The 137,884-nt window shown below is 45.7% G+C and overlaps 1 protein-coding gene across 6 annotated transcripts; it reads right to left on the minus strand.

Moving 5' to 3' along the window:
- Nucleotides 1–45,467: 45,467 nt before the first annotated feature.
- On the minus strand, nucleotides 45,468–121,588 carry Abcc12 (ATP-binding cassette, sub-family C (CFTR/MRP), member 12). 6 transcript variants are annotated; one of them, XR_003947278.1, is made up of 30 exons: nucleotides 121,484–121,588; nucleotides 107,339–107,507; nucleotides 104,735–104,890; nucleotides 101,692–101,839; nucleotides 101,176–101,412; nucleotides 99,051–99,224; nucleotides 98,497–98,644; nucleotides 94,172–94,320; nucleotides 91,428–91,535; nucleotides 89,430–89,708; nucleotides 84,732–84,803; nucleotides 82,240–82,364; nucleotides 80,926–80,998; nucleotides 79,223–79,426; nucleotides 75,774–75,908; nucleotides 75,588–75,663; nucleotides 75,423–75,491; nucleotides 72,424–72,513; nucleotides 71,417–71,520; nucleotides 69,116–69,313; nucleotides 68,163–68,389; nucleotides 65,590–65,727; nucleotides 58,207–58,393; nucleotides 53,174–53,263; nucleotides 50,588–50,777; nucleotides 49,995–50,140; nucleotides 48,798–48,876; nucleotides 47,723–47,836; nucleotides 46,314–46,478; nucleotides 45,468–46,204 (listed from the first exon to the last, which is right to left on the minus strand). XR_003947278.1 is itself a non-coding variant. In XM_006530984.4 (30 exons), exons 2-30 carry the CDS (start codon nucleotides 107,455–107,457, stop codon nucleotides 46,118–46,120), a joined length of 4,101 nt encoding a protein of 1,366 aa, XP_006531047.1. In that variant the 5' UTR covers nucleotides 107,458–107,507; nucleotides 121,484–121,588; the 3' UTR covers nucleotides 45,468–46,117. The 6 variants fall into 6 exon arrangements, 4 of the variants coding, with proteins under 4 accessions (XP_006531047.1, XP_006531048.1, XP_006531049.1 ...); XR_003947279.1 differs by having other exon boundaries at nucleotides 49,991–50,140; XM_006530984.4 differs by having other exon boundaries at nucleotides 49,981–50,140.
- Between the last annotated feature and the right edge of the window lie 16,296 nt (nucleotides 121,589–137,884).

Raw genomic sequence — 137,884 nt, forward strand, 5'->3', positions numbered from 1 at the left:
GCTTTCTAGGGTTCCTGGAATGCTTCCCCTGCCCTGGAGCTCCCTGGCCTCCCATGACCCGAGGCCTGGTCTCAGTGCTCAGCATTCTTAGCGCACAGTGCACAGCATGTTCATGATTAAACTTGCCTTCCCTGAAGCACACTTCCATGTGACTCACACTACAGTTTATAACCCTGCCTCTCTTGTAGGTGTGCAGCAGACTAGTGGAGGGCGGAAGCACGGTTTCCAAGGTCACCAGAATTAGAGATGTAGCCAAGACGGAAATCCGTGTCATCCTGACCAAATAATTCTGTTCTTCCTCACTGGGCGTCTCCTGGGGTCATGACCTCCAGACCAGCAGACACCTCTGACCTGCAAGGGCACCCAGTCATGAGTTGCCTATGCATGGCGATTGACATCCTCAGGGAAGATGTGGCTGTGCTTTTCTTCACGAGGCCTCAGAGTTTTCAGCCAAGTTGCTGAGTCCCATATGCTAACCCATAAATACATAGTTCGTGGGCTCTCCAAGTCAGGCTCTGGCTTGTTTTCTGGGTCCATTTTTGGGAAAATGCTGATGTCAGGCATAACCATAAACTCATCTACCTGAACATCACAGGAAAGAAGACAGTTCCTCCATCATTCTTCTTTATTATTTATCTTACACATTCTCTCTCTCTCTCTCTCTCTCTCTCTCTCTCTCTCTCTTTGTGTGTGTGTGTGTGTGTGTGTGTGTGTGTGTGTGTGTGTGTGTGTGTGTGTAGGGTTGGTAGCAATTACCTTTATCCACTGAGCCATCTCACCAGCCCCTCATTTCTCTTTAAGGAAATTTCGTGCTGAAACCTTCCAAGTCTGTCAACATCAACGTAACTCACAGTGATCTAGCAGTGGCCGAGGGGCTGTGGGAATGTACAAAGCCACTGTGAAGCTAGCCCTCATTGGCTACATCACTCCCACCTCTAGCTTCATCTCCTGGGTGTTATCGCATCCCCTCGTGGATGTGATGGAAAATGCTGGGCCCTGGCTACAAAGCTTTCTAACTGTCTTGTCACTAACTAAATTCTGGTTCTCTTGTCCTACTCAACCCCTTTGGCGTTCATTTAATCCTTTCCTCTCCCAGTTCAATCACTGAAACTAGCCAGCTTTTCTTCTGTCTTCCCATTGCTGAAGAGCTCACCGATCCTCTTCTGTTGAGGCTGACCCCAGGAGTTCTCACTGACAAAGGTGGAAGCAGCATGAGGTTCTTTGGGCTCAGGTTTCTAAGATGGGTTCCAGGTAAGACCCAGGGGAGCAGTTGGCCAGTCACTGTCTGCTGCCTCTTCATTTCTTTGGGATGACAATGAACTCCTGCTTGCAAAATGCGAGTTCTTCTCTCATTTGAATCTGTGCTTACAGCCCCTAATTAAATAATAACTTTCACAGCACTCCGCTGCTGGGAGCCTGCACAGCACTTCCATTACCTCCCCTTCATGAAGTCAAAATTACAGACCTGTCATTTCCTGGCCTTTCTCATAAATGCAAGCATTAAATTATACCTACACTCACCCATTAGGAGTTTCTCTCTGTGGTGGGTGTTTAAATGTCTTATAATGACTCTACTATCTCGTCAACTTTCCATCTCTCGCGGAATATTAATGAATTCCACCTTGCTCTAGAATTCTTGCCTAGCTTGTCTTCTAAATTCTTGATGGAACATGAATGTGGTTGCATAAAAGTTCGTTTCTCTCTCTGGAGAAGAAAAGAAGAAATACCTTTCTTACAGTTAACATTCTTTGCAAGGAGAGATAGAGTGGAGAGAAAAGGAAAAGCCCATTAGATGTCAGTGTCTTGGAGGGGGGGAGCTTTTTGGTCACAGTGGATTCTCTCTCCCCCCTCCCTCTCTCTCTGAAGTGTAATCATTTTTTAACCATCACCTCTGCTTTCTGTTCACTCAGACAGCACACAGGTTCCATGTACTTCATTTACATCGAGTCTTTTAAGCTTAGCACTATACCTATTAGTGAGATGCTGTTTCGGTTCCCATTGTATAGATGAAGAAACTGAGGTAAAGGTTTGTAGATATCCTCCAGATGCTACATTTAGCAAATGGTCGGTCATGTGAATAGAAGCCCCAGTCTAAATGCCTGGTAGGGCTTCTGAAGTTAAAAGAGGCTTCCCCTCAAATAGCTAGATATAAAGAAGTTTCTTTGATATCCCTGGGAGGAACCTGTTCTTAGCACTAACTGAACTTTCCACAGCACAGGAGCACCCTGCTAATCCATTGTCTCCATTCCCTCTGGCTGGCTTCTTGCTGTTGCAGAGACAGAAGACAAATCCATGTGTCTGGGACCAAGCTGAGGACATGATTTCTGTATGGGGCCACTTTGCCTGTTTGTGTTACTGCCTGGCCTCTAAGGACACTTAAGTAGAGCTGTTTTAGCTTGTCACCAGCTACCACACTCACTCAGTCAGGATGGGATGGGGGATAGAGCATGGGTTCCTTCCATCCCATTTGGCGAGAGCTCCAGTTAGTGTCTTGGGAACCACAGGCACTGCAGTTAAAAAAGAGTTCTCTTGACAGCATGACTTAGGACATTTGGCAGAATTGTTCAAGGAACAGAAAAACAAGTTTGACAGCATACATCTTAGGCAGAGATGGGTATGTGGCACTTCCAAAGTCAATCACTGGCAGCTTTTGTGTAGGGTGGGAACAGGAAGTGGGGGACAACTTCATTCTCCCTTCTTTCCACCCAGAGCCCCATTCTGCTGGTCAGACAGCCGTAGGAAGTACTCCAACCATTGTGTTTGCATTTCACTACTGTAACAATGCCTGGCAACTCTGGAAAGCCAGGAACTCCAGGGCATTGAACAATGCGGACCCCCTAAAATACTCTGTGCCATAAACCAAGAAGTAATTTTAGTGAGATGCCTGCTGAAAGCCTCCTAGAATTCAGGAGAAATCGGGGGTTTGGTGTTCTTTTTCCACCTGTGTCAGGGTCTACAAAAGGTGTGCTGTTGTTGTGATGACCAGGTGAAAGCATCACGCCTCTCACTCAGCCTTTACAACCAAAGATGCAGAAATACAAAGAGCCGGGTAGAAAGGAAAGGACAGTGACCTGGAGTGGGGACTGAGGGTGGGGACTGAGAGGGTATCATCACCCAGGAAGAGTGGCTCTGGCCTCTCTTATTCCACTGCTTTGAGCCTGGGAGCGCTTCTACTTCCACAGTTACAGGCTCCACTGTCATTCTGGGGCTGTGTTCTGGATGGCAGCAGACATTGCTGACAGTAGTAATGTCTTCTGTCCCTGTTGAAGTGGCAGCCTATATTTATGCGGCAGAGTCAGTTTTCCCAACACCTTTGTCACCCTCTGGGTGCCATCATTCTCCCTGGGTCCCCCTAACTCTTTTCTCCATTGTACTTCTAAACAATTTCACATTTTACTTGTATGTTGTCCCTCATTTCTTTGAAAACAGAAAACTCTTATTGTATGCTAGCTCCTGCCAAATCTCACCTCTCAACATGTTATATAACTAGGACTGTCTTGTGAGGACCCTCATTTTGTGTTTTTTTTTTAATTGTATGTGTTTTGTCTATGTGCGTGTCTGTGTACTCTGTATGTGCCTGGTGCTCACAGAGCTCAGAAAAGGTGTCAGGTCCCCTGGAACTGGCATTAGAGATAGTTATAAGCTGCCATGTGGGTGATGGGAATTGAACCTGCATCTTCTGGAAGTGCAGTCGATGCTTTTTTTTTTTTTAATTCACCTTACATCTTGATCACAGTTCCCTTCATTCTCTTTTCCAAGTCCCACCCTTACAAATCCTTCCCTCCATTGCCCATTCTCCTTCTTCTTGGAGAAAGGGAGGCCCCTTAGGTACCATACCACCCTGGGGTATCTAGTCCCTGCAGGACTAGGCACTTCTTCTCCCACTGAGGCCCAACCAGGCAGTCCAAGTAGCTGGGAAGGGGATCCAGTGGCAGGTAACAGAGACCAAGACACTTGTTAGGGGACCCTCATGAAGACCAAGCTGCACAATTGCTACAAACGTGTAGGGTCTAGGTCCAGCTCATGCTTGCTCCCTGGTTGGTGGCCCAAGCTCTGTGAGACCACATGGGCCCAGCTTAGTTGACTCTGTAGATCTTCTTGTGGTGTCCGTGACCCCTCTGACTTGCTCATCTCTATCCTTCACCCTTCCAAAGGGCTCCCCTGGCTCCTCCTGATGTTTGGCTGTGGTCTCTGCATCTGCCCCATCCATTGCTGGATGAAGCCTCTCAGGAGACAGTTATGCTAGGCTCCTGTCTGCAAGCATAGCAGAGTATCTTTAATAGTGCCAGCAGTTGGCTCTCTCACATGGGATGGGTCTTACGTTGGGACAGTTATTGGTTGCCTGTTCCCTCGGTCTCTGTTCCATCTTTATTCCTGTACATTTTGTAGGCAAGAAAAATTTTGGGTTGAAGATTTTGTGGGTGGATTGATGTCCCCCTCACTACTCTGGAAGTCCTGCCTGGCTATAGGAGCTGACCACTTCAGTCTCCATATCCCCCTCTGGTAGGAATCTAAACTAGGGTCACCCTCATAGACTCCTCGAATCCTCTCCCATTCCTGGTCTCCAGCTAGTCACCAGAGATTCCCCACCACCACGATTTCCATTCTCACCCCCAGCCCTTTCTCTCCCCAACTCTCCTCACACCTGATTGACATGACATCCCTGTTCCCCTCCCCACAGCCCTCCCACCTAGATCCCTCTCTCCACCCACCTTCCATGATGGCTATATAGTTTCCCCTTCTGAATGAGATTAGCACGTCTTCCCTTAGGAAGTTCCTTATTACCCAGTTTCTTTGGGTCTGTGGATTGTAGCATGATTGTCCTGCACATTATGGACAATATCCATGAATAAATGAGTACACACCATATGTCTTTCTGGCTCTTGCTTACCTTACTCAGGATGGTATTTTCAAGTTCTACCCACTTGCCTGAAAAATTCATGATGCCTTTGTTTTTAACAGATGAATAGTATTCCATTGAATAGTTATACCATATTTTCTTTATCCACTCTTCAGTTGAGGGACATCTAGGTTGTTTCCAGTTTCTGGCTATCACAAATAAAGCTGCTATGAACTTAGTTGAACAAATGTTTCTGTGGTATAGTGAGGCCAGCCAATGCTTTTAACCACAGAGTTATCTCTCCAGCCCTAATTTTCATTACTTTTTGAGGAAAGAAATGCTATTTTTACCAAGTCAGTTGACAGCAAGTAAGAATGTATTTGAATTTCTCTTGATTTTTTTTCAAGTTTTATGTAAGCTCTGTTCAGAGTCATTTAAAGTAACAGACAATCATCTCTCACACTAGTTTAACCCGTCTATACAGCCATTCATCGCTTACTTACTTATGTGTGTATGAGTGCATCCATCCTTCCCACCCACCCACCCACTCAGTAACGCATCCATTCATCTGTCCTTACATCTATTTCTCTTCATCCATTGCATTCATTCAACGTTTTGATGAATGACTGCTGCGAGCTGCTCATGAACATCTTCCTAGCTGCAAGCAGTGTTTAGTTAGATGAAGCATCCAGGACAAGAACAAAGAATTCTATTTGAAATTTTCATTCATCCCGGTGACCACATGAAATCAGCTGCATCACAAACAGACTTACTATGCAAAAGAAAACTCAGTTTTTAAAACATTCAAAGAAGCAATTGTTATGCATATTACTTGGCCTAGATCTTTCTAGAGAGTATTTTTCCCAAACATTTACAAGTAATTTCTAGTTGTGAAAGTAAATTGTGACTCTATTTCTTTAAGAACAAAATGAAGAAAGGAGGAGAAGTAATATTACTGCCCCTTTGTTAAGGTCTTTTTGTTCTCCATTGCTAACCTTGGATCCCCCATCCCTTCTCCTCAAAGCCACCATTGTCACAAAGGGAGATTTCAAATATATTTATATGTATATATACAGCATGGTATAATTTACATTAAAATAAACTAAAAAAAATTGTGGGTTTCTTTATGGGCATACATATGCACAAATACCCTGATTTTTATGGTTAAAAAAATCCTCAAATATTTCAGATGGCAGGCCATGTGTTCCTTGCTTTTGGGCTCCAAGTTGGAGTCCTTGTGTTAGCATCAGTGCTTTGGTGTCAGGATGGGCTTGGGTTTGCATGAATTCTGTATGAATGTGGAGAGCAGTAATTTGCTAGATCAATTAAATTTTAAACTGCCTGCTCTGCGGCGGTTCCACATTGCCCATCCTGCCAGTGCTTTTTACTTAGTTGGGAATGAGAATATCTACAGTCTAGTCTTTCCCAAACACGCATTTGCTCTTAGTTCACTGTCCCAGAATTTAGAGCAGAAAAATTGCCACCAAGGGAAAAATAACATGAACAAGAGAGCGCCTTAAAGCGTAGGGCTGTCCCTATATCAAGCCCAAACTGGCAGCAGTGGGGACATTAAGCTTGGTCTTAAGTCACAGTGTTAAGCTTGCTGATGCTACAGCAGGAGTCAGACCCTTCCCTTAGGCTCTTCGTTCCCATCATTCATTCACTGGGAATTCTCCCTTTGTTTCACACTGGAAGTACTGATCATAATAAATGAATTTGCCTGTATCACAGAGGCCATTCCTCACCCTCTGCCCAGCCTTATCAGCAGATCTGCACCAAGGCTTGAATCAACAAAGCCCCTGCAGAGCTCAGTGGTGGTGTGGCCTTCCAACAACATGTGGAAAACTCTCAAATGAGAAGATTTTACATTAAAAAGAAATATGTCTCCAGCGGTTTGAATGAGGAATGTCCTGCACAGCCTCCGGCACTTAAATGCCTGCTTCCCTGGTAGTAGAACTCTTTGGGAAGGTTTAATAGGTGTGGCTTTGTTGGGGGAAGTGCATCACTGGAGGGAGACTTTGAAAGTGTAAAGACTCTGTCTAGTTCACGATCTTTACCCGATGCTTACTGTTCAAGATGTGAGCCCTTAGCTTTCTGTGGTCATGCCTCTGTCTTTATTCCACTGGCATGGACTTCAACCCCACTGAATGGCAAGCTGGTACAGATTCTTTTATAAATTATCTTGGCCATGCTGGTTTACTCATAACAACTGAAAAGTAACTTATACAGTGCCTGCCTTAAATCAGCAGAACTTACAGACATAGTTGTGCCATCTATAAACACAAATGATTAGTATGTTATCCTAAGAATCCATGTTAAATGACCCGTTCCCAGAGCAGATTTTCTAAATGTCTCAAGATTATACTTTTTACACTCCTTTGAGGAGAGAGCAGCATAATTTTTAAGATAAGGTCTCAGCATAGTCTAGGCTAGTCTAGCACTCAAGGTCATCCTGGCTCAGCCTCCTGATGTGTGCGAGCACACCTGGCTGTGGTTGTATTTTTTTAAGAGTCTGAGTTTATTATAGTTTAAATGGTACCAAATCTATAAAGAAGAAAGTGAAAAAAAATTACCCAAAACCTAATCCCACAAGACTTATCATTAAAATAATACAACTATTTTAGAAGCTTGAAGAATATCATTCTAAATAGACTTTCTCTTTTTCACACATATAAATGGCAGGGCAGATGAACTCACTATAATTCATTTTAACAAAACAGTGGGTAACTTCAGTACCCAGCTCTCATAGATAACGCAGGTCATCCAGACAAAGCTAAACAAAGAAATACTGGAACTAAATAAAATCATAAATCAAATGGACCTGACAGACATTTATAGAACACTCTATAAATGTTCTATAAACAAAACACACAAAAATATACTTTCTTCTCAGAAGCCTGTGGAACCTTATCTAAAATTGACCATGTATTTGGATCCAAAGCAAGTCTCAACAGATAGAAGAAAGTTGAAATAACACCCTGCATCCTATCTGATCACCATAGATTAAACTGGATATCAATAACAACAGAAAGTATGCAAACTCACAAAAACTGAACAATTTAGTAAGGAATCTTTTTTCTTAAAAAAAATAGAGGAGTCAATAAGGAGATCAAGAGGGAAATTTTTTTTAAAATTAGAACTGAATGAAAATGAAAACATTAACAACATATCCAAACCTACGGGACACAATGAAGGTGGTTCTAAGAAGCAAGTTGATAGCACTAAATGTCTACCTTAAAACTGGAGGACTCTTACCTTAATAACATAGCAGTACACCTGAAATCTTTAAAGCAAAAACAAGAAATAACATTAAAAATGGCTAGGTGGAAAGAAATAATCAAATATAGGGCTGAAATCTATGAAATAGAAACACACACACACAAGTACAACACAAAGAATCAGTAAGATTAAGAAGTGGTTCTTTAAGAAAATCAACTAGATTGACAAACTCTTATGGAATTAACTAAAAGATGAAGAGAGAACATTCAGATTAATAAAATTAGAGATGAACAGAGAGACATCACAACAGACACTAGGGAAATCCAAAGAATTATAAGGACATACTTTAAAAATCAACACCAAACTGGAATCACCTAAAATGAAGTAGATGAATTTCTTGATATACATGACTCACTAAAGTTAAATCAAAACCAAACAAGCAATTTAAACAGACAAATAACCCCTAGCAAAATAGAATCAACCTCTCAAGAAAAAAATGTCCAAGGCCAGATGGACTCAGTGCAGAACTCTACCAGACTTTCAAGGAAAAATTCATACCAAACTCCTCAAATTACTCTGAATAATAGAAGTAAAGGAACAATGCCTAATTCTCTCACATGAGGCTACAAATGCCCTGATACCTAAACCATGAAAAACTCAATTAAAAAAGAAAACTAAAAACCATTATCCCCTATGAACATAGGTGCAAAAATTCCCAATAAAGGCTTTGCAAACCGACTACAAGAACATATCAAAAAGATTATCCACCATGATCCACCCCACCAGAGATGTAGGAGTGATTTAGTCTATGTAAATCAGTAAATGTATCTACCACATAAACAGACTAGAAGACAAAAGCTACATGATTATCTCATTAGATGCTGAAAAAGCCTTTAAAATCCAATACCCCTGCATGATAAAAGTCCTAAAGAGACTAGAGATACAAGGGATGTACTTCAACATAATAAAGACAATGTATAGGAAGCCCATAGCGAACATCAACCTAAACAGAAAGAATGTCAATGCATTTCTACTAAAATCAGGAACAAGGATGTCCACTCTCTATACCTATTCAATATAGTACTTGGAGTCTTAGCTAGAACAAGTGAAGGAGACCAGGAAGATACAAATAGGAAATGAAGAAGTCAAAGTACCCTCATTTGAAGATGACATGATTTTATACATAACAGACATTCAGAACTCCATCAGGAAAATTCTACAGCTGATAAACACTTTCAGCAAAGTAGCAATAGACAATACAAAATCAACGCAAATCAGTAGCCCTCATATATACAAATTACAGAGTGAGAAATGAACCAGAGAGACAGTGCCTTCCACAAAAGCATCTTAAAAATCTTGTGGTGACCCTAACTAAGCAAGTAAAAGACTTGTATAATAAAACTTCAAAGAAAGTTAAAATTAAAACCTAAAGGGAAGAAATGACACCCGAAGATTGGAAGATCTCCCATGCTCATAGATCAGTAGAATTAACATTGTAAAAACAGCCATCCTACCAAAAGCAATCTGTAGATTCAATGCAATCCCCCATCAAATTCCAACAGAATTCTTCACAGAAATTGAAAATTAATTCTAACTTCATATAGAAACACAAAAAAGAATCTAGGATATCTTTTAAAAATGAATAATAAAAGAACCTCCAAACAGTATCACAATCCCAATTTCAAGTTGTAATACAGAGCTACAGAAAGAAAGAAAAAAAAACCAGCATGGTCCTGGTATAAAAACAAACATATTGGTCAACAGAATTGAACTGAAGACCAAAACATAAATTAATACAACCATTTTCTGCTTGGATTTAAGGCCTGCTCCATACCTGACATTGCCAATGAGCCAAAGATCCTAAGACTAGATAGGTCATGGACCTAGGGGAAACCTGATACTATTATTCTGCTCAAAGAACATAGTGCTGAAATGACTCCTAACAACACAGTGCTGTGCTTACAGACCAGTGCTTCACTCGGCCCTCACCAGAGATGCTTCATCTTGCAGCAGATGAGAACTAACACAGAGATCCACAAATGGACACTGTGCAGACAGTGAGAGGCTTGGAGCGGTGATTTCACCAAAGCCTATGTCCTCTGGATATCAAGTACAGCTGACATAAGAGCCAAGACATAAGCAAACACTGGCCTGACAGGACATTCAGGATGAAACGCTGCTACCTGAAGCCAGACCTTCCCAGGAACAAAGCAGATGAAAGAACTAACAACAAACAAACCAGATACAGGAGTTCATGAAAAGGAGCAGTGATCCAGGAAGAAAGGATGAGCAGCTGCCGAGACACAGCTGGCTCGTTCAGAGCAGCTAAATCGTCCTCAATCGCTGCATGTGCGTGGCTCTTCAAGAACCTTCCCACCATCCCTCATCCACTCCTCACAGCCACCATGCAAGGCTGTCGGGACCAGTCTTCACAAAATACAGTGAGCTTGGTGATGGTAGATGTTGGCATGTGTTCACGTGGGGCATTTTCTACAAGATGCTGCCTCTGGCATATTCAAAAGACAAAGAATACAGAAAAACCACGAAAGTTTAGACATCTGTTCTTCTCTTGGTCGTTCTTCATAAAATGAGAACTGCGGTCATGTGGGCATCTATCATCTTAAGTTTCCTGAAACCCAGTCTCCTGGAGTTGCCTCTTGCCTCCTCTACTGTGGTAGTCTTAATGCAAATTAATTTTAAATGCTCACCTTTGCTACAGAGACCAGGTAACCCAGAAAAGGATACTTTAGCTCTAGGTTTTTAATGTTGATGAGATACTTCAGACAAGGGTGAAAAAGGTTAGCAGCCATTCATTGTGGTAGTAACAGAGGTGACAGTGGCACACTTGAAAGGCAGAACAGCTCCACCACCTTCCATCTTGCTCATACAGCTCCATTTGTATACAGGTCAAAGGTGATTTCTGGAGCATGCAGTGAGGGCCCTAAGTGATGCAGACTTGGAAGGGTTTACACAACCTGCGCAAAGCCACTAGCCTCTGACCTGGGGCCACGCAGCTGGTAAGCTGATCCTGATTTCCAGATGCTCAACATTTATGACTAAATCACAAGAAGAAGCCATGGACCTCCAGGGGGATTTGTGGCTGCTACAGCTTTCACATACTTGTCTCCCTAAAATTCCAGGTGCTAATTAATATTAAGACATAGACGTGTAGGTGATAATTAGAATAGGAGGGCCCCAACCTCGTGAATGCATGGACCTCCATTCCTTATGCTATGTGGGGACAAAGCTTCTTTCCCCCTAGAAGGACACACACACACACACACACACACACACACACACACGATCTTGGAAACAGAGTGAACCTAATTTGCTAGTGCTATTGCCTTGGGTTTGCCAACTGCCAACAGTGTAAGAAATACAGTCCCATTCTTTACAAATTACCCAGTTTGTGGTGTCTTGTTAAAGCAATAGGACAAGGCTGAGGTAATGATGAAGCAGAAGGGTTCCCATACCAAGGCACCATTAAACTGGGGTTGCCCGGGGAAAGGGGCATAAGACTACAAAGGAAGTTCCAAACAACGTCTCTAGCTTGTCCATGGTGCCATCTTTTCCCATCAAACATCCACTCACCAACCATATGTTTGGCACACTGTTCGTTGTTTGTAACAAAGTGATGCTTAAAGAGCTTGTCTGGGCATCAAGACCGCAGCTGACCTCTATGTGTGCACAGAGCCTCCATCCCTGGGCCACCACCCCTCCTCTGGCAGAGCACTCCTGCCTGGAAGCAGGCCTGGCACTCAGCCTCTTACATCACACCTCCTGCTCACTGCTTCCCAGTTTACCTTCTGCTGAGAGTCTGACTCACCCTGGGGATGAAGCAGGGCTACCTCCCTAGGCTGTGGGTTTTCTTTTTCTCTGTTTCCTCACTTGTTATAAGAGGGGGGGAAAAAAGCAATTGCCTGGTGTGGAAGTTGGTGTTAAAAGAGTGTATCTGACAGAAAACAAAGGGTTTATTCTACTTTATTCATTCTATGCTTTTAAGAAGAATTTCCATGCAAAACAGAGCTGAGAAAAACACAGTGGACAGGCTCACAGAGGGAGCCAAGCAGAGCCTATCACAGCTTTGGTTGCTGCTGGGATGAACAGCTATGGCTGATGCTGGAGGAGAGGGCAGCAGAGGGAGGGAGCAGTGCCTGTCCTTCCTTTCAAAGCATCAGATAAACCTCAGAACCCAAGGACTCTTGCTAATGTATGCCAATGGCCTCCACTCACACTGAAGACTTCTGGGAAATGAAAGAAACTCTCCACTGACACCAGCTAGTTAGTCCACTGCCATGACACCAGCTAGTTAGTCCACTGCCTTAATACCAGTTAGTTAGTCCACTACCATGACACCAGCTAGTCCACTGCCATGACACCAGCTATTTAGTCCACTGCCTTAATACCAGCTAGTTAGTTCACTACCATGACACCAGCTAGTTAGTCCACTGCCATAACACCAGTTAGTTAGTCCACTGCCATGACACCAGTTAGTTAGTCCACTGCCATAACACCAGTTAGTTAGTCCACTGCCATGACACCAGCTATTTAGTCCACTGCCCTAATACCAGCTAGTTAGTTCACTACCATGACACCAGCTAGTTAGTCCACTGCCATAACACCAGTTAGTTAGTCCACTGCCATGACACCAGTTAGTTAGTCCACTGCCATAACACCAGTTAGTTAGTCCACTGCCATGACACCAGTTAGTTAGTCCACTGCCATGACACCAGCTGGTTAGTCCACTGCCATGACACCAGCTAGCTAGTTCAGAGTCAAACTTGCAGTACAGACCCTTCGACTATTACTTTCAAACCACAGATGTAAACTTCCCCTAAACTAGTAATTTGTGAGATTGCTTTAGACAGAGATAGTCCTACTTAAGCACCTGCTTAAAAAAAAAAAAAAAAAAAAAAAGTTAAGAAATGTGGTCTGTGTGAGTCAGCACCCAAAGCAACCCTCTGACAACTCGGGTTAGCCGAAGACTAGATGAAGACAAGATGAAGGGTCATGAGAGTCATGGCAGCACAGAGAGAAGTGGCAAAGGGACACAGAACTGCATCTTCACCCACACGTAGAGCAGACCCACCATAAATATCTGTTGTGTCAATGAATTAATTGTTGTGTGTAGAGATTAGGGGCTTATTTCCCACATCACAGTTTCAAAATATGAGCAATGGCTCTGACGCTGCAAGTCTAGGTCTAGCCTTAGAGGAGGCAGAAGGACAGTGCCTCGCTGAAATTGTTTTCTTTTATTGAGACAAGGGTTTGCTGTATAGTTCAGACTGCCCTGCCCTGGAACTTTCACAACCCCCCTGCCTCTGGCTCTTAAGCGATTGAATTTTAGGCCTGTGCTATCACACCCAGACAGTTGCAATCATATTGAAATCTGAGTAAAAGGCAGATGTCAACTCATCTGAGGCTTTAATCCAGTTTGTTCTGCTATAATAAAATACCACAGGCTGGGTAATTTATAAAAGTAAATGAATATATTTCTTACAGTTCTGGAGAACAGAAAATCCAAGATAGAGGGGCTATATCTGCTGAGGACCTTCTAGCTACTCTGTAAAGCGGCAGAAACCATCATGTGGGCAAGAGCACATACAAAGTCGAATCCAGCCTCAAGCTCTTTTATGATCAACATCAAACCATTCACAAGGGCGAGGCCCTGTAACCTAAACACCCCTCACTGGGCCTGTCTTCCAGTACTGCTTTACTCGAGACTAAGTTTCCCACTTGTGCTTTGGGGACGAGACTTTCGAGCCATAGCATGAGATCTGAAAAGCTGTGTTGTCCCTGAGCTAGCAGTGGCACTTGTATCTCATGGTATCTTTTGGGCAGGGTGTCTTATGTGAACATCCTCAGGAGGTTGGGGGCAATCGTCACTTCCATCTGAGGGTTCTGAGTGCTGAGCCTTCTACAGAAAAAAGGACAAAATTAAAAACCCTCATAGGGTGTGATTTTTCAGACATACAAATTCATCTCTGTATTTACATAAATCCGGAGATTTCTGTGCTGGGAGCTGTGATCAAAGGAAGAGGAAGTGCCTGCCTGATTTCACGCCAGAAAAGAAGCATCCTTGGAGACTGCGATCCTATTGAGACCCTCAGTGTGTGTGTGTGTGTAGACAAAGTTGCTCAGCCTGATGCATTTAAAACCTGTCAGATGCTTTTCAAGCAGAAAATACATAACTCATGCAGGATCCACAACACTTAAAACCCCCGCCATCATTCCCAGCGGAATTCAGTCTTCCATCTGTCCACCAGCCCCCATTCAGTGCTTCCTGGGTTTTTCAGTTCTACACTCATCCTGGTAGAATTCCTGGAGAGCCCAAGGAAAATGCATTCTGGTCCCGACAGAGCCAGACATCAAACGTGAGGATCACAACTTGTGCCCCAAGCCAGGTCTGGCCACTTATCCTCCATAAGCCAATTAAAAGAGCCAAATTAATAATGAAAAGCAGACAAAGATTTATTCAATGTGGACACACTGGGCAAGGGATCAAAGAGATCCAGTAAACCCCTCAAGTCTGTCTGCTGGGATGCTGAGGTTAAAGTTTAAACAGAGGGCCAAGGATCGGCACATATAAACAGTTCTGTCAAGATGTGGTCCCGTCCACCACTGACCCATCCTTGTCTGGGCTTCAGTCTCATTTTATGATGTGGTCTGGCAGGGTGTTAGAACTTCGAGGACTCACTTTCTGGGACACGAATCCTCCCTCTAGCTGGCACCTTTTCCTTCTCCTGGTGTGAGATTCCTGGGGAATGCCCATTTTCGGGGAAGTGTCCATTGTTTCAATAGTCAGACAGTCACATTGAAGACATAAGTGTCTCTTTAGAATATCTCATTTCTACCAGACCTGTTAGAAGCTGGCCACACTATCCTTTCCTACCCTGGGCCACAGACCCAAAATAGGATGCATCCCCTCTGTCTTAGATAGGGTTTTACTGCTGTGAACAGACACCATGACCAAGGCAAGTCTTATAAAAACAACATTTAATTGGGGCTGGCTTACAGGTTCAGTCAGAAGTTCCATCCATTATCATCAAGGTGAGAGCATGGCAGGCATGGTGCAGGAGGAGCTGAGAGTTCTATGTCTTCATCCAAAGGATGCTAGTGGAAGACTGACTTCCAGGCAACTAGGGTGAGGATCTTATACCCACACCCACAGTGACACACCCATTCCAACCAGGTCACACCTATTCCAACAAGGCCACACCTTCAAATGATGCCACTCCCTGGTCCAAGGATATACAAACCATCACACCCTCCTTCCCAGAGACCACTGGGTCAACAGCTCTGGATAGGGAAGATATCTGTTGGTTCAGAGGGAGGGGTTACTGTATTAGCCAAGCATCTCATAAATGTCAAATAGAGGTCCAGCCCCTTGCATGTTGGTCCTGATGCTCAGAGGGTAGACCATGAGAGGCTTCCATATGCTTGGGCATTAGTGGAAGCCTTCTCTAGACTACTCATCCCTCAACACTCTGTCTTGAAAACGGGGGCGGGGTTGGGGAAGATGGAGGATGGGAGATGGGGCATGGGGCATGGGGAGGCCCATGGCATGGGGCAAGACACCACGGCAGGGAGACCACAAGACAAACGCCAAAGGCTTCCTGTTTGCACAAGGATCTAGGAACTATAGTTCCAAGTTATTTATCTTCTCCTGTAGAGTTTTCTGCTCCTAGGGGAGAACCAAAGACAGTGTGGGCAAAAGTCCTGCCTGGATTTTGCCTCACAAAAATCACAGACCCACCGAAGGACCGTAAAGGGCTAAATTGTAGGTGCGCCCAAAGTATATACTGAAGTCATTGGCCCAGGGACCCTGTAATTAATGCTGCTCCTTTGGAATCCATTTTCAACCAGAAAGAGTGATTTTGGTTTGGTTTGGTTTGGTTTGGTTTGGTTTGGTTTGGTTTGGTTTGGATTTTTTGTTTTTAGGTCTTTTCAGAATGCAAAGATCTCATTTGATAAGCACTGGTGTATGTCCTTCGTGATGAATTGATCATTCTAAGTAAATACTGCCCAAGATGTGAATGACAATAAGAATACTGTGGCCGCTCAGCAACATGGGGAAATCAGACTTCAGCAGGGACCCATTTTCCACTGCCATGTCTTTAAATCACAGGGAATAAAGAAAGCCTTGCATGTTGAATCCACTGTTGCCCCATCCAGGTTCTATTTCCTGATATATTAAATAGCTCCAATTTACAAGTTTTCTTGCTTTCCTAGCTATTCTTAACCATGCTTTCAAAACCCCTCAACTCTTCCCTAGTTCCCCATCCAAATCTCCATCCTGCTTTTCCAAAGAGAGCTTCCAGAGTAGTACTGAACTGGAACAACACTTCCTGCATACAATAGGTACTAAATGAATGCTCAGATAGGTTACACAAGTCCTTTATCTTAATCTTAGCCTGATGGAGAACTACAGAATCAGAAACATACTGACCACGCCTAGCCCCCAACTCTCCTTTGCTCTCTCCCATGCTTGTTACGCAAAAGTCATCACTCAGAATCAGTTTCCCATCGGCATCCTTGGAAAAGTCCCCTCAAAGGAAGAATCCCCCTGAGTCGTGGTTTAGAGATGAAGCACAGAGAACAGCTTGCATCAGCTACACACAGCCGCCTGTACCTACCAACACAAGGCCAATAGGTCAGACTGGGGAGACATTCTGATGGAGCCTCGGTGGCAGGGCCACTGCGGAGGAAGGAAGCCACGGTCTGCCAAATGAGGTGTGGAGCCAAGTACATTACCTAGATCCTAAATCACACAATTAGTCATGAAATAATCTTTGCTTTGTCTTTCTCTCTTCCTCTCTTTGTAAGCAGCTCTGCCTTGGACTCTATACCCCTGACCACAGCAGCCTCTAGTGGCAGCAAGCTGGAGCACACAAGACAGCAAAGGACCCCAGGAGGAAGACTTTGCAGGGTCTGAGGTTAGCAAACATACTGTTATTGCTATGTTCATACCAACATTGTGAAAACGGAGAGGCCTAGGGTTCCCTGTGGTGGGGACGTTGAGTAAGGGGTTAGTAAGAGAGAGAATCTGAGCCTCCCAGCCATTGGTTCAGATGCAAGAAACGGCAGCCAGGCCCTGAGTAGAGTCGTATCCAGAAGAATGAGCTGTCAGAGAGGAGGTGGACCACCAGGCTTCACCCAAGGGCTTATGCCTCTGATTTTCCACATGCCCTCACAAATATCTGACAGCTGCCAAAGTAAGACAAATGTGACAGCATCCTTGACCAAACAGAGAAATTTTCTCTTCCCAGGGAATGACTTAAAAACCTCAGACTCATCGACTGGATGACAGCTGAAGGAACTTTTCCCAGAGAAATCACAACCACAAAAGCACATTGGAAACATTCTAGCAGAGCTTCAGGATATTCATCTCAGCATTGGATGGATGCTGAGCCTGAATCTCACAGGGAGCCTGTCATAGCTTTAGCCGTCAGCTTGACACAAACCTGGAGCCACAGGGGAGAGGGAATCTTAACTGAACGCTTGCCTATGGGCTTGTCTGTGGAACACTGTCTTGATTGATGATGTAGGAGGGCCCACTATGGGTGGTACCATCCCTAGGCAGCTATGAAAGAAAGCTGAAAGTAAGCCTGGGAACAAGCCACTAAGCAGCATCCCTCTATGCTTTCTGCTTAGTTACTGCCTACAAGCTCCTGCCATGAGCTCATGTCCTGACTTTCCTCAGTAATAGACTTTTAAAATGAAGTGCAAGTTGAAATAAATAAACCCTTTCCTTCCCAAGCTATTTTGGCCAATGTTTTATCACAGTAACAAAGAGCAAATGAGAACAGAGTCCACTTTGACAAATCCTTCTGTCCCCCCCACCCCCACCCCCTAGCTCTCCTCTGACACCTAGGGAGCAGTCAGAAATACCAATCTTCCCTGGGCTGGGCAGGAAATGAACTTGTGGACACCTGTGTGAGCTGAGGCCATTCTGGTAACACCCTCACTAACCCATTGTTATAGCAAAATACCTAAGAGTAGAAAATTTTATAAAGGAAATGCATTTCTTTCCTACAGTTCTTGAAGGTGTAAACTCAAGGTTGAAGGCCTGGGCATGGGTATGAATCTGCAGAGTCCTGAGGCAGCTGATAGCATTTACTCAGTGTCTGGGTTAGATCCATACTGCTGTAATAAAGATCACAGCCATAAGCAACTTGGTGAGGTAAAGAGCTGTTAACAAAGAGGGGGAAAGAGAAAGACAAAGCAAAGATTATTTCATGACTAATTTTGTGATTTAGGGTTTGGGTAATGAACTTGGCCCCCTGGCCTTATTTGGCAGTCTGTGGCTCCCTCCTTTCACAGTGGCCCTGCCACAGTGCCTCCATCAGAAAGTCTCCCTAATTCTTGCCACAGCTATTGGCTGTCAGATCTTTATTACAACCAATCAGCAGCAAGACAACCTCTGAGCATTTCTAGATTGCCTTTAGGCAGGTGAGGACGGATGAATATTTACGAAATAGGAAATCCGGTGACGTCATAGAAACGACAAGCCCAAAATCCTACCAGCACTGAGCTCTGTGCTGGTACAGAATTAACAATGGAAAATATAGAGCTGTAGCTTCATACAAAGAAAAAAAGATCAACCCGAGCTTCGGAAGACATTTGCCTCTCCCCAGACACACGGTGAAGCACACTTCAGCTGTTTCTACCGCCTTGCCTTTCAGCGCACCACATTCCGGATTTTGGGAACTCAGCAATGTTGCCTTGTATCCAGATCGAAAACCCTCTTCTCAGGCCTCGGGCTGTCGCTGTCCCTTTCTGAGAAATATGTCCTTCTAGAATCCTTCTGTCCTTCCATAAGTCCTTCGAGATAATTCTGTCAATGGTTCACTCTAGTCTTTATAGCAAACGAGTGCCCACAACCCCTGCCTTAATTAATTCCTGAAGCACTCAGTGAATGCTTACAGTCGACAGGTGTAGGGGCGTGGCCTCAGCTAGCATATAGGCTACTTAGTGAGTCAGTTAAAAACTTAGACAGGAAACCAGCAAAGTGAAAGCATGGCTTATCGGCAAGCATTTCAGAATTCTCAGGACAGAAGGGGCTCCAGAGTGGGGAGACCACCAACTCTAAGGTGTCTAGGGTTTTTATTTGGGTTTAGGGTCTCCTGTCTAGTGATTTCCCCTTCCTGCCCTTTTCTGTTGGTCTAGGTGTGTCTATGTACCCCTTCTGTAGCAGGGCTTAGCTCTTTAATTCTGTAATTGTTGATTGGCTGGGGTAAGAGTGGGTACCCCAAACCCCTCTGCTCTTTGTGGTGTAACAGGTAAAGAGAAACACCCCCATGAAAAGGGGGCTGGTCTAGATTTAGGAGAAATTGAAAATTACTGCTGGGGAAATAAAGCCATCAGAAAATCCTCCAACTGAGGTTTCTATGTTCCCCTTCTACCACCCTAGGGGCTCTAAGCCCCCAAGTACGGCACAAAGCTGATAGATGAAGAGCCCTGCTCTTAGGAATTTAACTCCTGGCTCTGAGATTGGCAGACTTTCTCTGTAAAGGCCCAGATAGTAAATATTGTAGTCTGTACAAGCCATATGGTCACTATAACTCTGTGGCTGTAATTCAAATAAACCCAAAGCAGCACATAAATAAATGGACATGGTGTGTGTGTGTGTGTGTGTGTGTGTGTGTACATATAGGAAGTATAGTGTGGGAGGGAAGGATCTGGCCTCCAGGAAAAAATATGTACTTTTTCTGCTGTGACTTCTAAGTTACTAGAATGAAGCTTGAAGCCACCACAGTCTCAGAGCATGCCTGAGAATACAGCCACAGGGGGGTGGAGCTTCCTGCCATCCTTAACACATTTAAAGCAGCTAGACTCAGCTGTATGACCACACGTGAGGCCACCCACCCTCACCTTATGTCTCTGGTTATCCCTAGTAAAACTTTCCTTTCCCTCTGCCTTTTTTTTTCTTTTTCTTTTTTCCCTTTTTTTTTTCTTTTTCTTTTTTCTTTTTGAGATAAAGTCTTACTGCTCAGCATTGCCTAGCCAGGAGCTAGATATGTAGAGCAGGCTGGCCTCAAACTCACAGAGTTCTGCCTGCCCTACTTCCTGAGTGCTAAGACTAAAGTTGTGCCTCACCATACCCAGCCTTCTTTCTGCCTTTCTAAATGCCGTTGACTCCGTTCAGTCATTTGTAACCAGAGTTCTGTCTGATACACTACCTCCAAAACAAAACAAAGCGAACCCATTCTTGAACATGTTTGCTCTTTACCCTGTCGATCTCATACACCTCCCAAGGTTTCTGCTACCCCTCATGCATGTGATTCTCCTATCCTTACATAATTATTTTGGGCCATAGCACTGTGCGGGGCCCTGTTTCCTACTGACACTAGGTTTTGTTTTTAATTCATTAGTAAGTGAGTGTGTGTGATGTATGTGTGTATTATGTGATGTGTGATGTGTGCACGCGAGTACCGATGTTCACACACTACAGTGCATAAGTACGGAAGTCAGAGGACAACTTTCAGAAATCAGTTCTTTTCTTCAACCATGTGATCTAGAAATTGAACTCATAAAGTCAGACTTGCATGGCAATGCCTTGACCCCATGACCCATCTGTCTAGCTCTGCCTGCTTGTTTGTTTTGTTGGTTGGTTGATTATTTCTAAACGTGTTGTTCTGTGCTCCAGGCTAGCCTGGAACTCACTAGGAACAGCTCTAGATTCACACAATCCTCCTGTCTTTGGGTCCAGTGTGGGTATTATGTAAGTAAGTCATCACCTTGGCTTGCTGTTAGACACTACATCCAAGTTGTCTTGTAAGCATAACATATCTAAAGTACAAGTCACACCTAACTTCCAACTCACTAAAAATGTTCTATGCCTTGTACACTATTACTCTGTACCAGGCCCTAGTAATCGATCTGACATGAGGCCCAGACACTTGCTACATTTCACATAGTCCCATTGTTTCCTATGTATGGTGATGCTGGGAACTAGTGGGTTAGCACCTTATAGACAGTCAGCAAACGGTTGGTGGATATTTGGTTGACCAGACTTGGGTCTTAACGCAGATACAATGTTCATAGTTAGCTGTTCCACTTTGTTATTCTAACAAGATACCTAGCCTGGCAGACTGAACACATATTTGTGTGTTGCTGCAGATGACAACATTGGTGATGACAATGATGATGGTGATAGGTACCTTAAGCAGACCTGGGAGCCGGCTGAGTCAGTGAAGCGACTGCTGTGCTAGCATGAGGCCATGAATTTAATCCACAGCACTCATGTGAGAGCTGGGCACAGTGGTGCACACTTGTAACTCCAGCACTGGGGAAGCAATGACAGGAGAATCCCAAGAGTTGGCTGGCCAGCCTGGCTGAATCAGTGAGCTCCAGTTCCTGAGCTCCAAATTAAGTAGATAAGTAATGATTGAGCATGCCTACTGCCAACCTCTTATCTACACACACACACACACACACACACACACACACACACACACACACCACAGACACACACGAACACATGAATACATACATGCACACAGAACCTAAAACAAACTATTTCTGTATTATTTCTCTCAAATCCATGCAAGAGTTAGCCAGTAAGAAATCAGGTCAACTCCAGATCCATCTTTGCATTATTTTCTTTTCTTTCCTAATGGGGACCTGTGCTGTTCTAGCCTCTCCATATAGGATTCTTTGCAAGACAGCAGGATTCCTGCATCAATGGAGCAGACTCACAGGGAATAGCCTAGTTCCCCCTCATCCCCAAGGCCACCGTTTATAAAAAGCTTAGTTAATTTGTCATTCTGAAGAACCTTTAGACAAAGCTAAGTTCTTTTCTTAATGAGGTTTGGCTCCAGGGAATGGGTAGGGACATAGATTTTTAGTTTGCATCCTAAAATGTTCTTGAAAGAGAGTTAATGTTAACCGTCATCACCAGTTGCTTAAAGATATTTAGTAATGAATCCTGGCCTTCCCCCTTCTTGGAGTAACAAATCATGCTCCTTTGGTGAGTGGGCTACTCTTAATCTTGTGTGGCAAATGCCCTCAGGAAACTCATACCAGTAGGAAGAGGGTTGGAGGTTTGGAGATGACATCTTTATCCAGAGAAGTGTCCCCATAGTTGCAGCCTAACATCTGCCATTTATAGCAGATCTGACTTAGGACTTACCTTAGAAGTCAAAGAAGATTTGAAATGCAAAATCTGAGGGGTTTTTTTCTATCTCAATTTCTCTTAAAGCCAGAAGAAAACAGAAAAGATCTGAGAAGACTCTGAGTCGATGGGCCTGGTCAACTTAGAGAACCAAGAAGAGAACAGCACATGAAATCAGAGCACTGTTGTAGTCAGAGCACATGTTCAAGCCCTATATGACCATTGGCCTGTTGATACATCTCTGGGCTTTGGTTTTAGTGAAAATTCTTGAATTTTCTAGATCAAGACATAGGTTAATTGTAGGACTTATGATACTAAGTGTCCTCTGTGACTCTTTGCGATAACACTGACACTAATTTGGGAAATCATTTTTTCCCATTAAGAAAGAAAGGGAAGGGTTTTTTTTGTCCCCATTTTATAGGGCAGATTATCATGTTAAATGGGACATAATCAAAAAAGATAAAAACTCTTCCAGGTCTTTCAAACTGAAGCAATTATGGGGAACTGATAACCCAAGTAATGCAAGAGCCAAGAAGCCCAGCAGAGGATGGTGAAGAGACTGAAATCAGCAGCATCAGGAAGTCACTGTCACCAAAGGATGGAAGAAAGATGAAGGTCATGCTACAGAACCTACAAGTAGCCAGGTCCCAGATGGGAGCTGAAACATGGCAAGGAGTCCTGACAAGGAAGGACCTGGGACAATGGAGGGAAAGGCTTTCCAATAGAAGCAGAAGCCACGGAGGAGACATCTTCTAGAGACACCGCAGAAGCAGAAATGGGAAGAAATTCACCAGCATCTCTCCTCTTCTCATTCCACCCTAGGAACAAAGCAGAGAGGGAAGTGTAGCTCCCTGTGAGACTGTGTGAGCTACATAAACAATGCTGCTGTGCCCTGTGTATCCTGGAAAAGTGTGAGCAAGCATTTGTTTAGCCCGACAGGGCACCAACAACACACCAAAGAAACATTCTACTCAAGCCTAATATAGGAAAACAGTGAGTTTATTGAGGTCTCTTATAGGAGTATTACTGAGAAATGACTCACAGAGAAGTGGATGACTCAAAGGTTATTGCATCACCCAAAAGACCACCCCAGCATGGGTACAACTCACAAAAGATGAAGTTCTTGGAGTTTGCTGCAAGGAAATCAGCCAGCTGAAGAATCTCCTCTCTCTGGCAATTATCAGTACTTACAGAACTTTGTAAAGGGTCTTTCTGGATACTGTAACTTTCAGAACCCTCCTGAGTCTTGTCAGTTTCTTTTATTTCCTGGGCCTTATCTGTTTCTTCTACTTTCTGAGTCTTATGAGCCTTCCACCTTCCTCCAGAAGAGAACATTTCAGTCAATTGAGAGGTAACAGCTGGACAATGGATGGATCTGAGAAAAAGATAAGTAGCTGACAGCTAGCCCTTCTCCCCTCTCTAGGGCATGTATTTCCTCCAGAGCCAACCTTAGCATTGTCTCTTTAAAGGAATACATCGTTCCCCCACCTCTCTTTTTCTTTAAAATGCTGTGGTAGTTTTAATAGGTATGACCCTCATAGACTCATGTGTTTGAATGCTTGGCCCATAGGAAGTGGCACTATTAGGAGGTGTGGTCTTGTTGGAGGAAGTGTGTCATTGTGGGGATAGGCTTTAAGATCCCCTATGCTCAGGCTACTTCCAGTATGGCACACAATCTCCTGTTGTTGGGTAGAGATGTAGAACTCTCAGCTACCTCTTCAGCACTACATCTGCCTGCATGCTGCCATGCTTTCTGCCACGATGATAATGGGCTAAATCTCTGAAACTGTAAGCCAGCTCCAAATTAAATGTTTTCCTTTGTAAGTGTTGCCATGGTCCTGGTGTCTCTTCACAGCAATAAAGTCCTAACAAAGATGTATGCCCTCAGAGTCTCGAATGGAGGGCTAATGACCTGAAAACTACAGGTGAGCTGAGAAACTCTGCACAAAAAATGAGTCTCTGAGAACAGCTTCTTCGGGTTACTAGGATTGGGAAGCTTGAGATAAGAAAATCAACATACCGTCCTCTGATCGGTATTTACAGCTATGAGGCTTCGGAAGAACAGAGCTGCCGATGGGCTCTTCCACCCCAAAGGTCCCTATCTCCCTGTACAACCCCCAAGCACCCTGTGGATGGACCAGAGTTTCCATTCCCACAGAGACTGCTGCCCTTCATTGTTCCAATTAAAGGACAATCTGTTTATGAAAAATAAATAAAAGAATTTAGAAGGAGGAAGGCTGTAGTGTCCAAAGATAGAGGGTAAACTGAGGCCCAAGGTCCTCGAGTTGAAGCCCAAAACCCGTGGTCGTCCTCTCAAGATGAAGCAGTAGGCAAAGCCCTGCTGGTTTGCAGGATCAGATTTGCTTTTGTTTTATTTTCCTGGCAAGGGCCCCAGTTCCTTATGCTATGAGTCTGGATTGTGTTTTGTTTTGCTTTCTTCACATTCTTAAAACATCATTAGAAGATTAAAGAAGCCAAATCTGTGTATTCCCAGGGGGCTAATTTATTTTTCTGAGTTTTCTGGACAATGAAAAATTTGTTATCAGAAAAGCCCAAATCAGCACGGCCAGGCTAAGGAGCCGTGTCCAGAAAGGCCAATGTTCTGAGTTAAGATGCTGACAAGCAGTTGCCTCCTGAACACTCTGGAGGCTTAAACGGGTTTAGGGAGAAGCCATTTCTTCTGGGATTTGCCATGTGGTGGCCGAGGAGGAAATTCTCTCTGGTTTGTTTGTTTCTCACACTTACTAACTTTCCCCCCACTTTTCCAGGTTACCTCTAGGCAAAATTCAGATGTTTTATTAATTGAATGTGTCTGTTGACAATTTCATACCTGTATATAACGCATTCTGTATATAACACATTCTGATTATTCATGCCTCCCTTATCTCTCTTCCACAGCCTTCAAATCTCCTCCCTATCCCGGGTCCCTTCCCATATTTATGTGGCTTTGTTTGGTTTAACCAGGACTATCTAAATGGTAGTGGGCATGAACTATCAAATGGGGCTTGTTGAGTTCACCAGTAGTTATACACATGAAGATAAGACTTCTCCCTTCCCAGAATTCTAGCAATGGCCAGTTATTCACCAGGAAGGGCATATCCCTTCCTGGTGATCTCCTCCCCTATCTGTGACTGGCTGTTCATAGGTCTAGTCTTATGCAAGCCAGTGCAATTGATCTCAGAGGCTATGAGTTCCTGGTTACAGTGGCCAGAATGCAGCAGTTTCCCCCTTCTCCTTATCTTCTGTCTCTTGCATTCTTTCATTTACTTGTTTCTATTTAATATTCTCTAATTCAATAGAGAATTGAATTAATAATTCAAATTTCTGATTCAAATCCAATCAGAAATGGCTTCTCTCTAAGCCTTAGAGGAACTGGTACAAGATGTCCTGTTTTGGACTGAGCATTCACCCATCCCTTGTTCTCAGCACCTTGAGCGTCTAAAAGTCCCTGAATTTACCACTGTGCATTATAAAGAGAAGCTTTTCTGATTAAAAGTGAAAGTAGCGTTTAACTACTGATGAAAACATAAATGTTTAGAAGGCAATTTGACATCATGTATGTTTAGCTAAACAACAGTAGGAAGTTCCCTTCCAGGGCCACCACCTTCCCAGCTATGAAGTTTTAACTGGGCTTACAGTGCCAGGTAAGCTCTTTCCTGTAGAGGATTCAAATCCAATCAGAAAGTGGCTTGGTACTCCTATCACAGTCATGCTGCCGTTGAAGGAGTGGACATATCTTGCCTGGTGGGTGGGTATTGTGGTTACTAAGATTCGCAGCTGAGTAAGACAAACGACACCCTTTCTTTCCCAGTGGCCTGCATATAACTTGTGACATTATGAAAGCTAGCCAGGTTGTAAGAAACTTTCAGTTTCAGCTTGACTTCTTTTGGGGGGGGGGGGAACTGTGTGCTACATCAACAATAGGACCATGGTGTCATCTAGACCTGTTGAACACCAAGAAGCATGGCAAGAGGCTGTATTGTTTGGAAGACCTTTGGGGCCTCTCTGACCAACAAGTCATAAAAGAATCTCTCACCAAATTTGTTTTTGTTAATAACCCATAGCTTCTAGGAACAACATTGTCCAGCCGAGCAGGAGTTCTACCTTCTGATTCTAATTTATTATCTTTAACTTATATTTTAATTGACTTACAAAATAGTAGGTTGACATTTATAAGAGTTTAGTTATAATTGCTCTACACAGAAGAAAATGTTCCTTCTCGAACATCATTCAATACAGGATACTTCATGGTTCCTGTTCTCTGCCAAGGACTTGATGAGACGACCCCGCTGCTGAGGGCATCACACACTTGGGTCACGGAGCCTGCAAAAATCACACTGATGCTGACCAGGAAACTCCCTTCCTGTTGTCTGGCTTTCATAGGACTGGAAGGTACTGCGCAGGCTCATGGTGGAGACAAGTCATTCTGAACTTTCGAACTACAATAATGGCCAGTCTGGCAAGATATGCCATGAGTCCAATACTGGTGTAAATGTCACAGGGTAACCAAATATTTCTAGTTGGATTTGAATCCTACTCCACAAGAGGATATACCTGTAAATATGGACAAGAACCCAGAGCTAGGAAACCCATGATCCCAAGGGGTAAACTTATTGCTATTATTCTACTAAAAGGATATAGGATTAAACTCTCTTTTAAATATGCACCTCGATATTCATAAATTAGCTCATTAAATGACCTCTACTTCCCCTCCCCATCTTCTCGAGCCCATTCAATGAAAAGACCAGGGTTTCCTTCATCCAGCAAACATGTACGCTGTGGGAAGCTCAGTTCTGTGAATGTGCGTACAGAGGACATTTAGTTTGTGAGTCTCCATACGTCTTCCGTCTTTTATCCAAAATCTAGTAGCTGTGCCCTCCAACAGAAATGAAATCATGGTAGCTGTTCCATCAGGGATCCACAAGACAAGATGCAGTCATCATTGGAAACAGCAGGAAAGCCAGACTGAAATGCCATGATTGTCCCCACTTCCTGCCATCTACATTTAGAAAGAGAACCAAGCTGAAGACTTTTTAACTGTATGAGAGTCACCTTCCTGCTAACTCAGTGAATTCCTGACCCAGCAAGTATGCCGGTACACCATATTGAGAGCCCCCCTAGCCCACCTATTATGTATTTCTCCAGTATCCCTCATCCCTCCCATAACAGATTTCCCCACTGTTCCCAGCCACCCATTCCATACCTTTCCAGTGCTCTCCAGCCCAGTGTCCCCCAGCTCACCCTTACAGAGCTCTCCACTGCTGTCAACCCCTCCATTACATGCCACTTTACTGACCCCAGCCCACCCATTATAGACTTCTTCACTGACCCCAAATCATCCATTACAGAGATCTTCCAACCAATAAACCCCTTATCTTTGAAGTCTAAGGCTCAGGCTACTCACCTGCCTGACAACACTTCACAGACATTATCCCATCTCTCTTGGGCCTGCTTCATTTTAATTTCTCCTTTCTAAAAATCCCCAGTACTTCTTAGAACATATTCAACAGCTTTAAGTTCTCATCTGAACCAGGTTTATCCAACATTTGTCACTGTCTTTTGAAACCTTGAAGTCTGCTCACAGTGACAATCCTCCTCCAACAACAAGGCCACATTTCCTAATCCTTCTCAAACAGTCCGACCGACTAGGGACCAGATACGCAAACATTTGAGCTTATGAGAGTCCTTCTTATTCAAAGCACCACACTGTGCATGGATTAATGTTCTTTGGAAAAAGAAAGAATGTCCTGTAGCCAAGTGGGTTTTGAAAATGCTGGGCTTATAGTGTTGGTGGCTGTGGTCAGTGTCCACCTGCACCCTGGCTTGGTGTGGTTCTCAGCATCAAATTTCCTTACTAGAAGCAAGCCAGGCAGACAGGAAGCCATCATTCCCAGGGAGCAGCTCCCACCAGGAGGACGGTGAACAGTGACTGATGTGAAAACTCCATGCTTTCTCTAACTGCGCCTCTGGTGCGGTGGCAGTGGAGCACAAATTTCCTCTACAGAATTGAGTTTCTACTCTGTCTGAAGCCCAGACTGTCTGTTTTCCTTTCCTGTTACAATCCTTTTACCTGTCAGGAGATGGAAATTTCTGTCTCAGTCAATGTTCTTGGGCAACTCAAATTATTCAGACTCAGTCTGTTTATGCTGTAAAACTCTCCAAGGAAGTCTGAGTCCTTTTCCAAATGCATTTAACTGGGGAAGGCTGTTCTCAAAGTCTACCTTAAGGGAACAAGGTCCTAGAGAAAGTTCTTTGTGAATAACGTTCTTTTGTTATTATGCCTTTCAGGGCTATAGATTGAACCCAGGACCATGCTAGGAAAGTGAGATACCACTGAGATACACCTCTGGCCATTTGTTTCTTATGACCAGGTCTTACTATGTATCCTGGTCTCGTGCTTCAACCTCCTCAGCTGGCATGACAGGTTTGTACACAGGGCCAGCCAGGCAGCATGGTTTGATGCCCGTCATAGAATTCCTGAGAGGGAAGAAGCCAAGAATGGAATAGAGGATCAGGATATTAAGGTGGAAAGATATTTGCTGGTAAACACTGGGCTGTCTAGAGGTATTTGGCTTCGGGACTTTCCTCTCAAAGGTTCGGCCTGCTGAGACAGGGATGGGATGAGCAGTTAACAGGTTTATTTGCTGTTATGGTTTCTTCTTTGAATTCTAGTCCTCCTCCTTCAATTGTGGTGTGGAGATTAGACTAAGGCCTTATGAATTCACACTCCATTCAACTTGAGCTGCTGTGACAGAATTAACCCTCCTGCTTTGAGTCTGTTGGAGGAAGTGGTACCAACCCCCTCACACTTCGATACTGACAGGAAAAGATGCTTTAGAAATGAGTGATTAGTGGGAGAGTCAACATCTGAGAGAAATGGAAGGTGGCAGGGGACCTTTCCTCAACCAGTCAGCTAAAGCAAGACTGATTCCAGGCCTGGGAAGTATTCAAGCGATGTAGTAATGCCTGCAATATTTCAAAATAGGATGGTTTTTGTAGTGGGAAAATTTGAAATATGCTCTGCCGTCAAATCACAGGCAATTAATAAAGGTGGTTGAGGATATGAAGGGAGAAATCAGCCATGAAATACTGGCTCAAACCCACATTTGGATTCTAGACACCAGCAGCATATAGCACCCTCTGAATTTCAACATGGTCTGGGAGTCTTTGCCTCTAGAAGGACATGGAGAGTGTTTCTGGAATGCCGCATGGAATTGTCCCAGGAAACCTCTGTGATAGTCCATAGCAGGTTCAAAGAATCCTTTCTGGGCACACCACATGTTTGGGCCTCCCTTTGTGTCACATCATTTTATATGAGACGGGATGGGATGTTTCTAAGGAAAACTCTTCTAACCTTTTCTGTTGTCCTCCCCAGTACTGAGCATCTATGCTGGAATGGCCCCTGCCCCTCCAAGGGGGCGTTGCATGGCAGACAGTTCTTTAAACTCAAAACCCAGAGAAAAGAGGAGGCAGGGGAAATAAAAGAAGTCAGAGGGAAGAGCTTAGAATGCTGGGGAAGTGAGAAAAATGAATGAGAGAGAGAGAAAAAAAGGAATGTTCTGGAGTGGCTGAGGTCTATGTGCTCCTTGTGTTTGGAAAAATATACGTCAAAGACAACCATGATGTCCTTGAAATGACTTTTGATGCTGGGTTGGATTCTCTTTGCCTCCACCTCACCTTAGGGCTGGGTGCTGAGGATCAGAGATTTAAAAGCTGCATACACAGAGGTACACGCAGACTCTATCTGTAAGCAGCCCTACCCACACATACGCAGTGTGGCTAACAACAGTACAAATGGGCTGGTGACTTCCAGCAACAACCTGCTTCTGATGGCCTTTGTGCCTTCCTTGCTCCTTACTGGCAAATAAACTCCTTTGTTTCCTGGCTTTCCGACTTCTCAGTGATCTTCCCTACACTCTGCAGCAAGAGCTCATCCACTTATCTGTGGATTCCTAGACATAGGACGAGTTTTAGGTCTCAGGCTGGGGAAGCATAAATAAGAACCGTGATATCTGGAACTTACCATCAAGAAGCTGAAATGTATTAACAGAAATTCCAGAAAGTCAGCGAGACACTTAGATAAATTAGAAATGCTAGGAAAGAGGTTTCTGATTATCAGCTAACACACTGGTGATTTGACACAGTCAAAAGACCTCCATGACCTTACCACAGTGGACTGCTGTTCCTCTGATACTTCAAAGGTCAGTCCCTCCCTGGCTCCGTTGAATTCTTTCAAGTGGGCTGAATCCCTGGGCGTTGCCTCGTAGCCCCCTTCCTTGCCTTTACTTTATTTCTAGAGATTGAAGCCACACAACACAGAATTCTTTAGGTCTGCGATGAAATCTTCAGTTGCTTTTGGTTTGTCTGCTCCCCTTCTGAGCTATCTTTTCAGAGATATAATACCTGTTATTGGAAAATGACGCTGTTGGGCTCTGGAAATACAGTGGCAATGTCTGCTCTAGAAAGACCCTGGTGTAGCAGGGAAGACAGGGAAAAACGAGAAAATGCTATTAGGACAGGCACTCAAGTGCTACCAGAGGCAGAAATGGGGGGAGGGAAAGGTGGGCAGGGTGGGGAGCAGAGGTGGGAAAGGCTACCAGGGAGGGGGATGGCTAAGGTAATTTTCAATGGCTTGTAGAAGGTTTTAGTGCGGGAGATAAGCCCAGAAAAGACGCTCTGCAATCCTAAAGTCTTGAATGTTCCCACGCCTGCTTACTTAAATTGCACCCAAAGCCAACTCAAGGGGCACTATCTCTATGGAGGTCTTCTCGACCCCTAACACCCTCAGACTTCTGCAATGAAGCTCTCTGTCCCTTCTTATAAAAACTTTTCACATATTAGTTTGTTTCTACAAACCTGCCTCCCAGGTGATGGGGAAAGTTCTGGATGTTGATCATCTCAGAGACCTAGTGAACCACAATGCCCAGAACTTAGTAGCTTCCCCAGTACCTATTAGATTTAAGTAATCAAATCTTGAGACAGCTTCCTGGTGTCAGCTTGGGCAGTGGCTGGCACGTGCTAGGTAATGTATTTGACTTAGAATTTATCAGGCTATGCTACTGAGACCAAGTCTTGACCCAAGGAAGATAACTCTTGTGGAGTTGGGAGTTCACCTGTCCAAAAATGTGTTTCCCATCCACTTCTCTTGTCAGTCAGCAATAAGAAGAAAGAATTCTTAGTGTGCCTACTCACAAGCTCTGGAGGTTGGGACTCTGCCATTTAAGATGTCATTTGTGGCCAGAATGGAAGAGCCATCTAGAAGGGTTCAGAATGGTTCTTCCACGTGACCATCCATGTTAATCTGTCACTAACTTGAGCCTTACAAAAACTGCAAGAAAGTTGCCCAAAAAAAAAAAAAAAACCCTCCCCTATCAGCCAGGGGCTGGAGTGGTGAGGGAGAAGTAGACAGAGTGGCCTGTGGAGTCTACAGGTGGGAATATCAGTTTGTCTCTTGTCTGCAAGCAGTGGTGAGTGGGAAGCCACTGTGCTCTGGCCTGGGATCAATTCATTGCTCTGACTTCAGTGAAGTCACAAGAAGCTGGGAGGCCTGGAGTATAGGGAGCACGTGTGATTCGTTTCTCCGTGGAAATGTAGGTCCAGCCTAACTGGTCCTGGCTTTCTTTCCCTAGTACAGTACTGCTGCCATCAGCAACACAGTCTCCGCAGTGCCTGGGCAGTCTTTCCTACCTCAAGCCTTCCTCCTGAGGGCATCTGACCCTAGGGGCTCCGTTGCAGAGATGAGCCGTGAGGCGTGATTATGTGGTGCCACATTCACTTCCTGTCTACATTTTCTTTTGTTCCCAGCCTTATTCTCTCTGGTGCCAACTCTTAGAATTACAGTGACGTTCTGTGTTTCCATTTAATCAGCTAGCTCATTGCCGAGATTGCTGTCACCAAGAGCTTCAGATGAAGAGCTTAGGGTAATCATTTCTCAGTGTCTTCCCCCCTTTCCCTAACACCTCTTCCCACCCACCTATTATCCTATGCATCTTCTTTCTGCCCCTAGCATGGACTCCTTTCTTTTTGAAAGTCAATTTAGTTTGCTTTCTGCTTGGACCTACGAATGCAATGAATTTCAATGCTACTGCCTTCATTAATTCTATGCGTGCTACAGATTGACTCAGGAGATGCCTGTCCACCCACACAGTTCACTTTTCAGAAAGGGAAAGAGCAGTGCTTGGCTTCTCGATACTTCTGCTGATTTCCCTCCTCACTAACTACAGTGCATTGAGCTTCACTTACATAGTATCGCTCTCTCTAACCCCTTCTTACCTGTTCGCCTTGGCTACGGTCTTTATGATTCTGCTTGCTAACAATAGGAGGTAGTACACTACAGCTGCCTGTCTGTCTAATGAAATACATCACTCAAATCTCTCATAGTCTCCCAATCTATAAAGAGCAGAGGAAGACAGCAGTTCTATGCTCTCTTCTGTAGGAGCCTTTTTTGGTCCCTTTTGATGTTGACCACTGGATCATGCTCTTGCTCCCCTCCTTGGCTTTCTGTTCCTTAAAATGTCAAGAAATCTTAAAAATCCTTTTGACATTTCAGTGTGAGCTGTGTGTTATTTACTTTCTGTCATTAGAACCAAAATACATGATAAAATTGCTTGAGTGGGATAGTCTTATTTTGGCTCATGGTCTCAGAAGATTCAGTCCACCATGGTGGGGAGGCAGTGGCAGGGCAGAGAAGCTCAAAGCAAGGTAGGCCAGGAAGCAGGCAGGAGGGGAGGGGGCAGTTCTAGACTAGCTTTCTCTTTTTCCTCTTATTCCATATAATGTCCACAGGACATGGGGTACTGCTGCTTATATTCAGAGTGGATCTTCCCTCCTAAGTTAATCCTCTCTAGAAATGCCCTGGGAGACACACACAGAAGTTCTTCTGGGTGATTCTGGAGCCAGGTAAGTTAATAATTAAAAATGAATTATTACAAGCTGGCCTCTGTCAGAGGTGACTATAGCTATTACCATAGCTATTCAGTAACTATGAATTCAGGGAAAAGTTATTTTTAGGTGGGAAGGTGGGAATGAGTGGAAATGGGGAGGGGAGAGAGAGAGATGCAGAGAGAGAGAGAGAAAGAGAGAGAGAGAGAGAGAGAGAGAGAGAGAGAGAGAGAGAGAGAGAGAATATGAGTGAATTCAGATTAATAAGAAATGTAGAATAAGAGGTATGAGAAGATTAAGACTCCAGACCCCAAGCTGCTCTACCTCCTTATATACAAATGTCTCTCTTCTGTTAGATGCTGTCATGTAGTTAAAAGATATGGTGGAGTGTGTGTAGCCACACACTTTCAAAATTCCTTTCACTTCCAAGCTTTTATTGCTTCATGAGTGAATGCTGGCTTGGAGAAGTTTGGCTAAGGGCAACTTATTTTATTTTTATTAGTTACATTTTTAAACACAAGTGAAGGACTAGAATCCCAGTTCAAGAAACTGTTGTGGCATGGGAGGAGAAGAAGCCCTGAAAAGATTCCATAGTGTTTTCTAAAATGTGAGCTCCTTAGCTGAGTTACTGAGTCTATCTGTGCCACCCTGTCTCTCTGTCCATACTGTACTAAATAATTCATGAAAAATAGAAATTTATTGTTCAGGGGTCCAGAGGCTGGACATCTAAGATCAAGACAAACCAGGCCTAGTGTCTGGTATAGGTTCTTCTTCATAAATGGTGCTGCCTGCAAGCCATCTCATGGCCAAAAGGCAAATAAGCTTTTATACAAGGGTAATTGTGTGAGTTACTTTTGTGTTGTGATACTTTTGTGTTGTAGTGATAAAAAACACCTGACATACATACCATGAGGGCAGATTGATTTCCGGACATGGTTTCAGTCGTTTCAGTCCATCATGGCAAACTATTGTGTCTGGACCACATAAGCATCACAGAGTGAAGGATACGGAGGAGCATAGTCAGTCTCCTCACGGTGTCCAAGAAGCAGAGAGGATGAGACCAGGAACCAGCTACAATCTTCAAGTTCATACCCCTTCCCCCAGCTATGCCCTACTGCCTAAAATTCCTATGAGCACCCAAAATAGTGCCACCTACTGAGAATCAAGTGCTCTTTGCGTGAGCCCATACATGTTATACACAGAGCACAGTGAATCATGCAATAAGTGCGGGAAGACAGGAATCATGAACGTGACTTCAGATAGCAGCACCACAACCTCAGCCATCAGCGAAGTCCACGCACTCGCTGCACTGCTCTGAGAACCAATGAGGAAATCTGAATAACATTCTGAAAACAGTGTCTGATGATGGCAAGACTTTGGGGACCCGCCAACAACCTAAGCAATGCCCCTAGGGTAATCAGGAGAAGGCTGAACCTGAAACTGAACATAGCTCCCACCCTGGCCCCATGAGCTGGCCTGGACATGCAGTGAGGGGCCCTTTCCCCCATTCTGAGTGTAAAATAACATGCTCTGGCAGTGTAATGGGATTTGTATTTGGGGATGTGGCCAGCAAGCTCTGGGGGTCACTATAGGTTAGCATCCTGGGGCAGACCAACAGCAGCAAATCTACAGGCTGGATGTTGAGTATGTTCAAGGGGCTGGTATATAAAAGGATTAGTTACAGCGTTGAGAATAGAGCTACCTTCAAAGGTATGGACAGATAAAGGTTTTAGGTCATTGAGGAGGTGCCCTTGAAGGATCCTGTGGGTCAGTGATTTCTTTCTGTCTACCTTTTTTGTTGTTGTTTCTTCCAAACCATTAAGTAAACAATTTTGCTCTGTCATACCATCCCCAGCCAAGACCTGCCATTGCTGTGCCAGCAGCTCAAAGCAACAAAGCCATGAACTGGAAGCTCCAAGGTTATAAGCCAAGGTAAACATGTTCTCTCTGTTAATTGATTGCCTGTGGCATTTTGTTGTATTGATGAAAAGCTAACACAACTGCCAATAAGAAAGGTACTATCTTTCAAGAGAGGCAGGAATCCCAAAGTACCAAGTTACACATTCTGGCTTTCTTCACTGCACTTTCTTCTGTGTTGGCCTCATCTTTAGACAGGTTGTGTCCCTGTGACATTAAAAGTGGCATCTTGAATCTTAAAGCTTCTAAAAGTCTAAGTTTTCCACTATCCAAAGGGGATAATTCATTTTCCCTACTTAGTGCCAGCTAAGGTCTGTTTTTGACAGATAGCTCAGCTTAGGCCATATGTCCAACCCAACTTTCCATGATGCCACAGAGATATGACATTCTAATTGGCCTGGTTTAGATCTCAGGCCCACTCTGCAGAAAGTTGGTAGTGTCAGCAACCCAACTTCAAGCCTGAGGATGGCAGTAATCATCTCCAAGGTCCTAGAAACTTGGAAATGGTGAGTGTGAGTTGGAGCTCAGATTTCTTTGACAGTCCTCTCCCCATGAGAGGTCAGAGTTCCCAGAAATACATTTGATATTTATATGCTCATAATTTATCAAAAAGATCTTCTTGGATCAGGGGTGGGATTTGGATATATCAGGGCACTGAATGACAAGGAAGAAGAAGATGAAAATTCTAGAAAGAAAATAGTTTCAGTGAAGTATTCCAGGGCTAATTAGCCAAAACCCACAGAGGAGTCTAAAGTGGAAATCACACTTCACAATTATCCCCAAACTCAGAAGCCAAACCAGTCTGCTGGAGGTGTCCTGCCAGAACAGGAGTGTTTAGGCTTGCTGCCTCCCCTTGGCTTTGGGCAATCTATCAGGCCCCTAGGAAGAACTGAACGTTCCCAACTGTAGGGAGCAGGAGTGCACTGAAGCACACTACAGTGGAAGAGAGGAACGGAGGGCCATTCGCAGTGTTTGCTGCAATCATCAAGTCCATGCCTTCTGCTCCATCCCATGCCCTGCTGCCCAGTCTAGACAAAGCTATGTTGTCTCTGCCCAGAATGAGGACACTTGGCTCTACAATCCCTACATTAGAAAAGCTGAGGAGTTTAATGAGGATCGTAGTGCCATTATGACCACTTCAAATAATCCGTTGGGTTGCCAAGCCAAATGCACTCTCAGTGTAGAGCGGCCTGTTGTTTCCTAACGATCCTGCTATGCAGATGATCTTTGACTCAGTCATTGCAGAATCAAAGCAGGAAACCATTTAAATGGCTGCATGCCTCAGAGGGGAATTGACTCTCCTGTCTTTCTACCACAAACAAGTCAAGAGTGTCTTGCTCCACAGGGGTGACATGCACCATTAAAGACTGGCAAGTGCAATTCTGATGTCTCCGTTATCAGGTTCCCAAGACTTCTCCAACGCGTCTCTCAACCAGGCACAGGCTTTTCCAGCCCTCATCATTACAAGGATGCTACTCCTTTCCAGCATCCTCTGGGCCTTCTGTCCTTCGATGTTGTCTCTGATTATTTATTTAGAGTGCTAGGAATCAAACACATGACCTTGTGCACCCTACACAAGCCCTCTGCTGCTGAACTACTGTGGGACTGTGAAAGGCAGCCTGTTTTCTGGTCCAGTGAGACTTACTCCGGAGACCCAGTAGAAACTCTACAAGGGACAGAACCGTGAGCCATGCTCCCAGACAGACATAGGTGCCTAACACCACAGAGCCCCCAACTCCATAATCCTGTGACTATAAGTCACACAGTCAATGTCCCAAGCTACTGGCATTCTGGCTAAACTCCACCCTCACAGTTATCTGACAATAGCCAGATAACTAGCCTCCTTCCCACAGCTACCTTGCAACTGCAAGATAGCCCAGCCTACTATAAAAGGGGCTGCTTGGCCCCTCCTCTCTCTCTTAAGCTCTCACCTCTCTTATTCTCATCTCTAGCTCTCTTTCTCCACCTCCCTTTCCCCCCTCTCCATGTAGCCATGGCCAGCTTCTCTCCTTCTACCTTCTCTCTTTCTCTCTGCCTTTCTACAGTAAAGCTCTAAAACCATAGACTGTCTCTGCTCATAAAGACTCGCTGTGTTGGGACAACAGAGCGGGCTTTCCTCTAAAGAGCTGTATCTAACCTCCTGCTGGGAGGCCTTCCTGCGCTCTAATCATGGACTGTGCCCCCTCTCCCCCTGCCCTCTTCTCCCTTCGGCTTGAGGGCGAACTGCCCCACAAAGCCCCCACTTCATTCTCAACTTTTCTGTGACATCCAGTGATGTCTGGGATGTCTAAGATGGAGAAGTGGCCACCTCTGGCCTCCATGAGGCCCAGAGACCCCAGATTGGTCCCTTTCTTCTTCCTTGGACTGGGGTTCCGTGGCTTCCCACAGCCAGACACCCACCCAGGCCACGTAGAGAGCTTGTGGCAGTCCCCCGAGTCTGCCTGCCCAAAGCACCGGAAATCTGGCAGGATGCGGATTTGCTCCCACCCCCTTTATTTCCCATGACCACTGCCCAACAAACTACATCTCTAGTCTCGGACCTCCTTTTAACAATGAAGACAAGAGGCAGGATCAGAAAAACAAATGATCAAGCACAATACTACCTGAGTGAATGAATAATGAATGCTTGAAATAAGTAAATCAATAAATTCACCATCAAGCTTTAACCATCCTCTAGCAATTTGCTATGTGTTCATTGACACCTGAAAGTCATTTATTTAATATGATAGATTCCCTAGAGAGGAGAGTGTTTTGTTTTGTTTTGTTTGGTTTGGTTTGTTTTTTGGTTTGGTTTGGTTTGGTTTGGTTTGGTTTGGTTTGGTTTGGTTTGGTTTGGTTTCTCCCTTCTAGAGAGCAGTCTGAGACAGACTGCGTGGAAACAACAGTAAGCTGGAAGCTAGGATCCTCCTTCTCCCAGCCAGTCTTTGAATGAATTTGGGACAGTTTCCAGGTTAGAGAACCATCTCCTAACTAAGAAAAGTGGGACTGGCATATCATCTTTTCAAAGGAAAAAAAAGAATCATCGATCCCTCCATGCGGTTGTTGTTTTGTGTTGGTTAGTTGTTGGTTTGTTTGGGCTTTCTCATTGGTATATCATTCTATATCCTGGGATAGCCCCAAATTCGTGGTCCCGCTCCCTCGGCTTCCAGAATGCTGAGATTACAGGCCTGCACCAGCATGCCTGGTGGTCATGAGCTGTTTTTAAAACTTAATCATAGCCCTCCCAGGTGCTTTGCCCACAGCTAATAATTACAGTTTGTATTTGAATTGACACCATGAGAATGTTCGCTCAAGAATGCTGCATGCAATTTCACTTTAAAAGAAATGCAAAGTCAATAGTAGACCTGGGGGATTGGGAGGCGGACAATGTGCATTGCTGCTACTCATCAGGGAAACACAAGTCAAAATCATGGCTTCACTGACCTCTGGTCAGGATAGCCTGGGAAAGAGGAAATTCTGATGCAAACACAGCTAAGTGAACCTTCAAGACACTATGCTAACTGAAATAAGTCAGGTGCAATAGGACAAACATTGTATGATTCTGCTTATGTGAGCAACTAGACTTCGCGTTCATAGGGACAAGAAGTACACAACAGCCAAGTAAGGGTACCTATGTTTCCTATAGCTATAACTAAATGCCAGAAAGTGAGCAATTTATAAAGAATAAATGTTTATTCCGTTTATAAGTCAGTCAGGAAGGCCAGAATCAAGGGGGAGATCAATTAGCGGTTTCCTTGTTGATAGAAACCTTGTGGTAATCTATCAAAGAGCAGAGCCTTCCTAGCCTGGTTCCCTCTAAAGGGCCTGCCTCTTAAAATGGAAGCGTGGGATTAAATTTTAACATGATACTGGGTACCAGCTTTCAGAGCACGGCCTGAAAAGGGGACATTTAATGGGGGGTCAGGATTGCAGTATGGGAAGATTGAAAGGCTCTGAACATGTCTGCAAAACAAAATAAATTTAGTGCTGCTGAGCTGAGTACCTAAAATGATTGAAGTTCTGCATATTTCATAAGAACAATTTATAGACTATTCAAGAAATCGGTGGGCATGCTTCTAGACAGATGGAGGAGCCTGAAAGATCTAGATGTCCATGGGGCATAGGGTCACCACCAACCTGTCCATGTCTTGTGTTAAGATGGCAGAGGCTGGTTTGACTTGGCCCCTTCATGCTGTCCCCACCAGAGCTCTTCATCAGGAGCTGTGAGCATGCACGTGGTGACATCATGCGGGCCACTCTGTGGAGAGCAGCATTTATTTGAAGATCTTAGTGTTCCATTTAGCTTCACCCAGAGGTGACCTTCCGCACGGAGCCAAAAGAAAAGTGATTTCTTTGATCACCCCTCTGACCCAGAGCTGACTTCTTGCATTTTTCAATTCATTTTAAATCGTGCTATACTGGTCCACATGATTCCAACTCCTAGCAAAGAACAGCTCACAGCTTTACTGATGATCCTGGGCCAACTTCAGAACTGTGGTCCTCACTTGAACGGGAGAAAATCTGATCTTGGTCTTTCTGACCAGGAGCATTTGGGAGGGCAGAGCAGGGAATTTGGTGGCACGAAGATTTGGGGTGAGCTGTGAACTGATGTTAAAATGAGCCCCCTTTGGGCCATAACAAAGTTGGAAGAAGCCAGATTTAACTACAGAGGAGGGGCTATGTTTCCCTTTTCCTCTGGTCACGCTCAGCAAAGTCCAAGGAGGGACTTCTGGAGTCCCCTGCATTACTTATGATCCTTGGAGCTGCATGAAGTCTAACCTGAGATTGCTTGAGTTTCTTTCTATAACACAACTCTAGGGAGGGTGACTGTGCAATTGATGATCAGCATGCCAATGCCATAGACGAGAGCCTGTCCCATTGCTCCACATTCAGAAACCTCAGATCATGCAGCAGCTTTGGAAACCCCATGTAGACTGGGTGAAGGAGGGCTAGCCTTCCATGGCCCTCCCCCACAACCTTATGTTTTCTTCTCACATGCTCAAGTTGGGAGTCAATGAATTCACTTCAGAAAAAGCTGAAGAGGTAAATGTTTTGACTTTGAGCACCTACATTTGGTACAGGCACCATACTCTGCCATTAGGATGTTGGATTGCATCTAAAAACAAGTTTGGATGTTTTCCAATAAATCTTTATTTCTATAAAATGTGACAGGCTGTGGTTAGCCTGTGGCTGCCACTTTGGATCCCTTTTGTATTCTAACTATCCTCAAACATAGGATACAACTGACTACAAACCACATCAGGAACCATTTGTTACTAATTTATGATGACAACGTAAGTGGCTTCCTCCATTCTCTGTTGGCATCCATTGAAGCTATTCTAGAGGTTTTAATTCATAATCCAGTAGGCAGATGATGCATTATATGTCTCAGCATTCTAAAGCTGAAACACCAAGATAAACAAGAATAAGATTTCATAAAACTTATTTCTTAATGAGCATCCAAGTAGATGCTAGGAGAATGCAAAGAACTTGGCTCAACCTTGTTCAACTTTATACATTAAACATTTGAGAAAACCATGGATTGTGGTGAGGGGAGGGGACAATGAGCCCTCTGAATGTCTAAATTCTGTTAGTGCTCTAGAAATTGTCCTCATTTCTCCTAAGTTGAAAGTCAAGACTGAAAAGATACAACTCCCTGACCAAACCCCTTTTTTTTTTCAGCTCAAAGAATGGAAGCACAGAGGTATAGTCACACCATAGCAGAACCAAGACTCAAACCTAGGCTGAGGTAGGTTGTGATACTGTTTGGAACTCTCGCTGCCACTTCAAAGAAGAGCACTGGTTGTCCATCCTCCTGCAGGAACAAGCTGGGAGTCTGTGACCCATGGTCCTGCAGATGGAGCATGTGCCATACATTGGAGTGGCTCGGGAGTAGCTATCTGACTTGGGTTGCCCATGAAATGTGGGCCGAAGTGATGCATCTTGTTCCTGACTACCACACCTACCTGTCCTCTGCCACAAAACTGATGATATTCCAGGCAGAGTCTGCTTCGTCAGCCTGACTGTCAACAGTAAAGAACATAAAGGACAAACATCTCTAACCTTTGGTAGACTTGTCACATGAACAAGAAATAAGCCATCAGGATATGGGGTCATTTGTTATGGCAGCATAACCGAGTCTGATCAATATGTGAGCTTTTCACCTCTGAGTACTATTTTTTGTCAGCTGAAGGTCTTAAGTTGCCAGCAGTATTAAATGGAATTAAACAGAACAGATGCCACACTGTGGATAAGTAATGTTCCCATAGGTTCATGGTTTGAGCGCTTGTTCCTCTCGGATGGTGAAAGTATTTCTGGAAGGTTCTAGGACCTCAGAAAGCAGGGACAAAGACACAGGAAGTAGGCCTCTAGGACTGGTCTTTGGGGATATATTATCCCTGGCTATTCAAATTCCTTTGCTCTCTTGCTCTCTGATCCCTGGCCTGCTGTGAGGTGAACTAAGATCTTCCACTGTGCCTTCTACACAATGAGAAACTTTGACCTAAAATAAATCTTTCCTCTATTAGGCTATTTCTGTCATGTATTTTTAAACATCGATAAGAAAAGTAATTAACAAAACAGGTGTTAGTGTCAGCCTGCATGGTATTCAAATTCCAACAGCAGGGTGATCTTGGTGACTGTATCAGTTCCTCAGTTTCCCCATCAGTAAGATAATACTAGTGCTGCTTATGCTGCAATAACAAAGCATAATAGACTAGATAATTTATAAACGGCAGAAATTGATTACTCATAGTTCTGGAGCAGTTGTACCAGATGGGGCCTTTTACATCATGGGTGTTGACTTTCATGTGTCTACCATGGTTAAAATGGCAAGTCAACTCTGTCAAACCTTTCTTGTACAGACACTAATCCCACACATGAGGTCTCTGCCCTCATAAGCTAATCTCCCTACAAGCCAAGGCTCTTAATATCATTGTACTTCTGATTAGGTTTCAAGGCACATTAACTTCAGACCATGGCAGGTAGATATCCCTGAAAGACATGGATTCAATAAAGCACGCCTACTTTGAAGACCACGGGCTAGTCGGCATAGTCTGACCCTGGGTGACATTTCCATGAGAGTTAAGTGATGAAGGTCGAGGGCTTTCATGGAAACCATCCTATGTTCTGTATGCCAACAACCACATTTCCAGAAGTTATCCTTGACCCTGTGTGATCCCAATGATTGTCACTGTCTCTGAGCAGGCCAGAAGAATGGGCAAGAGGTTTTAGGAGCAAAGCCCCTGGAATCAGATTGGCCAGGGCTCTATCTGTCCTCTCCCTCCTGTGTGCCTGGAGCTAAACTTCTCTCCTCAGGAAGCCTCATCTTGCATTTCGAGAGGTGAGGTAAGGATTAGGTGAAATGATTCATAAAAAACTGCTTGTCATGGTGTCTGGCACACTGCAGAGGCTCAGCAAACATCAGGATCAATATCAGTAGTCCCTCCTGCCAGCACAACAGGAAGAGCATGGGCAGACAGGAGCCACGGGGCGTGAGTCATCGCTTACAAGATCTGAGGGAGCTGCTGCCCGGGACCTTGAAAAAAGCCTTCCTTGAAGTCGTGAGCACATTATCTGACTGACTTGGAGAGGAAAATCAAGCATTCTTCATCCATATGACGTGCCAGTTATGACTGGCATGGGTTCACTCAGCCACCAGGAATAGCCCAGTCAGACTGTCATGTCAAAGGAGTTACTGGGCATCCATCAAGAAGCAACGCAACCTGTCCAAAGCCCTGTGGCTGTAAGTTTGATGATATGAGTGTCTCTTCGCAGGAGGGCCACAGTTGTCATAAAGCTGTGCATGGAAGGAATCACCTCGCTGGTCTCTTTCAGCCACATCCTTTTGGGGGTGCCCCATCTACTGATAGCAGGATTCTATGGAAATGCCTGTCAAGGGTTTTAACACACTTGACTAAGACCTCCACCTGAGCCCAACTGCAGTGCCTTTCCCTGTAGTCTAGCCTGAGACCTGTCCAGACATCAGATGCAGAATGGCTAGGGGGAAGTAAACCCTACCAGCCATCTTTCTGCCACAGTGGCTATTGGATTGGGTGTTACACACTCTTCTCATTGTTATGACCAAAATATCTTGACAGGAAGTAACTGAAGAAGGGATATGATACATTAGAGTAGGGAACACATGGAAGTGGAAAACAGAGCTAGAGAAGTCAGAAAGCAGAGAGATTGTGAACTACAGCTCACAGCATGTGTCCTCTGTGTTCAGTTCTGGATCCCAAGCCGTGGGTTGGTACCCCCTACATTTAGATTTTTTTCCATCTCAATTAACTCAATTTAGAAACTCCCTCACTGTCACGCCCAGAGGTTTGCCTCCTAGATGATCTAGATCCTGTCAAGCTGATGATATAAACCATCACAAATCTATCCTGTCAACTGAAACTCCTTTGATCCTCAGCCCCAATAGGCTCACCATCATTTCGTTATGCAGAATGCATGCATTTCAACTTCAAACGTCCCCATAACTTTTTACAATTACAACACTGCTTAAAAGTTCAAAGTCCAACTCTTTGGAGATTCAAGGCAATCTCTTTATTCTAAACATGGCTCTTAACTCTGAACCATATAATGACTGTACTGAGTAGTCTTTATTGTCAACTCAACATACTTAGAGACACCTTAGCCTCAGTTATGGAATTGCCTTAGTCAGACTAGCTAGAAGCATTGTCTGTTAGGACTTGATTGATGATTGATGTGGGATGCTCCAACCCACTATGAACAGCACCTTCCCTAAGCAGATGGCCTGGCTGTAGGAGAATGCTACAGAAAGGAAGACAGAGAACAAGTTAATGAGCAGTGTTCCCCCTTGCATTTCCTCCCTAACTTCTAGCTATGATGGAAAACCCATATCAGGTGAACAGCATTGCCAAGTTCTGCTGATGATGCAGCCTAGCCCCATTGAGACACAGCTGAAGTGGCCTCTGGGTGCTGAGCCTAGAGAAACACTTCCCTAGACAGTTGTTTTTGAGCAGAAAACCCCTTCAACATCATTTTCAATTCATGTGTTCTCCTTTCAAATGAATTTGGTTTTCACATCTGTCTGTCAGTCTTCTGTCTGTCTGTCATCTTTTCTTTTCTTTTTATAGTGTCTCCATGCAGGGCACATATTTCTCTTTACTAGTGCAATTTCCTTAATAATTACAGCTGCTCTCAGTTGCCTTGTCTCCATTTGAGGTCACTCCTTTCCCGCCGGTAACCAGTACATTTTTCATGTCTTTTGGTTCCATTTTTGTTGCCCTTCCTCATTGTAGACGTGGATAAGAGCTTTGAATAGTAAACATGCCACAGCCTGAATGCCACCCTTTCTTAAACTCCCTCCCATTAAACAAATTAGTCCATTGCTTCCTGATCCAGCCTCACCTGAGTTCTCATGGAACACATGGACTGCAGCGACATGATTGTCTTTGCCTCTAGCCCAGGTCTCCTTTGACCTTCCATATGCTGGGCCTCTACTGTGCGCCTTCCTGTTAGCAGTCTTTTCTTCCATATTCCCACTGGGATGCCCCATCAAACTCTGCTTACTGCATTCCAGGGTCTCTCTAGCCCCAGATTCCAAACTCTTCCACATCCCTCCCACAAACCAGTTCCCAAAACCTTCAAATGACATGGTCAGGCCTATCGCTGCAGCAGTATCACTTCTAGGTTCCAATTCTCTGTATTAGTTCTTTTTCACGTTGCTGTGAATACAATACTTGACAAAGCAACTTAAAGAGTCAAGAATTTGCTTTTGGCTTATAGTTTAAGGGGATGCCATTCATCGTAGTGGAGAAAGCATGGGAGCAAGAGCCTAAGGCAACCAGTGACAGTGTGTCTTCAGTCAGGAAGTAGACACAGATGAAGGCTGGTGCTCAACTATCTCTCTCCTTTTTATTCAGTCCAGACTCCTCCCTGCCAAGGCCGATGAAATGTTGCCGTCCATACTTAGAGTTGGGTCTTCCCACCTCATACCTACCTAATGTAAAGTCTCCCTCAGAGGCACCCCCAAGGTTTAGCTCCTAGATAAAGTCTAGTCCCTGTCAAGTTGACAACCATTAAGCACCATCACAGGCTCTCTGATGGAAATTTCTAGAGTCATCTTCTACTGTGCTGATGTACTTAGAAGGTAGACATAGCAGGCCTGTGGTGTTTCTAGGTCAGTGTGTGGTCAAGGCTGGGAAGGAGCCTTATTGACCACACTGCTGCATGCTGTGCCTGAGATGTGGTCTGGGGTTGGAAAAAAGTGCAGGGAACCTCATGCAAATATCATAAGAACCCGTTGTCCTCACCAGAAATACAAAGAGGGCCTTCAATCCGAGGAGTAGCAAACATCACTCTGAGTTATCAGTACCCACACTGGGGCTACTGGGTAGGTCTTTCCTCTGATCCTCATAGAAGACCTTGAGGCTGGTGAACAACTGTATAGATTCATTACTGAGCCAAGGGAGATGGCTGTGGGAGGTCTGTTAGAAGGCATCGTTCAAAGAGAGACAACGTCAGTGGAATAATTGCAAGGCAACATTTCAGGGTCATTTGGTTTCTTATTGCATTTTAATGACTGATAAAGAAGATATAAAAATGTAATTTACTCAGAAACCCCAGTGTTTTGCTTTCTGGTTATTTTTAACAGATCAACTGCAACATACAATATGATTTCTTTGAAAAAAAATCTCATGCCAAACACTATCATCAGTCTTCCATGCTATAGATCTATGCGGTTACTGCTTGCCACATAGTTAGCTAAGAGTGGAATGAAATTAAACAAAAAGAAAACCCTTCTCTCTTGTCTGGTAACAAAATCCAGGAACGCTGTCATCTCCAGCCTTGGGCATTTTCCCATCTCATTTGCTTTTACTGCTTTTGGACAGAAAGTTAGAATGTTCCCATTCTCAGACATTATGTAGTATTGGTGAGGACACGTGAGGGACCCTTGGGGTTTTCAGAAGTGAGAGGCAGCTTCCAACCTACCAGCTTTGTCTGCACTCTTCACCATCCAGAACCAACCCTGAGTCTGCCAAGAGAGATGGCCAGAAGAACAAGGGACACATCTCAGCCCCAGCTCACCATGTGCTCCATGGGTGGGAGGGGCTGTGGCCAGGGCTGCTTGGCTCCATGGTCGGGCTTCTGTTCTCACATGTCCATCGCCTCCTCTCAAATCACCCACAGGACCTTTACAGTCCAACCTCTGCAGCTAGTAACATCGCAAATGCAGAGTCGGGCTTCTCAGCGAGGACTTCAGGCTTGTCAAACTCAATCACCTGAAAATCAGAGAAGAGCTCAAGTTTTCAGGGAAAGAAACTGTACACAGCACACAGCCCTAACAGGGGATGCCTTTGAAGGGGGGACGCCAATCAAAATTTCCTGCACCTTCCCATTTTCCATCACCAGGACAAGGTCACAGTTGAGAACGGTGTTCAGGCGATGAGCGATGGTCAACACTGTGCAGCTTTTGAAGGCCTCCTTTATGGTGCTCTGAACAAGGGTGTCTGTCTTGGAATCCATGGAGGCAGTAGCTTCATCAAGGAGAATGATCTGTTAAGGAAGAAACACTGTAAAAGCCAAAGCTGTGCAAAGAGGAAAATGCATAGCCTTGGGTCTAAGAGCTCGGGAATCCTGCGATAGAGACTGAGGAAGCACCCTTCTGCATTTTCCAGCGTCTGCAGGCTGCCTGCATTCCTCAGCCCAAGACCTTTCCTGCCATCACACCGGCTGCTCTTTGACTCTACTGCTTGCTTCTTATAAAGACACGTAGGAATACGCTAGACACTAGACCCACCAGATTCAAGACAATTCTCCTATTTCAATGTCTTCAATGTCCTCATACAAGTTTGGGGTACATGACAAGGAGTGCAGAGGGTCATCATCCTGCTTTGCCAAAGTGCAAAGTGCAATTTTGAAGGTTTAACCTCGCCAACTTACCTAATTTCCTCACATGTGAAGGGCCACAGAGCTACTTCACAGTGAGTGAATTCACCATTATGAATGCCTGGCTAATAGGATTTCTTTCTTTTTCTCAACTGTTAGGTGTGCATGTGTCTACATTCACATATACATACTAGTACAGACAGAATCCAGAAGAGGGTATCAGATACTCTTGGAGCTGGAGTTATAGGCTGTTGTAAGTCACATGATGTGAATACTGGGAATCGAACCCAGGTCCTCTGGAAGGGCAGCAAACGCTCTTAGTTACCGGGCCCTCTCTCCAGCACCCAGAAAATGGGATTTATTTGTGTGTGTGTGTGTGTGTGTGTGTGTGTGTGTGTGTGTGTGTGTGAGAGAGAGAGAGAGAGAGAGAGAGAGAGAGAGAGAGAGAGAGAGAGAGAGATGGCATTTTCTTTCTCAGAATCAGTAAGTAAGGGTGGTTAAGTCACTCGGGAAAGTATATACAAAAATTTCACATCTTATATGCTTGCAGTCTGGTGACTTTCTTGGGTGTCCTGGGTCCTATGCCTGAGGATTCAGAATTATTCAGGGACAAAGGGAAAAACTTGAGAGCATATTTTTCAAACTCAAGCCTCCTAGGAGTGGAGAGAATGCGTAATCGAGACCACCCAAGGCGAAGCCCGGAAAAGGAAGGCGCTGCTCTAGAAAATGGCTGTTATTTCTCAATTTTTACCCTTCACAACGTTGTCTTAAGGGAAAGCGATCGGCTTTTAAATTACTGCAGTGCTCTGTCTGTGCTGAAAGACAAACTTGTGTCTCTGCCTCCCAGATTGAGCGGCACTGCAGGGAATATCCAAGATTTGACCAATCCATTTTCCGAGCTGTTTCCTTACTTTTGAATTACGGAGAAGTGCCCGGGCCATACAAAGCAGCTGGCGTTCTCCTACTGAGAAGTTTTCCCCATTTTCTGTGACTTCTGCCTGTAATTTCTCTGGGAGTTTCATTATCTATAAAACACAGAAAATGACACATTTATCCTGGTGATCTATAAAACCATCCTGCATCGTTTCATTGATTGCCCCTCCCCCTCTGCATTCATCAGCTTGTTTTATTTTACAATGAGAAAGAAAGTACAAAATAGCAGTCATTTCTATACTGCAAACATGCAGTGGGGGAGGGGGGACAGGGCGAGGGAGACGTTAATAATGTAAAGCCATGGTGACTCACCATAAAGGACAAATCACCCATACACTTCTAAGGAACATTTAAGCAAATGGAAATGGCCTGCAGGGTTGCAACTTTTTATGAATAAAGCACAGAGGGGCTGGCAGAGTTTTCCAGAAGGCTGAGACAAAGTCTGTCTATCCATAACAACAGACCAAAGTGGCTCTGGGAGATGTTTGCCTTGTACCATGGGGCCACTGACCTCAGCGCTTGACTGGACAAGGTAGTGTGTCCTAGAACTCAAACTAGCCACATTTTCCATCCCATCATTCTTCAGCTCAACTGTTCTGGTAAAGTCACTGAGGCCATGGGCCAACGAGTCAGGCCCTCCATGACCCTCAACCCAGATAGACCTGGGTTCAAGTCTCCATCCTGCTACTCACAGGCATGAATGCCCAGATAGACCTGGGTTCAAGTCTCCATCCTGCTACTCACGGGCATGAATGCATGACTTCTTTGAGCTTTAAACTTGTCATCTCAAAAATGAAGGATAAAAGCACCAGCCTCCAAGGGCTATGCAGAGTGCCAAGGGAGATGCCACAGTGTAGCGCTGTGGACAGGAGCAGCCACAGAGCTAACACACAGTACTGTGGCAGGTTTGAATAATCGGGAACAAGGAAGGCTTGAACTTTGCTGAGGTATGTCACTCCTGCAGATAAACCCAGGCAGGTGCTGGCCCCGTAAACAGGCGTCTGGGGCAGTGGTGTTGGGAATGGACTCATTCTGGACAGCCCCAAGACGTACTGTGTCTCTCATGAACGTTCTTTCCAAAACATGCCAGAGCATCTCGTCGGTGTGGCTCCCCAAGGGGTCCAAGTTGTACCTGCAACGAATCAAAGGAAAGCAAGCTGGATCCTCAAGGATGATACAGTGGAGAGCAAGAAGAGGAGAGGACCGGAAGGAGACGTGGTATCTTGAAGCCCACAGCGGCTCCCAGATGCTGTAGGAGGTAAGGACCATCCCTGTAGCCTGTTAGGACACAAGAAGAGGTAGAATGGGAACAGTCTGTTCTGGCCAGGCCCCGAGACCAAGGACCTACAACTCTATGGTGGAGTGGAGACCTTGGAGACTGGCAGGAGTGAGAAACCCCACCAGGAGGCAGAGCAGCCACAGCCACACCATAGTCCACTTGGCCCAGCATCCCTTTCAGCCTCAGCATCAGGAAGCAGGGCTCCAGACTCCAGGTCGGCCGCACTGAGGAATGTGAATTCAGTGCTCTGAGATGCATTACTCGTGTGACCGGCTTTGAGTAGGGACAGTCTCCCTACTTCATCCAGTGCCCAACGAGAGGACTTTTCCATTTCCCTGTACCAGCTCAGACACTCAGATCCCCTCTGTGCTTAGACACCAGATCTCAAGCCTGTGTAAGTCACAACCTTCATCTTCTTAGACTTGATCGGCTTCTGTTCTGTAGTGGGGACGAATTGATGCACTCGCTAAAAGCCTGCTGCACACACAGGCCAGGGAACTGCCTAGTCCACTGTGCACTGTGAAGGACTTTTGAGTGTGATCATTGCTAAGCCTGGTGTAATGCTGGAACAGAGGCATAAAATACTGCTGTTTGGGCCAACTGTGCTATCTGCTCACTCTATGTACAATAAAATCACGAATGATAGTATTACTAACATTATTAAAACGATTAATATCACTGCTAATTATACATTGGTGCTAATAATGTAATGATACAATGATGATATTATATTAATAATGATGAAATGTTTTAATAATATAGCTTCTGAAATACCAGCAAGGCTCAGGACGCTGTTCCCCAGCTACTTCCAATGCTTTACTAAACACCAGACACCAGCAGCCCCGTTCCCTGAGCTAAGACTGCCAAGAACAGCCATGGCCCAGCAATTTTTCAACTACTGGTTGGCTCAGTGTCACCGTCTCCAAACAGGAATGCACGATGATTGAAAACAGCTACCTTACTGTACCTACAAACAGGACAGGATCCTGGGGGATCATGGTCAGCTTGGTTCGGAGGTCTTCCAGACCCACAGTGCAGATGTCCACCTCGTCAATGATGATGGTACCAGAGGCTGGTTCCACCAGACGAAACAGGGCCATGCCCAGGGATGATTTTCCTGGGGACAATAAGAGCAGGAACAGTGACTCCCTCATCAGCTTTTGCCTCCGTCATGTCCAAGCATTTAATTAAGGGGATTTTTAATGCAATCTGGAAACTGGCTCCATGTGGATGACTCTGCAAGGCAGACATCGCTCATGCTGGGGGCCAGGCTGCCCTAACACCATTAACCTGCCGGTCCCAGCAGAGGCCTTTAGCACACAACTCATCTTCTGGGTCTCATCTCTCCAGAATTATTCTCATTTAATTAATCCGAAAACTACTGTATATTTGCTTCCAACTCTCCACACCCGTTCAGCCTGAAACCCTAATTTACAGTAACAAGATTTAGGGGAAAATAACAACCCAGCACTCATGCATGTCGCTCTGATGTGGCTTAGCTGGCACATGGAGAGCAAGTTCAAGCAAACAACCCCAAAGAAACAAATGCAGAGTCTGTCCTCACCGGAGCCCGTCCTTCCCACAATCCCAACTGTCTGCCCGCTTTGGATGTTCAAGTTCAGGCCATCAAGAACGAGAGGGGTGTTGTCTCTGTATCTCATCCGATAGTCCTTGAACGTTATCTCCCCTCGGCTCGGCCAGTCTTTGGGACAGGTCCCCACTTTGAAGGGGTGAGTGTGTTCAGGAACACAGGTCTGAAAAGCAGAGTTAGAACCATTGACCAACTTGATAGCCACTGGTTTCCACTTTCTTAACTCACTAATCCCACAGCTGTCAGTACCGGTGCCTGCGGTGGTAAATGAGACCCATAACCCTATACTCAAGAAGCATAACTTCTGCTCAGCATGCTGCCGAGCACCCATAGTTATAACATTCAGGTAGCTGATGCAGGAGAATTGAGAGGTACAGGACAGCATGGGGTACGTGAGCTACTCCGCACACACACACACACACACACACACACACAAAGCAGGTCACATTTCAATGTGGGTATATTAGGTAATACAAGAGAGTATTGTGGGCTGGGCATGGTGGTGCACACCTTTAATTCCAGCACTCGAGAGGCAGAGATAATGGGGTCTCTGTGAGGCTGAGGTCAGCCAGGTCTACAAAGTGAGTTCTAGGACAGCCAGGGCTACACAGAGAAACCCTGTCTCAAAAACAAAAACAACAACAAGAGGAATATTGTAATAAAAACACAAAAAGTGACATATATGGCAGGTGGCAGCAGGCAGAATAAAATTAGTTAAGGGTTGACGAAGACATCTCTGAGGGTACGATACCAGAACTGAGGTCTGGAATACAGAAAGGATGACAGCTATGAGAATTTCTGTCCAGAATCTTCTAGACAGGGGAAGAGGGAAATTGCAAAGATCTGGTGGCCACAACAACCTTGAATAACTCCAGGAATGAAAAGAAAAGTCATGTCGACCTGGAGCCTACAGGATACAGGACGAGGATGTAGCTCATGGGAAGGATGGATAATGTAGGGGCTAAGCAACAGACGGCTCCCGCTGGGGCTTACGGGCCTGGGCTAGTTACCAGCATAAGGACTGTGAAGCTGTAGGACAAACCCAGGGTGAACCTTGAGATGTGCAGAATTCAGTCTAATTTCAGTGTCTACAAAAGTTACCATGGTGCTAAGAACAGGAAGGTGACAAAGAATGTAGAACACCAAGTTCAAAGATCTTTAAACATCAGCAGAAAAAAATAAAAAACAAAACATTGTACTTCTTTCTCTTCATAAGTATCCCTAAAACCTCACAATCTAATGAATACAAAGAAAGTTCTGTTAGGATACCAGGTCTGTCTTACATTATAATGGCTCTCCCAACAACAAGGAGTCCCCGGATGCTCCATCGGGGCACCTGGCCAGCCCAAGTCTCTAGTCAATAAGTAACCTCAATTATCTAAGAAAAGACTTGCCTTCTAAGGGGGCTTTTTAACCCCTAGAGGATTTAAAATTAAAAATAAACATATTTTTTAAAGAAACCAATTCTGCACTAGCCATGTCTTTAGTTTATGGAATCTGCTTATTTTATACCCTACATGTTTGTAGTATTTACGAATTTGAGCTTGAGATTCTAATTTAAAATGTATACTTGAATAATTAGTTTAAATGTGATTTTAATTCAAACACTTTCTGCTCTTATAGGAAACAGCCATGGGGATTTCAAGCACCTCCACATTCACAGTGAGACTAATTCACACCAGGAGGTCTGTGTGTTAAGGAGATCATGGAGGCATTTCAAAAGGGAGACTGGCTGAAGTGGAGAGATGGCTCAGTGACTGCTCTTCCAGAGGTCCTGAGGTCAAATCCCTGCAACCACAATGCCCTCTTCTGACGTGTCTAAAGACAGTTTCAGTGCACTCATGTACATAAAATAAATAAATATATCTTTAAAAAATAATTTAAAAATAAAAGGGAAACCGGATTGTCCAACTGTTAATATTTTAGGGCGTTGCATTAAGCTTGCACGTGTGAACAGACACTGTCCAAAGGCCTGCAGAGGGCTGCTAGGCTTAGGTAGACTTCTTTTCTCAAAACAGCTGCTTCCCTACACTGCACCAAAAGCACTCATAGGAAGAGGTGAAGTGATCTTCTTTTGTGATTCTTAACTTTATTCAAATATTAATTTTCAGAAACCAAAGCAAGCCACGGGATTTGGACTTGGATTGTGGATACGGATTTTAAGTAGGTGGGTGACAGATCAGAGTCCAGTTACTAAAAGGATCCCATTCACAAACTGAAGAGAGAGAGAGAGAGAGAGAGAGGGAGAGAGAGAGAGAGAGAGAGAGAGAGAGAGCAAACTGGGGGCTGGAAAGAGAGCTCAGTGGTTAGAAACATGCGCTGCTCTTCCAAAGGACCAGAGTTTGATTCCCAGCACCCACACTGGGCAGGTCACAGCCTCCTATAACTCCAGCTCCCAACATATCTGTCCTCCACAGGCATGTATGTACACACACACATGTACACACACACACACACACACACACACACACACACATACTCACACTCACACAGAATTTAGATAAATCCTTAGAGAAACATCAAGACATGCCAGGTTCCTGCTGTTCCCTCATTCCTTACCAAAATGTACTCCCTCAGTAGCTCTGCGGAGGTGAACTTGGCTTGGGTCTCTGTTCCTGTTCGCACACACACTTGAAGCAATCCACTGAGCTGTTGGGAAAAAACAAGTAGTTAGTTACTGGGGGGGTCCCTTTTCCTCCCTCGGTCTGAGCCCTACTGTTGCACCTTTCTAGGGAGCCTTCCACTTCAAATTACTACTGGGCTCAGACAACACACAAAAGAGGCTGGCAGTCCCAGCCAGGAACACAGAAGGCCACGTTTCCTGTTGGGAAGTTTCACGTTTAAACACTTCCTTTGTATTTAAAAACAAATGGTATTTACATTTTCTCTCTCACTCCAGATGGTGAGAATCATCCCACCACCTTGATCACTCCAGTGAGCCAGTCCCAACTGCCACAGAGAAGAGATTCCGGCTGAGAGCTCAATTGCGAGGGCTTGGCTCCTTGGTGCCGCCTGGCGCTTGGCAGGGCCCTGCACCCTGCTCCCGCACCTTAACCCACCACATCTGGGACAGAAAAGCAGCTGAAAACGTCCAGCAGAAGCCAGAAGATCACTGCACACATCTGCTCTAGATGTAAAAAAGTCAGGGTACAGACTGTGAGAAATGGTTTGCCAAGGGAACCCTCATTAAGCCACGATCCTCCGGTATCTAACTCCAATATCTGATTGCAAGTCATAACTGGGGCAGGTGGTAGGATGCCTTTTCCCCCACTGCAAAGGATATTTCTGTACCCAAAATCTCTTCAACCCAAGAATGTTAGTTAGCCCATTTGGATGGGTGAGGGGGCCGCTCCAGGACCTTGGAGAGCTCCCTGGCACCCATGGTTAAGCACCCTGCGTACCTGGTTGGTTCTTACCAGTGCCCTAATAAAAGACAAAGGATAGATCCATAAGAGAAGAGGGAAAGGAGACAGAAGCAGAAGTTAAACCAGCACCGTTCCAACCTCTGGGAATGGCCTCAACCTCTGAAAGCTGATCAAAATGTGATCATTCCCTGGAGTCCCATGGAGAAAAGTGGCCTTAAGGACAAACACTGTGTAGGCTCTCGATCTCAGACACTGTGAGAGAATCAGCCCCTCTTGTAACCCACCAAGCTCGTGGGGTTTGCTGCAGTAGCTGAGCAAATGGGTACAGACTGTGAGCCCTCAAGCACAGAACCAGGTAGGAGAAAGGAGGGACAAGAAGTCTACTGAGGCATGCTCATGAGAGCTTAGCACTGTAAACCCCTGAGGCCAGTCTAGGTGGGGACTTCTGCGAGAGTATTCAGAATAGACTATTCTGATAGACTATTCAGACTATCCATGCCAGGGCAAAGAGACTAGGATCCTCACAGTTGTCCCTTGGTATCTTAGGGAATGGGATCTGTGACATCTGGCACCACCACCATCATCCTCCTGATAGCCAAGTCTACAGATGGTTGAGACTTGAGTGTGAAATGGCATCATGATTACACCGAACCTAAGAAAGTTTCAGCAAGCGACTAGGGGCAGTGCAGCCAGACAGGAGTGGGAGAAATAAGGCAGGGGCAGGGCTCCTCCAGGACTTCGGAGAGCTCTCAGGGGCCCCTTGCCACGTTCCCTGCTTAGTGAGCACAGGCCCAGACCTTCCCATTTCTTTTGGAGCAATGGGCCTCAACTTGGGTGATTTTGCCCCCACCCCTCTCCCTTGGGGCAAGATCTTCTTTGAACTGTGTGCTAGAAACTAAGGCCTGGTGGGCAGAATGCACCCAAATGGTTGACTGCAATACTATGGCAAAAAAGCACAGCCCCCTGCCTCATGACAGCTGGTCAGATTGAGAATGCACAGTGCTACCAAGAAGGGCGCAGATACATTCTTCTAAAGACGAGAGAATCCGCACCCAAGTGCCTAGCAGTCCACCTAGGTCTAGAACTCCCCACCTTGGCTCAAATGCAGACCCAAGTAAGCTCGGGTTCAGCACTGCACCTGTGATATCGCCTAGCACTCTTCCTTCCCCTCTGGTGCTGCACACCAATTTCTCATCCCTCTAGGAGGGGTTCCTCTATTCTCAAGTGAAGCTTTGCCACTTGGATTCTGTGTTCTCCAGACAGGACAGATGTCAAAAGGGCTCACAGCCAGCTGGAGAGCAAGTGTTAACACAGCACAGAGCATGCAAATTCTTCTCTGGCTCTACAGGGGTGTTTGGCAACCTTCTCCTGAAAAGCTTATAGCAGTGCCCAAGAGTGTGTCCTCAGCTGGGGCAAGCTGGTTTTAGACCAATTAAGGCAAACCTTTCATCTGCTTGATATTTAAGAGGCAACAATGCAGACATCCACTACCAAGGAGGGAAACTGGTTACCCAAGGAACATTTGTTTCCCCGCTTCAGAGCACCGATGATGTCTCTGTTAGGTCCAGAGTAAGCTCCAGTTCCCTAAACCCTACAAGGCAGCCCAGATATGCAGAAATGAGCACATCCTGGATTGTAGGAGGGTTTCTGATGATTAGATAAAAGCCAGCATTCCTCTGGAACTTGTGAAGCTGGTTGTGCATTTACCAAAGGGAGTCGTTTCCCTTACCTCAAGCAGAAGAGACACGGGCTACCTGTGGCACCTATTAGCACACCAAAGCCCATACTGGCATCCAGCCTCCCTCAGAATCACACGTACCTGATGCACATTTCAAAGTCAATCCTAGCCTTCCAGCCCTTCCCACCTCCTCCACTCCCCTAAACTTCCTCCACCTCACATCTCTCACATCTGAAATTAAAAACCATCCCCTTAAGCATACCATGGGGTGGTCATGTCAACCATTTATACACTCTCCAAACACACTATTAAAATGATACCATGGGTATTTTTCTAAAAGAAGACCTTCCACATCCCGGAGACGGGGGAGATCCCAGTGCATAAGTCACGTATTTCTGCCAGGGAGCATCAGATGAGAGCCACTAGAATGGAGGTGAAAGGCTAGAGGGCCACAAGAAGCAGGCTGGTAGTGGTCTGTCTAGAAATAGCTGCTTTTATGAACCCATCTGTGCCTTTCCTCATCCTCCTTCCAACCTCAAATATACACGTTTCCCCTACGTGCATGCACAAAAAAGAGCATGTGTGCATGTACACATGCATCCTTCTGTAAAGAAATCGAGCTAACGACCTGAGAAATATGTATAGGGTCCTAAGAATACAACTCTAGGGGAAGACAAACAAAACCAAACACTTCAGCTCTAGTGTTTAGTGCCTATAGCCCCATTCCTGCTTTGGGAAAGGGAAGCAAATGTGTGTGTGAAAAGCCAAAACATTCTCCTATCTTTAAATACAAATGAGCCCAGAGATATAGATAAACCAACCAAGAGGAGGAAAGAGCAAGAAACTGGATAAACAAGAGGAAAAACTGACCCTGGAGAAAATAGATACAAAACAAAAAGAGAGAAAAAGGGTTTTGTTTGTGTGTGTGTGTGTGTGTGTGTGTGTGTGTGTGTGTGTGTGTGTTTTGTTTTGTGAGGGAGGAGGGCTGATAATTAATATTAATATTCTTAGAAAATAAGAACGTATTTCAGCCATTTAAAAATGAGTCTTTAAAGACTGAAAGAACAAGAGTGTGTGAAAACTTGATTCACACTACATTCAAAAGAATGGCTGAATCACAAAGCTGAGGGAAATTCCCAGAATACAAAGCAATAGAAAACTCCAAATGAGGAAACAAAAGGAGGAGATGGCTTGGCACTTTATAGCTCAGCACTTTATAGCTGCTTTTACAGAGGACCTGGGTTTGGTTCCCAGCACCCACTTTGGCTCACAACCACCTGTTAACTCTAATTCTGGAGCTCCAATGCACTTCATGAGGTCCACAAACATACATGCAAGCAAACATGTGACATAAACACAAATAAAGAGGGGGAGCATTTTCTGAATTGAGAAAATATTTTACTTCATCAGAAAGAACCCCGAGTCTGGCGTTGTGGGACATGGAGGAGCACAGTGGAGCGCGCCTGTGATCCCAGCATGGAAACTGAGGCAGGAAGCACTCAAGCGACTGAATATCAAGACCTTGCCTCAAAAATAAAGTAAACAAATAAATAAACCTGAGTTGGAGAGATGGCTCAGAGGTTAAGAGCACTGACTACTCTTCCAGGGGGCCTGAGTTCAATTCCCAGCAACCACATGGTGACTCATAATCGTCGATAATGAGATATGGTACCCGCCTCTGATGTGCAGGCATACATGCAGGCAGAACATTGTATACATAATAAATAAATCTTTTTAAAAATATAAGTATATAAATAAACTGTTTATTTATATGCTACTTATATACTCTATTATATTAAGTAGAGTATGCTTTAAAAGACCCACATTCAAAAAACAATGTCCTGAAATTCCAGATCACAGAGAGAAGGGGCTCAACGGAGAAAGTTCCCGGTCAGGACGCTGGGAAGCACCACATTCCCAGAGACAAGATTCAGGAACCAACCTTAGCCGAAATCACGGCTCTCGTTTTTCTCATCTGCAAAGTGAGACTTGCAGAAACATCACGGTGTCGTTGAGAGCAGAGAAGGGAGTCATTTATTGTTCCTGAAGGACAGGGGAATGCTGTATCCTCACCTCTCACATTATTGCTAAAACCCAAGCAGCCAAGAGCTGGTTAGAGCTGTACTTGCCTCTCGTGGTCCCTCTGTGAAGCAGCTGTGTGATTTGAGGGTGAGGTGGACTGGGGCTCCACACCTTGGCCCAAATCAATCATTCTACTCCCACCAAACCAGTAACTGGTTCTTGGAAGCCCAAATCAATCCAGTAAGAATGAGCTTCTCTTGGGCAGTGAAAGGAAGAAAGGTAAGCCATTACTTCCTTCCTCTCCCTATGGATCTCAGAGACTTGTCTGGTACCCACTGCACAATGATGCGGAAGGCAATCCAGAAGGAGACAAAACCAAGAGTCAGGATTCTGAGGGCCACCCAGCTGCCCCAAATGTCAATGATGTGTATGCTCAAAGCTCTGTCTTGCTTAAGCCCTTTGTGAGTCTCCTGTTATATCCCTTCTAACACGGCATAGGCCAAGCTCAGCCACGCACCAGCCGTTACCTGGATGATGTAAGACAATGACAAGCCTTTGGATGAGGCGCTGATTGAAGAAAAACTAAGGGTCACCAGCAAGGCCACAACAAAGGTGACAATGTTCATGAGAATGTCCATTCTGAGAGCAAACCACCTGAGCGCGCAGTTGAAGTACAGGAGGTGGCTGGAGTTTTCGTCGTTGAGTGTCTTAAACCTAAAGTCAAAAAATCAGAGGAAACAAGAGCTTTCTGAGACCGTTGACAGGAGATTCAAGCTCCTAACAGAGCACCTTCCCACAAGGTGATGGTTACAAAAATGAGCATGTATGCCCATGCTCCCGCTGCTGCCACAGGCATCTTTGATTTTCACACATTCAGAGAAATCTCATGTGTCAGTTGACAAGGGTGCTAAGTGGGCCTTCTATCTCTCCCAGAGCCCACAGCCAAGAACAAAAGTGCAGAAAACCTCCCATTATAGCTTCACAGGCCTTGGGGTAATATATAAATGGCTCTCTGATCGTAAAGCGATAGGTAGCCAATGTGATGGTGGTACATTAGCAAGGGAAGGCTTTCACCTCCCCCAACCCCTCCATTTCTCCTCACCAAGATCAAAACCATCATTTGAGCCTGGTAGAGTGGAACACACCTGCGATCCCAGCACTTGGGAGAGGAAGGCAGAAGGACCAGAAGGCCAAGGCTAGCCTTTACTACATGGCAAAATCCCATTTCAAAACCAACCAACCAATCACTGCTTAGAAAGCTGTGGGGCTGGGGGAGGGATCTTTTCAAAGACAGGAAACTGATATCATGTGTCCTTGTTACTTTTTCACTGGATCCCAGGGCTTTGCATGGGACAGAATGACAGAAAAATGGCATAGCCAGTGGATCCAAGACAATACCCAACTGGGAGGCAGCCATTCCCACTCGCTCCCCAGACATAAGCAGGGTGCATGCTGAGAGTTCCTTCAATTTAACTGAACGTTCAGAGTGAATGTGGCATTCAATCAAGCTGCCTCTGTGACAGGGCACAAAGAGGCTGCCACAGCCGTGGAATGCAGTGGGGTGCTGCCCGGCAGAGTGCTCCAGGAAGTTCAGAAAATTCACTGCAAACAGCAGTGCCAGGCAGAGCTGGGACTGGGCTGTGTTGGGGCGGGCCTTCACTGTGAGTGACACACTGCATCTGTAAAGGGAGATGGGTCAGCAGGGAAGAGCAGCAGAAAGGGGAGAATGGCTAGGGTGTGGGTCTTCACCTGGCAATGCTCCTTCCTAGTTCCTCCTGTGGGAGCTTCAGAGAACTGGGCTCAGAAAAAAAAATAGGTGCCTCCCAACTACAGACAAGTTTATTCCCAGCACTCACTAGTTACGCATGCGCTCGCTCACACACACACACACACACACACACACACACACACACACACACACACACACACACACACAGAGCACAGCCTGCTTGCCATGCTGAGCCTCCAGGCAGAAAATATCAGAGATTGGAGTTTTAGGAGATCTATGAGAGATATCTTTAATCCCGGCACTCAGGAGGCAGTGGCAGACAGATCTCTGAGTTTAAGGCCAGTTTGGTCTTCAAGAGTGAGCTCCAAGTCACACAGAAACCCTGTGTCTATTTAAAAAAAAAAAAAAAAAAAGGAAGGAACGAAGGAAGGAACGAAGGAAGGAGGGGAAGGAACGAAGGAATAAAGGAACGAAGGGAAGAGAAAATGAAAGCTAAAGGAAATGAAAGAAAAGAAAAATAAGCAAACAAATGAACTAACTGCTGACTAAACTAAAGGCATGCTGCAAAGTCCTCAGTAGAGGTTTTTGTCTGAGGAGATGTCACGGAGGGGACACTGAGGTTCTCAGTAGAGACAAAAATGTTAAATTAGCTCCTCCTCCTCCTCCTTCTCCTGTCTTCCTTCTTTACCTACTCTGCCTCCTCTCCCTTATCCTCTTTCCTTGGGAGACAGGGTATTGTTATGTAGCCCAGGCTAGCCTCAAAACGTACAATCCCCCTGCCTCAGCCTCATAAGTATTGTGATTACCTTGCCCAGCATATGTTATCTTTCCAAGAAAGGAAAGAGGAGGGGAAAGCATGTGTGTGGTAGAGACACTAAAGGTTTTTCGGACTCCCCATTGACACAGAAGGACTGCAGTCCCCAGGGTCCTGTGCAGTTAGGTAAACCTGTGCAACTGAAATCCTGCCATTGGACTTGCAGAAAGCTTGTGTCTCCTTGCTGGGATTAGCAATAAAGAGTTTTTCATGGGGGTCCCAAGGCCTTTGAGAAGGAAAAGCAGAGTAGCTGTAACTCCAAATGTGAAGAAACTCTGTCCCCTGTGCTGTGGGCCCTCATTAAACTGTGACTTGAGGGAGAACATACATTTGTTGTGTTAAGATCAAACTCCTCCACATTCTAGACATACATTAGTTCCCAAGACCTAAAAACTGCAATCAGGATTATCACAACAGTGGCCCCTGTCCTGGTTGGTTGTTCTTTATTTGTTTTTTGTTTGTTTGGTTGGTTGGTTTGGTTTTTGGTTTTGTTTTGCTGTTGTTTGTCAACATGACACAAACTAGAGTCACCTGGGAAGAGGAACCTCAGTTGGGAAATGCCTCCCTGTCAGGTTGGCAGTATGAACGCCATTCGACGACACTACCCATCACTGCTTGTACTTAGAATTGCCATGTCCTCTTCAGACATGGCTCTTTTCGTCCATATGTGGCCTGGCTCCTGCCTTGTCTTTTCTCATTTTCACCTGAAGCCTTCTTCAGTGGATATGAGAGTAACTACTCCAGCTTCTTGCCTACTTCCGTTTGCTTAATAGACTGGTTTCCATCCCTCAGGCTTCAGCCTAGGGTGCCCTTAACAGTGAGGTGTGTTTCTTGGAGATAACAGATAGCTAAATCTAATTTTCTCAGGAGTGATTTTGCTTCTTTTCTTAAAAGATTTATTTATTATTATATGTAGATACACTGTAGCTGTCTTCAGACACACCAGAAGAGGGTTGTCGGATCTCATTACAGATGGTTGTGAGCCACCATGTGGTTGCTGGGATTTGAACTCAGGACCTTTGGAAGAGCAGTCAGTGCTCTTAACCACTGAGCCATCTCACCAGCCTGTGAGTTTGCTTCTTGTTGTCACTTTTGAGATGGGGTCTCAAGTAGCCAAGGCTAAAAAAGGGTGACCTTGAACTAAAGGTCAGAAAGGATCAAAAGATCTTCCTTCCTCTCCCTCTCAGATACGAGGATAGCACCTGCACCTCTGTGCCCATTTGATCCTAATATTTTAAAATTCAGTTAATCGGTCTATTTTAACAGATGAGTTGAGGCCATTTACGTTGAAGATTATATTAATAGGAGGTGTTACCAATTGCTGTGACTTTTGAGGCTGCCTTTTTCTAGTTGTTTAGATTATTTGTTGTATTTCCTCTCCTCTACTAACTAGTACTGGGATTTGTTCGTCTATGTTTTCAAGATCCTTTGGGGGGGGGGGGGCGGCAGGGAAGGTGAGACAGGGTTTCTTTGTGTAGCCCTAACTCACTCTGTAGACCAGGCTGGCCTCACGCTCAGAGATCTGCCTCTGCCTCTTTGAGGTCTGAGCCACAAATGCCCAGCTGATTACTTTTCTTGTGCCGTTATGTCTAAGACTGGCTTTCCTCTGCCTTTGCGCATACCGTTCTCTTAAGCATCTTCTGTAGTGTTGGCTTCTGTCACGACATACCTTGGTTTCTGCTTGTCCCGACAGATCAATTCTAAAAGATAGCTTTCCCGGACATAGCAGTGTTGTTTCGGAGGTCGTTTGCTGTGGAGGCTGGAAATTCATCATCCCATGTTTTCCCAGCATGGGCTGCTGACAAGAAATCTCCTGGTTTTCTGAAGTTTAGGCCTTTGTAGGTGAGCTGGCATTGTCCTCTCACGAGCTGTAGTGCTGCTATCCCCTTGCTTTGTACTTTGATGTTCTATAATGTCACACTGAAGTCCTTCTGTGGTTATATTATTTGGGGATTTGACTCTATCTTGAGTCACACTGAAATCCTTCTGTGATTACATCATTTGGGGGTTTGACTATCTTGAGTCCAGATGGTTTTTTTTTTTCTTTCTATATCAGGAAGTCTTTTAGTTTGACCTTTTGATAGGCTCCCAGAGTTCTTGGTTGTTCTGGTCATGCTCACTCGCTATTTCTTTCCTTGTTGATCTTAAGTACAGAATCTCCCCATCCTTGCCCTCCATCTCTGATGCCCCTTTCCTGCTTTGCAAGCCTTTTTTTTTTTTTTTTTTTTTTTTGTTCACTGCTTGTTTGGTTTCTAATTTTGTTTTCTTGATGAATTTCTCTTCCTTATTAGTAACCTTTTCACCCATACTGCTGATTTTCTCAGGCAATTTCTCTTTCTCTCTTTTTCCCAGCTTCACTTCATCAGCTTGTTTGTGTCCTCCGTCGGAAAGTTCATTATTTTTACTAGGAAACTTTTGAAAGTTTCCCCGCTGACCTTTTACCTGTTTTCCTATCTCCAGAGTCACCAGTGGAAGAATTCCGACCTGTGGCGACACAGTGTCAGGCATTATCATCTTATCTCTTCTGTGTCTGTGGTAACATCTGCACATCTGTTGGTTTGGAGATCTTTTCTGATTGTATTTGTGAATCTTCATATGGAACAGCTTTTTTTTATTATTATTTCTTTTTAGGTTAGCAAACACGTAGTACATTTCACCGTGGCATCTGTGAAGATGATGCATGCCCTTACCATTTATCTCCCTCCCTCATTGGCTCCCCTGTGCCCATACCCCTAATTCAGCTGCCAACCATTGAGGGCTGCAACCCAATGACAATTTTCTTTTCCCCTGCCACCACTAGGAAGCCCTGTGGCCAGAGCTGTGTAGTAGTAGTTTGCATTTCATGGGTCCCCAGCCTTCTATTTGCACTTTCCAGAGTGGGTGTCTGGTGTTCCTCTCTCCGTTTCCTGCTGTAATAGAGAACACTTGTTCTTGTTCTGACCCTTCTTTTCCATGGGCTCGCTCAGCAGCGGCAGCTTCTAGTCCACTACCTCGCTCGGAAGTTGCAGCTTACACGATTTCTATGGTATGTTAGAAGTCTGAAGCTACATACATGACTCCACTATCCCAGTCTTCACAAACCTAGTCCTCTGAAGCTGGCCTACCCACACGTAAAAATCAATACGTAAATGTAGGCTTTAAAAGTTAGTCTTTATGTGCTTGGGGAGGTGGGTGTGTGTGCCTGCAAATCACGTGCGGGCCAAGGCTTGCAAAACAAGACTCTATCTCAACAGTCAGATATATGTAGAGGAGTAGTTTCCTATACCCATAGACCCATGAGCCTCTCAACTCTCATTAGAGAAGCTTCTCGTTGCCATAGATGGCAATTAACACAGAGACCCTCAGCTGGCCAATGTACGGCAAGTGACGGCCTGTGGCGTGCTCAGCCCCACGTGGGACATACTTATTACAGCCTTCCACCCAGAACTTGAGGATCTTCATGGAAGTGAGTGTAGAAAGATTTTTAAGGCCAGAGTGGTGGATAGCATCAAAGAAAGTGTTTTCCGGACACAACAGGGCAGTTGCACATATGAACTCGTGGCGATTATGGCTGCGTGCACAGGACCTGCCTAAGCCCAAGCCAGACAGAATCCTAGCATGGAGAAGAGGGAAGGTGGGACAAAACCCCACTGCTAGCTGAGAAGATATTAGCATTCAGTGCCTACTGGGAGAGAAAGGGTTTTAACAAGTGAGGTGACCTCTGGTGGAGCAACTACAGTCAGAGCCAGGCTCTACTCCCAAGACTTGTTGAACAATATAAGCTGAACCTGATGGGATTTTAAGGGGGATGGGGGGAGAAAACTCAAAGCTTCGTGTGTGTGAGGGCTTTGGGAGGAGTGGGGGATGGGGACTGAATAAAAATATATTGTATGGGATTCGAAGAATTAATAAAATATTTTAAAATGTGTTTATTGTAAAAGACTATTCAGTGCTATGAAAGTCATATTCAAAATAACCTTTGAAAAGAAAACCTTGTGGGTTGAAAAATAAAAGAATGGGAAGGAATGTAAGTATCCTATCTGAAGTGCTTAGGGTCAGACGTGTTTCTAACTAGGGATTCTTTAAATTTAATTAACTAATTAACTTAGTTCTTTTATATATGTGGATGTTTTGCCCGATTTTAAGCCTGCCAACACATGCATGCATAGGGTCTGTGGAGGCCAGAGGAGGGCATCAGCTTCTCTGGAACTGCAGATGGTCATGAGTTACCATGTGCTGGAATCCGAATCAAAACTAGAGTAGCCACTGTTCCTAAGCCATCGCTCTAGCCCTAATTGGATTCTTCTTAAATCTGGAATGTTTGCGTATGGAAAATGAGATAGCGTGGAAATGAAGAACAACTCTGTGCACAGAACTGGCTCGTGCCTCTTCTGTGCCCCTCACGTGGAAGCCTTACGGTTGATCACTTGCTTTGTTAGCTCTGGCAGTGCTGGGAATGAAAACCAGGGCCTTGCACAGGCTGAGCAATGCTCAAATGATGAGCTGCGCCCCTAGATCTTTTTCTTTTTCTTAACTCTCTGAGACTCTAAGTCTCACTAAGGTCTCACCATGATGTAGAGACTGGCTTTGAGCTCACTCTGTAGCCCAAGTTACACCCTTCTGCCTCAGCCTCCCTAGCAGCTGGGGCCATAGGCTTGTGCCACCATGCACAGGCGTCTGCAGATCATTTTCATGCATATTTTTACTGTACCTGTGTCTTGGCTACGGTCTGTCACATGAGGTCAAGTGAGATTTGTCACATGAAAGATTTTTTTTTCCCTTTGCAGTACGGCAACCAGTATTCAAAAGATTTGGGATTTGGGGACTTTTCAGATTTGAGATTCTCAACTTATGATTAGGCATATAGAGTGTACATGAAAATATGAGCAAGATTGGGATTTGAGGCCTCCAAGTGACTTTTGTATATGTTCTGGTTTTTTATATGTTTCCTAAATTGAACCCATTTAGCAAGAAATAAAGCATATAAAGTCATACAGAGCTGGAGGGGTTGCTCAGTGGTGAAGTGCTTACCTTGCACAAGGCCCTGGGCTCATCCCCAGTATGATGAATGTATGTCTTCCCTCTCCTCCCCTCTCCCTCTCTGTTTCCCTGTCCCTCCCTCCCTCCCTCCCTCCTTCTCTCTCTCTCTCTCTCTCTCTCTCTCTCTCTCTCTCTCTCACACACACACACACACACACACACACACACACACACACTAATATATCTTTCGGGTCCCAAATACTAGAAATACAACCCCTGATCCTGCCAGCCCTTTACCATCACCCCCACCCTGTCTCAATTCCAAAGCGGCCCGGGACCTCCCGGGACCTCCTGTCAGGGCTGGGCCCTGAGGCGGAGAGACCGGGTAGCAGGGACCCATCCACTCACTTGCTGATGCAGTCGTCCTTTTTGTCGTAGGCGTGGATGACGCCCAGACCCTGTATGGAGGAGGTGATGTGAGAGAACCAAGGTGACCGGCTGATGTTCTCCACCTGCTTGAGCTCCTGAACTCCTCGATGGAAGATGCTGTGGGGGAGGGGAGGGGGGTGAGAGAGAGGATCCGAGAGAGTCATCAAGTAAAGTCTCGGAGAGCTCTCCCTCAGCACAGGCAGGCCAGCCACACCTTCCACGTGGCAGTTACATTAAAGTTAGTGTGGTAACTGGAAGGGAGGAGCCCGGCATTCCTCTCCAGGATGTCCTGTATAGTTGGTATGCAGGGGATGGGGTAGCTGAGATGTGTTTGAGCACATCATTACTTCATTTGGCTTCTGACCCGAGTGCTTCCCATAGCAAGAATGCCATGCATCACACTAGATGGTTCTAGACTTTTAAAGACCCAAACATTTTGCACAGTGGAGCCCCTGAACACAAGTCAACCAGTTTTTGGTAACTATGATGATTTGTATATGCTTGGCCCAGGGAGTGGTGCTGTTAGGAAGTATAGCCTTGTTGGAGTAGGTGTGTCACTGTGGGTGTGGGTTTTAATACCCTCGTCCTAGCTGCCTGGAAGTCAGTCTTCTGTTTAACTTTGGAACAATATATAGACCTCTCAGCTCCTCCTATACCATGACTGCCTGGATGTTACCATGCTCCCGTCTTTATAATAATGGACTGAACCTGTAAGCCAACCCCAGTTAAAAGTTGTCCTTATCAGAGTTGCCTTGGTCATGGTGTTCGTTCACAGCAGTAAAACCCTAACTAAGACAGTAACCAAAGAGAGAAAGAGAAAGAGAAATCTGACCCGGCTGCTAGTTCGCAGCTCCAAAGGTAATTTTGTACAAACATCATGATAACCTCAGGAACTGAGTTCAAAACTGAACTCTCTTGGACCTTGCTGTCTTGCGACTTACATGGAAGCCCCGAGAGCCCTGATGATAGGAGACCTATGCCCTCGAGCACGCACATTTGCTGGCTATCCTTCAGATAGCTTTCAGATTCCCAACTAAAATTAACCCACAGAATGGGGAAAGCTCAGTAGCTCAGAGCTCAGTGAATTCATTGTAAACATATGGATAATTAGGCTAGGGTCCCTTCTTTTTTTGGTCTCTCCTGCCTTTATAGCAAAGGATTAGGTATGTCAGGCGGACTTCTTTTAAGCCTCTACTAAGTCAGTCAGTACCAATGGAGGAGGCAGCAACCAAAGTGGTCAAATGGCTAGAAGAACGAGGGATTCACTAGCAGCTCTGACACTCATGTCATGCTTTTTGTTTGTGATAGACTCTCAGGAAACAGTTTTGACTGGCTATTGCAATAAACCATTGAGTTTGGAAATGTGTGCTTTCCTTGGCGATACCAAGGGTACTGCAGCGAGAGCCGACTCTGCTGAATCCCAGGACACTCATCTTAGTTCCCCTGATCACACCTGCTCCTGTCAGGTGCCCATGTCCGTCTCCAGCCACAGGACACCCACCCTCACATATTTGTCGTTATCACTGCCTCAGACTTGGTGCATGAGTCTGAGCTGTGACTACTCCACAGCTTCTCCTCTTAGACCACCTTCCCCGGCACAATGGTCCGCCATCTTGGGTTGCCCTTGGTTGTACCAATCTCCCTGACACCCAAAAGCCTCCCCTTTGTGAAACCCTGATGACACTGCCTTGTAAATGCCCCCAAACCTCCTTTCCTGTCCTCACCATGGCCACACATTCCTGTCCCTCATCAGCCCTTTCCCAATCTCCAAATCTCTGCAGTTTGCTTATCATTCCACTGTATCTTTAACTGGGGAGGACCAAATCTCTCATCCCACCTGCTCCTCTGACACAGGCAAGGCACACATTTTTAATGACTAAGAACTTTAGGGGAGAAGGTATAGATTTGCAGCACCTGGCTTCCTGGCAAAGCTGGAATTCTGGCACAAACCTTTCAGACTTACAGCCCTTTGTTCCCTTTGGTACTCCCCATAATGCCTGATGCGAAATAAATCCTGCTGCCCCTCACCCCCACTTGCACTTCCAGTGTCCCTCCTGATGGGCATGTACACATTCAGGAACTGTCCCCATTCCCTTCCACACATCTCCGTACACGTACACGTACACCCTTTCTTGTTCTCCCCATGGCCGTTAGCTGCAGTGAGAGCTGTTTTTCGAAATTCAAAGTGGCTGGAGATGGGCATCCTCAGAGCCCAATGGTTAGGAATGAATCAACAGACAGATGGCTAGCCTGCTTACTAGTTTCCTGAACCTCCTAATAACTTACCCACCTCCCAGCATTGCCCTGGGGCCAAAAAGCCGACGGATGCCAGGTACTTGCCATAGCACCTGGTGTGTAACAAGCGCCAAGAATCTGGGATTCTCCCATCAGGGAAGAAGGCAGGCATTCACCATCACCTGCCTCCCAGATGATGCATACATTCATTCATATTCTCTCCCTACCCCAACTTAGTGTGTTTATGTTATGGGGTGTGTGTGGGGGGGGGGGTGTTGGTTGGCTATTTCCCATTTTCAAGTTGTCTATAATCCTACCGTAAAAGAATGAGGAAGATTACAGCCAGGCCAGCCAGCACCACAAGGACAACAGGAAACACGGCAGCCATGATCACCAGAATAAACACCACCATAAAAAACTGCTGCAGAAAGTTCTCGGCGTGAAACGGCAGCCTCACGTCCAGCTCGTCCATGTCTTTAGAGAAGCGGTTCATTAGCCGGCCTGTGGGAGTTGTGTCGAAGAAGCTCATTGGGCTCCTGACGATCTGAGGGTAGAAGCAGAGTGAACCGAGTCAGTGAGGGTTCCGAGAACTTCTGGCAGGGCAGGAGGTGAGAGGAGTTAGGGCCAGATCTATTTTTCCAAAGCACAAGGCCGGGAGATCAGGTGATCTTTGGAAAATGAGCGCGGAGACACCACGAGTGAATTCCGGAGAGGCCCTTCCTATGCATAGGGCTTCCTCTCCAAATCTCAGGAGCCTTCTGGGATAGGGGAGCCCGGTACTCTGAGAGGAGGGAGGGATTTTGAGCCCCAGGCAAACAAAATCTCAGAAGAGGGAGGGATTTTGAGCCTCAGGCAAACAAAATGCCAAGTCTACATGTCTGTCTACTCCACAAAGCCTGAAGCATACTGTGTACTCTGATAAGAGCCCTGGCAACCAACTGCTGCTGCCTGCCGCAGCAACGGAAAGCAACAGCCCATTTCCAGGTTGTCATTAGCTGGGGCTCTTAGAAGCAAGATGTACATCTTCTCTACCATCCTTCCAGCCTAAGAGTCCACTATGTATCCCTATTGCTTTCTGAAGTTGGCCTTCCTGTATAATACTCAAACAAGTGGCAGACTTGAAAACTAGATGGCAGACTCCAGGAGAGCTGTCTCATCCCCAGAGTCCAACACAATGTTTGACACAGTATAGGGGCCTGCTTAGCCCTGTGCACTGAGCAGTCCAGGGGGTGGGGGGAAGGAGGGGGCCTGCAGCCCTCTGTGCTTCTACCTTGTTAAATACTCTGTTGTGGAGAGAGGAAGACGCCATCAGTGTAGTGTTGGTGAAGGTAAAGCCTTTGATGATGCCAAACATCAACACAGACACCATGCTTGCTATGTAAACCAACTGGTACATGTGGTGTTTGGTGTCTTGCAGGGTCTGGTCGACGTTGCAGGCTGTCTTATTGTTCTGGGATGCACAGACGACCTGCAACACAACAACAAAAGAAGTATCAAGAACAGAATGCTATTGGGAGAAGGGGGGCTATTTCAGATCATCTTTCTGAAGAGAAGGCTGCTAAAAATGAGTCAGGTAGGACTGGAAAGATGGCGCAGTGGGTTAAGTATTTGCCACACGTGCATGAGGACCTGAGTTCAGATCCCTAACTGGCATCTAAAAGCAAGGCATGGTGGCGCAGGCCTGTAACCCCAGTATGAAGACTTGGGGGAAGATGGGTAGCTAGCCACCCTCCACAAAACAATGAGCTCTAGAAACCCTACCTCAAAAATTAAGGTAGAGAGGAGTAAGGGAAGATACTCAAAGCCAACCTTCGTCCTTCACACACTCACACATGAGCAAGTGCCTACATACATGCATAGAAACAAACATATTTTAAAAGAATAAAATTTAAATTCACATCAACAATGAGTCATGGAGGTAAAATCAAATCAGGTTCCTCTGGGGCTGCCTGGGCTTCGAGTGCCTCTTCCACGAAGGAGCACCAGATGGTGAAGAAAATGCAGGGGTGGGGCAGCTACCCCAGAAGCCACTTGTGCCTTAGGAGACCGGCAGTGCTGTTAGGCCAAGAAGACCCAGAAGCAAATGGGACCTCTGGATTCTAAGAAGCTGGCCTGGCTCCTCCTTAGGCAAACCCAGACAAGGCAGAGAATCAGGGACCATCCTCCCACCTGCAAAGCTACCCAGCAGCAGCCCCTATATAGTGGGATTCAGGGGTCTCTATGTAGGGTGGTCCAGTTCCTCAATCCTCTCCCCCAGCCTGTCTCCAAAGGCCAACCGTGGGGATGTTGCCCTTGTCTCTGGCAAGAAAGAGGGAGCCTAGCAAACCCAAGGGGCTCTCAGAGGGTTCAACAAACGATGATATGGCTTCATCCCTCCCTGTGAGAGGACACAACATCACCAGCATTTCTAGAGAGAGGCCATCTTCCCCCTGTTGTCGAGAAATTGACAGTTTCATTTTTTTCTCTCTGGGCTGTGTGCTAAAAAGTCAAGGATGCCTTTGGGGAGCAAACAAACATGTTTCTTCTAAATGCCATTCTGCTGATTACAGTAATGGGGGAAATGTAAACCAGAGGTTGCTGATGGATGAGCGCCTGCAGAGGCAAAAGCATCCCTAGGGGAGCTTAGTTGATGAAAGGCTCAGCTTGCAGAGCAGGCTTTGCAGTGCTGTTGGTGGTACCCACAGAATCCTGGGTCAGGAATAATCACAGGGGCACCGCACTGCATGTTCAGTGGCCTGTTGAGGAAGCTCAGAGACCAAGGGATGGCTCCACTTGACCCTACATCCGAGGTCCTCTGAGGAATGGACAAAATCTCCATAAGCGAAGACTTGGAAGAATACACATATTTGAAAAACAGATCTTGATTTGTTTACACAGAGCAGGCATCTCACTGCCCTATGCTGTGGGAACAGCTTCCCAACAGCCTCTCCCCTCCCCCACACCCATGCATCCTTACTTTGATGTCATAGCAACAAGGTGGTATCACAGTGTAATCTTGGATGATGAGCAAGCACCCCAACCCCCACACTCAGCATTCCCTGGAGCTCCAGGACAAGCTTTGAAACCAATGGCCAACTACTGGGGAAGATCCCAGCAAGCTGGAGGGAGAGGAGTGAGTGGTCCTGCCCAGAAGGGTCCTGGCCAAGACTAAAACCCTGGGAGAAATGGTAGACCCCCCTGCCAGCATAGAAACACTTCCAAGGGCTGCATCTATTTCAGGTCTCCTCACTAAGGCAAGTTGGGAGAGTGTCCCTGTCCTTCCTCAGAGGAAAATTCAAACTGATACTACCCTACCAGGGATAACCATCATTTTTCAGAACCCCCTTTTTAATCTGAAGATGTATGTGTAAACTTTCAGGTGCCTTGCTTATTTAAAACAACAACAACAACAACAAACCCACACACACAAGAAAGGATCTCAAGAATTTGAATTATATGACCCAGAAACCAGCCTCAGTGTCTCCAAAGGGGTCAAGGGGACAAAGGTGATACTGGGTGTCACTCTCTATTTCAAAACCTCTGTTGAGTTTTGTTCCAAGACATAGACTCAGCGATGTCAAGGGAAACTCACCTGGGAACCCCTGTCTAACCAGATCCCCAGCCACCAGGTGCTGAAAGCAGAGCTGCCCATCATCAGGAAGAAGAGACACAAAACCAGGAAGGAGACCAGGTACCCTGCCGGAGAAACGGGGTTGCAGATGTGAGAGCCAGTGGCTGATTCTCCTACCCTGAGCCCCATCCTTGGGATCCGGGATAGTCAAAGGCTGCAGAGAAAAGGTCATGTTCACGTGCTAGTAAGGACACAGGTATGTGTTACCATGCTCATCAAAAGCAATTCGGTATTTGCTAAAAGCAAGTCAAGAGTCCAGTGTGGTGGGACAAGTCTGTTGTTCCACATCTGGGAATGTTGGTTAGGTAGATCACAAGTTTGAGGCCAGCCTGGGCTACACATTAGATTCCATCTCTAAATAAATACCCAAATCCTTAGTCTTGCTGGAAGAAACTTGTACATGTAGATAGTCTCTTGTGTAATGAACTGACTCCTGCTATGCTCAGCAATCAGACCATGTGCATTTGTGTGTGTGTGTTTGTGTGTGTGTGTGTGTGTGTGTGTGTGTGTGTGCATGCATGTAAGTGTGTGTGTGAATGTGTGCCTGCATGGGAGTGTGTGCACATTTTTGTGTGTATGTGTGTGCATGCATGTGTGTGAGTGTGTGTGCATGTGTGTGTGAATGCATGCATTTGTGTGTATGTGTGTGTGTGCATTCATGTCAGTGTGTGTGTGTGTGTGTGTGTGTGTGTGTGTGTGAAAACCACCAATGGCTTCTGACTACTGCCCACTCAGCTCCAATAAAACAGAACCTGGCAGCTTTAATGGAGATAAAAAATGACTCCATTTAAAGGGCTGTATTATCAGACTTTAGGTTTTAGGGGGAAATGAAAGCACTGATAAGCAGCCCTAGCACACGCATAAAAAGAATAATTGGTGACGGAATCATAAAAACACGAACCCAACAGTTTAAAAACAGATTTTTAAAATGCAAATTAAATCTAGAAGCCTGATGTTTTATACTAAACCTCCAGAAGCCTTGATATACGTGTGATATGTTTTCCAGGTCACGATTCCTTCTTGGGGGGATTCAGTCTGGATGAGCTGGTGAGCGGGAGCTGCAGAGACAGACAGAGGGAAGGCCATGAGCCTCGCGGCCAGCTGGGGACACACAGCGAGGCCAGCATGTCCCCTTCACACGCTCCCCTCCACTGCTAAGGTCCTTGGCCTGTTTTTCACACACTTTCAATGGTCTAATATACCTTACTCATTTTATATTATTTGATCCTCCTTACTGCCCCGAGGGGCGTGTGACTTGAAGCCTAAATGCTTAGCCCTGGGAGTCCAGGGCTGTGCTGGCTCCCAGAACTGAATGTGATGCAGAAGGTACAGATGAGTATACAGTGTGTCTATATCTATTGAGTGCTCCTGAGTTCAAGTTGGGCTGTGTGCGCTGCTGTGACAGGACAGGTGGATGGGGGGGACTTTGTCCGTGGTCTCTTTTCTACCTCACAGATACCTGATGGACAAAGCCCCATCATGCTGTGGCCGGGAGCCTGCAAATGTCTTTGGGATGTTCCACTCTCTCCTCAGGCTGCAAAATGAGATAAGGCGGTATATGTGAGCAACCCAGGACACAAATGGTAACAGTCCTTTCAGCCAATCCAGGGCAGTGACTGGAAGCCTTTGGGCTTTTCCTGAGCCTGAGAAAATACTTCAGCAGAGGGTGCTGAGGAGGGCTGCCCAGCCTTCAGTATGTGCCTTGTCCCTTCAGCACCATGCCAGGCACTTCTCAGTCCAGCGGCCAACCTTGGGAGACAGGGGCTGTCTCCAGTGATGTTTCACAGTCTACTTCCTTGTCCAGAGAAGGGTGGGTGGTGAGCAACATGAGGAACAGCTGTCTCCTTCCCCATCCCACCCCGCTCCAGCCTCTGACAAGATGTCAGATGCTGAGCAGTCTAGAGTTCCCCCCAACAAAGGCTGCAAGAGGTATCTTGGTGATCCCCTTTGGCCCAGGGAGACTTACAGGCCATAAAAATAGGTTGTCTTTCCAAATGTGCATATCTCACAGGCAGCTTTAGCAGTGACAGATAAGAGTCCAGTGACTCAAGACTTTCTTCTTCATATTTTAACATTCTGAGATCCAGATGTGCCTTCCACTTGATATATAAAGTGAAGAGAGCTTTAAAGATGAGTATTGACTTCGGTGTGCAGCTGTGTACACTTCACTTTGATTATTAATTTTCTTGCCTTGATTCAGAAACAGTATATGTTGTGGTCATTCAGGAAAACCTCAAACATGATCTTCTTGCCTCTGCCTCCCTTGTTCTGGGATTTCAGGTCTGTAACACCACACCTAACCAAAAGTGTGTGTGTGTGTGTGTGTGTGTGTGTGTGTTTCTTGCTATATATTAGTGAGGGTCAGACCTCTTGCAGGAAGCCACCCTGTTGTGATCCCTGTTCCTAAACAGGCTGAGGCCCAGAGTTTGTGCCCTAAGGACAAGAGAAGAATAACACCCATCTAAGGAAAAAAGGGTAGCCTCAGCAGCCTGGTCAATCTCACTCTCATTTCTCCCTCTTTGTCCCCAAAATGTTCTCATAACCTCACCTTTAAGCCCTCCACTCTCCCTCATCTTCTCATCACGTTATCTCTAGGAAACTCCTACGCATCCCTGAGTGAGCAGTGCAAAGATTGCCCCTTCTGTAGAGCCTCCCACAGCCTATCTGTTACTCCTACGTCAACCCCCCCTACCTTTATCCCAGTTTGCTATTGCTACTCATTTGCCAGTGACCTCTGCCAGGCTATACGTTAAAACCTGGGAACAGAGCATCTCTTCCCTCCCAGCCTGTTTCAGGACATGGCACTCAATGCAACGTCTACAACGTATTTGTCGAATGGATGTATAACCTGATCCAGCCTCGGTCCCTTTGCAGCTTTATCTTTTCTCAATGCCCCCTGTGAAGAGTAGGGGTTCTCCGGCTTTCTCTTGCCTCTGCATCACTTCCACGTGCTGCTTTGACCTCTTGGGAAGGAGAAGAGCAGAGTGGCACGAGGAAATGATCTAGACCTGACTTCCAAAAGTCATTATGTTTCAGGCGCTCTGCTGGCAACCTCACGGACAGTTTCTCACTTCACCTCTGCAGGGCTCTCTGAAGTTAATTCTATCATTTCCCTGAAGTTAATTCTATCATTTCCCTGAAGTTAATTCTATCATTTCCCTCCTCTGTAGATTAAGAGACTAAGGTTAAGAGTGCCCAGTTTTATGACCTGGACATTGATGACACCAACGGACCTGCTGTCGTGGAAAGGGAAAGTTCATGAGGCCTCAACCTTACACAAAGGACCACAGGCAACTAAGGACTGCTGAGAGCAGCAGAAATCGTCTTCCCCAGGGAAGGGCACACCGATGAGCTATTCAAAACCAAATGGTCAGCCTGAAAACATGCATACAAGTAACACTGTATGGATCGAACAGATTGCATTTTTATATTTAACAATACATACACAGAATATACACAACAACAGCAAGTAAAGCAAAAGAGGTCATGAAAGAGAACAAGTGTGGGGTGCACAGGAGGTTTTAGAGGAAGGAAACAGAATTTGGGAATGATGTGATTGTATGATAATATTAATTAATCAAAAGAGGGGACAATTTCTTGCTCACAGTGACCCCAAAACAAAAAGAAAGGATGAATGCATTAAAGGTTCTCTTTCCCCACTTTTATTTCATCTGGGTCCCAACTCAGGAGAGGATGCTGCCCTCATTTAGAGTGGGTTTTCCTTGTTGGCAACTGTATCTGGGAATGTTCTCAGAAAGAACCCAGTAGAGGGTTTAGACCTTCAAGGGTCTTCATAACCTGGTCAAGTTGACAGTTGGCATTACCCTGTGTGAGCACACTCTACAACACACCACCGTCCTCGCTTCCCAAAGCGATAACCGCTGTTTTACCACTCCTCCTCTATGCAGACAGGGGATGCCTAGCATGTACTCCCAGGTACACAGCCAAGGGAAAAGATGGTAAATACCGTTTGTGTCCACAAATTCTTCTGTTTCAGGTTCTTTTCCTTCGTCCTTCTCATCTCCTGAAGCCAAGACTAGGATGAGAAATTGTATAATAAGTAAATGGAAAGGTCTGTGTCCACTCAGGATCCAGGGGCAGTGAGAGAGAGGGGACTGTCATCTGACTGTACCAGCGTCTTCATCCCTCTGAGCTGGGCTCTCCTTCAGGGTCTCCACCATGGCTACATTGTAAATGTGCTCTGGATCCTGGAGATAAAATGAAATGACTTCTGAAAGTGAGCCAACAGACCTGTCCCAGGCAGAAAGCCATGAGGCGGGACTCTTAATCCCACTCACCAGGCAGGTGTGCAGTTTACCTTGAATTGCAGTCCCCGGAGGTTGTGGATAAGCTTTGCATAGCGCCCCCTCTCTTCCATCAACTCCTTGTGGGTGCCCTTTTCACAGATCTCTCCATCTTCTAACAGAATGACCTCATCACAAGACTCCAGGAACTGCAGAGACAGTGCATCCATCCACAACAGCACTGCCTCGGTAAGAAAGAGCTCACACCAAACTCCCAGCCTGCTTTCCCAGGTGCACTGAATTACTGGGGTTTTCAATCCTGGCACTATTACCAAATAATCCCTTGTCTTCAGGGGCTGCCCTGTGCATTGTAGACTATTTCGCAGCCTCTCTGGTGTCTACCTACCAGTAGGATGTCTTTCCCTAGTTGTGATGAGCAAAATTGTCTGCAAGCACTGCCAAATGCCCCAGGGGTTGGAGCGGGGGCGGCAATTGAGAACCACTGAGCTAGTCCCCAGTCTTTTCAGTACAGAAGCTGGACTCTGGCTGCAACAATGAGGCAATCAAAACTTCCTTCGATTCTTCTCTGTGAATGAGCTACCCCACTCAGAAATCTGATTGACTATTGTGGAGGCCAAGGTTTGGAAAAGACAGAAAACATGATCCCAGTCCTGTCAGAAGCCCCACCCCACTGAGCCCGGGGAATAGAAACCGGGTCATAGGCCACACCCCCACCAGCTTTAACAGAACAATAACGATGTGAACAATAAATATCACAGGCCCTGTTTTTCTGATTCCGAGACCCTTCACATCCACACCAATCCTTGGATTAAAGAATTCTGCTGAGAGGGATGCCGTTTTATTTTGGAAGAAGAAAGGGCACTCCTCGATTGATCCACCCAACAAAGGGCAGATAGTCCCCTCCTAAAGGCAGGCAAAATGCTGTAAGAGTGGGAACAGTTTGATCTAAAGAAGAAAGCCATCACAGCAGGGCCAGAGTCCCGGATTTGCACTTCTACTCTGCTCAAGGCCAAAATCCCACTTGGCTAAACTTGATTCGAATCCTGCAAGCAAAGGCCTACCACTGATAGTTGTACACCTGATGGGGTGGGTGGTGCCCAAATGCTTCAACCAGAGCAGTTCCAGCAGCATGGATAGCTCTAGCCTCTGTCTCCCCTATCCATGACTGGAGCCCTTCCTCAGGCAGCCCAAGCAGGAACCTGGCTCCTACTGCCCAGTGGAGGGAGACACACCTTCTGCTTCTGACAGAACCTTTCCCTCAAAGACAGACTTGGACCTCAGGCATCATCCTCTGGTGTTCCACAGCCTGATCTTACATCTTATCTCCCAACCTCGGGCAGCTCTCAGCTCAAGAAAGCTGTAAGCTCGGTTAAGCCATTGATTCTTTTCACACGAGGAAAGGAAGCACACAGGGCCCACTACAATCTACAGGCTTTTCTGCCTATGTGTGGGACCACCACCCAGACTTGGGAGGGCCCCGAAAAGGTCCCTCTGGCCAGCAAGCCCTTGGCTCACTCTGGTGACACCAAGTAGCTTTGTGTAGCCGTGCTCTGCAAACACTTCGGAAGCTGAGCCCTTAGTAGATTCCAGCAGCTCGTCAGACTGCTGGCCTCGCTTTGTTTCCTCAAGTAAACAGATGAGTGGCTGTCATGGCCAGCTACTCCAAAGCATCTGAGGTCAGAGCAGCTAGGAAATGTTCTGGAAAGCCCCGGGGCTGCAGTTTGAGGCTGAGCCCTCCCCTCCCCCACAAAGAATGGGATGAAGAGTGTATCAAGATTATGGTGCCATCTGGTGGCCTTCTTCCTCTCCCAACAAGCAAAAAGTGAGCTAAAATGACCTTGGAAAGGTGTGACTGCTGGAGACTCTGGGAAAACACCAGCTTGCCTAAGATCATACTTCGGGCTAGTGAGTTTCAAAGATGGGCTGGGCATGTGGCTATGGTTTATCCTCCAAGAGGGGATAATAGAGGGACAGCTCTGTCTCACACCTGTCAGGACCAAGGCAGCATCCTCCAGGACCCAGGACTCCTCCGGAAGACAGTTCTCCCAGGGCAAGCAGATGCCACAGACTGAATAGTCACAGGCCAGGGCTATGGTAACCACGCTAAGGAATCTAGCTAGGCCACAGACCATTTCTAGGCAAAACATGGGATTCCAGACTGAATCCAGCCAGCCTTCTCCTTTCCTCAGCCCTGGCCTACAGAGGACCTAGGAGTTCTTGTCTAACTAATCTGGCTCATTATTTTATAGAGCTGTGGCTCACCTGCTAAAGAAACCAGATACTCACATGTATAAAATTTGAATGCTTAAAGCTTATTCTGGGGAGCTGTGGGGGGCTGGGTTTCCTGGGTCTTTGAGAGGCCCTCTCTCTTCAGGGTGGTCCTCCTGGCCTCAGCCAGAGGGTACCAACCTACAGGCTGCAAAGTCCTATAGCTATGGCAACCTTACTTGCTGCTTCAGCCTTCACACCTTCACCACCTCAATTTCTGATTCACTGAAAGGCAATGAGATCTGCTTCCTGCCCCCCAGACCAGGCCTACTGAACAAGAAGAAGGGGCTCTCTGCACCAGTGCCCCAACGGGTCACCTCCCAATGTCTCTGGGATGTTTTCTACTTTGAGGTATGCGTGCTCGTGCACACGCACACAAATACATACTCACGTGCAGTATATCTCCCAGACTTGGGAGATTAGAGAGAGAGAAAGAGAGAGAGAGAGAGAGAGAGAGAGAGAGAGAGAGAGAGAATGAGAGGGTAACCTTGAATTATCTTGGGTAGAGAAGGGGCCCTAGATTCCCACCAAGCATTCAGAACCTGTATGTGGGATGGATTCAACAAGGTCTGTGACCATGCAGCCAAATCCTCCAGTTCACTTAACATAAGCCCAGTCTCTTTCTCCAGCAAGATTCACCCTCCTAAGCCAGAGGGAGACTACTGTTTGAATGGGAACAGGATCTAAGAAGGCAGAAGAACCCTGAAGCGTTGCCCATTGGTCCTGGCCTCAGGAGCCTTTCCTGGGCTAGGGGAAGACTGGGGAGTCTGGGCCACTCATCACAAGAGCCATGACTTTCTGGGTGAGGAAAGAAAACAGAGCTTCCATGACCCTCAGACAAGGAACCCCCAACCTCAGGCCCATCAAGTCCCTACTGGAGAATGGGTAGAGCCTGACTTGTCCATGCCTGGCTCCCCATTTCCTTGGCACCAATGGCCCAGATCTCAGAGCCAATTGATCCTACACAATCTACCCAATGGGGGAGGAAAAGTCGTCTCCCCACTGATCCCAAAGACTAAGCCAAAGGAAGTCATACCCAGAGAGGAGCAGGTAGCAATACCAGGAAGCTAGGGATGGCTGCAGGACTCATCAGTGTCTCCTACCATCTCAATCCCCTGTTCAGGTAAAGCCACCTACTGGTGGAAATGGCATATTTAGGCAGAACAGGAGTCTCTTTGACCATCAAGTGCTGCACTCATCCCAAGGCCTCATGGACCACGCACATCCCAGTCACCTGCAACTGGTGGGTAACCAGCACAACTGTCTTCCCTTTGAGTGTCTTCTTAATGCATTCTTCAAAGACATGCTTCCCCACGTGGGCATCCACAGCCGAGAGCGGGTCATCCAGCAGGTAGAGCTGACGATTAGCATACACAGCACGGGCCAGGCTGATCCTCTGCCTCTGTCCCCCAGAGAGGTTGACACCCCGCTCTCCAATCTGTGGACAGGGATAATGGCACTGCCCATCATTATTAAGTCTGCCTGCCACCCCATGGTCTTTGTATATCAGGAGCATTCTAAAACTCTTCAGGACTCGGGGAGACAACACAGCTTGTTATCTCTCTCTGCACATAAGCTCCCCCATGCCTTACGCTAGGCAATGCTGACTGGAAGAATTCCACCCACCCCACCCCCTCACTTCATGGAAGCACAGTGCCAACTGAGAACAGCTCTCTCTGACTCTGAGTAAGGGGTGCCTATCACATGACTCCCAATTCCTGGTGCACAGTCCACTATTGATTGCTAACACCGAGATTTGGCTTTGGTTTTGTTTTTGTGGTTTTTGTTTGGTTTTGGAGCAGGGAACTTTGGAAGAATGTACAGTGAATAGTGAAAAGGAAGGACTGTGCCTGGGAGATGGATCAGGGACCCCTATGTCCACTTCTTCGTGTACAAATGTGTGTGCCATGAAGACACCATCAATCCCTAAAACTTGGCGCCTGATCTGAGGCATGGATTATATGCTCAGTAGACATTTCCTGCAAGATGAAAATCTAGGTTATGTTTTTCTAGGAATCCCGTCCTCCTGAGTACAGAGTGGATCCCACTGTACTCAGATGCCCAGCTTCTAAGCTAGGTGCCATGTGCTGAGAGCTGGGACCTGGGAGCTCAGCAAGAAAAGTGACACATGAACCAGGAGCTCACATTTTAGCACTGGAAACTGGACACACAACACCAGCACTCAACATATTCACCAAGTGCTAGCCAAGAAGCATTAATTGCAGCACTTGGTGTCAAAGCACTACTGACTGTAGACCTCCAAAGTCTCTCTCAGGGGAGCTGCATTAGCTTCTGAAAGTCTAGGAGGTGGCTGGACACCCACGCAGGGTGGCAGGGGTGTACAGATAAAACTTGAAAGGGGAATCCAGAGCCACACACATGTGCTTTCAGAAAGACCAGCCACTCCTGAAAGGCAGAGTGAGAGACTGGAAGAGCTAGTTCTCTAAGATGGTAGTGTGGGAAAGCTCGTCCAAGAGACATGGTATGCTGGGGACAGAGAGGAGGGTGGCAGAGTGGCTCTGGGTCACTTGGGTCAACAAGCTCAACCCAGGACCAGGCAGCTTAGGAGCAAGGTCTGAAGGTGACTCAGCATCCCTGAGCCACACAGAGGCAGAGGACAAGAAGGAGCCCTGAGACTTCCAACCACGGGGAAATGCTCTGGACCACTGTTGTGAGGACAGAGCTGGGCCTCGGGGTTAGAAAGCAGCCATGCAGCAACTCTTCTTGAGATGGAGAAAGGGTTGGAAGTAAGCTATAGAAGCGACCAAGAGGAGTCAAACACAAGCAGGCTTGGGTCCACCTCCACTTGGTGGACCCCAAAGAATCCAGGATAGGCAGAAGCCGGACTCCAGCAGCATTCCCACAGGGTTTCCTGCTTCTGCAATGTGTGGAGATGGATCCAGGTCATCTGGGGAAATGACGTTCAGCTCTGCTTACCTCAGTCAGGTCTCCATAAGGGAGGCTGTTCAAGTCCTTCTGGAGACCACAGACATGAACTGTGTGTTGGTACCTGTAGACATAGAGGCCAGAATGGTAAGACCAGCACAGAACACAGCTGCCTAGGCTGCTCCTGAAGGAACCGCCATTTTTGCCAGCAAAAGGCAGGGATCTTGCTGACATTAGCTCAGGGCTCCCAGGCAAGTTGCCTTGTTCCAAAGACTGTGTCTCCATGACTCAGAGTTGGTCCCTCCCCTTACAGCATTCATGTCATGCAGGGGAAATGGCACCAGGGACTATAAAATCCTGGGGGTGCCAACTGCTATCATTGCTCTTTGAGTCAGAAGGGAGTCAAGATGTGGGCTTAAGTTGTTGAAGATGGCATCCAGGTGAGACACTGGTCTGAATCAAGGCCAGGAGTAGAAGAGAGGATGCATGTGATAGAGCAGCATAGAGTCACATGATTACAAATGTCAACCCTAGCATCTGCCTCTTCTGCTCCATAAGCTACTCTGCCAGCCAGTAGGATTCAGAGACCATGGACTCAGATAATAAGTCCAAACTGCAACCAGATTCCTAAGTCTGACTCATTACATCAGTCCTATGGTGTCTGAGAAATTTTTGAGTGAGCCTGCTGTCAGGTATTTCTGATGTCAACATGCTGGAGCCTTTCGAGCAGTTAACTCACCCCTCTGAGCCACCGGTGAAATGAGATCTAACACCTGGGTCTACCTGAAGACAAGGTAGTGGATCTTACCTCAGACAAGCCTGCCTAAGAAGTCACTGTTTTCCAGAGCTTAAAGATAATGACCCAACATATGTCAAAGATGCATAAACCAGAAGTTTGACTTTATCTCATTGGATCACTTGAGGACACTAGCAACAATATACTCATATAGTGCCCGTGTGGATTAATCGTGCCAGGACTGACTAACTGCTCCCCTTCTGCTCATGATCTCAAGCAAAGTTCTAGTTACTCAGCCTAAAGCAAGATCACAAGGTTCATTTTTCACCAGTGAGGCAACATATGCCCTGTTACAGAGAACCTCAGAGCATATGGTACTCTGCCCTGGGAAGGAAGTGACAACCACGCCCTCTTCTCACCAGGCCATGTGGTCGCAGGTCTGCAGAACATGCCTCTCCTGAACTTCTGGGTCAGAAAGAGAAATTCCAATTCCTGGGCAGGCCCCATGGATGTTTCATCCAAACTCATTAAAGAAACCTTTCTATTTAGTAACCATCCTTAGTGGCGTGAGAGTCCGAGGCAGGTGGACCAACTACCACAGTGCCAGATACATTCCAGGTTAATAATACCTTTGGTGGTTGTATTTCTCTCCAAACAGTATGTTCTCCCTCACATTTCCATGGAAGATCCATGCTTGCTGGGAAACGTAAGCCAAAGGTCCATTGACAGCCACGACCCCTTTCTGTAACTGCATCTAGAGCGATGATAACCAGAGAACCCTTAGAAAACACACTCTAGGGTCTCTCCCAAATGCCCTTACTGCACGAGCATTAGTCATACATATAAGAGGGGTGACATATGTCTCATACACACCATATAAGTCCAAATGTACTCTTGAGGGTCTCTAGGTGGGACACTTGCACAGACTAGGCAGGAAATTTAAGGAGCAAGTAGTCATGAGTCCTGCTGCCAACTGGGGGGCATGCAGGCTATACTTAGATCATCTCTGGGCCAACTACAGCAAGATGCCTTAAGAATGGATGAGTAACAAGAGGCCCCTTCCACCAGGTGTGCCCAATGGGAACATCTCTCCTTAGCCAGGTTCCTGGGCACATAGCACAGCCTATCCCTCTAGGATGGAGGCCCCAGTATGCCCTACAGTCACAGGGTTGTAACCACGAAAGAATTCAGATCTTAAGGGGCCAGAACTCCTTTTTTTTTTTCCTCACAGAGGGGGAAATCCACTTCCATGTGGAACTTTGGGACTTTGATGGTGTTTAGTAACCCATTTAGAAAGCACATCAGGTCCAGTTTGTGATGCTGAGGATCCACAGGTACTTCAACGGACCCAGCAAAGTGTGCTTCTGATAGACAGTGGTAAACAGTATCGGTGATATCAGGATCTAATACTGTCAGGAGAGGGCATCTGTAGGATCCCTCTGATGATCATGGGGTGGTGGCAGTGTGGCTGAGCAGGCAACATGCCACATGATGTGATGCTATTTTGACAATGGGGATGGTTTTAGGGGCCTCGACTTGGACAAGAGACAACATTAGCAAGCGCAGTTCTAAGAATAGCGGGTGCCTTCTGGGGATGGTGCTGAGCCAGTTGACACTGTGATTGGTCCTTAGGACTCAGCTCTGACTAGCGTGTATGCTCCCTTTTCTAACTCTCCTTGGCCATTTTGTAAAGGAATAAAGCAAGATCCATGGGGGCTCAGTTTCTTTGTCCAAGGGAAAATGGTGAACATGTGATTGAGACAAAGTGGTGAATCCTCCCAATCTAGGACCCACTGCCTTAGACCCCAGGCCATACCCCAGGTCATGGAAAAGTGCCTGATTCCCTTGCTGCTTCATGAAAGATGGGCTCTATTTTCTCTGAGATACTCCCAAGGAAAAAAATCAGAGGGTAGAGGTTAAAGGAAGGCAAGTTTCCTTCCATTACATATCAATACACCGAGAAAAGGAACTAGCTAAGAACAAATGAGCTACCCAATGCTAGGAGGTCTGACACAGGAGAAGCTAGCATAAACTGGGTCATCTCTTACTTTGTTGAGAGACCTGTGCTGATGGGTGGAGAATGGGGCTGGTTTCCAATGTGCCATTGACTCTAGGGTGCTCACCGAAATACACATACTTAGGTCCCAGAACCTATCCAACCCAGGTCCTAGGTTCTCCTTCCTCACCTCAAGGAAGGAGAGAAGTAGTCACTCTCCCTTCAGATAGCCAAGGGATGACAAAAATGTGATCACATTGACCCTCACAAGACTCACGCCCCCATTCTAATGGGGCCCTGCTGAGCCTCGTTTCTCTATTCCTTCAGAGGTTGCCCAAATTCTTTCAACAATGGGAGGCAACCCCAGCTCAGTCAATCTTCCCTTTAGGAATACCAAAAGAGGAGATGGTTCCACACCTCCTCAAAACCTGCCTTATTCACTTAGGGTGAAGCTTACAAAACATGGCAGCATGGAGGTAATCTGTGAGCATAGCAAACTGCCTTACCGTCTATGTAGGTAGGGTCTCACAGGTAGACACAGCAGAGACAGGACAAGACTTAGCAACCTCCCTCTTCCTATACAAAGTGTTTGGAGCAGCTGGGGTCACACTGTCCCCATGCATTCATTCATTCATTCATTCAGCCCCCATTTTCACAAAGCACTCTGGTAGATATTTGGGGATTTAAAGACAAACAACCAAAAATTCATCAAAAAGGCACCATGAGTCCCCCAGTTCCTTTACCCTCCACCAAGCTGCTTTGCTGGATTTTATTAAAAAAAAAAAAAAAAAAAAAAAAAACAGACAGCCATCAGAGAAGCCAAAGATGTAATGATCCATCCCTGACTTAGACCAACATAGAGCTAGAGGCAAGGAAGCAATCACCGTTTAACGCCTGTCCTCGGGAGGTAAACCCAAAAATGTGTGAGAAATCCTGGCCCGTGTCAAGCCAGGCGTGGAGCTGCCGAATGTATCAACCCAAGGGACTCATTGGCAATCTTGACATTGACCAAAACCTGACCACTATTCTACAGGCTGGCTGCCTCAGCCCCCACAAAGTCTACAGCAAGGAAACCTTTCCACAGTCCTGTCAGGGTAGCCTCTCCAGCCCTCGCCACACACTCACCTGTCCTAGGAGAGCTGAAATGAGGGAACTCTTCCCGCTTCCAACATTCCCGCATATTCCCAAGACCTTCCCCTGTCAGAGAAGTAGAGACAAGACAGTCACTCCCCCATATTCTTGGTGGTGAAGTCGGGGGGTTGGAGGGCTTGGGCTCTATGGTGACCAGGCCAGGCAGGACAAGAGGGTACTACTTTCACGTCTACAAGGTGGCAGCTGCAGCCTCAGGCCCCAAACCTAGTGTGCACAGCTTGGAAGGATGCGGAGATGTGCATCTTAATTAAGCACCCTCCCTCCTACAGCCAGCACACTACCCAGAGGGCTTTTGGAAACCTGGAAATCCTGCTCACATATCGATGTAAAACAGCCTTGTGCCAGTTTAGGAGAAAAAGACCCTGGGCATGAGGGTAGTCCTGTGCCCAGAGTCCAAGTGACTCTAATGGCACGTAAAGGAGGATATGACCCAGGGAGTGGGGGCATAGGACATCCTTCAAAAATAGAGAGATGGGTGACTTCAGAAGTCTTTTTTTTATGAAATCTTTCATCATAACAACTCAATTTAGAACAGCAACTCATTTCACTATCTCCACAGGATGACTTTATAGCTGAACTTGTGTCAACTCAGCCATCAAGTTGTCACTGAGCACTTGTGATGCGCCAGGCATTGTTCTGAGCACCGGCAGTCACCTCGCCCTGACTCAGGGTCACAGAGGAGGCATATTTGATTCCAATGCAATCCAAGCCACTCAGAGGATGAACCCAACAGGTGGACCCCGAATTGGCCCCCTAAAGAGCTCGTGTTTTAGCTGGAGATGGACGGAAGGGGAGCAACTGAAATACGCAATTTGTCAAATGTGTATTATGGAAGGGGCAATGAGTGGGCAGAAATGGAGGGACAGGTGAAATGTACACACAAGGTGGGTGCTTCTGCTTGCGCTGGCTCAGAAATGTGTGCTGAGTGAGAATTTAGGGGAAGGCAGCTTGTTAGGGAGCTGCAGGGAGCACTGGGAGTAAAGAGGATGCTCCAGGTAAAGAACGACACCATAAAGACAGAGCACATTCTGTTAAATCAGCCCACACACAAGGCAAATGGAGCTCCAGGCTTCTGGGAAACTCAAGCAACTTCTGAAAAAGTGAGCTCAGATCCGTATAATATCCCACTGTCCCTTTACTACCTGCGGGCTACTGACAAAGTCCTAGTGCTCTGCGGTGGAAAATGGATGATCACACTAAAGGTCCCGGGCCCGTGGGCAGCACTCGTCACAAGTGCATTGAATAACAGCTTAAGGAGGGGCTGGAGAGATGGCTCAGTGGTTAAGAGCACTGACTGTTCTTCCAGAGGTCCTGAGTTCCCAGCAACCACATGGTGGTTCTCAATCATCTGTAATGGGATCGGATGCCCTCTTCTGGTATGCATACTTATATACATTAAATGAATAAATAATTTTTTAAAAAATATATGTGAAAGAGGTAAGGCAGGAGTCACACAGGTCTCTGGGGTAACTGATAGTTTGTCTGCTTCTGTGTTTGAATAGAGGCTATATATGGAACATTCTAGAACATTTGCAACTATCCCTAATGCTACCCTGTAGAACAAAGATGCATTCAATATGGGGTCAATTATGGTTCCTTTCCAACCCGAGCCTATATTAGATCTGCTCATCACCTCCCACCATACCTAGCACCAGGGTTGCTGCCTGTCAGCAGTAAGTTCTTTGACTCATCTTTATGGAATGCCAAACATCATGCTAGGTACTGGAAATAAGCCATGATCAGGACCAACGGAGTCACTGCTCTATGGGACCCACAGTGTCAATGCTGCAAGAATGTGGAGCTGACCCTTTAAATCACAATAAGACTTCAAAATAATGAGCCTAGCTATGGATGCTCAGTGTGGGCCAGCTTCGTGGAGGCTCCTTGGAAGCCTCCCTTGAGTCCTGGCCATTCCTTCTGGCCAGGCAAGAGCCTCCTAGGCCCATTCTTTTCAGAATAAATCCCAGGAAGCCTTCATCTTCTGGGCAACTCATTTTCTATTTGCTCATTCACCGAACATAATTAAGAACCTGGCACCAGGCATATAGGCTCTGGGCGAAGGGCAGAACTCTGAGTAACATTTCCCCTACCTCATCCTGGAGGACAGCGTCTAATGGAATCGTGGAGCTAAATTTGGAGAAACTTGGTTGGCCTGAATTTTAAACTTTTAAGTGTGATGCTTAAGCCAGTCATGATTGTTAAGGGGGAAAGGGTGTAATGGTTGTTATTGGCAGTTGAAGCTTAGTGTGAGCTAAGTGTTTTGTATGTGGTTCTCACAACCACCTTGTGAAGTGGACGCTATTACAAAACCCTGTCCAGCAGGCAAAGAGAAAGACTCTTCAGGAGCTAAGGCAGTGTGCCCAGAGTAAAGTAGCTGGTAAGTGGCTTGGGTCTGGAAGGGAACTATGTCACAAAATGCTGCCTGTGCCTTTGTGGAACAAATTCAGGCATTAACCACATACTGAAGACAAGATACAGCAAAGCAAGTGGAGGACTAAAAAGTAGTTTCCTTACATACCAATTTCCTGGGCCTGTCTGAAGAAATTAGGGTGGGGTCCCAGGGGTGGTGGGGGCAGGACTAACAAGAAAGCAGTGATTTTACTGAGCAGGATACAACTGAGACCTGAGGTCAGCAGCACTTGGCTCACCAAACGTTATATACCATTGTGGCAGATGGTTTCATTAGCTGCAAGGGAGTCCAGTCTTGCTCTATGGAGCTTTGACCACTCTGGCTATTGAGCCTCTCCTTCTGCAGTGTTAGCATGGGGGAAAGTGGGCAACAAGAAGGGAGATTACATTACTAGGCACAAGATTAACGCTGAGCCTGCTGCAGCAATCGCAACAGCGTCTTAGGCGTGCCCACCAGGTTCCCAATGCAACAGGATGTAGACAGGAGGAGCAAGAAGAGACCAAGGGCTGAAGTCACAGCTTTATCTAACAGTTCTACAACCCTCCCTCTTGAGGGAAGAAGGACTATGGTACCTGGCTGGCTTGTGAGCACACACACACACACACACACACACACACACACACACACACACTCACTCACTTTACTAGACTGGTTTAAAAAATCTCATTGTGTTGTGCAAAAGCAATATGTCGTGGTGAGTAGGGGAATAGGCTGAGAGGAGAGGGAGTGGATCATAGACAAAAGGCTGAGGCAGAAGATGGGGAGTCCCTGAATAGCCTGGACTTACAAAAATGGGGTGTCCCTGGATAGCCTGGGCTTATGAAGATGGGGAGTTCCTGGATAGCCTGGACTTATAAAGATGGGGAGTTGCTGGACAGTCTGGACTTCACGGTGAGACAGAGTTGAATGCCGTAAGTGTGCAGTCGTTCTCCACTTGCTGGCTATATGGCCTAGCCCTTGTTATTTAGCTACCTTGTGCCTCAGTTTCCTCAGTCATAAAATGGGGTAGTGGGTGGAGTAGCCAAAAAACGTTAAATTATTGTCTCTCTTAACATTCTAATAGTAACAAGTCCCCAAAACACCATGAAATCTAGTCAGTTTGAATCATACAAATTGGAGCATCCATTTAAAACGGTGGCTGGTAAGGTCTCGGGGGTAGGGCCTTACATAATGCACAAAAGACTTTGGATTCTACCTCCAGCGTCTTTGGAAAACAAGATTCTAACTAGAACAGCAGGTGTAGTGACCCACATCTATAATCCAGCACAGGCAGGCTGAGGCAGGAGGATGGCTAGCTCAAGACCAGCCTAAGTAACACTGCAATGCTCCTTCCCAACAACGAAAGGGAACCAAGCTACAGTGGTCCCAGAGGTGTGGGAATCAGCCCCAGTGGGACCATTGTCTTTAAGCTTGAGGAGGGTGCTGGCATGCTCATGCACATTGTTAGAAAGCTGGACAGGGAAGGCAGAAGAGCTGACTGGAGACATCCCAGCATCACCTCCAGCTCAACCCGCATTCTATGGGGCTTGAGAAAGCCACACGACATAGAACAAGGAGGCAGGGTGGAGGCCTTCAAAGCGTACACCTGTTGTTGCAATTTGGGTGCAGGGTTCCCCGCAAAGGGGCATTAGTTCCTGGGATAGCACTGTTACCACACAGTGTTGACTTTTAGGAGCAAATACCCTATAGGGGTGTTTAGGTCATTGCAGCCATGCCTTCAAAGGGACTATGGAACCTCCATCTTTTTATTCTGTTTCCTGGCACATGATGTAAGTGATTTGTTCACTACCTACCCCAAGCTATGGCGGACCGTCTTTGCTAGAAGTCCACAGCCTAAAATAATCTTTCCTCTCCCTCCCCCTCCCCCTCCCCCTCCCCCTCCCCTCCCCCTCCCTCCCTCCCTCTCTCTCTCTCCTCTACACAGCCCCCCTCCTTGTGTAAGCCAGAGTAGAGTTTTTCCCTCAATCACTCTTCACCTCATCTTTTTTATTGAGCCTCACATTGAACCTGGTCTGGCTATACTGACCAGCGAGTGCCAAGGATCCCCACGTCTCTGCCTGCCCAGTGCTTGGATTACAGGGATTCATAACTATACCTGGATTTTTATGTAGGTGCTAGGGCTCTAAACTCATGTCCTCAGGTTTGCTTGGCAAGCACTTCATCATCGAGCCATTTCCCCAGACTCCCAGGCCTTGGCCCTTCATAGATTAATTGCCTTAGGTATTTCACTATCATAATCCAAAGCTGACTGATACACTCACCTTTCTCACCACAAAACTGATGTTGTGTAGCACTGACTTGGGGCTGCCACTTTGCCACTCCGGGCTAGCAACTCCCTGATCTGATCGACTTTGCTCGCTGTATAGCTCTGGCCTCTGTTTCTTGAAAACGTGCCTTTTCTGAATTTGTGCCTTCGGCGGGTCACTTTTCCTGTTGATTTCTTGTTCCCATGTCAAGGTGGCATTTGCTAAAAGCAAGATAGTATCTGGGTCTTCAGGTTGAGTGATGTAGGATGGGGGACTTTTAGCTATGAGGATTTTCTGAGATTAAAGAAACAACAGTAAATGGGCAGATGTCATCCATTGGCAAGAATCCTCCCAAAATATCTTCTAATGACCCCCAAATTAGAATCTTGGCATTTCTACTCAAGACAATCAGGACTGACCAGAAGTTATTCCCTCAGGAACGCTGCAGCAGAAATAGTCCATGGATTCAAACTATCCAGGACGGGTGTCTTTTAGCCCTGAGGCCTATGTGGGTCACCCACATTGGAGAATGCTGATCCAGCTACGTTTCATCCTCATCTGCAAGACAGCGAGCCTCTGCCCATGGGGTTGGCCTTCACCGCGTGACAGATACACATGAAACTGAGGTCCATCTGTTCAGCCTCTTTATCCTCCACCCCACTCAGCTCAACAAAACACTTGCAAGTTACTAAATGGTACATGTCAGACCTCAGGAGTCCATTGTAGAACTTTACACACATAAACAAGCATAGCTCCCGACCTTGAAAAGATTGCCTGTGAGGAGGGGACAGGCACAGATCGGTGCAGTGAAATATGGCAAAGACACAACATTGTAGTGGCCACAGAAGGGACATATGATTCCCCTTCCTTGAAGTCTATGTGTTTTGGTGCCTGAGCTGAGGAAGAAGAGAGTGCAGAAAATGAGACCACAACATGGCTGACAGGGAAGCAGGCAAAACAAGGTCTCGTGGTTTATCAAGGCATGAAATAAGCCATCTGGGACTGCTGAATCTCAGAGCTCAAGGTAGAGATGGGATGGGAAACAAGGGTGGAGAACCTGAGGGGCCAGGCTTAGGTGCAGTATAGTAATGACCAGTGGACAGTTTTGGGGGGAAAAAAAGGACTGGGCTATAAATCATGCTGAGTTCAGAAGACACATGATGGAGACCTCAGTGAAGGTGATGGTGTGGAGGTGGGAAATTCAAGAAATGGCATCCTTCTCTGAATCCTGGTAAGCTATGTACATATAGGAGAGCTGCAAGCATTTTGATGGGTTTGAGTTCCAGGCAGGAAAAGGAGAAGAGTATTCTTGACCACAGAATGGCAGCTCAGTTATCTGTGAAATCTGGAGTCATCTCAAGCAGCCTGGGTTCCTTGTTTCTGAGTAGAGCCCTGTGAGGACTCCAGTCACTGTCCTCTCAATAGGGAGAGGCACTCCTGTAAGCCAGGACCAGAAGGACTGGAGGGTGCACTGTTGCCTCTTAGGGCACACAAGGATCAACAGTCCCTCACTCACTCTGTGTATCCCTGTACTAGAAAACAAGTACAAGGGTTTTGGATTCAGAGAAAGATGCCATTTCTTGAATCCTCTCCTCTCCTTTCATTTCTTACATGCCTCCAATTGTCTTTGGTGGATAGCATGGCTAAATGACAACCCTGAGGCAGCACATGTCCCTACATTCATCACAGGGCACACCAGGGTCTGAGTCAGTGCAGAGCCAGCTGCACTACTGGAGAAAATGTGAATCACACCTTAGGTGGGTTGTCGGAGGCTGGGTGGGGGGGAGGGATAGGAGCATGCCCTGTATCAATAAAGACTCTGTCATGGTTCCCCTCCAGAGCATCTCCTGCAAAACTGCTCATTCTCTCCTCTGCACATTAATGTCTTCATGTCCGCACAGCCGCAGACCTGACCCGGCCCCCAGGAGATCTGAGCACCACCCCCATTTCCAAGCATCACCCGCCCACCCCAAAAATGAGATCTCTTCCCTACTCACCCAGCATTACTTATACCTTCATTCTCCTTAGAGAGACACTGGCTTCGGCCACTGCTTTGACCGAGAAAGGCAAGATTGCAATGGAAAACTTCATTACATTAAACATGGCAATCACACTAAATGCCTGAAGGAGGAAACAGAGGATCGAGGGGTTAGTACTGCAAGCTGCTTTAGCTCCAAGCTGCTCTATCCATGGGGGTCCGGGGGAAGTAGTAGTACGTTATGCTTACTAGCATAAGAAACAGCGGCACGGTTGGGAATCACAGAGGAACGAGTTTTCATTTCATGGCTCAGAAGCCATGGGTTCGCAAACTGGGAACAGTGGCTTTTTAATCTATTTTGTTTTGGGAATTTTCACAAAAAAAAAATGGGAAACGTATACCTGAGACTATCTCCCAACTAAACAGCTTCATACATATCCATCCATACTGTGTCCTTAGTCAAACCAAGACTGCTCATTCAAAGCCCTGTCCGGATTTGCCTGACTCACTTTCATCTAGGCCAGTCAGAAGCTTCTGACCCTCTGGGGCCACAGCATCTTTCTCCAGAGCACACAGCTCCAAAGTCGCTGACTGAAGGCGTTTCCCCACTGAGCCTTATCCAGTATCCCTGGATTTTGGCTCTCCTCAGTGAAGACAAACTTTCTTCTTTCAGCTGGTGCCCTGGGGGGGCATGACTTGACCTCTCAAACACCATCTTCTCACATGTCTGAATTCATCTAGCAGCCTCTTTCTACCCCAGTTAAGAAATTAATAACACAGCTTCCTCCAGCAAATCCCAGGTGACACTGGCTGCTGCTGAACAGGCCCTGTGGACATGTTCCAGAATTGAGCTAATTCTACATTGCTAAGAGGATAGCAACAATCTCCATCACATCTGCTCCTAACTCTCTAAATCCAAAAGTACCACCTTGGCACAAACAACTACAGAAAGAAAGAAAGAAAGAAAGAAAGAAAGAAAGAAAGAAAGAAAGAAAGAAAGAAAGAAAGAAAGAAAGAAAGAAAGAAAGAGAAAGAGAGAGAGAAAGAGAAAGGAGAGAGAAAGGAAGGAAGGAAGGAAGGAAAGAAAGAAAGAAAGAAAGAAAGAAAGAAAGAAAGAAAGAAAGAAAGAAAGAAAGAAAGAGAGAGAGAGAGGGGGGAATGAGGGAGGGAGGGAGAGAGAGAGGAGGGAGGGAGGGAGGGAGGGAGAGAGAGAGAGAGAGAGAGAGAGAGAGAGAGAGAGAGAGAGAGAGAGAGGAAACTAAGAAACTAGATCTTGACAGACAGTATCCAGGCTACCTGGCAGACCTGGAAGCCAATCTCAGGATGCCATGACACTAGCAGTGAAATGGAACCAAAAGGATTCTGAATCAGGAGATTTGTTTTGGCTCTTGCTTTCTTCTAAACTATCATGTCAGAAAAATTAGCATCATTTGGCTTTTCCTTTCTTTGATGTAAAAGAAGTAGAGGATATTGCATGCATCGAAAGCAGTCACAATAACTGAGCAGTGTTCTGCTCAGGCAGGACACTATTGCCACTCTCTCTGGCTTTGGGCTCATGACCAAGCCCACAGCCTTACAGTGAGAGTAAAATGGGCCCTAAAAGACTGAAATGACATCACCCCTCTCACATAAAAAATAGCATTGTGTCGATGGAATTATTAGCAAAAGATGGCCATGCAGACGCTCCTGCTTCTCCTCATGTCCCCACCCCACCCTGGCATCCTTGCTTGGGATGCTATGATTCCTCTAGGAAGTTAGCTATCCCTTGCCCTACCCAATCTGCCCCACACACATACTCCTCGCTTGCTCTTGCTGACTCTCCTCCAGCTACTTGTCCTGCAGACACTTGGTTTACTACAGTAGCTGTGTTTTTCTTCAATTAAATCCAAGAGCCGTTCCCCCTCTAACTCAATAGTCTTTTATCTTTGAATGTTCTGTTCCCTTGTCAAAAGCCCTCCTGCTTTACCTTCATCCCACGTCCCCTCAGAGGCTTCAGCCCACACCCCTGTCACCTGGGTGAAAGCAGGTGAGAGCACCTGAGGGCTTCCCATGCCCACTCTCACCCCACCCCCACAATTCCCAAGGCTTTATGCAAAACTACTCACTCACCCCCCCCCACCTCTTCCCAGCTACACTGATAGGAACTACTACCAGGCTCTTATTGACAATGAAAGCAAAAGCCAGGAATGGCCAAAGGCTGGTGACAGGTCACAGGTGGGGAGTAGGAGAGTCAAGAATTAGTCAGGATAGACCCAGCTCTCAAGCCTGGAAGAGCCCTGACTCTGACTCCAGCCTGATCCCTTTGATTTCTCCCTACCAGAGAACAATCTAGAGTCCCCCTGTTTGTAGGAGACACAATCATGAGACAAGCACACAAGTATTCTCTAGGTCTCCTGCCCACCCTTCCCCCAAAACTGTGGCCCCTCTCACCACCAATTCACCAAGTGTGCTCCACTCTTAGCAGCTACCTCTGTCCTGCATGGTCAGAGTAATGTCCTGAGCTCAGCCCAAGCGCCAATATGCAAACTGGATCAGAGTCTGGGTTATGGCTCAGTGGCACAACACTTACCTAGAATGGGCAAGACCTGGGGCTCAACCACTAGCACTGCACAACTAAATTTAAGTCTAATTAATTAATCCAATGAAATACCCTAGCATCATTTGGTATATTGCAACTGGGGGTTCTGATGCCAGGCACAAGAGAGATGGAAAGGGGCTTCTCACCAGGGGCTTGCCAAGGATAGGGTGCAACCGTGGCCTGGTTAGAGGTAACTCTTACCACAGGGGCAGTGAGCTTGCGTTTCAGGAAAATGTGGCAGGTGAAAGTAGACACAATGGCTATGGTGGACACAATGGGAGCCAGGGCTGAGTTTCCACTTTGGACATAGCCAGCCTTTTCCAGTAATTTTTTCTCTCTCTTTCTTATGTCTGCAAAAGAGAAGGCAATCGGGGAGTGATTTTATTTTGCAGGCCAAACCCCAGCCTTAAGAAATGCTTCCAGACTGGGGGAAAGGCTCAGCAAGTAAAATGTTTGCCACACAATTGTGAGGACCTGAATTTAGGCCCCCAGAATCCATATGAAAGCTGGGCAGGAACGGTCACTGACTATAATCTTGGCACTCAGAAGGCAGAGCAGGGGATCTCTGGGGCTAGCTGGTTAGTTAGACTAGCCAGAATCATCAAGTTCCCAGTTCAGGGAAAGACCCTGCCTCAATAGACTTGGTGAAGAGTGATCAATGAAGGTGCCACCAAATGTCACCTTCAGGCCTCCACATGCCTCACCCATACATATACAAGCATATAATCATACTACACTCCACACTTTCACACTTGCTCAAGAGAATGAAAAACGTTTTGGCTTGAATGAGAATGACCCACATAGGCTCCTGTGTTTGAATGCTTTGTCCCTAGTTAGTGGAACTGTTTGAGAAGGATTAGGAGGTGTGGCCTTGTTGGAGTGGATGTGGCCTTACTGGAGAAGGTGTGTCACTGGGAGTTGGCTTTGAGGTTTCCAAAGCCCATGCCAGGCCCAGTCTGGCTCATGCCCTCCCTGCTGCCTACAGATCAGGATGTAAGCGGTCAGCTTCAGCACCATACCTGCCTGCCTACCACCCATACTCTCTGCCATGCCAATCATGGAAAAATCCCTCGAAACTGTAAGAAACAAGTTCCCAATTAAATATTTCTCCTAATAGTTTCCTTGGTCATGGTGATTGTTCATAGCAATAAAATAGTTAATAATATGAATGAAAATATATGAATTACTTCTGCCTGACTCTTCTCCAGATGAAGCTGAAATGAAACATATTGGAACCCCAGGACATGAACCTAGCAGCACCAGAATCTCAGTGCTCCTAGCTGATTTCCAAGGTCCCTCCCAGCCCTGATACTCCGTAGATTGAGTCATAAATCAGATGCTACAGGAGTCAGACAAGGACTCTGCATGACAGGAACGAGCACAGTGAGAGCTGAGCAAGAGTGTGGAACGTAACAGAATGAAAAGGCCCATCTGGACCCAGGGAGCCTCGTGTGCCTGGACCTTCAGCTGCCCAGGCTCCTGCGTTGAAGTGTTATGTGCTAGCTCCCTACGTTGAAAAGAACAGTTTGTAAGCGTCTCAGAGCCACTGGCATGTATGGTAGCCTGGAGACATTCAAAGTGTGGCCTCTGTCAGGTGTCCCGGGAACAGACACACAACTTCCAAAGCATGCTTCCTCTTCACAAGTCGGCAAGGTGCTGCTGCTGCTGCCTGATGCGTAGCCAGCCTAGCTCTAGCCTCCTGGGCAAAAGTACCTCCACCCGGGCACTGTGTCACTCCAGCATTCTCACCTCACTAGATCCCACATTCTTCTAACTACCGTGACAAGGAGAAGACAGCACAGTGCCCTCTGGACAGAACAGGACCTGCTCAGCTGGGAACGTTGTTTTCCTTCTAAGTATTGGATCCAGGGCTCTACTGTCTACCACAGAGGGTTCCCCTTAAGCCCTCACCCCAAGCTTCCCTCAGGCCCTCTGTGGTACTCTCCCAATTTACTTTACAGAACGGTCAAGCATATGTCCAGTTATTTGGGAGGTTAGTTTGGTATCTACTATATGACAGGTGCTGTGACAGCAAGCAGGATCCCAGCCCTCTCCCAGGGAGGAAGAGAGGCAAATAAGGAAAAACAGAAATAAATGCCTGCAATCCCACCAGCTTGGGAGGTGGAGGCAACAGAATCTTGACTTGGAGGCCAGCGCTAGCTTCACAACAGGCTCCAAGCTAGCCCGAAACACTGTTGCAAACAAAACAAAACAACAGCAACAGTGATAATAAAAACTGAGTAAGATGATTTTAAATTGTGTCTGGTGATCAGAAAGAAATAACAGGAGCTAAGGTATAAGGGGACACTAGTAGGCTGTGACCAGGTTTGGAACACTGGTTCAGGTGGCCTCCAGAAGTCAGGAATGGGGAAGAGACCCAAGATCAACACAAAGTCAAAATGGATATCTAACAGAGGACCAGGCAGTACAAGGGGCCTGAAGCATGAAGGAGCAAGGGTTATTGCTCTGGAAACGAATGAAGTTTCTCATTACTGGAGTAAAGTGAGGAAAGGCTATTGGAAAACGAAGTCACCAGAGGCCAGAGTTACTGAGCCAAAGGAAGGAATGTAGCCCTCACTAGAAAGACCTAAATTTGAGTGGTCTAAGTGAGAAGAGAAATCTCTAGCAAAGGAGAGGCATCTGCTGCTTCTACTCCTGCATAGTCTCTGAGAGAAGACTGGCTTGGACCAGAGTGGCAGTGGAATGGAGAGAAGCAGATGGGTTCTGGATATGTTTAAAGCCAGCAAACACAGGGCTATTTCCAAGCCTAGTCCTGCCATACTCCCTAGCCTTTATGATGGAACCCTTTCCTAGCGATCTGTGTAGCCTCTCTGGTCTGCAAACAGTAGGAATGTGATCTATAGTCACTAAACCAGAACTGGCTTGAACTACTCAAAGTTGAGACTAAGTCCAGTGGAATCAGAATAGAATGAAATTAAGTTATACTGAGTTAAGTTCAGAGTATGAAGGAAATATTTCTATATTCTTAAAGAAGTCCTACTGAATTGCTGATGTCCTACCTAGGAGTGAAGGAGGACACAGGTTCTCTAATGTTTTAGGGGCAAGGTTTGGTCGTTTGGCATTAGCTTTGTTTTGTTTTTGTGTTTTGGGTGGTTTTGTTTTGTGTTTTGTTTTGTTGTTGTTTGTTTGTTTGTTTGTTTGTTTGTTGGAGTTGAGAGACCCAGTGTCTCACTATACAGCCCCCGCTGCCACAGACCTTGAAATCCTCCTGTCTCGTAACCTGAGAGCTGGAAGTACAGGCAGCACATGGTCTGAAGCAGCTTCTCCAGAACCAGTCTCTGAAACACAAACGCAGCTTCACCCCAAATTTGTGTTGATGCATGAGTATGAGGCTGTGACTCTGCTCCTTGGGTGACGACCACCGGAAGCTACAACAGCAATTCTACAAATGTCTCTGCAATTAGGATTTTAGAATTGATTGAAATAGGCCTTTAATATCACCTCAGAAACAAAAAAACCAACAACAAAACAACCTACAAATGCATCCTCATGTCAGCTCAAGAAACATTGTGTCTGTGGGCCACATAAGTACTATAAAGTCACTGGAAGCAAGCAGACAGATAGATCTTGAAGGTAGGGGTGTGTGTGTGTGTGTGTGTGTGTGTGTGTGCATTTATATGTATGTGTATCCATGTGAGTGTGTACATATGAGTGTGTGTATGTATGTGTGAATGTGTATGTGTGTGAGTATATTATGTGAGTGTGTAAGTGTGTGAGTATATTGTGTGAGTATGTTATGTGAGTGTGTGACTACGTAAGCATGTGTGTATATGAGTATGTGTGCATGTGAGTGTGTATATATGTGTGTGCATGTGTTTGTATGTGTGTGTACATGTGAATGTGTTTATGTATTTGTGGTATGTGTGTGTATGTATGTGTATGTGTGTGTATGTATGAGTGTGTGAGTGTGTATGTGAGTGTGTTATGTGAGTATGTGTGAGTGTATGTGTATATGTAAGTGTGCATAAGTACATGTGTGAATGTATTTGTGTGTGTATGTATATTTGTGTATGTGTGAGTATGCATGTAAATGTGTGTATTATGTGTGTATGAGTGTATGTGAGTGTGTGTAAATGTATATATGTGTATGTGAGTGTGTGTGTGTGTGTGTGTATGTGACTGTGGTGTGTGTGTGTGTGTGTGTGTGAGTGTGTATTACTGTAAACATCTTCGAAGTCAAGGAAACATCCTGACACAGCTCCCTTACTGCTTCAATATGTTTGTGGATTATTTTTGTAAAGGTAACTAGCCAGCACCAGGCTCCCTGTGCCCCAGAAAAGGCGAAACCATATGCCACTCACCCTTGGGTTCCTTAGAACAGATGCCCGGGTTTATTACAAAGTCGCTACAATCCTTGGAAAAATTCTTTGACCTACAGAGCACCTTAGAAGGCCCCCTCAGCACCCCACCCCCGCTGCAATGCCTGGCCCCCGCAGAACTTGAAGAACCCCTTAAGAGCACGCTCCACCCATGTAAGTGCTTTGCAAAGCAGCTGCTCATCTTACCGTGAATGGTGTTTATAAAAGATTCCTCCCAGGCGTACATTTTAATCAGCTTGATGCAGGTCAGAAACTCATTCATTGTCTGAACCCGTTTGTCTGTCACTGAAATTGCTGACCTTCGGAAAGTTGAGTTGAGTTTGGCCATAAACATCTGAAATCGAGGTACAAGCAACTGCGTTCAGGGAGAACTGCTGAATTGCACTTGGCCTAAAAATCCAGGGATCGGAACACAAGTGCCAAACAAAGCTCTAAGGGGACTTGGCTGAGATCCTCAGCCCTTCCTCTGCATTATGGCAGCCCGACTTGGCCTGGAGGAAACCACTGGGAATCTGTCAGGTGACTTAGTGATGTACCAAGATGCAGGGTAAAAAAGTAGAAACTTTGGCAGACTGCATAAGCATCCCTCTTCCCCCAGGGCACTCAAATTCAAATCCTTAGAGAATGACACTGGGCCAACTGAAGATAGAACACCTGTGTTCGTAGAGAGGGGTACGGGCTTCAGGTGTGTACGCTGGTTGCAAATGTCAAGTGTTTTGTGTTGCACATCCCCAACTTACCTGGATCGGGATGAATATGAGATACACACTTATCCCGACAAGAGCTGTGGACCCCAGAATGAAAAAGGCGTACACTGCACAAACGACCATTAGGATCGGGATGGTGGCTGGCAAGGGACAAAACAAGGCAGCCTCAAACAAGGAATAGCTATCACTTGATAGTATATTGAGTACCTAGAAAGAAAGCACATAGGTTCAGGCTTCTTGAAGCTGTTTCTTGAAGATGTTTCTTGAAGATGTTTCTTGAAGCTCCCTGATTAACAGAAGGAGGGACACATCAAGGGATCAATGTGATGAAGTGTGTGGTCTCTGGCATGACTTTGGAGGGCTAGTTTCTTAGAACTGAAGATCTCAAAGATGAGAGGTGCAAAGGATTATAGGGTTTTATGTTTTGTTTTTGTTTGTTTGTTTGTTTGTGTAGTGTGCTGAAATGCTGTTTGTGTCTTTATTAGCACAGGTTTACTCAAGGCAGCAACATACACAACTAAAAGACTACTCTTCTGGTGGGCATGGGGATACAGGCATGTGATCCCAGCACCTGGGAGGTTGCAATAGGAGGAGTTTGAGTTCCAGGCCAGCTTGGGCTGCACAGTGAGACTCCAAATCATCAAAGAAGGAAATGGAGAGAGATGAAGAAGGTTGGGGGAGGAGGAAGAGGGGGAGTAGAAGGAAGAGGAGGAGCAGGAGGAGGAGGAGGAAGAGAAAGAGGGCTTTGTGCAAAGACTGTGGCCATGTGGTCTGGGATTGAAAGTAACATGTAAGTCAAAGCATGAACTGAGGTCTGGGGAGAATGGTTAAGGAGTGCGGAGCTCAACCCTAGGGGACACATTCTTTGTTTTTCTCTCCTTCCCCCTACTGACTTTCTGAAAAGGGTTAAGGTGCTTAGATCTCTTACAATCCTGAATCATTAGGAGAGACATGTGGTAGGGAGGAAATGTTGAAGGAAGGGAAGGCTCTCAAAGCCACCCTCCTCCAAGCCCTGAATTGACATCTTCCAAACTCCTTTTAGATAAAGTAAGGTACATTCTTTTTCTTTGCTATTTTTTTTAACATAGTCTTGTGTATCCCAGGCTGACCTCAGATTTCTTAGTGTAGCCAAGGGTGACCTTGAATTCCATCCTCCTGCCTCTATAACCTAAATGCTGGAGTATGTAGGCAGGAACCATCACACCTGGTTCCTGTGGTGCTGGGGACAGAACCCCGGACTCTGTACATGTTAGGTGAGCACTCTGCTAACTGAGCTCTGTCCCCAGATCTTGTTTCTTTTCATGCAGGGTCTACTCAAAGTTGTCATAAGATAATTTGAACACAGTTGGAGGAGCCACTGGGAAAGAGAAGCAAGTCTTTTCACTAAATACCATGGGGGTGGGGGTGGGGGTGGGTTGGGGAGCTTATTTGTGGCAAGGATTTTATTACTAAAGATTAGAGGCTTAAGACAATGTCAGTTCTGAAGTACAATGCTCATGGTTGTATTCTATTGGAATCTTACACAACTGGAAATTTTTTCTAGAAGGGGACAAGTTCTCACTACACAGCCTAGGCTGGCCTCAGTTCTCACTACACAGCTTAGGTTAGCCTCAGTTCTCACTACATAGCCTAGGCTAGCCTCAGTTTTTCCATTGCTTCTCGCTCTGTGCCTTGAGTACCGAGATTACAGGCACACACTGCTACACCACTACTACTACTACTACTACCACTACTACTACTACTACTACTACTACTACTACTACTACTACTACTACTACTACTACTACTATTACTACTGCTGCTGCTGCTGCTGCTGAGTAGCTTGCCCATCAGTTTTACCAGATACCTATAATGTGCTCAGTGCCTATAGTGTGCTCTAATACAGTTTTATTGCCCTCACACTCAGTAATCAAGGGGGTTGAATGATGCCACCCTCTAGCCCTGTGCCAGCTTTTCAAATTCCACAGTTCAGATGTGGAGCCCTCCTGTCTGACTTCCTCTTGTGTTGTCTTGAGTCTCCATTATCTCACTCAACAGGGGATTTGTTCACATGTGAATAGAGAAAAGGAGGCAGGAACCCCATCCAGGAAGCACAGCCCACACACTCATAGAAACAGGGCCAACTTTCCAAGTGGAAGCTCCCCCGGGCCCTGCTTACCTCGCCTGCAGAGATGTGAGTTAACGTCTTAAAGGACAGCAGGTTTTCGAAGATTAGCGTGGAGAGGGCCACCTTCAGTCGGATCGCTGTGCGGTAATTTATGGCCCAGGCAAGGGCCCAAAAGAGGACTTTGGTGAACTCGGTGGTAAAGAGGGCCAGACACAAGCAGATGCCGATCCCGATGTGTCCGGAGGAGATGCTGGTAATGTGCTGGAGGATTTGGTGAATGAGAACTGTCTGTAAAACAGTACAGTGGAGAGAAGGGAGGGCCGCTGGGTGGAGCTCCACCCAGGAGGACCCCTACGACAGCAAGCTGACTTTATAGGCAGACATTCTCATTCGTTTCAGTGGTAGTGGCTGCACTTGAGAAGAATTGGGTTTATGGAAATTCACCCTCAAGGAACACAGAGAACACAGACAAAGAACTAAAGCCAATGACTAGGAGAGAAAGGTGACTAACATAGTTTGCCCAGCTGGGGACCTAGGAGACTATTCGGAAGAGCCAACCCCGCTCACCGGCCCCAAGGCTGCCATGACGATGCACAGGATGTTGGCTACAACGTCCATCAGAACTCGGGTTCTCTGGAATTTCCAGACCACGCGGCCCAGGGAGGCCTTCTCAGGCCCTACCCTCTTTATTTCTTCTTCCCAAAGGATCTGGAATCTGCAATGAAAGAAAAGGAGAGGGGGGAATGGACAGACAGTCCACATCACCAATCAGCTACAATTGCTTTGGTGGGCAAACTCCTGCAAAGGTGCATGGCACAGCCCTCGACCCAGGGATGGGCGTTCGGGGAAGCAGCATGTCTCTGTCTTTTCCCTGGGGGCTCTCGTAAATGGGGGGGGGGGAGTGGGGGTAGGGTGGGGGTGTGTGGAGGGGGGAGGTGATGTCCAGCCAGAGCTGTTGATGATACCTCCCCTAAGTCCTTGCCTCCTCAGTTTCTGGCTACAATACCCATAATCATAAGAAGATTGGGAGCAAACTCGAGATAAAAGTCCTCCTTGGAGGAAAAAAACTGCCTGTCCTTTTAGCAAGGTATGATGATGGGATGTGCCTATATTTTAAGCCCTTTGAAGGCTCAGGCAGGAGGATTTCAAGTTTTAAGCCAGAGGAGGCTAGATAGCAAGACTTTGTCTCAAGGAAACCGTAACAAAAGGCTGGCTGTTCCAAAGATTTGAAAAGTCCAGCATTACATGTCTATGGCACATGAAGCAAAGGATGCCGGGAGGGAAGGCTGAGCAGACTCTCTCACGGGACTTCAAGGACCTCAGGAAAGCTCTTAGGTGGTGCCCGATAACATGATTTGCATATCTGAAAGACTACTTGGTGGCTGTTAGCATGATTGGCTGTGGGTAATCAAGGCAAAAGCAAAGGATCAAACAGGACCTGAAGGGCATCAGGCCAGAGGCACAGTGCTGGCAAGTTAATAAGAGAAGATTCAAAGATGGGTGGCCAGGGGGTGACAATAGGACTTGTTGGATTACATGTGGGAGAGAAGGAGAAGGAGGACCAACTCTAGAGCCCAGTTTCCCAGTCTTAACAACTGTGAGAATGGGGTTAACAGAGACTTAGGAAAGAGGAAACATGTATTATGAGGTGTGGGATGAGGGCCAAGAATGCAACTGTAAGCTCTTTCCTATTGTGTGTAGCTACAGATTCAACACACAAGCAAAGAAAAACAAAAATCCTTCATTTATTTAAACCCAGATGAGACACCCTGCACTCTAGCTATTGAAACTTGTGAGGCATGCAAGTGCTGCTGATGCTGGGCCTTTGGAATTCAAATCCCAGAAAAGAGGCCTGGGGCTGAGCTGGGCGTGCCATTGAACAGCCAGAATTTATTTGATACTTAATTTCCTGGCCTGAATGAAATCAGATGGGAACAAAGGGCAGCATGAAAGAGAAGATAATCCAAATTGATGTTGGGAAAGAGACAAATTTTTAAAAATCCTAATGAAAAACACTAGCCAGAAGGCTACAAGAAAAATCTAGCACCTCTCAGATCCTGATCTAGCCCCTCAAAGCTCCCTGGAAACCTTCTTAAGACTGTAGGTCAATTTGAAATAGCTGGGACTTCTTCCAAGCAGGGATAAGGGGTAGGGCAATTTTGCCCCCAGAGTTAACTGCAAGACCACAGCTTGCACTCAGCCTCTTGAGTATATATTCCAGCATATGTCATGCTTTGAACCATGTGCTCAAAGTTAGGGCAACCTCCAGGGAAGAGAAAGGTGGCAGCTTTGAGAACCTTCCCTTGGTCAAGATATCAGAGGTCCTCAGAAGCCATTTCAGTGCAGCTATTAGACAGAGCCAAGCTTGGGACTGTTGAGGTACTTGCAGGTACAAGCACGGGTTGCTCTGACAGAGGACTCGGGTGCAGTTCTCAGCAACCATGCTTAATTCCACTTCCAGGGGACCTGACAGCTTCTTCTGACCTCCTCCAGCAGCAAGCATATGCATGGTGTTCATAGGTATGCAGGCAAATCACTCATGCACATTAAAAGCAATGAATGAATGAGACAGATGTCTTTGTGCAGATGTGAGAAAGTCTATATATTTTCAACTGGAAAGATCAAGGTGTCAGCCCCACAGTGTGTTCAATTTTTTAAAGATATTTATCTATCTGTTTGTTTGTTTGATGTATATGGGTGTTCTGTTTGCATGTAAGCTACACACCAAAAGAGGGACTCAGATCTCATACAGCTGTCAGCTGCCACATGGGTGTTGGGAATTGAACCCTGGACCTCTGGAAGAACAGCCAGTGCTTTTAACCACTGAGCCATCTCTCCAGTTCCATGTTCTATGTTTTAACTTCAGCATAAAAGAGCATAGCCTGGATTTGAGGAGGCAAAGGCAGGTTAATCTTTCTGAGTTCCTAGGCCAGCCTGGTCTACATAGTGAGTCCTAGGCCAGCCAGAACTACACAACAAGAGCCTGTCTCACAGAAAGCAAAAAAGGAAAAAAAAAGAAGAAGAAAGAAAAGAAAAGGAGGCATCTTTCTGCACACAATGACACAATGGTTGCAGGGATTAGGAAAGATCAGGCAAGGTAACCAACATGTTAATGGTGTTGGCCTCTGGTAGAGGAACAGAAACATAGTTCTACTGCTTAAACATTACTAAACCACATTAATTAGTTGGGAGCAATGGTACACATTTACAAGTTAAAATTGATAAATATGGGCAGTTTGCAATATGGACATACAATGGGTGATACTTAAAAAAAAAAAAAAAAAAAGACATGATTGCTAAAGTTTCACACAGGATTCAAGTGGGGCCCAAACAGCACAGAGTAAAGCAAGTCCCCACTACCTATAGACAGTGGTATTCCTACAGCCCCAGCCCCACCCCAGCCTCACATTATAGTCCTCTATGTCAGCACATTCCCCAGTGACAGGGCCAAGAAATGCCCTCAGTCCAAGCCACATCTCAATGAACAGCCACTGAGAAAGAAGGGTCAGCAGCTCCTGTAGGTGTCGGTTTCCACAGGGGGAGCAGACGCAGGTGAAGAGACCCAAGGGACCCCTTGCTCACAGTGCCACTCCCTTGGTGAGCCTGGTACCTCTTGGCGTTGATGTCCGATGAGTCATAAGGAGACAGTGGGGGCAGGGTGTCCACAGTCAGCGTGTGCTTGTAACTTCGAATCATCACCGGTGTGAGCCAGGAAAACGTGGCGAAGGACAGCAGCCCAGCATCATCCACAGGATTGGGTGCCAACCTAGAGCAAACTATACTCTCAGGGTCCTGGAGGAAGTCAGGCTCCCAGCCCTCATACCCTGGCTCTAATTTGTAATCACAGCTACATATGGAGCCTGGGGCTTGCATTCGTTAACCCTTTGGGTAGTTCTTAGTCTGGTTTACCCCAGCTCAGGAAAGCAGACAGTGAATGTTCAGGAAATACACACGCCAGCTGATAAACACGGCCAATATTCAAAATTGAGTAACACACATTTAACTATATTATCCTAAATCAAAGATAATCATGCCCAAAACTTAGCACTTCCTAATTATTTTACCATTTTGGTAATATATTTTTATTGGGCTGTATTTCAAAAAACACAAAATGTTGCATGGATTTGCATGTCATCCTACGTGGGTTCCACACTGTCCCGATTTTTAACAAGCCCACTGTTGAAGTAAGCGCTTACATCACTGTCCCCGTCCTCTCGGGAGTTCCTCACATTCATTTACCATCCTTGCGGTGGGAATGCTCAGGAGCGGGGACCTACTGTGCTTCTCTCCTTCTTCACATTTAGCGGTCACGTTCATAGGAAGGGTGTGGTACTTACACCATAAAAATTGAACAATACATGGAGTGAATATGGTCAGACTGGAGCTTGTGAGTGTGTGTGTGTGTGTGTGTGTGAGAGAGAGAGAGAGAGAGAGAGGGAGAGAGGGGGGGGGGGGAGAGGAGAGAGAGAGTCTGAGTGTGTGTGTGTATGTGTGTGTGAGTTTGAGTGTGTGTGTGTTTGTGTGTGAGTGTGTTGTAAGAGTATGTATATGTGTCAATGTGTATATGTATGAGTGTGTGTGAGTGTGTATGTGTATGTGTGTGTGTGAGAGAGAGAGTCTGTGTGTGTGTGGATGTATATATGTGTTTGAGTGTATGTGAGTTTGAATGTGTGTGAGTGTATGTGACTTTGAATATGTGTGAGTATGTGTGTATGTATTGTGAGGGTATGTGTATGTGTGCATGTTTATATGTCTGAGCATGTGTGTGTGTGTGTGTGTGTGTGTGTGTGAGTGTGTGTGTGTATGTGTGTGTGTGTGTGAGAGAGAGAGAGTCTGTGTGTGTGTGGATGTATATATGTGTTTGAGTGTATGTGAGTTTGAATGTGTGTGAGTGTATATGAGTTTGAATATGTGTGAGTATGTGTGTATGTATTGTGAGGGTATGTGTATGTGTGCATGTGTATATGTCTGAGCATGTGTGTGTGTGTGTGTGTGTGTGTGTGTGTGTGAATGTGTTGTGAGTGTGAGTATGTGTATGTGTGAGTGTGTGTGCCTGAAAAAGAGAGAGACAGAGAGAGAGAGAGCCAGGCAGAAAGAAACAGGGACAGACAAACAGGGACTGAGAAACTGTTGAAAATAAATAAAATTTGAGGCATACTGTAAGTCCAAGAGATGCCACTTGGCCTTCCCTTACACAGCAAAGCACTACTTTCTGGTGTTGTGGCTAATGATATATAAAATAATACATATACCGAACTGTTAAACATATGTGCTTGGAAGTAACAGAGCCCTCAGAAACACATACGTCTTACGTAGCAGATGCCAAAGCAAACTGGTCAAGACCATAGGAGGGTGTCCCTCACTCTGGAGCTCACTCTGGTGGACAGAATACAGTGTTCTGACATGAGTGTGAGTCTCAAGGTGGCCTGCTGGCCTCCACCCATTCTCTGGGAAGCCTTGTGGGGGCTGAGTGACCACATGGCCTGGTTGTTGTCCTTGTCCCTGCCAACCCTCAGAAGTACATGCACCTTGCACAGCAGATGCCGGAGCAAACTGGTCAAGACCGTATGAGCTACCCAAACCATCTCGGTCCGGGGTTGCTTTATTTTACTGGTTATTCATGAGACTGTAAGCTGGGGGTGGGAGCGAAGGTCATTGTTTTCTTTTAGCTGATAAATGGTGAGGCAGTTTGTTAAAAAAAATAAAGGCTGGCTGCTGAACTGCAGGCAAGTGTCTTAACCTCTCTCCAGTTGCTTCCCTATCAGCTAAAGATGGGACCAGAACTTTTAGAGCAGTTGTGAAGAGTAAAGAAGCTGGACACGATAACACAGACCTGTAATCCTACCAGTTGGGTGGCTGAGGCAGCAAGATCTTTCATTCCAGGCCACTCTGGCCTACAAAGCAAGACTCTTCCATCTCATAGATAGATAGATAGATAGATAGATAGATAGATAGATAGATAGATAGATAGACAGATAGATAGACAGACAGATAGATAGTTTATAAATGTTGTGAACAGACCAAGCAAAAGAAAGGCTCCTGTAACATGAGCTGGTATCTCACCAACTGCAGGAAGCAGTGAGAAGTTCCTGAGCCATAAATGAGTAGATGGATGGATAAGAGGACAGACATACGGAGCAGTACCTTGCGAGCAGAGGCTGGGGACCATCCACAGGGCCCTGCCCCACACACGTCAGTTCTCCTCCTGGCTCACCTTGCACGGGGTCGCACTGGGATCATGGTTTTCAGGCTGGGGTCATATCTCTCGGCAAAGGATCTCCGATGGCCTCTGCGATCCAGGTCTGAGATAAGGTACGGGCCTTCACCCACCATCTTGATGGTGTTCTGGAGCCCTCGACTCTTGGCTTCGGGACACTTTCACTCTGCAGTCAAATGGTAAGGATGGCCCCCTGAGTGATGAGGACACTGTGGGTAGAGCTGAAAGCCATTGTTTCAGCCGGGCCTCTTTGCTTTGAGCCCTTGGACAGTGGCCAGACACCACCAAAACCCCTTAACCTGTATTTGAGGCACCTCCACCCCCACCCTGGTTGAGTAACCACATCTCATTCCTCTCCTGTTCCAATGTAGAGTTGTCTGGGAGCCATAAATCCTCCTGGGAGACTTCGAGAGAGACTGGTTCTTAGCCCAGCAAGACAGCCTCCAGAAAAATGGGTTCACTTTCTGCGTGTGGATGAATTCTGTTATACAGATACCTTTATTTGTCTAGCTCCTTCTAAGAGCTTATGCATCCATGTCCCCTCTACCTGGATACCCAGGGGTGCACAAAGAACTTCCACAAGGACACCCCACAGGACCAGCCACATTGGGGGACAAGTTCATGTCCCCATTGATTCTGTGGCCAATGCTCCAGTAAAAACTCATAACTCAGATGGAGAGAACCATAGTCTGTGTCTGCCTGGCCTGCAGATCAGCTGCCCCATTTGTGGAGACTCCTGCAGCAGGCTCTTCATATCCTAAGGTCCAGTCCTTTTCTGAGCCTTAACTCTGTACTAACCCTGAGTCCCCACAACATTCCTCCCCCCAGATACAAGAAATACATGCCCCTTTGCTGCTAAGCTATGTTGAACTGGCTTCTGTCCATCTTAAACAAAGGCTCGACCCATATTGTTACTTAAACATGGGGCTCAAATTTCTGTGATTTCTCTCTGGAAGTTCTCATGGTTAAAAAGCAATTCTCGAGATAGCCGGCCACCTTCCTGGTGAGAGCACGGGGGTCTGCCCGGCCTGAGAGGTTTGTGGCACAGGCGCCGGCGGGAGCCTTCTTGGCTCCGGGACTCCGCGGAGGGCAGGCTGCACGGGTGACCGTGTGGAATACAGAGTGCCAGCCGTTTCTGGGACGGGCGAGAGTCGCAGAGCTTCTGGGCGGCGCCATCTTCAGCTCCAGACAACCAGCCACCTTCCCGGCAAGAGCCACAGAGCTTCTGAGGCGGCGCCATCCTCAGCTCCAGACGGCCGGCCTCCTTCCGGACAAGAGCCACAGAGCTTCTGAGGCGGCGACATCTTCGACTCCAGACAACTGGCCACCTTCCTGGCCAAAGCAACACAGCTTCTGGGAAAGATCCTGTTTTGGGCCTTCACCTTCAGCCAGGAGGAGGTCCAAACACCAGATAACTGTACACCTTCCCTGAAAGAGGAGAGCTTGCCTACAGAGACTGCTCTGACCACTGAAACTCAGAGAAGAGAGCTTGTCTCCCACGCCTGCTGATAGAGGGTAACAAAATCAACAGAGGAACAATCTCTTAACAAAGACAAATATAACAACTAACTCCAGAGATTGCCAGATGGCGAAAGGTAAACGTAAGAATCCTACTAACAGAAGCCAGGACCACTCACCATCATCAGAACCCAGAACGCCCACTTCGCCCAATCCAGGACACCCTAACACACCTGAAAAGGTAGACCTGGATTTAAAAGCATATCTCATGATGATGGTAGAGGACATAAAGAAGGAATTCAATAACTCACTTAAAGAAATACAGGAGAACACTGCTAAAGAGTTACAAGTCCTTAAAGAAAAACAGGAAAACACTGCTAAAGAGTTACAAGTCCTTAAAGAAAAACAGGAAAACACAACCAAACAGGTAGAAGTCCTTATAGAAAAACAGGAAAACACATCCAAACAGGTGATGGAAATGAACAAAACCATACTAGACCTAAAAAGGGAAGTAGACACAATAAAGAAAACCCAAAGTGAGGCGACGCTGGAGATAGAAACCCTAGGAAAGAAATCTGGAACCATAGATGCCAGCATCAGCAACAGAATACAAGAGATGGAAGAGAGAATCTCAGGTGCAGAAGACTCCATAGAGAACATCGGCACAACAATCAAAGAAAATGGAAAATGCAAAAAGATCCTAACTCAAAACATCCAGGAAATCCAGGACACAATGAGAAGACCAAACCTACGGATAATAGGAGTGGATGAGAATGAAGATTTTCAACTCAAAGGACCAGCAAACATCTTCAACAAAATTATTGAAGAAAACTTCCCAAATCTAAAGAAAGAGATGCCCATGAACATACAAGAAGCCTACAGAACTCCAAATAGACTGGACCAGAAAAGAAATTCCTCCCGACACATAATAATCAGAACACCAAATGCACTAAATAAAGATAGAATACTAAAAGCAGTAAGGGAAAAAGGTCAAGTAACATATAAAGGCAAGCCTATCAGAATTACACCAGATTTTTCACCAGAGACTATGAAAGCCAGAAGAGCCTGGACAGATGTTATACAGACACTAAGAGAACACAAATGCCAGCCCAGGCTACTATACCCAGCCAAACTCTCAATTACCATAGATGGAGAAACCAAAGTATTCCACGACAAAACTAAATTCACCCATTATCTCTCCACGAATCCAGCCCTTCAAAGGATAATAACAGAAAAAAAAAAATACAAGGACGGGAACCACGCCCTAGAAAAAACAAGAAGATAATCCCTCAACAAACCTAAAAGAAGACAGCCACAAGAACAGAATGCCAACTTTAACAACAAAAATAACAGGAAGCAACAATTACCTTTCCTTAATATCTCTTAATATCAATGGACTCAATTCCCCAACAAAAAGACATAGACTAACAGACTGGCTACACAAACAGGACCCAACATTCTGCTGCTTACAGGAAACCCATCTCAGGGAAAAAGACAGACACTACTTCAGAGTGAAAGGCTGGAAAACAATTTTCCAAGCAAATGGTCTGAAGAAACAGGCTGGAGTAGCCATTCTAATATCGGATAAAATCGACTTCCAACCCAAAGTTATCAAAAAAGACAAGGAGGGACACTTCATACTCATCAAAGGTAAAATCCTCCAAGAGGAACTCTCAATTCTGAATATCTACGCACCAAATGCAAGGGCAGCCACATTCATTAAAGACACTTTAGTAAAGCTCAAAGCACACATTGCACCTCACACAATAATAGTGGGAGACCTCAACACACCACTTTCATCAATGGACAGATCGTGGAAACAGAAACTAAACAGGGACACAGTGAAACTAACAGAAGTTATGAAACAAATGGACCTGACAGATATCTACAGAATATTTAATCCTAAAACAAAAGGATATACCTTCTTCTCAGCACCTCACGGGACCTTCTCCAAAATTGACCATATAATTGGTCACAAAACAGGCCTCAACAGATACAAAAATATTGAAATTGTCCCATGTATCCTATCAGACCACCATGGCCTAAGACTGATCTTCAATAACAACATAAATAATGGAAAGCCAACATTCACGTGGAAACTGAACAACACTCTTCTCAATGATACCTTGGTCAAGGAAGGAATAAAGAAAGAAATTAAAGACTTTTTAGAGTTTAATGAAAATGAAGCCACAACGTACCCAAACCTATGGGACACAATGAAAGCATTTCTAAGAGGGAAACTCATAGCTCTGAGTGCCTCCAAGAAGAAACGGGAGACAGCACATACTAGCAGCTTGACAACACATCTAAAAGCCCTAGAAAAAAAGGAAGCAAATTCACCCAAGAGGAGTAGACGGCAGGAAATAATCAAACTCAGGGGTGAAATTAACCAAGTGGAAACAAGAAGAACTATTCAAAGAATTAACCAAACGAGGAGTTGGTTCTTTGAGAAAATCAACAAGATAGATAAACCCTTAGCTAGACTCACTAGAGGGCAAAGGGACAAAATCCTAATCAACAAAATCAGAAATGAAAAGGGAGACATAACAACAGATCCTGAAGAAATCCAAAACACCATCAGATCCTTCTACAAAAGCTTATACTCAACAAAACTGGAAAACCTGGACGAAATGGACAAATTTCTGGACAGATACCAGGTACCAAAGTTGAATCAGGATCAAGTTGACCTTCTAAACAGTCCCATATCCCCTAAAGAAATAGAAGCAGTTATTAATAGTCTCCCAGCCAAAAAAAGCCCAGGACCAGATGGGTTTAGTGCAGAGTTCTATCAGACCTTCAAAGAAGATCTAATTCCAGTTCTGCACAAACTATTTCACAGGATAGAAGTAGAAGGTACTCTACCCAACTCATTTTATGAAGCCACTATTACTCTGATACCTAAACCACAGAAAGATCCAACAAAGATAGAGAACTTCAGACCAATTTCTCTTATGAATATCGATGCAAAAATCCTTAATAAAATTCTCGCTAACCGAATCCAAGAACACATTAAAGAAATCATCCATCCTGACCAAGTAGGTTTTATTCCAGGGATGAAGGGATGGTTTAATATACGAAAATCCATCAATGTAATCCATTATATAAACAAACTCAAAGACAAAAACCACATGATCATCTCGTTAGATGCAGAAAAAGCATTTGACAAGATCCAACACCCATTCATGATAAAAGTTTTGGAAAGATCAGGAATTCAAGGCCCATACCTAAACATAATAAAAGCAATCTACAGCAAACCAGTAGCCAACATCAAAGTAAATGGAGAGAAGCTGGAAGCAATCCCACTAAAATCAGGGACTAGACAAGGTTGCCCACTTTCTCCCTACCTTTTCAGCATAGTACTTGAAGTATTAGCCAGAGCAATTCGACAACAAAAGGAGATCAAGGGGATACAAATTGGAAAAGAGGAAGTCAAAATATCACTTTTTGCAGATGATATGATAGTATATATAAGTGACCCTAAAAATTCCACCAGAGAACTCCTAAACCTGATAAACAGCTTTGGTGAAGTAGCTGGATATAAAATTAACTCAAACAAGTCAATGGCCTTTCTCTACACAAAGAATAAACAGGCTGAGAAAGAAATTAGGGAAACAACACCCTTCTCAATAGTCACAAATAATATAAAATATCTAGGCGTGACTCTAACTAAGGAAGTAAAAGATCTGTATGATAAAAACTTCAAGTCTCTGAAGAAAGAAATTAAAGAAGATCTCAGAAGATGGAAAGATCTCCCATGCTCATGGATTGGCAGGATCAACATTGTAAAAATGGCTATCTTGCCAAAAGCAATCTACAGATTCAATGCAATCCCCATCAAAATTCCAACTCAATTCTTCAACGAATTAGAAGGAGCAATTTGCAAATTCATCTGGAATAACAAAAAACCTAGGATAGCAAAAACTCTTCTTAAGGATAAAAGAACCTCTGGTGGAATCACCATGCCTGACCTAAAGCTTTACTACAGGGCAATTGTGATAAAAACTGCATGGTACTGGTATAGAGACAGACAAGTAGACCAATGGAATAGAATTGAAGACCCAGAAATGAACCCACACACCTATGGTCACTTGATCTTCGACAAGGGAGCTAAAACCATCCAGTGGAAGAAAGACAGCATTTTCAACAATTGGTGCTGGCACAACTGGTTGTTATCATGTAGAAGAATGCGAATCGATCCATACTTATCTCCTTGTACTAAGGTCAAATCTAAGTGGATCAAGGAACTTCACATAAAACCAGAGACACTGAAACTTATAGAGGAGAAAGTGGGGAAAAGCCTTGAAGATATGGGTACAGGGGAAAAATTCCTGAACAGAACAGCAATGGCTTGCTCTGTAAGATCGAGAATTGACAAATGGGACCTAATGAAACTCCAAAGTTTCTGCAAGGCAAAAGACACCGTCAATAAGACAAAAAGACCACCAACAGATTGGGAAAGGATCTTTACCTATCCTAAATCAGATAGGGGACTAATATCCAACATATATAAAGAACTCAAGAAGGTGGACTTCAGAAAATCAAATAACCCCATTAAAAAATGGGGCTCAGAACTGAACAAAGAATTCTCACCTGAGGAATACCGAATGGCAGAGAAGCACCTGAAAAAATGCTCAACATCCTTAATCATCAGGGAAATGCAAATCAAAACAACCCTGAGATTCCACCTCACACCAGTCAGAATGGCTAAGATCAAAAATTCAGGTGACAGCAGATGCTGGCGTGGATGTGGAGAAAGAGGAACACTCCTCCATTGTTGGTGGGATTGCAGGCTTGTACAACCACTATGGAAATCAGTCTGGCGGTTCCTCAGAAAACTGGATATAGTACTACCGGAGGATCCAGCAATACCTCCCCTGGGCATATATCCAGAAGATGCCCCAACTGGTAAGAAGGACACATGCTCCACTATGTTCATAGCAGCCTTATTTATAATAGCCAGAAGCTGGAAGGAACCCAGATGCCCCTCAACAGAGGAATGGATACAGAAAATGTGGTACATCTACACAATGGAGTACTACTCAGCTATTAAAAAGAATGAATTTATGAAATTCCTAGCCAAATGGATGGACCTGGAGGGCATCATCCTGAGTGAGGTAACACATTCACAAAGGAACTCACACAATATGTACTCACTGATAAGTGGATATTAGCCCAAAACCTAAGATACCCAAGATATAAGATACAATTTCCTAAACACATGAAACTCAAGAAAAATGAAGACTGAAGTGTGAACACTATGCCCCTCCTTAGAAGTGGGAACAAAACACCCTTGGAAGGAGTTACAGAGACAAATTTTGGAGCTGAGATAAAAGGATGGACCATGTAGACACTACCATATCCGGGGATCCATCCCATAATCAGCTTCCAAATGCTGACACCATTGCATACACTAGCAAGATTATGCTGAAAGGACCCTGATATAGCTGTCTCTTGTCAGAGTATGCCTGGGCCTAGCAAATATAGAAGTGGATGCTCACAGTCGGCTATTGGATGGATCACATGGCCCCCAATGAAGGAGCTTGAGAAAGTACCAAAGAAGCTAAAGGGATCTGCAACCCTATAGGTGGAACAACATTATGAACTAACCAGTACCCCGGAGCTCTTGACTCTAGCTGCATATGCATCAAAAGATGGCCTAGTCGGCCATCACTGGAAAGAGAGGCCCATTGGACACGCAAACTTTATATGCCCCAGTACAGGGGAACGCCAGGGCCATAAAAGGGGAGTGGGTGGGTAGGGGAGAGGGGGTGGGTGGCTATGGGGGACTTTTGGTATAGCATTGCAAATGTAAATGAGCGAAATACCTAATAAAAAATGGAAAAAAAAAAAAAGCAATTCTCATCAAAGGTGTTAGTGACTGATAAACCATAGGATAGCCCAAGCTCCCAAGCAGGAAGTGTTCCCTCTGATGGACTCTTTCACAAATCCTTCACATTGTCATGAAGAGAAAGCTAAGCCCAGGAAACAATCAAACAGCCTCCTTCCTCTGAGTGGGCTGTGCAGTCCCATCTGTGGCCAGCCAGGCTTGGGGAAGCTGAAGCTGGCTTTTCCAAGCCTTCAGTAACCTTGGAAAATTTTTCTTATTTGTCCTATATTACAAAAGGCATGCCTCTGGAACAATATGCTCTCACTCTCTCTCAGAAAGAAAGAAACAAAGAAAGAAAGAAAGAAAGAGAGAGAGAGAGAGAGAGAGAGAGAGAGAGAGGAAGGAAGGAAGGAAGGAAGGAAGGAAGGAAGGAAGGAAGAAAGAAAGAAAGAAAGAAAGAAAGAAAGAAAGAAAGAAAGAAAGAAAGAAAGAAAGAAAAAATTCTGAAAACAAAAAATCCTCCTCTATTGAAACAGGAAAAATCTTTCCAAGTAGAAAGTGAAACATGGAGTTTATGAAGTCAGATGGGAGAGGCTTGTGCTTTATGTGCAGTAGATCTGCTCAAAATCTCTTCATTCAGCTAATGAATATTAATGACCGGAATACCACAGACACAGCTCCGGAATCCTAATTCAATCAGGAGACAGAAATTTCCAGAATTGCTAAACCTTTTGCTAATGTGGGCCCTACCCACTCTACATGCACAGTCTCGCACTCCAACCAGGCTAAATGTATTTAATGTCTCCTGAGCAAGGTGTCAGGAGACCCCTCCTTACAGCTGCCGGGCCTTTGTACACACACCTGAAGCAAACTGATGCCTCCTTCCCTTGACCAATTCCTGCTCAGACTCAAGTTCAAATCATAACTCTCCTTTGCTGAGGACTTCTCCTTTTTTAGCTAAACGGACTGTGTGGGCTTCATGTCTGTCTCCAGCATGAATGCTACCATGCTTTAACACCTAGCCTCTCCTTGTACGTATTACCTATTCAGTACATGTGTGTTGGTTAGGACTGATAGTGACAAGTATCTGAGAAGTTTAAAATGGAGGGAGGGGAGAGGGAGGGAGGGAAGGCGACACTAAACATTAAATAAATAGACTATCGCACAAATACCTAAAAAGCAGACAATGAGGAATGGAGAAATCAAAAAACAAACAAACAAAACGTAAGAGAAAAATAGAAGATAAAAAGCAAGGCACTAGATTTTAATCAAATCATATCACTAATTATATGAACTAAGCATTTCAATTTTTAAAAATAGAGATTGTCAGACAGGAAACAAGAGACAAGGGACTTGCTTTAAATATGAAGGGATAGCCGGTCCTGGTGGTGAGTGCTGGTAATCGTGGCTATTTACAAGGCTGGGGTAGAAGGAGCATAGACTCAAGTCCTCCCTAACTTAGCACAGCCCTATCTCAAAGTAAAAGTAACAACACCACCAGCCTAGGAGACACAGCTCAGTGTTGGAGCCCCTGCCTAGCATGCCCTAAAGTCAACCCAAAGTGCCTCTGAATAAATAAACACCTAAGCAAGGCAGCCTGAAAAGAAAAACCCCAATAAGATATAAATATACCGAAGTGACTTTCATAAAGGCAAGTGTTTCTTAAAGCAAATGTAAAACAGCAAAGCCTTGCCTGCGGCCACTACACTGAAATCACAAACTTGATGGTCACAAGGCATCATTTGTTAAAAGTTTTAAAAAGAGAAGCAATGAGCTGATGTAAATACAACCCTTTAACTATAAAACATTAGTATGTACCGTTTATCAAAGATTCCAAAGGCCAATAATGGATTAATACTGGCTTAGGAAGGTAAACAGAGGATGTAGCCAGGCAATTGACAAAGGAGCTCAATGACCACAGGAGCCAGGTGTCATGGCACACAGCTGCAGTGCCCACAATGACAGGGCAAGTCAGGATTGAGTTGGAGGTTAGTCTGTGGTACATAGTAAGAGCCTGTCTCAAAGCAACAACAAATTCTTTCTAAAACACACAGGAAAACATGCCTGGCCCCTAAGTTGCAGAAAGGTTTAAAACTACAATAATAGCTATTTGTCATTTTTCAAGTACCTTACCGTAATGCCTATGTGGGTCTCCACATAGGTAAGGGGCACAGCCACTCACTCCTAAGCCCTGCTGGTTAGAATGTAAATTGTGCCAATAAGTTTATAAATCAACTTGGCACTATCTGGTCAAGTTCAACATCATTTTATCAACATAGCCATTAACCAGGCATCCATATGGCTAATGACGTCATCTCCCTGCTTATGCAGTTGTACACAGAGTAGCCTAAGTTTTACAGTCTGCTTCACCATCGCCTCTAACTCTCTCTGGACTCTGTTAGCCTTTCCTCTCTCATGCTTCTTAGTGCCAGTCCTGAAATGCAATACAAAACACGCACAAGCAAACAACCTGCAGAGGGCAAAATCTCATGGAAAAACAACAACAACAACTTGGACAGCCTCTCCAAGAATGTTTGTAGCAGCTGCTTGCCATTTTCAACTTGCGAAGATAAGAAAATAGCTTGACAAACTGTATACAGTGAACACACTGTATTACCACTTAAAACTAAAGACAAATGAAGTAGACTAGCATACATGATAAAAAATGAGAGGAGAGAGAGGGAGGGAGGGAGGGAGGGAGAGAGAGAGAGAGAGAGAGAGAGAGGATATGAGGCAGTCTGAGCAAGCAAGCTAGCAAGCTGACCAATGCTAAAGTCTTGAGGCTTCCTTCTTACTTTGTAGAGAGACAGCTGACAGTCTCAGGCCCCTTGAGCAAAGGGCCACAGGAAGTTTCTCACCAGGCTTCCCTTGTGCTTATCAGAAATCCCTCACAGCCTTCTCTACCTGAAGCCCGCTCCATCTCTGTAGCCCTCTTCTAAATTATCTGTGTTCACTCCACCCTCCCTCAAACTCTGGTCTCCTCAACCAAATGTGGTCCAGCTATGACCACAGAGTGAAGAAGAGACCAGGCCCCGGCACTCCCTCTGTTCTCCATCTTGTTTCTCCAGCATGCCCTTGTTACTGCCACAGCAAGAGGGATAGTCGGTATCAGGTTCCCCAACCAGCCACCCCCACATCTTTTCTCTGGCTTCCAGGCCTTTCCCTTGTCCTCTCCCTGCTCGAGATTTCCTGGATAGAAGGAGGAGAGCTTATCAGGTAAATAAGACCAAAAAAAAATTTTTTTAAGAGTTCCAAAAGCAATCACTAGTCATTTCTAGTTAGAGAACTACAGAATGTAGGAACTGAGAGAACCCTCTTACATGAGAATGCCCTCCTGGCCTAGGAGACTCGCTTCAGCCTCCACTCAAGACAGCTCTCACATTGTGTTTATGTAGGAAATGCCTAGCCTGATGGAAGGAAGCCCAGGCGCACCCACAGGAGCTCTCTGCAGAATTAGCCATAGCTCTTGAGAACCTCAGCATCATGGAAGACAAAGGAAGTAAGGAAATGCTCCTGCTTAGAGGAAAGCAAAGGCAGGGCCGCTGGAAACAGCACGGTCCTGTGTGGCATGCAGGACAAAGAGGAAAAGATTAAAGAAGGTGAATGGGCCAGCAGAAGACGTTTGACTAGGCTATAGACTGTGTGGCCACATGAGGTTAAAGTCAGATGCCTCCATTTTGATTGCGGAATGATTGGAGATGCTTACTGTGTTGATGATTCTGGTTACGTAAGAATCCATCCTCTTGAAAAATTAGCATTCAGAGGGAATGCAGCAAAGTATGTGAGACATTCAAACATGTCAATAAGGATAGTAAAAGCCAAGCATGGGGACGCACACCTGCAGTTTTGGTACCGAGCACAGGCCCGGGGTCCAGAGGTCACAGACAGCGCTAATAAATAATGCATGCAGAGAATATTAAAGTCATTCTGGCGGCTTGTTGTTTTGTCTGAGTACAGCTGAAATTTCTCATCATTATTCTTGTCATCTTTCTGTGAATTTGAAATCATTTTAAAATGAGGAGTTAAACGCTTTAAGAAGTTATCCTAGAGGGGACGTGTTGTTTTCCTTCTGTGAAACCAATTGCCATTTCCCTGTGAACCCCGACTGGGTCTTAGGTAGGGATCAGGCAGACCCCATGCATGTCTCTGCTGTTTGAAGGCAATCATTGTGCTGTGTTTTGTTTTGTTTTCCTTAATTTGGGGCTTACTCCCAACCTCTATTCCTCTATTGCCCAGTCTCTTCTGCCTCTTCCATTTTGACCAGAGCCATCCTGCCTTACGTAGGACTTCTGGCTTCTTGTTTACCTTTATACAAGTGAAGGCTCCTGTCAACAGCTAGTCTAAGAGGTCGAACATCCCACGAGACCCAGCACAGAAGGCCAGCCTCCCTGATGTCTGACACAGAAGGCCATGCATAGGAAATGGGTGCTGTGAGGTTGTTTCCTTGAACACCCCACAGGGACTGCCAAGTTACGATTTCCTGAGACAGCCTGGAAGCTCTGCAGCTGGAATGGTATTTTACTAAAATTGGCAGCCCCGGGGTGGGGGGAGTGAGAGTCTTCAGATCAGGAAGTGTGGTTTGGCTAACGTCTCTCTCCCGTCTGGCGTGCCATCCTTTGCCAGGAGCAAGGAGCTGCCTGGAGTGAGGAATCTGCTTGCCAGCAGTCACAGAGAAGCAGGGGCAGCTGATAGAACTGGGGGATAGGCAGCTCGCTAGGTCAGGGACCCTGTAGCCGTCATTCAGTGATGGGATACCTGATTGGCAAGAGATTATGAAACAATCTCCGGGGGCCCCTTGCTGCATTCAGGTGGGGGTTCCTAACCTAACTTCAATATGCCGGGCAGGCAAAAGCAGAGAGTGCTTACTTAAGAGTGTAGAACACAGCATATACATTTTAGCAGTCCATTTTATGTGGTCTGCATAGTGATTTTTTTTTCAGTTTGTAAAAAACATGTATTAAGAGTAGCACTTTAAAAAAAAAAAAAAGAGTTTTTGCTTCGCCAAAAATCTCAACAGCTTCCATGGCTATAATCAGACACTGCAAGAAGCAGGCAGGCACCCGTGCTCCGCTGAGCCATAGCTTGCAGGTCCGCTGCCGGCCCCAGGCTCTGAGGTTCTGGGTTGCTTAACCTTTATCGTCACATGAGCACTGTTGCTCTCCTCATACTGGATTTGTTTGTCTCTGTCCTTGACTCTGTTCAAAGTGGGAGGAGAGAAGGTGTCTAGAGGGCAGCTTTATGGGAAATAGCATCTCCGTCTACTCCTGTGCTCCCTCACACGCCACCCTGCCTCTCTAACTCAGACCTCTTACAAGGGCACATTTCAGATTAGAATTCTGGTGTGGCTTACCATCTGCAATGGCCACCCTTCCTCCATACTACCTCAATCCTATGCAGCGGCAGATTTCACCTGAAAACCCTCCCAGATAAAAGGCTACAGCCCTCATCTCTCCCCATAAATTCTCTCATCACCCCCTGTCCTCCCTCCCTTCTCTCCCTCTCCCTCTCTTTCTCCCTCTCTCCCTCCATGTCTCTCTCTCCCATCTTACTTTCTGGTGCTAGGTATTGAATCCAAGGTTTTATGCATGCTACTGAACTACACCCCAGACCAATAAATCCATTATTAATGTAAAGTATCTGATGCCTCATATACCCCCTCCTAACTTTCTTCAAGACCTGCGCTAACTACATACAGTTCAGAGCAGACCCTTTAGATGGCTTTCCTCAGGTCTGGCCCCTCACTTCTACTGCTCAGTCATATTGGTTGTCTCCAGCACCCTATGGTTAGCTAGCCCACAGGGTTAATCTTGAGTGACAAAAAACTGGCATGAGAGTTGGGGGCTGATGAGAGGAAAACCAAGGGAAGGTGGGGCCACAGATAAGCAGCACAGAGGCCGAAGGGGGTCTGTTAAGTCTTCTCATCTCTAAAGGGCCAAAAATGGTAGCTCATGGTGGAATCTCCAAAGAAGGTCCCCACTAACATAGAGATGGTCTTTCATGACTGAACAAAGAAAAGAGCTCCCATTTTATGCCTATGAGAACCACATAGTAACGCCATGTGAATTCAAGATCTTCCTTCAAAAAAATTAATCTTTTGGTTAAATTGTGAACAGTGCTCTGTGAGCATGCATGTGTGCCTGTGCGTTGTGGTATGAATAGGTTTGGCTCCCATAGACTCATGTGCTTGAATGCTTGGCCCATAAGGAGTGGGTGTGACCTTGTTGGAGGAAATGTCATTGTGGAGGCGGGCTTTGAGGTCTCCTATGCTCAGGCTATGCCCAGTTGGCACACAGTCTCCTTCTGCTGCCTACAGATCAAGATGTAGAACTCTGAACTCCTTCTCCAGCACCATGTCTGCCTGTAAGCTGCCATGCTCCTTGCTGTAACAATAATGAACTAAACCTCTGAAACAGTAAGCCAGCCCCCAATTAAATGTTTCCCTTTATAAAAGTTGCTGTGGACATGGTGTCTCTTCACAGCAATGAAACCCCAACTAAGACACTGTGCATGCGCGACAGAAAGATCTAACTTATTCAGTGTAGGCTTCTGTGCATCACAGATGTTCAAATCCTGTCTCGTTTCTATTTTTTTCTTTTACATTTCACAAGGCTCCAAAACTAGAATTGTCCCAGGCCTCTTTCATCTCCGGAAATCCCAGGCCAGGGCTTCTTCCTACAGGGGCAGACAAGGTCACACACGTGCAGCACAGCCTGATGGGTGACAAAGGCCCCTCATGACTAAACAGGGGCCACTAATTGCAACAGAGTTGAGCTTTACCTGTGCAGGGAAAGAACAAGTTCCTAGGATGAAATAGAGGGGAAGAGTGGCCAGAAGCCTTGGCCCTTGGCCAGTCTTACCTAGCTTCCTCCTCTAGGGACCTCAGGTTTCTTTTCCCTTGTCCCACCTGCTGGGAGCCCTCCTCTCCAACTGCCCCATTCAACTGCCACTCCCACCACACCTAAGGAGGGAACTCTGAGGGAGCCAACATTCCCTCAGGCCCACATTAAAGGGCACTGCCCCATCCCAGGACTGATCTGTAGGACACCAGGCTCCTTCAGTGAGCATTAGAGCTCACAAGGCATACTGGCCTAACCTTGCCTGCAGCCTGTCACAGCATACCACTGCCCATGAGGCCATGGGTCTTCCTCCAACCCTGATCATGTTGCGTAGTGAAACCACAGGGCAGAGGTCACCCCCAGTGGCTCTAGCACAAGGTCAGCCCATCTGAGGTCAATGCTTACATCTCCTGACTGTCACTCTAGGCCCTATACATTTCTGGCCCCATGTTCCTGATAAAAAGACAACTGTAGAGGCTGAGAGGAAGTAAGAAACCAACCTACAAAGCAGAAAATCTCATTTGTTCACTTGTTCATTCACTCATTTAACAGAAATCAAGGGACAAGTTGAGTTAGCTGCACCCTACCCTCCACCCCCACACTAAGCAAATGCTCAGCCAAAGACTATAATTAGCAGCTTACTCTTGTATATAGGACTCTACAGTGAGCACTACATACCTGGAGGCAAAGAGTGTAGCTGATCCTCTGATGGCTTTTGTACCTTTGTTCAGAGCAGGCAACCAATCACAACGTTGTAGATGGATGCAGTGTGGTCCTAAATGGGTTCAGAATGACCAGAGCCACCATCCTAGAAACAGCTCCCCTTAGCTACCTTAGCTACCTTCAAGCACTGTTGGACATCTCATAAGACCTCTGCCAAGCACCCGTGGCCTGTAGGGATACCTCTTGCTGTGGCCCTGCTGTGGATTAGCTTTCCTGCAGTCAACAGAAAATATTAGGTGGAAGACTCTAGAAGCAAACGCTTCACACTTTGTTTTATTGGAGCCCATTCTGAAGAGTGTGAGAAAGCTCGGACCACCCTGACTGTAGACATCACTGCTGTCAGCCACTTAGTAACTGGTTCAGTTGTCAGATCAATTGTCAACAGAGTCACCGTGCTTATGCTCAGGGGATCCTTATTTTGCTTAATCATGACCCAAAGTGCAAGAGCTGTGATGCTGGCAATTTTATTACGATGTATGAATTGTTCCATCTTATTATTTATTGTGGTTATTCTCTTACTGTGCCTAACTCCTGCATCTAATTTTTTTTTCATGTGATGGTAGAAGCATCAGATAATAGAGGGCTCAGCGTCCAGTGCTGCCCTGGGCTTCCACTGGGGCGTCTTGGAACATATTCCCCAGAGACCACAGAGGCCCACTCTATTTAAGACCTGTCAGGTCTCTGCTTTGCTTATCCCTGCCAATTCCTCCCTCTGCTGGATGTTTCCTGCTTCTACATTTCCTACAGAAATTTGGTTGCATCTCTCTGCCAGCAATAAACCTGATGTTTCCCTCCATGCCCTGAAGGGACCCAGAAATGTGGCCACCGGACAACTGGGCAGTAAAATGGATACTTCAAGAGAATCATGCTGGATGTGGGAAGGTTCTCTTTACAGGTGCTGGGAGTACCTCGCTTCTTGTGCCTCCCTCCCTTCTCTATGAATGCAAATCGCTGCTAATAATATCGCTTGACATTTATAAAACCCTTTTCTTGATCTTCACAACAGCCTCAGGATGCCTCCTAAGCCCAGCCAGACTCCTTTTCAAAGTCTTCCAAACAGACCCAGATATGGCAAGCTTACCAAAGGAGGATGCCCAATTTGCCTCCATCTTCATTCGAGGCCAAGCACAGATGGATTTCTACTAAGACAGTATTTTGGTGCTACATCAATTGGATCTTGAGGTCAGATTCTGGAGCAGAATGATACAGAGGGGGCGTGGATCTCTGAATAAAGGAGCAGAAGAGATGAGCTCCCACCTCACTCAGTATCTGAGCGCATCCAAGATCAGGGAGCAGAGGCTCAGATAAATGAGCACGCCTGGGAGAGTGAGAGATGAGCACGCACTGCAGAATGAGAAGAACAGTCAGGCATCCTTGCTATAGCCTGGCATGGTGGCACACTCCTATATCAGCAAGAAGGACTGAACCAGGCAGGAAGATTATTAGTTTGAGGCTAACCTGGGATACAAAGCAAGATGAAAGAAGAAAGAAGGAGAGGGAGGGAGAGAGGCAGGGAGGAAGGGAGGGAGGGAGGGAGGCAGGGAGGAAGGGAAACAGGGAGACAGGGAGACAGGGAGACAGGGAGACAGGGAGACAGGGAGGGAGGGAGGGAGGGAGGGAGGGAGGGAGGGAGGGAGGGAGGGAGGGAGGGAGGGAGGGAGGGAGGGAGGGAGGGAGGGTAGGAGACAGGAAGGCAGGAAGGCTGAGAGGCAGGAAGACATGGAGACAGGGAGGGAGGAAAGCAGGGAGGGAGGGAGGGAGGGAGGGAGGGAAAGAGGAAAGGAGGGAGGAAGGGAGGCAGGGAAAAAAGAAGAAAGCAAGAGTAGAAGGAAGGAAGGAAGGAAGGAAGGAAGGAAGGAAGGAAGGAAGGAAGGAAGGAAGGACGGAAGGAAACTTTGCTATATTTTCTCATTCTTTTAAAAATTCTAAATGTAGGGGCTAGTGAGATGGCTCAGCGGGTAAGAGCACTGACTGCTCTTCCTAAGGTCCTGAGTTCAAATCCCAGCAACCACATGGTGGCTCACAACCACCTGTAATGAGATCTGATGCCCTCTTCTGGTGTGTCTGAAGACAGCTACAGTGTACTTATGTATAGTAATAAATAAATCTAATAAATAAATAAATAAATAAATAAATAAATAAATAAATAAGGTACCATGTGCAAAACACACAGCATTTTTTTTTAAAAATTCTAAATGTATACTGCTAATCTAAAGATACTAAACCCAGGGCTGGTGAGATGGCTCAGCGGTTAAGAGCATCGACTGCTCTTGCTAAGGTCCTGAGTTCAAGTCCCAGCAACCACATGGTGGCTCACAACCATCTGTAATGAGATCTGACGCCCTCTTCTGGAGTGTCTGAAGACAGCTACAGTGTACTTACATATAATAAATAAATAAATAAATAAATAAATAAATATTAAAAAAATACTAAACCCAAAGATGGCTGAAGTAAAAGATTTGTCAACTGCTAGATACGCTATCCATAAAAAGGCCAGGTCCTGGACCAGTGTCTGCAAATTCCCAGTAGCAGGCTAAGCAGCCCCCTGGAAAATGTACTCCATGGAGCAGAGTTGGGGGCTGGCTTTATTTATTTATTTATTTATTTAGCCTTGGAGAAGGGAACCCTGACTGACACTCACCTCACCTCACCCAGCCCAACCCCCAGCTACAGACACAAGGGGTGGCTGACACAGAATAAGAAGCTTGGAGCAGGACATGGGTCCTTAGAGCTACATCCCCCATATTGGATGTTTGCCTGTCCCTCTGGTCCTTTCTTCTTCTGTCTTAGATCAAAGTGCAGACAAGTCTGTTCAAAGCCAGTGATGGGGTTCTGAGCCAGACACCCCTCCTGCCAGAGTGAGGATCCCTCTATCAGAATAAATGTTATTTATTTATATCAGATAAATGTTGTTATTAATCTGTTCCCATGCCGTGGGCCTCTTTGATTCTCCAGTGTATTTTCAAAACCTTTTTTTTAATGTCCAAGACACGATATGTAGAATTACAGATAACCAATTAAACTAAAAGAGTGCTATGTTAAAAACAAGGCAGGATATTATGAAACATAATCTACTGTGTTGACGCTCTAAGTAACATAATCTAGAAGGAGGTCTAATGACCACCAAGAGTCCAAAGCATCAATACACGTGAGGTTTGTGAAAACTGGGGCAACCAAATGAGATTTGAGAACGCCCATTGATGCCGCCATCCTCGTGAAGGTCGTGGATATGATGTATTTGATTACCTCCATTATGATAAAGGGAAAATGCTAAATTTCCATTAGTAAAAATAATGACATTTTTTTCTGTTCTAGCCCACAGGCACATGGACGACAGACAGGTCAGCTCTCAGACTGGTAATCTGTAAGGTTGCTTCTAACACAAATTATCTAGATGAGACAAGGGGATGTGTATAAAATGTGTTAGGACGTCAGTTTTGTTTTGTTTTGTTTTGTTTCTGGCAAGCCCCCGCTGACCTAGAACTCTGTAGACCAGGCTAGCCTCAAACTCAGAGATCTGCCTGCCTTTGCCTCCTAAGTGCTGTGAGTAAAGGCTCTTGCCACCAGCCCTATGTAAGAATTTGACAGTCTGAAGAGTTGGCACCAGAGTATCACATAGGTGGAAACTGCTTTTGTTCTGAGAACTGTCTGTTAGTCATAGTGGCCCATACATATACCCAGCCACATGAAAGGTTAGAACTGGAGCTACAAGTTCAAGGCCAGCTTGGACCACATAGTGAGTTTGAAACCAGCCACTGCAGAGTGGCTTTAATAAATTTGCTCTGAGTGATTTAGCTGCTGCTGACTTTGAAAATAATCCCAGAAATAGAGATTGATGGAAGAGATCGGGGCTGGGGAGGTAGGTGGAGTCCTGTGGATCGGTGGCAGTAGCCTCTTTCCCATCCTCTGACTCAGGGATCTGCGTTTTTCTGTCCGGATTCCGTGTAGATCACTGCAGTTTTGAGTCTACGGAGCCTTCCTGCATTACTAGGAAGAACCTGCCATCTGCTGGCCAGCTTGAGTAAAACATGAGGACCCTCCTGAAGGATGATGGCTGTTTGGGGAGGGCGTTCTGGTACAAAGGCCATTGCCACAAAATAGGTCTGGGAGGGACAGATATTTTCTATTAACAACTCTGGACTTGGAAGAAGCCGGATAGGATGGCACTTAGAAGGGCCCTTCGATTGCTCTTTGGGACTCCGAAAGTAACGAAAGGGGATAAAAGATTGAAGAAAAAAAAAAAAGTAACAGGGAAAATAGCTATTGAGAGAGAGAGAATGAGGATTTACAGTCAAAAAATACCCCACAAAAAGAAACAGGTGTCACTGGAGACGCCTCCGGGCGGAAGAAGATGAGAACATTTCCCCGCCTTCGGTGTAGACCGTGTTCTTCGGTTCTGAGATCGCATCGCCCTCAGGCAAAACTGTTCCTTCTGCACTGAACGTTCTTCCGACCCCATCCTTCTTATCTAAGTAAATGTTTGTTTGCTGCCGCTCTAGGGAATCTGCAGCAAGTCCGCTGGGCAAGCGAGCTCTATGGAAGCTCAGCTCAGCTCTTTGTCGACACCTCCTGGCACTGCTCTGGAACTGCCTGCTGACTTGTTTACTGCTTACTTCGTGTCTCCAGAGATCAAAACCCCCAGGCAGGGTATCATTTAAAGGCAGCTCTATCCTACTGTGAAAAACTATGCGAGACTATTAGCTTACTGGATTCATTTTTCTTGTGGAATTTTGAGGAACTTGGTGATCACAATTTGAAAACAAATAAAAATGCGTTGACACATTTTTTCCCCTAGAGATCTTCTGCCTAGAAGTTGAAAATCATTTCTTTTTCTATTTCAATATCTGCCAACACCCTTGAGGGGCCTGCCGGCATCCATAGCCTGCTCATAGCAAAAGCCTCGCGATTCTAGAGAGGGAACCCCTCCATTCAGTCCATGTGACTTGGAGCTGATCCTGTCCTCCCACACAGGAGTGACTGGGCCTGGCAAATCCAACTTCTAATAGCTTAACATGCTTGGTTCAGAGATGAGCATATGACTGAGCTAACCCAATGAGAAAATACCCTACTTTGAAACCTTGACTGAGAATTTCTGAACTTGGTAGGCCATGGTCCTGGAGCTTGTGGTCATTTGGTGCCGCCAGAAAGTGGAAAGTGGCCAGAAGTAAAGCCAGAGGTAAGACGGTGTCTACAAGATCAACATTCTTTCTGTACTGGCTCCAACCCAGAACTTTTACTGGACTTCCCCATTCCATTCCATGAGCCATAGCTACTGGGAAGACTTTTATAAAGAACATATTTTAGACAGTAGCTATCCCAGTGTCCAGTTAAATAGGAAGAATAAGGGAAGATGAAGGTTGGGGGTCAATTAACGTTTTGTCTCTAGGAATGTCCCTTACTCTCAGTGTACTGTGGGGAGCAGAACGCCACCCTCCCTTTCTCTTTCTCTCTCTCTCAGATGTATTTGTTTTTATTTTAGGTGTATGAATGTTTCACCTGCATGTATATCTGTTTATCACATGCATGCCCGGTGCCTGCAGAGGCCAGAAGAGGGCATCAGATCACTTAAAACTGGAGTAACATGAGCCGCCGTGTGAATGCTGGAAATTAAACCCGGGTTCTCTGAAAAAGCAGCCAGTGCTGTTAACAACTGAGCCACCACTCAAAATCAGACCAGTTTTAATGCTCCAGTCTTCCCATATCCACACCTTTGCTTCCTTTACAGTGAACTGCACTAGCAGCAGCAGCAGCAGCAGCAGCAGAGGCAGCAACAGCTACAGCAGCAGCAGAAGCAGCAGCAACAGCAGCAGCAACAGCAACAGCAACAGCAACAGCAACAGCAACAACAACAACAACAGGGCATCAGCAACAGCAGCAGCAGAAGCAGCAGCAACAGCAGGGCAGCAGCATCAGCAGCCACTGCCATCTGCAGTGGAAAAACTGCAGTCCCTGCATTGAGTTCCAAGGAAGCAGATGCTATGGTGAAGATGCTGGACTTCAGCTGCTTCACTGGTTGGCCTGCCTAGACTCCTCCTGCTTGCTCCTACTCTAAACACATCCCTGTTTACTTCCTAATTATGTCCCAGTGTCTGACTAGTGAGAAGAGAATGAGTCACATGGAGACACACTAAAGAATATGGAGCCCAGTGCATTGCTTGCTGGAGTACTGACCACTTTAATGGACTGGGTTTGTTGTTGTTGTTGTCGTTGTCATCGTCGTCATCATCATCGTTGTCATTGTTTTAACCAAACTATGCCTTGCTTTTTTTTTTTTTTTGGTGGGGGGCACATTGTAGCTTGCAGAGTGTTCTTGTATAACATGACCTTGCCCAGTCTTCAAGGGTACCTCAGTGAGGTGGGACAGATCAGCCTGAGTAGCCCAGCATCCAAGAGAACTGCCTACCGTCCTCCACATCTGGCTCTTTTCTAACCTTGCCTGACTGGGTGGTAAGGAATAACCTGTGTGACCTACGGGTACTCCAGGCCTGTGCTGCAGATCCCATGCAGTTATTAATTGGGATCCAACAGCCAGAGGGGTCCCAATTAATACCCCAAGGAGGGTTTGCCTGTTGGGCAAGAAGCCAGTGATTCTCCATTTTCTGAGTCCTCACCAGGAAAGTCCGTATCCTCCTACCTTTCACACACAATGGCCATTGTCAATCACACAGAGGAGAAGAGGGCTGGGGCTCTGCTTCCAGAGGTATCCAACGCTATAAGCAGCCATTCGTTTGTTTGTTTGTTTGTTTGTTTTATATGAGTACACTATTGCTCTCTTCAGACTCACCAGAAGAGATCATCAGATCCCATTACAGGTGGTTGTGAGCCACCATGTGGCTCCTGGGGATTGAACTCAGGACCTCTGGAAGAGCAGTCAGTGCTCTTAACCTCCTGAACCATCTCTCCAGCCCTATAAGCAGCCTTCTTACAACCTAGGTCAGCAGTCACCAAGGCCCACCACTTCTTAGCAATGGATGAATAAATCACATGTGAACCATCAATGGTGCCACTGAGGATGAAGTGTGTCACCTCTGGGTGTCAGCTGATATTCCAGGGATGCGGCAACCTCCTGCTGGGACCACCTGAATGAACAGCTTGTATCTTCCATGTGTAAAGGAGCCGCAAAGACATACATCTTGTTCTTAAAAAAAGAAAATCAACTTCTGCCCAGGCCCTGTGGACCTGCTGGCTCTCAGCCACTGGGTATTTAACCAACCACAGCCAAACCGACACATGGCCACGCTGTTGGCTATGTGGTCAGAGGGACATTGCACAGTGAGTATACTTTCACCCCATACTCACTTAAAATACACATTGCGGGAACCTGTGACCCCAGAACACTTTGTTAACCTATTATGGATCTCCAAAGACCCAGAATGCTTGGGGCTAGAGAGATCACTTAGCAATTAAGTACAGTGGCTACTCACAATGAGTACCTTAGTTCAATTCACAGCATCCACATGGTGGCTCACAACCCTCTGTTACTCCAGTACCAGGGGATTCAACTGGACTTAGTGAACATCAGCCACACATATGCTTCATAGACATACTGGCAAGCTAAACACTCACATACAGAAAATAAAACTAAATAAATATAAACAATATTTAAAAAAAATAAACATAGAATCCAGAACACTGATAATGTAGATAGCAAAAAAAAAAAAGTGGAGCCTCATGTTTATAGAGTGGAGCCTTAGGGCACCCTTTCTCTGTCTCTGTCTCTCTGTCTCTCTCGCTCGCTCACTCTCTTATCTATCTATCTATCTATCTACCTATCTATCTATCTATCTATCTATCTATCTATCTATCTATCTCATCCTTCTCCTCATGAGGTGGGCCTTCTTAGATGCATTTCACATGTGTATTGATTATTCTCCAGTGTCAACTTGCCTGGATTTAAATTTATTGAGGAGAACATCAAAACACAGCTGTGCAATAGAGGGGTTCTTCTTCAGAGGGGGTTAACTGAACCCACGTAAATGTGGGTAACACCATCCCATAGATGGGCACCCAGACAAAATAAAAGGTGCGATGAGGAAACCAGCACAGTGCTGGCCTTCTCCTTTTGTGTTTACTGTGTGAGCTGTTCTGCTCTATCGTGGTGGGCTGACACCTCTGAGGCTACAATCTAAAACAAACCCTTCCTCCCTTAATTTGTCTCTGTACAACAATCTGAGAGTTGTCTGGATGCTCACTTATGGGATGAGAAGGCCTGAAGGGTGTCACAGGAAAATGAGATAAACAGGCAATGAACATTTTAAAAAATAGAACAATCTAAAACTACATCAAAGTTGTAAAATATGAAAATATATATTATAACCCATTTCTAGAAGAAAAAAAAACTTAAGCCCTTTAATAATGTTCAGCATGCTAAGAATGCCCTTACATGGCCAGGGTCTATGGTGGCTTCAAGATGGGAGCGCTCACTGTAAAACCAAGGATTGGGGCGTCCAGCTGCACCATGCAGCCTCCTGGGAGGGGAGACGAACTTGAGTCTGAGCTGATCATCAGGAGCTAAGAACAGAATCAACTATGCTACACAATAAAGCTTCGACAGAAACCCAAAAGGCTGGGGCTCTCAGGGTAAGATAGATCTGGAGCAACTTTTGGAGACTAGTACATCTCGGAGAGGATGTGGGAAGCCTGCGTTGCATCCCACTCTCTTGCCCTGGGCATGCTCATTATGAAGTAGAAGATACAGGTATTTCCCTGAGTTTCCTGGGAAGATCGGGGAAACCCAAAGAGAAATTTAAAGTAACCTGGGTTTACAACAGGTTGGTCAGAATACAGGCAATGGGTGATGTTTGTGATTGGCACCTGGGCTAAGGTCCCTGTTTGGCCTGCCACTATCTCCAGGCAGATGACCTCAGAACTGAACTGGGAAAGAGAAGGCTCATCTGACATCTTCAGGAGTGTCTGCAGCTCAGCTGGCCCCTGATGAGGTATCTTAGTTAGGCCTCTACTGCTGTGACAAAATACCATGACGAAAGGCAGCTTGGGGAGGAAAGAGTTTATACTCTTAAAGCGTATACTTTATACTTCTACATCACCGTCCATTGTCAAAGGAAATCAAGACAAGAACTCGGGGCAGGAACCTAAAGACAGGAGCGGATGCAGAGGCCATGGAGGATTTGCCTACTGGCTTGCTGCCCATGGCTTGCTCAGCTTCCTTTCTTACAGCACCCAGGACCACCAGCCCAGGACTAATATAGGTTCCTGTGGGGTTTAAGGCCGGCAGGAAAACAGTTCCGATGAGGTCAGAATACAACTTGGTTCGGCTTGACTTGACTTAGTTAGCTGTCACTGGTTCAAACTTAATGAGTCTGACCCCAGATAAATAATTTTAGCCATATTTAAGCACAGCACAATTTTGGGGTGAGAAAGTTTTCTGATAACAATTAACTCAGTCCTGTTAATATAACATAGAGCCGGACATGTTTACACTGTGATTCTTTTTTTTTTTTTTTACACTCCAGATTTTATTCCCCCCAACCCCCAGTCCACCCTCTGACTGTTCCACATCCCATACCTCTTCCCCATACCCTGTCTCCACAAAGATGTCCCCACTCCCCACTCCCTACCCCACCTGACCTCTAAACTCCCTGGGGCCTCCAGTCTCATAAGGGTCAGGTGAATCAGATCTGATTGAACACAGACCCGGAAATCCTCTGCTATATATGTGTTGGGGGCCTCATAGCAGCTGGTGTATGCTACCTGTTTGGTGGTCCAGTGTTTGATAGATCTCAGGGGTCCAGGTTAATTGAGACTGCTGGTCCTCCTACAGCTTCACCCTCCTCCTCAGCTTCTTTCTGCCTTTCCCTAATTCAACCACAGGGGTCAGCAGTTTCTGTCCATTGGTTGGGTGCAAAATTTCTGCATCTGAATCTTTCAGCTGCTTGTTGGGTCCCTGTAATTCTTTCAGACAGAAACAATTATGGATCAGAGGTGTGACTGTGGGATGGCAGCCTTACTTGATGTCCCGTCTTCCTGCTGGGGGTGGGATCTATAAGTTCACTCTCCCTACTGTCTGGCATTTCATCAAAGGTCCCTCCCTATGAGTCCTGGGAGTCTCTCACCTCCCAGGTCTCTGATGCATTCTGGGGGTCCCCCCCACCTCCAATTTCCTGAGGTTGCCTGTTTTCATTATTTCTGCTGGCCCTCAGGGTTTCAGTCCTTTTCCCTCACTCAATATCAGATCAGGTTCCTCTCCTGCCCCCCTGCTCCCCCCACCTAGTTCACTTTCCCTTCCAAGTCCCTCCCTCCCTCCCCACTTGTGATTTCTTTCTTCTCTCTCCCAAGTGGGACTGAGGCATCCTCACTTGAGCACTTCAGCTTGTTGAGTCGTTTGAATTCTGTGGACTGTATCTTGTGTATTCTGTATGGGCTTTTTCTTTTTTGCTAATATCCACTTATCAGTGAATACATACCATACATGTCCTTTTGGATCCGAGTTACCTCACTTAGGATGATATTTTCTAGTTCCATCCATTTGCCTGCAAAAGTCAGGATGTCCTCATTCTTAATATTTGAGTAGTATATTCCATTGTGTAAATGAACCACATTTTCTGTATCCATTTTTCTGTCATGGGACATCTAGGTTGTTTCCAGCTTCTGGCTATCACAATAAGGCCGCTATGAACATAGTGGAACACGTGCTCCTGTGACATGGTGGGGCATCTTTTGGGTATATTCCCAAGAGTGGTATTGCTGGGTCTTCAGGTAGATCTAGCTCCAATTTTCTGAGAAACCTCCAGATTGATTTCCAGAGTGGTTGTACCAGTTTACAATCCCACCAGCAATGGAAGAGTGTTACTCTTTCTCCACATCCTCACTCATTCACATGTATTGTCACCTGAGGTTTTGATCTTAGGTGTTCTGACTGGTATAAAGTGGAATCTCAGGGTTGTTTTGATTTGCATCTCTCTGATCACGAAGGACTTTGAACATTTCTTTAGGTGCTTCTCAGCCATGCAAGATTCCTCTGTTGTGAGTTCTTGGTTTAGTTTTATACCCCACCATCCCTGACCTCAAGCTTCACTAGAAAGCAATAGTAATAAAAAACTGCATGGTATTGCTACAGAGACAGACACGTTGATCAATGGAATAGAATTGAAGACCCAGAAATAAAACCACAGTCTTACCAACACTTGATCTTTGACAAAGATGCCAAAAAATATACAATGGAAAAAAGAAAGCATCTTCAATAAATGGTGCTGGTCTAACTGGCTGTCCATATGTAGAAAAATGAAAATAGACCCATATTTGTCACCTTGCACAAAGCTCAAATCCAAGTGGATCAAAGACCTCTACATAAAACCAGATACACTGAGCCTAACAGAAGAGAGAGTGGGAAAGAGCCTTGACCTCATTGGCACAGGGGGAAATTTCCTAAACAGAACTCCAATGGCTCATGCTCTAAGAGCAAGAATTGACAAATGGGACATCGTGTAACTGGAAAACTTCTGTAAGGCAAAGGACATAGTCGATAAGACAAATCAGCAACCTACAGATTGGGAAAAAATCTTCAGTAACCCCACATCTAATAGAGGGCCAATATCGAAAATAAATAAAGAGTTCAAGAAGCTAGCCACAAAAAAAAAAAAAAACCATACACTGTGATTCTTTACAAAAAGTAAGTCTGGCTTCTTTCACAAAGATGGGTACTGTGGACTCAGAGATAGTGCCCAAGATTTAGGGTCTAGGGAGAATGAGTTAGGTAAACATAATGCCTGTGGCTGTCAGGAAGTCACCTGGGCTTCTGTGACGCACAAGTGACATCGCTCATAAGAATGGATTTTATGGCCTAGAAGCAACGCTCGGGATTTAGGCGGAAAGGTTCTAAGATAAGTAAAACATAAATTCTGGGAGATTTACACGAAGTCTGGCTCTACAGATAGCAAAGGCTGTAAACCACACGCTTTCCCAGCATTCTGGGAGAACAGGTAACATCTTCCTTCTTTGGAGATGCATGTTTATCTTTTCCTGATATCTCCCGTGCTTATCTCTGTGCACAAGAACTCTTGGCTCTCTACATGGCACCGCCCACAGCGAGCTGGGCCCGCCCACATCAATCATCACAGGCTTGTTCCCGTGTCAGTCTGGAGGGAGCATTTTCTCAACTAAAGTCCCTTCTTCCCAAACGACTCTCACACCTTCAGGACACAAAATGGCAACTTCCATGTCCTCCTGAGTGCTGGAGAGTAGGGAAAGCATAGCTTGGTTTATGCCATGTCATAATAGAAGCCAACTCAGGCATCCTACAGGGAAGAAACATCTCTGAGCAAGAGTCTGAACAAATGTGAGAACTGGACGTCTGTCCCTCTCTGCAGGGTTGTGCCTCCACCCCATGGTGTGCAGCTGTCTGTGATCTCTGCCCTCTGGGCCCATGTCTCGCACAGCCCCAGAAGATTTCCAGACCCTAGCACATCTCTACAGAGTCCTAAAAGACTTCAGGGCAGCTTCACCCTGGTGGTGTTTAGGAGTGTGTTCATGCATACAAATGTGTGAGAATCAGTATATGTGGAAGATATAAAGATGATGAATATAAATGGCCATGAACTGACCTGACTTCCTAGCAGTGAAAACATGGGCAAGATGCTTAAGCTTTCTCAGCCTACAACAAGAGCATGATACAGGCTGCTATCCACAGAGCACTTGGTCTCAGTGAACCCCTATTCTGGATGTTCTATATGTCCTAACCCTGATTTCTGTGTGAATCCCTCACAAGTCTTGGATTTCAGAACTTGAATTACCATCCTTGTTCAGCAGAGATCCCCACCACAGAATGGTTCCAAGTCACACACCTGCCAACAATGTACATTACAGACAATACATTCCTCGCCGAATTACTGAATCTCGTGCAGAATGGTAAACGTTAACTGTGCCAAGCTAAACCCTGGCTGGGCAGCTCCTGGGAACCTTCAGGGGGACTTACTAACTGTCCTTCTGTGGATCTGTGGCCTTTGATCTAGCTAGCTTGAGATCACGTGCCTCCATAAGCTTTATCTGTCCCCACAGTGGAGGAGTGATTTCAAGTATACAAAGGACTCCATCTCACTTGTCCTTTGCCCTCCTGAGCAGTGTCGCACCAGGACACAGGCTAAGCAGACACTGAGTTAAGCACTTCTGGTAAACCTAGGTGTTGCCACAGTTGGATCTGAGTGTTGGCACAGAATGGGTATCTATGTAGCTGAATTCTGCATGTGCAGGAGGCATGTGTTCCAAGGTGAAACCTGTGCAGACATAGTTTACTGCAGGGGGCTCCTGGGGAACAAGGACACTGCTTGGGCACACCCCAATAATTTCTCCATGCCAAGCAGAAGCCAAATAGAGGAAAGGCCACAAACTAGAGGTTAATGAGTAAGCCTAAGGGGAGACTACCCTGAGTGCCCCACAGTGCTCTGCTGACAGCCCTCCCGTGGGACTCAGTGGACACTGACCCTTGACTGGCCACTTTAATCTATGCCACCTCTCTCCTACCTAGCTTGAGGACATGGAGAAATTCAGGATCCAAGGCACAGAGCTCACTAACTCATCTTCTAAACAACCATAGCTAAAACTTCACTTTCCAACCTAAGCCCGGATTCTGACTATGCTTCCCTAGTGTTGATGTAAGTTAGTGCTGGCATTTGTGTGTGAGTGACATGGAAGGCAGGGGTCCCTTGAAGTGAGAGCATAAGAGTCTGCGATTGCCATTTTGCTCCCGTGGGGGAACCATAAGCCTGCTTGGGAGTCTTCAAAGTAGTGAAGATGAAGTGACACAGTAACTGAGCCAAGAAGGGAGACAGTCGGTCAGCAGGTCTGTGGGGGAGGTCAGTTCTCACTGCGGTCTCACTTAAGTCTCATCATTTCTCCAACAAAAATTTTCTGTCCCTCCCCCACCCCGGGCCTCTTGCTATAGACATTTTTAAGCTCGCATGGGCTAAAAAATGCTGATCTAAGGAACTTCTGTCTGCCCTCTTCTAATTTAGCAGTTGCTAATTTATTTGCTGTTTTCAAAGTTTCTTCTAAGCGCATATGAATGAGTCTTTTCCTGACACTCCTACCTGGAAGAGACCTACTAATCTCGCTTTCACCTGTCCCCCCTCACAATTCTCCAAATCAAAACACAAGTGACAGGGGCTCACTATGTAGCCCAAGCTAACCCTGAACTCATTATTCTCCTGCCTCTGCCTCCCACATTCTGGCATGACGATTATGCAGTCACCATGCCTGGCTCCTATATATTGATTAACAATGTGTTTCCTGTATTTGGGTTAAGGTATTCTACAATTAATACTAAAAGAAGACTTTATCTTTCTTCTAAATTATAAAAATGAGTCTGGTTGTCAATTATATATTTTTTCTAAAGTAAATTCAAATAAACTTTTGTTTACTGAAACAGAAAGTGTTGGTCTGCTCCCAAACAAGACCAGCTCACTTATAGCTCAAGTGGGCATTGGCCACAGGCATCATGGTGCTTACAGAACCCTCTACCACGCCCTCTGAACTCCCCCACAAGCCTCTCCAGGTTCCATCAGACCCTCCTATGGTGATGAGCTTTCCCATATTTAACATGACACACTTGACCACAGTGTGGTTTCTGTGTCAAGTCACTTGGCTGGCCTTCAAGTCTATGACTGCACATGAGTCTTTACGTATCCCGTTCCTCCTGTTTGACATGCGTCTTTCCATAACTCATGCTCACTCACCAGGACCCCTACCAAGTGTCCTATCCCTCATGGCAACTCCAGCCTCTCTCTGCCTCTCATCCTGCTTTATGCCTCGGGCCAAGGACTGCACTTATTTACTTGCTTATCTGTCTGTCTGTCTATCTATCTATCTGTTGGTCCCTCTGCATAGACGCCAGGTGCTTCTTCTCCCTATCAACTCCTCTGTATGATGCTTTTTTTTTCTGAGACAGTGTTTCACTGTGTAACCCTGGCTAGAACTCACTATGATGATCAAGCTAGCCTTGAACTCACCAAAATCCACCTGCCTCTGCCTCCCATTAAAAGCATGTGGCACAATGATCTATGCTTTTCTTTTTTAAAGGTAATAGCTTAACTGATTCTTTTTTATCTTTTCCAAGGTTACTCCCATTTGCCCAGTAGGATTTAATAATCTTTAGAATTGTTTAAACGTGTCAGTTTTTTTTTTTAAAGTAAGAGAGCTGCACTTATCAAGAAACACAGGATATGGACACCGGCTAGTCAGTACATTTTTTAAGTAAAGTTGCTTTAAGGCTGGCCACACAACTCACTGTTAGACTACTTAGCACACAAGGCTATAGCTTTGACCACCAGCACAGCCAAGAAGGGGATGAATAGTGTGGACAGGGGTAAGGGCTTTGAAGGGACGTGTCAAAGATCATGATGGAAACGTATGCATTGCTTTAAGATGCATGACAAATGATTGTCTTTCTTAGGACACTGGTTACCAAGCTCACATGACACCTACAATTGCTTTTCTAGAAAAAGATAAATGCCAGCTAGCATGAAAGGGCTCAGCACAGATAGTGCTAGCCTAACGTCTTTTCTAGCTAGACTAGAAAATCCTGATCCACCACAGGACCACCACAGCCAAGCAGCCAGCCTCTACTACACAGGGAACACTTCTTGGGCAGCTAGGTGTGGTGGTGACAGACTCACAGTACTCTTTGCATACTTCGTGCTCACAGCTGCATCCATAAAAGAAGATAGACAGGCACAGAAGGATGGCAAG

Source organism: Mus musculus, chromosome 8 (genome assembly GCF_000001635.26).
Source record: "Mus musculus strain C57BL/6J chromosome 8, GRCm38.p6 C57BL/6J".
In the NCBI taxonomy this organism is placed as follows: domain Eukaryota; kingdom Metazoa; phylum Chordata; class Mammalia; order Rodentia; family Muridae; genus Mus; species Mus musculus.

Coding starts and splice junctions, on each gene's coding strand:
- Abcc12 (XM_006530984.4), bottom strand. CDS start 107,457: ATGGTGGGTGAAGGCCCGTACCTTATCTCAGACCTGGATCGCAGAGGC. Junction 91,536..94,171: donor GCAAGCTCACTGCCCCTGTG/GTAAGAGTTACC, acceptor TTCCTCCTTCAG/GCATTTAGTGTGATTGCCAT. Junction 75,909..79,222: donor TGGTTACCCACCAGTTGCAG/GTGACTGGGATG, acceptor CTGTCTCTGCAG/TTCCTGGAGTCTTGTGATGA.